Source organism: Carettochelys insculpta, chromosome 1 (genome assembly GCF_033958435.1).
Source record: "Carettochelys insculpta isolate YL-2023 chromosome 1, ASM3395843v1, whole genome shotgun sequence".
In the NCBI taxonomy this organism is placed as follows: Eukaryota; Metazoa; Chordata; order Testudines; family Carettochelyidae; genus Carettochelys; species Carettochelys insculpta.
This window is the reverse complement of record NC_134137.1, coordinates 232,730,670-232,874,848: the sequence shown is the minus strand read 5'-3', so window position 1 is coordinate 232,874,848 and position 144,179 is coordinate 232,730,670. Positions and strand designations below refer to the sequence as shown.

General features: G+C 49.1%; 2 protein-coding genes across 2 annotated transcripts; both read right to left on the bottom strand.

Annotated features, from left to right (window-relative positions):
* Nucleotides 1-31,793: 31,793 nt before the first annotated feature.
* Nucleotides 31,794-92,436, bottom strand: LOC142012722 (scavenger receptor cysteine-rich type 1 protein M130-like). Its single transcript, XM_074993475.1, is given in 15 exon segments — nt 31,794-31,867; nt 34,178-34,330; nt 35,701-35,790; nt 36,593-36,676; nt 41,121-41,201; nt 42,376-42,513; nt 42,885-42,920; nt 43,279-43,593; nt 43,680-43,730; nt 46,937-47,248; nt 50,934-51,062; nt 58,832-59,149; nt 61,732-62,046; nt 62,306-62,604; nt 92,408-92,436. Coding segments are annotated over 15 exon segments (2,424 nt in total).
* A 5,633-nt stretch (nt 92,437-98,069) lies between these two features.
* Nucleotides 98,070-130,864, bottom strand: LOC142012669 (scavenger receptor cysteine-rich type 1 protein M130-like). Its single transcript, XM_074993361.1, has 15 exons — nt 130,825-130,864; nt 130,168-130,482; nt 129,593-129,907; nt 126,692-127,009; nt 120,070-120,198; nt 116,645-116,956; nt 111,632-111,682; nt 111,231-111,545; nt 110,845-110,880; nt 110,336-110,473; nt 109,082-109,162; nt 103,322-103,405; nt 102,432-102,521; nt 100,907-101,059; nt 98,070-98,194 (listed from the first exon to the last, which is right to left on the bottom strand). Exons 1-15 carry the CDS (start codon nt 130,862-130,864, stop codon nt 98,070-98,072), a joined length of 2,502 nt encoding a protein of 833 aa, XP_074849462.1.
* Between the last annotated feature and the right edge of the window lie 13,315 nt (nt 130,865-144,179).

Genomic DNA, 144,179 nt, shown 5'->3' with positions numbered 1-144,179 from the left:
GGAAACTACAGACCAGTCAGTTTAACTTCTGTGCCAGGAACGATAATGGAACAAGTAATTAAGGAAATCCTTTCCAAACACTTGGAAGGTGGTAAGGTGACAGGGAACAGCCAGCATGATTTTGTGAAGAACAAATCATTTCAAACCAATCTGATAGCTTTCTTTGATAGAATGATGAGCCTTGTGGATAAGGCAGAAGTGGTAGATGTGGCATACGTAGACTTTAGTAAAGCATTTGGTACAGTCTCGCATGTTATTCTTACCAATAAATGAGGCAAATACAACTTAGACGGGGCTCCTATAAGGTGGGCACAAAACTGGCTGGATAACCTTACTCAGAGAGTAAATATTAATGATTCTCAATCCTAATGGAAAGGTATAACAAGTGGGGTTCTGCAGGAGTCTGTTCTGTTCAATATCTTCATCAATGATTTTGATATTAGCATAGAAATTATGCTTATGAAGTTTGCAAATCATACCAAGCTAGGAAGGGCTGCAACAGCTTTGGAGGATAGGGTCAAAATTCAAAATGATCTGGACAAATTGGAGAAATGGTCTGAGGTTAAACAAGATGAAGTTTAATAAAGACAAATGCAAAGTGTTCCACTTCAGAAGGAACCATCTGGTTCACACATTCAGAATGGAAGGCGACTCTCTAGGAAGGAGTATGGCAGAAAGGTATATAGGAGTTATCATGGACCACAAGTTAAATGTGAGTCAACAGTGTGATGCTGTTGCAAAAAAAAGCAGACATAATTCTGGGATGCATTAACAGGTGTGTTGTGAACAAGACACGAGAAGTCATTCTTCCGCTCTACTCTGCACTGCTTAGGCCTCATCTGGAGTATTGTGTCCAGTTCTGGGCACAGTATTTCAAGAAAGATGTGGAGAAATTGGAAAGTGTCCAGAAAAGAGCAACAAGAATGATGAAAGGTCTAGAGAACATGACCTATGAAGAAAGGCTGAAAGAATTGAGCTTGTTTAGTTTGGAAAAAAGAAGATTGAGGGGGGACATGATAGCGTTTTTCAGGTATCTAAAAGGGTGGCATAAGACGGAGGGAGAAAACTTGTTCTTTTTGGCCTCTGAGGATAGAACAAGAAGCAAAGGGCTTAAACTACAGTAAGGGAGGTTTATATTGGACATGAGGAAAAGGTTCCTAACTGTCAGGGTGGTCAAACACTGGAATAAGTTGCCTTGGGAGGTTGTGGGATCTCCATCTCTGGAGATATTTCAGAACAGGTTCGATAAATGTCTATCAGGGATGGTCTAGGGGACTGGACTAGATGACCTCTCAAGGTCCCTTCCAGTCCTAGCATTCTTTGATTCTGTGTTTCTATGTCCACACTACAGCATGCTTGCAAAAGGTGATTATCCTGAAGAGATCCTCTGGAAGACCGTCTTTTCAAAGAGCACATCCACACACAAAAAGTGGATCGTTCCTTCAATCTGCTCTTTCAAAAGACCAGCCCGTTCTTTCGAAAAAGAGCATCCACACAGCCACAGGCGCTCTTTCCAAAAAATGGGCCAGGAAAAGCCGCTGTGATAGACCCCAGCCCGCAGCCAGCTACAGCACCGAAATGGAGGAGAAATATGTTGGCAGCTGGACATGTGCTTTCATGTTTCCCAAGGACTAAGGCCCAGGAAGGATCAGCTATAGGTCCCTGAGCCAGAACCTGGGACATGTGGGAGGGGACCAGGTTCCCCCCAGACCACCCCACACATCAGCCTACCCTAGAGGGCAGGAAAAGACAGGCCAACACAAGGGCTGGCAGGCGAGGAGTGAGCCTCCTCCATGGATAATTGTATTTGAACTAACCAATGATGAGAAGGGCCTGGTGATGCTGTGATCCAAACTCCTGCAAGTACAGGAGACAGAGCAAGGAACACAGTGGGCCTCTGAGGCTACTTTTAAACCACTACTCAGTGCAGGGACCCACCAGGACAAGCCTGGGTTTTTGGTTACACCGCGCACAGGATCACATGGCTGCCAAGCCCTTCTGGGAAACTCAGCCAGCTGCTCTTTTTAAGGGTCCCTCCCCAACACCCTCGTCCTGCACATGCTGAGGCCTGCAGATCTGCCACAAGCCCTACAGAGCAGTGCATAGACCAAATGGCTATTGCACAGCCTGATGGATGCACACCAACTCCTACTGCTAGCCATCGTGAACGCACGGTCACCCTGTTGGCCATTTGGCCACCCTTGACCTCCTCCTGGGGGTGAGCCCCCTGCCAGGGCTGTGGAACCCCTCGACACAGAACCCCACCAGTACTCCCCAGGGGTGCCCCAGTGACTCTGGAGCCACCTCAGTAGGTCCGACTGGTGGGAGCGGATGGTGTTAGGGAAGTGAGCTCTGGCTCACTCTAGGAGGGGGCCATTTTTCTGGTGCTTGTCCAGGCCCCTGCAAGTCTTGTGAGGACTTTGAGGGGAGCCTTGTGGCTTCTGAGGTGGCTGGCTGCTGGCCATACTGTTGTGTCTTTAATCGGGGTGGCTGCAAGGGCGTGCTTCTCTCAGCTCATGGCTCTGCTGCTCACGTGCTCTCAGCTTCCAGCCAGGGGGTTCCTGGGTCTGGGCAGCTTTAAAGACAGCTGGACACAGGGAGCATACAGCCCCACTGCCACCGGCCAGAGTGTCTCCGTGACCTGGGTGGCTGGTGCCATGGAGGATGTGTCTTTCAACAGAGCAGCTTGTGGAGTGTCTACACGTATCTTCTTTTGAAAGATTCTGGGATTGAAGGAGCGCTTTCTAACGCAGCACCGCGTTCTTTCGATTTACTTTCAAGAGAGCATTTTGCATGTGGACTCTCCGCATGCTCTTTTGAAAGTGCCCCTGGTTTTCGACTTATCTTTGGGAAGACCGTGTTAATGTAGATGCAGCTTGTCTAGTTGTGTTATTTCTAAACAAAATACCTTATTTTGAAACTGGGCTGTTGTGGAAATGTAGATTTACTATACTGTAGTTATCAATATCCCCTCTTGAGCCCTTTTAAAAAATTGGCATCACAATAACTGTCTTCCAGTCATTTGGTACAAAAAGATGATTTAAATAATAGGTTAGAAACTACATTTAATAGTTCTACAATTTCAAAATTGAGTTCCTTCAGAATTCTTGAGTGAATGCCACCTGGCACTGTTGACTTACTGCTATTTAATTTATCACTTTGTTTCAACACCCCCACTAATGACACCTCAGTCTGGGACATTTGCTGAGATTTTTAATCTAAAATGACTGGCTCGGTTTTGGGAATCTCCCTCACATCCTCAGCCAGGAGGACTGATGGAAAGAATCCATCTTACTTCTATTCAATGGCCTTATTGCCCTTGAGTGCTCCTTTAGCATCTCTGTCATCCAGCAGCCCCACTGGCTGTTGAGGAGACTTGCTGATTTTGATGTTCTTTAAAAAAGTAATGATTATTTTTTGAGACTTTGGCTAGTTGTTCTTCACATTCTTTTCTGGCCTTCCTAATTTTATCTTGTATCTCTATACCATTATAAAATGAGAGGCGTCACTCCCTCCATCTGTGTGTCCATCCCACTGTAGTCAGTGTGAACATTCCCCACCCCTCCCAGCTGCAGCCCTCACAGCCCCCCCTCTTTTCTCTCTTCCCACTTCACCTCTATGTTCCCTCTCCCCAGTCTGAAGCCTGTCCCACTGCCAACCCCCCATGTGACTGCAGCCCTCCCTGGCTCACCACCAGCCTGTCTTCTTGCCTGTCCCACTGTGCTCAGTGTGAACATTCCCCTGAACTCCAGTGCCTGTGGTGGTGGGAATGGGGTGACTGGTCCCTGGGGCAGGTGGGGGGCAGAGACAGCCACCCAGGGAGGAGGGGGTGCAGGGATGGCCACCCCAGAGGGGCAGGTGGGGGCACCCCATTGACCAGTGTTGGTGGGAACACAGGATGAGGGTAGTGCACACCCCCTACAGCTCTTACCAAGATTCTGTGGGGGAGGAGGGGGTCTGGTGTGCAGTCCCCAGAGAAGCCCTATTCCCTGCTTTACCCTAGGCTCCTCCCCGGGCAGGGTGGCTGCCCAGGTACCATGTCTTAGCCGGGTTCATCCCTTGCACCAGCTGGGAGCAGGGACTACAAGTTCCAGCTGCAGTGGGCCACTAGCAGAGCAGAAGGCCAGTGGCAACTGGTCTGCAGCCAGGGCAAGGTCTGGCCAGGGTGCAGCCACTAGGAGCCAGCATAAAACCTGGCCGCGTGTGCTCTCTTCTTCCACCTCCCTTAGCCTTTGCCCACGCAGCCACCACAGGTAAGTCATGCCTGGCCCTCATGCCTACTGCCAGTTACCACCCTGCCTCCAGAGAGGTGCCTCCACTGCCAGGGCACTGTCGGGAACAGACTGGTGACTTACCACACCAGGAGCTCACTGGCTGTCCCTGTCGCCTGACTAAGGGCCTCCCGGCGATGCCTCCACACAGGCACCAGCCGCCCCTGCTTACCTTACCGCACCAGTTGCCCCTGCTCCCTCGCCACACAGGGGCAGGGGCCCTGCTAGTGTATATAAAAATGACTGCATTCGAACACGGTACCTGTAATCAAATACCTGTTCTTGAAGTATGGAGTGCTGTTCCACTGTTGAGAAACAAACGCCGCCGTCAATATCTTTGAACTCGTTGGGAAGGGTGTGAGAGAGACGTGTGCTTTTATGAAGACTAGCTTGTCTGCAGGTTGTGTTGTTTGCTACAGAATTACTACGGCCACATCTGCTCTTCTGGAGTTCAGTGTAACGTGGCTGGTAGGGATACGTTAAACTGAACTCATAGGGAGCCTGCACCAGCACCAGTACTCCGACCCATTGCTCACCCCTTAGTTGAGACAGCGCGAAAGCCTGAATTAAGGTACATCGACTCCAGCTATGTAATAGCATAGCTGGCATTGCGTACCTTATTCCCACCTTCTGCTGTAGTGCAGACCTGGTCTTAGGGTGCAGGCACACTCCAAGAAGAGGTGTGTTCTTCATTCAGTTAGCAAACTCGGCTTCAATAGCAGTGAAGAGAGAGCAGTTCACTTTTTAGCTGAGGGTGAATTCATACTACAAATAGTGCATCAGTACACCTATCCTGATGCAGCTGTAGTATTTGGATGAAGATGTTCTGAGCCAAAGGGAAAGAGCTCTCCTGTCAGCTCAGTCACCTCATTTCTGTGAGGGGTGGTAGCTACACCGTGAGGAGAAGCTCTCCTCCCAGCATAGCACAGTCTATAGGAAGGGTTAAGGTTGATATAATTAGATCTCTCAGGGGCGTGGATTTTGCACATCTCTGAGGATGTAGTTATATCTATTGTGTACACCTGGGCCCTGATTTGCAGTGCGAATCAAGCCTAGGGCAACCTGGGTTGAAGGTTAAATCCCCTCGGTAGTCTGTTTTCATAAGAAACAAGAGAGTGGCTTTAGTAAACACATTCACTGATAGTAAGTAGACAATACGGTCACGTGGCTGGACTTTTATATTGGGTCTGGAAAACATTTTATATGCCCAGTGTGGCTATTGGCCCCAAATATTGTGCTATGAGGGTCGTGTGAGGTGCCTAAGGAAAACAGATGATGCCCTGAATCTATATAGGCTACTGGTGAGTCTGTATCATTTATGGAGGTAAAGTTATAGATTTCCAGCTCTGCAGCTGTATGAGAAATGTTGCAGTGCTGAGGTTCACAATGGGAGGTGGGGCTCCACCCCAGCAACAACAATAGACTGAGCAATGGCCCAGACAGCTAACACTCAGTTTGTCATGGTGGGGTTTTCCTACTGGGACTTCAATGAATGGAAACTAAGCACAGTGACCCACCTGGTCAGGTGGTAAGCCAAGGCCTAAGAAGAAGAATGGAATTTTCCCTCTACATGTGAAAAGCTGTAAGATGGGCCCTGGCCGGTACTTTCTTTGTTCTTCAGTGCTCATGAGTTAAGCCTGTGTGGACTGGGGGCCCATCCCTCAGAGGGATGATGTGGATTTAGCAGTGTCCCGCTTGGATCTTTTGTCTTATGGTCTCCTAGGATCCATGTCCCAGCATGTGGATCCCAGTGGAACAGATCTACAATGCTCCAATGACTGAATCTGTATAACCTGAAATGAACTTTCAGAGGCTTTCAAGAATCAGCAAATAAAATCGCTGGCCAACATACATAATTACGACTGATGTATGTGAAGTATTGCTTTAATAATTCTTCTCTCTAACCCTGTTCTTTCTTTTTTATTAATAAACCCTTAGATAGAAGATCTAAGGAGCTGGCTTTTGCGGGGTGATTTGAGTAAGATGCAAGTGTATATTGACCGGGGTCTGGGGTTGGGTCCTTCGGGGTCTGGAAGAATCTGTGCGGTGTTTGGTGAAATACGCTTAAGAGCCTCTCACCTGAATTTGGGAGTCGTTGGTCTGGGCTGGTGTAGCAGCTGAGAAGTCTATGAGTTTGCTTGTGTGGTTTCTAGCTGTCCAGTGGGACTGGCAGAGGTGCTGTTGGGGCTGGTTGGATTTTCCTTAGCGTGAAGGAACACCCAGGCTCAGGCTGCAAGTGGCCCGGATTTTGAGCAAAGGTAGCCTGGAATGACTTCCCTAGCTGTGTCCAGAAACCCTGTCCTATTACAAATACAAGTGACTCTGTCAAGATAAAATAGCTTATTAAATACCAATTACTTCCTGAGCACAGACTTCAAAATTAATTCAAAACCTATGAAAGGAAATTATAAAATGTGGTATTGAGACAACTGCAGGGAAGTTGATAAAGGGGACTCTAAAGATATCAGGCTTGGAATGACAGGGTGTTGCTCACTACAGCATGAGAGTAATAATTTCAGGCTTTGATCATATTTATCTATTTCTACGTTCGTTTGCAGGAAAGCAACTTCTCTGGATTCAATCTTCTTCTGTCATGGAAAGTAGGAAGATGGCGGTTCTTACCTGAGCAAGTCACTGCAGAAGGATGAGAGCACGTTGGCTTTACTTTCACATCCCGGATGTCCGCTCTACAATCCCGGGCTGTCAGCTCATCACCATGACAAACATCTCCAAGAAGCAAGTATGGTGTGGAATGTTCTCCAAAATGGGCAGCACTATGGACACTAACTGCGGTACCACATCCCACATGTTTGCAAGCTACCGCAGCATGTTTCATAGGTAAGACAGTGAAACACACTGTGAGGCTGTGTTCACCGAAGATCTGCAACACTCTCCCAGCACAGGGATTGCTTCCATTGACCAGCTTCAGCTCAGAAGAGACACCTTCAAACAGAATCAGGACAGAGTTACCAGAAAGAGCAACTGAGCCACATCCCCATTATTGCTATTAATGGAGCTGATCAAATAGCATTTGACAAATGTGTTAAGCAAATGTCATTAGGTCATAGCTTTGGGATCGTTTGCAAATCTGTCCTGTGAATCTTGACTTCATTCAATGTTCTAAAACTGGGGTTGTCAAACCCCGGCACACATTCTGCTCTCAGCAGGTTAGCAGATGTAGAGTGGCATGTGGCAGGGAATTTGGTCCCACCACTGCTCTGCCATGCAGCATGGGAGGGGGCAGGAGAATGGGACCGGAGCTGGAGTCTTGCTGTGGTGCAGGGCTGGGGCCATGGTGTGGGGCTGGAGCTCTGCCATGGAGCCCCCACTACAGTGCAGAGCCAGAGCATGGCACCCCTGACAGAGTGCAGGGCCCTTGACAGAGCACAGGGCTAGAGCCAGGGACCCCAGCTGCAGCATTGGGATAGAGAATCCCTTTCCACCTCCCAAGCCCCTGGGGGCTGGGGCTGGGGCCAGGGCAGAAGCTGTGGGGCTGCAGCTGGAGGCCTGCTGTGGCCACCCCTGCCATGGAGTTCCCCAATATAGGGCTGATGCTGGAGACCCTGCTGCAGCATGAATCAGGGGTCAGAGCCCCCCTCCCAGAACACACTTCCGCAGGGTTGGGTCTTGACACCCCCCACTTCCGAGACCTCTGTTCTATGCAGTGGTGAGGCCAGAGTCCCCACCGGAGCTCCCTCCACAGCATAGGGTTGGGGCCAGTCACCCACCAGAGCATGGGCACTGGGAGGTTTGTGTTCAAAGGAAAATTAATGGTTTTTGTTGTTGATATTTTGATATAGGTTATTTACAAAGAAGTGAAACATTTGAGGTTTTGCATACAGGCGTTCATGGTCAAAGACAGCCTAAAGAGCACATTAAAAGACTCCTTTCGTCTCCCTTTCTGCCAAGAATACATTTACATTTCCACTAACAAAACTGAAGTAAGTTAACCTCTTTGTTCTGAAGCCCTAATTATACTTGTGTATTTTCACAGCACTATTCATAAGAATTATAGAGCAAACTGACAGGTCTGCCACTGATGGGCTTTATATAAGTTTTAATGAAGCTGTTGTAAGTAGGACTATGAGTGACCTTAAAACGTATCACCAGCACTCGGACTGTACCTAGAGGTCTAAAGGTCAAATTTCAGCACTCTCCTTCGGAAAGGTTGCCAGCCCCTGCTTTAAACCAGTACCTGACAAAAACGGGTAAAAAAGGCTGACTAGGAGCCATATAGAAACTCTACAATGTTATTGACATTTGCTAGTCAGACAACAAAATAAATCTCCCAAGTCACCTCATTTGCTTTTTGGTTCTTTTCTATTTCCTTTCCCTGAATACAATGTGTTGTTGTGTGGGTGTGGCAGAATGAGCAGACAAGAAGAAAGAAGTACCTGAAAGACATCATTGCTGCTGTGGGAGCTGTTAGGTAAGCAGCTGGCATAGGGTTCTCTTAGCTAGAACAGGAGACTTTAAAGCTCTTTTGAGGGACACTGTTACACGTAGAGAGTAGGAGCTTACTTCAATGATTTAGGTGTCTGACTGACAGATTAAACTCATCAGAATCCATAGCTCAATGGTTTGAGCCTTGGCCTGCTAAACCCAGGGCTGTGAATTCAATCCTTCGGGGGCCATTTTGGGATCTGGGGCAGAGAGAGTTAAAGAAAAGCTTGTCAGGGATGGTGATAGGTCCTCCTGTGAGGACAGGGGACTGAACTCAAGGACCGCTCAAGGTCCCTTCCAGTTCTATGAGACAGGTGTAGCTCCAGCTGGTTCACTGTACAGAATGTGCCGAGACAGAAGCCTCCAGTGCCTCTGCAATGGAATGTCAGATCTCAAAATGGCTGCAGTCGTTCCTTAGTGACTGAGAGCCCGGGACAGGCAAGGTACGGACGGCGTCTTTTAGAGCCTGCGACTTGTCCCAGTTGAGACTCTACATTTTGGTTTTGTTTTGTAGTGTTGTTTAAAAAGCAGAAATGGCGAGGGAAGGAATTCCCATTCTATGTGAAGGAGAGTCCCCTCATGTATTCATACTCCAAGAGGATTCACTGAGAACCACTCCCCTGTTGGCATTTCGGGAATCCCACCTGTCCAGGTTCCCAACACACTTCCAACCAGATATGTCTACCTCATTCATATTGTACACATCTAGCAGGTACAGGGTGACCAGATAGTAAACTGGGATAGGGGGTGGTGGGGTAACAGGCATCTATATCAGAATATCAGAACTGCCCTTATAAAATCAGGACATCTGGTCACCCCAATGAGATAGAATCAGCAGCACCTAATCCTTAGCAAAGTTGGCTGCTGAAGTGACTGTCACCTCTCCCCAGGGTTTAGTTGGGATATGCAGATTCCAGCCACAAGAAGGGATGACCTCACTCTCCTGTTTGTCTCTCTGGTATGTCAGCTGTGTGTTTGCCCCCTGTTGTTAACATAAGCATTGTCCCATCCCATCTGCCATTACAGCTGACTGCATCAGTAGCACACACATGGGGTCAGATTTTCATTGGGCTTTGCACCACTGCACAGGGGGCTGTGAGGAGAAGAAAGTATGAGGGCCAGGTCCAGTTGCAAACCCTGGACTTCCTTTATATTGTTCTAGGGACAAACATAGACCAACAAAGGTCGGGCAAAGGGGAGACCCGGTCCATGTTCTCAACTGGCCCAAGGAACAAGCCATTCTCACCAGGGATAGGAAACCCACCACCAAATCGGAGAAGGCAGCTCGCTCACATCTCCAGTGAGGTTGTGCATGTTCACCAATGCAGATAACTGCCTGAGTAGCACAATTTAGCTGATACAAAGAAAGGGAACCAGAGTTCCAGAAGGGGAGGGTGGAAGGGGTCTGCTGCAAAAAAGACCCAATTTGGTCCTGTACAGGGACTCCCTTAACATGGGCATCCCCAGCAGAGTTATACTGTTCTCCCCTCCCACCCTGCCATGCCCCCACCACCCAGACATGAAAGCACTTGCCATAGAGAGCCAGTTTATTTTCAGAAACAGGCAGAACAATGAAGGATACATCTTCACTACAAGATAAATTTGAATATATTAAAATAGATTTTGTAATGCTGAGTTTTATAAATTTGAATTTGAGTATCCTCACCTTCCCACAGATTCCCCACAAAGTCAACTGATTGCTGCCAGAGTCAATCACCTAACATTGACTATTGCAGTAGTGGACTGTGGGAACCTATGCCACAGTTCCCTCAGCCCCATAGCATTCTGGGTATTTTTGCTGGTGGAGTATGGAAAAAACTGCCCCAAAAGTGGTTGTGGGTGTGTGATATCATCTTCCCATATTGCATTGCCCTCATTCGCCTCCCCTGGAAAGCAAACAATCATTGTTCCAGAAAGAAAAGTTGGGCATAAGCAAAGATCACCAAATTAACTGAAATCTCTTGCTTCTATAAATGAATGGCTTTTTATAACTGAATTATCAAAGGTTTTACAAAAACCTGCCAGTGTTTGAATCTTCTCAGTTGTCCCTCCAGCCACTGTCCCCCTTCCCTTGATGCCCGAAAACAATAAAGGAACAATGCAAAGCTTGAAGAAAGATTGGAGAAAAGATTTTGTGAGGCAGGGTTTTTGGCTTTCCAGTTCACAGAGTTACACAGAGATGCCCAGCATGGCGGCTGGGGCTTGCCAAATGTACACACACATGAATGCTTCTGTGTGGTAGGGTCACGAAGGAGTCTGTGTCATTTCAACTGCCCTCCAACCACTTTTGCCTGTCTTCAGGAGGCCAACGTTTGAGGAATGAGAAGTTCAGGATGAGAAAGAATCGAAATATCAAAGATTTTTCAGAAAGCAGCAGGTGTCTGCAATGGGCTTAAACTGCATCAAGGTGTCTGTGTCTGTGTCTTCTCAACTGGCCCTCCAGCCACTTTTCCCTGTGTTAAGGGGGCCAAAACTTGAAGAAAGAGAAGGAGAGAAAAGGTTAGGGGAAAAGATTTTGGGCTTCCCACTTCACTACACCGAGTTGCCCAATGCAGAGGATGGGGCTCGCCAAATTTCAACAAGGGGTGGTGCTCTGGTTGAGGGGACCAGCCCCAATTGACTGTTAAGGGGCCTGACCCCATCATCCTATTAAATCAGAGGATTAAGGGCCAGTTGACAAGGTCCCTTCAGTGGTGCTCAGGCAGCGGGGACAACCCCCACTAACTGTTCAGGGGCCAGCCCCCTCATCACCACAGAGGGGCGTGGGGTCCATGGCTGCAAAGGCAGTTGGCTTGGTCCCCCCACAGCAGCAAACCCCCAAAATTATTTTGGGGCAGTGGGTGGTGGAGGGGGTCCATGGCTTGAGGGCCAGTTGAGATAGTCCCCCCAGTGGCAGCAAGCCACCAAAACTCTTTCCCGCCCTTGGAGCCCTTACCACACACTAGCCAGGACATGGTGCTGCCTGACAGCATGGCCCGCACTGAACAGCAGGCACATCCTTTTATTGGATTGGGGGCTACCCACATGATGTGGTTGGATGCAGGAAAGACCCTGACTGTGTGGCACCTGTGGGGGAAGAAGTGGGGAGGCCCTGCACAAATGTAAACCACTGAGGAGAACTCTCTTGGTCTCTCATACAAGCATGACCCCTAAAGCCTAGCTGCCATGTGGTGTGGTGAGGCAGAGGCTGGCGCCAGCACAGAACTAAAAAGTGCTCAGCTTGCAGAGGGAGAGACAGAACCATGAACTCTTTGAAAAGTTGTAGAGATTGGGAGAGATCCCGCATGATTGGAAAAAGGCAAATGTAGTGCCCATCTTTAAAAAAGGAGGAAGGATGATCCAGGGAACTATAGGCTGGTCAGTCTTACATCAATCCCTTGAAAAATCATGGAGGGCCTCCTCAAGGAAGTCATTATGAGGCACTTAGAGGTGGGGAGAGTGATCAGGAATAGTCAGCATGGATTCTTGAAGGGCAAGTCATGCCTGACCAACCTGATTAGTTTTTACGATGAGATAACTGGCTCCGTGGATAGGGGAAAATCAATGGAGGTGATTTATCTTGATTTTAGCAAAGCTTTGCTGTTGTCCCCCAAAATATTCTTGTCAGCAAGTTAAAGGAATGTGGATTGGATAAATGGATGGTAAGATGGATAGAAAGCTGGCTAGAAGGTCAGTCCCAGAGGGTAGTGATCAACGGCTCGATGTCGAGATGGCGGTCGGTTTCTAGTGGAGTGCCTCAAGGTTCGGTTCTGGGTCCTGTTCTGTTCAACATATTTATCAATGACCTGGATGAGGGGTTGGATTGCACCCTCAGCGAGTTTGCAGATGACACTAAGCAAGGGGGAGAGGTAGATATGCTGGAGGGTAGGGACAGGGTCCAGACTGACTTAGACAAATTGGAAGACTGAGCTGCAAGAAATCAGATGAGGTTCAATAAGGGCAAGTGCAGAGTCCTGCACTTGGGCTGGAAGAATCCCAAGCATTGTTACAGGCTGGGGTCCGACTGGCTCAGTAGTAGTTTTACAGAAAAGAATCTGGGAGTTGTAGTGGATGAGAAGCTGGATGTGAGTCAACGGTGTGTCGTTGTAGCCAAGAAAGCTAATGGCATATAAGGTTGCGTCAAGAGGAGCATTGCCAGTAGATCCAGAGAAGTGATTATTCCTCCTTATTTGGCTTTGGTGAGGCTGCATCTGAAGTACTGCATCCAGTTCTGGGCCCCCCAATTATAGGAAGGATGTGGATACACTGGAGAGGGTCCACTGGAGAGGGTCCAGAGGCTGGAGCATATGACTTACAAAGAAAGGTTGAGGGAATTGGGACTGTTTAGTCTGAAGAAGAGAAGACTGAGGGGGGACTTGATAACAGCCTTCAACTTACTGAAGGGAGGCTGCAAAGAGGCTGCAGAGAGGCTGTTCACAGTGGTCACGGATGGAAGAACATGGAACAATGGTCTCAGGTTGCAGTTGGAAAAGTCCAGGTTGAACATTAGGAAAAACTTTTTCAGTAGGAGGGTGGTGAAGCATTGGAATGGTCTACCCAGGGAAGTAGTGGAGTCTGCATCCCTAGAGTATTTAAGTCTTGCCTCAACAAAGCCCTGGCAGGGCTGATCTGATGGGTTTGTTGCTGTTTAGAGCAGGGGGCTGGACTCAATGGCTTTTTTAGGTCTCTTCCAGCTCTATTGTTCTATGATTCTATGAACTCTGTGTTAGGGCTATTTTTAATGGGTAACTGTGCTCACAGCGCTGATAGCAAAGAAAGAAAGAAGTTTCTCAGTCTTTCATACAAGCATGACCACAGAGCCACGGGCTTCCTGGTGCCGAATTCAAATTCATGGGCTTCCTGTTACCTAATTCCTGAACACATGGAGAGCAGTGGAGATGAAAGCAGCCAGAGTGGATGACTGCGGCATTGTGGGATACATACAACACACGTCTGAAGTTTAAGGAATTTTGTTCAAAGACATGGCACTTCCACACTAGCCTTCATTCGAACATTTAAATTAAAATCTGATGCAACACCCAGCCACTTTCAATGATGTTAAGATATCAATCTTAGTTCTCCCTGAAAAGAAATAAAATCAGGCTAATGGTATTTATGGTAACGTCATAAAATTGAGATAACTGCCTTAAATTTGACTTTGTTGTGTAGTGTAGACATATCCGAAGTCAGACACTAGGATGATTTTGCTGCATGTGAAGGATATGGCAAGTGCTTGTCAGGTGGGGAAACTCCCAGAGTTCTTACGGGAGGTTTCCCACATCCCAGCCATGCACCTCTGCACAAACAGCAGCCTTCCCTTCTGGCAGGATCTGGGGCAGCAGTCAGACTTAGCACCAGAAATTAGCACCATACCGAGCAACAGAACAAGGCTTTTATTTACAGAGGAAAAGCCAAGAGTAGACCCAGGTCAGGAGCAACCCAGATTCTCTTGCCTCTGACGACATACAGAAAACAATCCTAGAATCATAGAATCACAGGGCTGGAAGGGACCTCAGGAGGTCATCTAGTGCAGCCCCCTGCTTCCAGCAGGATCAACCCCATCTAAATCATCCCAGCCAGGACCTTGTCAAGCTGGGACTTAAAAACTTGAGGGGTGGAGATTCCACCACCTCTCTGGGCAACACATTCCAGTGCTTCACCACCCTCCTGGTGAAATAGTTTTTCCTAATATCCAACCTACACCTCTCCCTCTGCAACTTCAGACCATTGCTTCTTGTTCTGTCGTATATTACTACTGAAAACAGGTTCTCTCCATCCTCTTTAAAGTCCCCCTTCAGGAAGGGGAAGGCTGCCATCAAATTTTCCCTTCACTCTTGTCTTCTGCAAACTAAATAAGATCAGAGCCCTCAGCCTCTCCTCATAAGTCATGTGCTCCAGTCCCCTCGTCATTTTCATTTCTCTCCACTGGACCCACTCCAATGCATCCACATCCTTTCTGTAGTGGGGAGCCCTGAACTGGATGCAATACTCCAGATGTGGCCAGTGCCAAATAGAGGGGAATCATAGCTTCTCTAGATCTGCTGGAAATGCTCCCCCTAATGTACCCCATTGTGCCATTAACCTTCTTGGCTACAAGAGCACACTATTGACTCCCTCCCTCCAGATAGTCCCTGGCTAGCTGCATAGATGCTTTGCCCCACACCAATGTAACAATCTCCCTCTATTCCCTACATACCACCAGCTGCATCTGTCCAGCCTGTCCAGGTACTCTGGTGCTGCCATGCGTGGTGAGCTCCAAATGGTAGGTCTTGCTGTGTGATGTGGGCTTTCCTGTCAACTCCAGACTCTGTCTGTAAAAATCTGCTTCATCAAGAAACAGTTCAGCAACTGGCTCTCTTCCAATCAGCTCCTTGCTCAGACTTTGCACCCTGATGTCTCTCTGCCCAGCTCAGCACTGTTTCCGTCCAGCTCCTCATTTGTTCACTCTCCAAATCCTCCTGGGCTTTTTCCCTGTCCTCCAAGTGGCAAACAATCTAAGGGGATCCCTCGTTCATTCAGCGTTCTTGTTTTAAAATGGTATTCCTCCCAACTAACCAATCTGATTTGCAAAGAGTAGCAGAGAGGAGGAAAGAGAGGAAAAGGAGAAGGGCCTGTGCCTTACCCCCCACTCTCTTTTTGACTTGTTAGAAGAAGTAGGTAAGGTGATGGAATCAAATGTATATGATTACTGGAACTGACGGCATCACCTCAAGGAAGGAAGTCTTACCAGGACAGGACTATTTAGGCTTAGTCTCCACTTCAAACATTAAATAAGTGCAGCTACATCTGTCAGGGTTATGAAAAATTCACACTCCCATTCACCACAGCTTTGCTGACCTTTAGATGTGGCTAGGTTGACATAAGAATGCTTCTATCAGCAGAAGTACCACTGCTTGGGAAATCAGATTGCCTAAGTTGATGGAAAACCCCCTTCCATCACTGTAGGAAACATCTATACCATTATTACCTTCCCCAGAGTGGGTGAAAAAATTGTACCATCCGCTAACAGAAGTTCCTCCAATAACGGATGTTACCTCACCTACTTGTGTCTCAGAAGATTTGTTGCGTGTTCAGAGTTGAATTCATTTGTATGAAGTAACCTGGGCAAAGCTCTCTGGTCTCCAGACTCTCTATCCTGGCCCTTTGTGACCTTGCAGTGTAGGAGTAGGAAAGGTAATATATCGCTGCTGCAACTATAAGTGCTCCAGAAAAGCCCACGCTGGGCTAGAAGAGACAGGTAGAATTAGGCAGGGGATAAGATTCACAAATCTAACCCTTACTTAATAACTAATAACCTTCTTCTGGACCACACACTCCACTCCCACCCCCAACCTTGCCCCATGATCCTGGGGTTTAATCTCTTACTGCCTCAGTCAGTCTTGTAAGTTGCAGCATTTGTGCTCCCTTCTTCTTTTTGCATTTGTTGTCTGTCCCATGTACTCAATTGTTTTATGGGCACTGTGGTACTTCCCTCAAGTAAGGGGTCCAACATTTAGTTATGGATGGGCCGATGGTCACCCTTTCCAGAACCCAAATACACCTGTCTCTTCAAGAAAGAAATTATACTGGGCTGGCTGTATCCAAGGAGCAGGATGGCTGGTTACTTACCTGTACAGGTCACTCCACCATAGAAAGGATGAGAGCATGTTGACTCTGTATTCATGCTTTCAAATCTGCAATCCGAGATCGCCGATTTCTTGCCCTGACATTCATCTTCTACCATCAAGTATGGTCTGGCATCATCTCCAAAATAAGTAGCATTATGCTTAGCAATTGCTAATCCACATCTCAAATGTAGGCAAATTTCTGGAGCACGAGAGGCATTAAAACATAGCTTCATCCACTGCCCATTATGTTCAATCTCCACTCTCCCGACACATGGGTTGTTACCACCGAACAGCCTCAGAGTTGATGCTCCACCTTCAAATAGAATCAGGATACAGTTACATCAAGAGCACAGAGTAACATCTCCAACATTATTATGAATGGACCTGGCCAAATACTATTCAAAGAATATTAGACATACATCAGGGGCTTATTGATTTGTGAATCTTTTTTAAGCAAGTCCAATTATTTTTCTAAAATATTCTGTTTGCTATTCTAAAGTTCCTCCAATAACAGATGTGACCTCACCTACTTGTGTCTCAGAAAGACCTCAGAAGATTTGTTACATGAGATGGAGGTGATAAAATTGTTAACGATGCACAAAGGCAGAAATGTTCAATACACAGCTTTGTTTAATGTGGGAAAGAAGAGATGTCCTAGTCATGTCACATAGTGAGATCCTTGCTCATGAAACACCTTCCAATCCATTAATAACTAAAAAGATGTTAAACTATCTGCTGGTGACAAACATAAAATCAGCAGGGCCAGGTAACTTGCCAAGTCTTCTAAAAGAGCTGGCTGTGAAGATTGCTTATCTGTTGAAGTAGGGGTTAATTGTGGAAGAACTTTGTACTTGAGAGTTTAGGGGTCTTAGAGCAACACACTCCTCCATATCTGATGAGCCAAGGACATGCCTTAGGAAAAACCAGCACTCCAGGTAAGTGGTGATGATACTGTAGCAGAACATATGGAGATAAGGATAAAGGGAAGGGCACAAACATGTGATTCAGTGCACCCAGACATAACAAACACACGTTAGCAAAATAAGGAACAGAACGAGAACGAATAGCTCAATAACTAACAAATAAGGAAACAGCTTAAATGGTAATGAGCGACCTGACAGAACTGCATAGCAAGGCAGGAAAAAACCTGTATATAAGGCAAGACAGAAAGTACAGCAGTTTGGACTTCACCAGTGGGCCGCGGTGCCAGTGCCCCAGAAGACGAGAGAACTCCCACTTGGCCACCCTTGAGCAGGCTCCCCAGCTGCTGAAGAGATGGAAGAGCCCTTTTCCTGACATGTTTTGCTTTTTAGTTAACAAGTTTTGTTAAAACATGTCAGGGAATAAACTGCTTGTGTTTGACAGACATCTGTGCAGCATGTTTTGTGCTCACAGAACCCAGTGTCAAAGCTGAACCCAGTGTCAAACCTAAATTACTCTTGCCTGCAACAGTTGATGTTCAATTTTAATAACATTTGGGATACTGGGAAATTCCAGAAGGCTGGAAAATTGCTAACATTGTCCTAACATTCAGTTAGGGTACTAGGGATGACTTGATTAACAATGGGATAGTTAGCTGGCATCCCCCCATTGTACGTTAACTGAAAAGCAAACGTGGTAGTCAATAAAGAAAGAATGAAATGAAAGAAAGGTAACTCTAGATTGAAATGCTCTCATATGGCACAATCTTATCCGGCAACAACCCTCATCCAGCAGGACCACAGATGTTGCTGGACCAGCGAGTGCCTGGACAAGAGAGCTCCAGCTGCTTGGCTGCAGAAGACCCCTGCTAGTGGCACGGAGCTCTGCTTGCAGCCTGTTCTGGGGAGCCCTGGGGGCAGTACCGGGCAGGGACGCAGGTTCGGGAGCCCAGACCAGGTCAGGGAGACCTGCCAGGAGCCTGCAGTGCAGAGTGCCTGGGGCACAGACCCCACTGGAAGACCCATGGCAATGGGGAGCCCAGATGGGGAGCTCTGAAGCCCCACAGCCGGGAAGCTGGCTGGGACATGGCAGCAAGGAACTTGGCCAGGGCAGGGGAACTGAGCAGACCCACAGCAGGAAATTGTGGTGGGGCTGTGGCAGGTGGAACTGGATGGGGTAGTGTGCAGAGTTCTGTGCTTCTGGCAGGGTTATGGGGTCTCTGGCCATAGAGAATTGGGGGGACATTGAGCTGGGAGGATATCGGATGTGGTTTGGCTCTGCCCTTGAGGGCTTCAGCCCTGCAGTGGTGGGAGTGGTGGCCTGTTGGTGATCAGGGCTTCAACCTTGGCATGGGGGGCACTGACAATCAGGGTTGCACTGGCTGCAGCTTGAGGAGACCAGCAGGGGAAATCCAGGGCAATTTGTCCATTTTTAAAAGGAGTCAGGACACCTACAAGAGGCCTGACATAAGGGACTGTCCCTTAAAAGGGGCAGAGGTCACCCCAGCTAAGGTAGATTTATGTGGGGTTTTGGTCCCTTTTGCGGGGTTGGTTTCCTGGGTTCTGAGCCCTCCCGGAGATGACCTGATTCTGTGGCTTTATTGCTCAGCAGGGGGGCGGTTACCCCAATTCTATGCCTGGGCTGTGGGGCGACCAGAGGATCTGGCCCATCAGGACATGCTAGTGGGGAGGCCCAGAGCCCAGGAAGCTGCTCTCAGTGGCTCAAGCTGCCCACTGGGGCACAATCTCAAGTTGATTTCTGTGATTCTACCTGTCACACGGGGTGGGGAGAACATGGAAACTGCTGCTGAAGGCCAGTCCCCACAACAGGCAGCAGCACTGGTGGGCTCATGCTGCTGAAATGAGTCCCCAGTCTCCAGGGAGCTGGGGTACAGGGGAAGGGATGGAAAACACGTTCTGCCCATTCACTGGGGGAGTGGTGCCTAAGCCAGGCTGCGGCTGCAAGGCAGGAACCCGGAGATCTGAAGAGCACAGCTGGCCTGGGGAACAAGGAGGGAGATACCATAAATCCCTTCCCTCTCCACATGGTCCCTGCAGTGCAGGACGTGATCCCAACATGGCACACAGACACAAAAGTCAAAGGACGGCCCTGTTAGCCAGTTGTATTTAATTGATTTCATGGGCATTAGATGTCTAAGTACTTTGGTGACTCCCACCATTCACGGCTCCTTTCTTTAGCGCCTACTTCTCCCACTCTCCTCATGTGGGATTCCGACCTCAGCACTGGGTGCAGGCATTGGAGGATTTGTTGGACAGGAGTTTGCATTAACTCTTGGACTGATGAGAGTTTATTTCCTGATGGCCACGTTGTGTCCTGTCCCTCATTGAACCCCTCATTTATTTAAGACCAGATTGTGCAACACTAGCAAGTCCTTGCTCACGGCAACATCCCACTGACCACTGCTTCGCTAAGGCTGCTCCTGTACAAAGGGCTCACCAATGTCAGGAAAACACAGGTAACAATTTTCAGATAAACATTTATTGAGTCAAGACAGAGCTGATCCCCTCTCTGACGCTTCAAGCGCGGAAGGTGGAGGCCTGAAAGAGGCCTTAAAAGCACCTTGCCTCTCTTGCAGCCTTTCCCAACCTTTTCCAGACAGGGACCCATTCTGACAATTCAGGAAGACTTAGTGACCCGAGGGAATTCAAAACCTGTGTGGGGAAGGGGAGAGAGGAAGGGACGGAAGGCAGAGCCAAAACTAGCTGATTTTGTGCCTGGGGCAAGAATATAAGATTGTGCCCCTCATGTTTATATGTTCATAGCAGTTATTTCAAAGAAAAGGGGAAATATATTCATAAGATAATAACACTACATTTACTACAGTTAATCAGAGTTGTGGTGGGGGAAAGACACTCATCTCCTAACTGCTCCCTCTGGCTTAAACACCACAATCGGGGCTTGGGATATCACACTCAGGGGCTAGAGGGGTCACATTGAGGAACTAGGAGTCACTTGGGGTGCAGGGGACTAGGGAAAGCAGGGAATATATCAGCCATCCCAAAAAGTCCCATAAAAAACCTAAAGTAAAAAAAAAAAAGAAAACCTGATTGAGTCTAACTACACATTTCCCTTCTACTTACATATCTGCACACCCAGGTTGTGTTGTGGCCTGAATATTTACTGGAGCAATTTAGCCTGCTCAGGATTAAACTTGGTCTCTCTCCTCTGGCCACACAAAGAAAAATCCCATCAGCAGGCAACTGCTTCATTTCAAAAGATCTCCCATTGGCTCGCCGGGCTGCTTGCCACTAAGAACCCACTCTTTCTGGGTTTAACCCTTTATAAGCATTTATTCATGACAAGTCCTAATGAAAATGGCTATGAAATCCTGTCCTGTTTTCTAGAATTCTGTTTTCATAAAATTATTTTCAAATTTTTTTGAAGTTTTTCTGGATGAAAATTTAAGCCCATTTTTCTGTTTTCCCAGCCATCCTAAGGGCTGGTGGTTTTTTCAAACTTTTAAACATGCTCGTGGCTTGTTAGATTATGAACTTTTAACTAGACCAGCAGTGGACATCAAAAAAGTGGTGGCCTGCCAGGGTTAGTGCCTCGTGGGCCTCCACTGCTTTATTTACCTGTGCCTCAAGAGAGGTTGGGTGATCACAGCTCTTGTTGGCAGCGGATCACCGTTTGTGGCCAACAGCAATAGCAGGGACCCGTGTGGACTGCCACTCCAGCTAATTTTGTTCGAATTTCTCTGGCAGTTAAATCTCACATTAGCTGCGCTAGAAAATTTCTTGCTACAGAGTCCCTACCTTCTAGTCCCCCAGGCACAGAGAGGTTGCAGAGCTATCTGTGATCTGTACATACCAGGTGTGACACCACGGTTTGTCTCTAGCAAAATGTTTGAGGTTTCTAAAAATTGATTCACATCTTCAGCTTCACTGGTTTATACTTCAGCTCCCAAACTGCAGCCTCTGAGGCTGCAGGAACTTACAGACGTATACTGCTACTAGACTGTTCAATATCCTAACACACGGGTCATACAAATGACACTCAACTTGGCCCAACACATTTGACACACACAGCACAGTAACACTATTTTATATTGTATGGACTGTGCTCATGGAGTTATTTACAAGTTCCATGCGTAGGCAGAGAGCTGGACTGGGGAATAAAGCTTGAGTTCACAGAACAGAATAACCTCCCCCTCTTAAAATGTCTGTGGCTTTGGTTGGTTGGTTGGTTTGGTTTGGTTTGGTTATTGTGAATTTTTAAGCACTGAAGTTATTTGTGTTACTAAAATCAACTCTGGGCTCACAGTGCTACAAGAACGGGACAACTTTGTAAACTAGTCAGAGTCTATGACTACGTCAGATCTTTGATTATTGCCCATACATAACTTCTCTCTCTCTCAGGGTCATGTACAGGAAATCATTGAAGATACAAATTTACTTTAACTCTTGCCCTTTGTATCTTTGACGCCCCGAATAAATGGAACTTCTAGTGGAACTGGAACTGATTTCCTAGTTCTAATCTGCCCAGCTAAGTGAGGGAAATAAAAATAACGCAGGCACTTACCCATAGGGACTTGAAGAGAGAACAGAAGCAGCCAAAACAGCTGAGTGGAGAGTTGATCCTTCAAGGCCATCCCCACACGACTCCCCCTGACACAGCACTGACTGCACCTGAACACCCTGCCTGGGCTTCTCTGCATCTGAGAAGTGACAACAAAGCAGTGGCAGGAAAATATATAGATTCAGACGCTGGCATCAGCTGCCAGAAAGACCCAATAGAAACAACACGCACCTTTTTAGCCATTATCAGAGAGTTTATCTCAAACTTTAGGCAGCTAAAACATCCAATACAATTCTAAAACTCCAGTTGTGACCATATATGAGTGTCGAGTCCGCATCTGATGTCACGTTCGCTTCAGTCTCAGATCTTCATGTAACCAGCCTCCTTGCCATAGGACAGAACCGTATGAAAAATGATTTTGCCATTTTAGGAGAATAAATGCAGAGCCTCAGATGCTGCTCATTTTATAAACAAGTTAAGAAACTTTGATGGGGAAAAGCCCTCTGAAATTATAAACCCCAAAGAGATGTGCAGGTCCCATTCCAGCCATTCCACCAATGCCACAGACCAGGAACGTTACCAATACGATCAGAAACACGGAGAACAAGCCCTGCTCCTTCATTATTGCTGTCTGAGGGAGTTTTCCCTTCAGTTGGTCTGCTCCCAGGGCATGCAGGTCTCTAGGACTTCAAACAATGTGAGTGGTGTGGGAAGCCTATGCCCAAGGGTGACCCACATGCAGTTTACTCTAAGTGCCTAGCGGGGAGTCATCTGCAGGATAAGTACTCAGTTGGAAGGGGAGTGAAGCCGTGTGACAGGGTGTCTATCAGGCTCCTAGGTGTTTCTGCACTTCTCGGCAGTTTCATGGAGACCTCAGAGGCTCATGGTGGCCCCTTAGCGTCCTGAATCCTTCTAAAGGCAAGGGTCTCTGATTACCAAGCCCTTCTCATCACAGGCAAGTGCTCAGTGAAGGTGGAGCAGAGCCCCATTACAGGGTTGCAGCTGCCCCTGTTTACCCAGCGGGTCAACCCTGCAGGGGAAGGGTGCGGGGGAAGTGCAGTCTCACCTACTACCATGGACTCTGGCCCAGGGTCCCTGCGAGAAAGGTGGTTAGTGGGGTTCTCACCCCTGCCCTAACATAGCAGCCTCTCCCTGGGCCACTTCCTTCTGCTCTGCTCTGCTCTGCTCTGCTCTGCTCTTCCTAATGCCCCTCCCAACTCCTCACCCCTACTGCCTGTGGCGAGGGGAAGCCTTTTATAGGGAGTCCAGAGGCTCACCCCAGCAGCAGGTGCCTGCTTAGCCTAATACTTCAGGATGATCCTTAACGAGCCCCAGCTGCGAGCTGAGTTAGGGACTAGGAAGCCATTGACCCATTTCCCCCATGTGCCTGCCTTCTATTAGGTTCTTGCAGCCTGCAGGCTGTGGTCTGCCACACATCCTCCCCACAACCCTGCTCAACACCAGGGGGATGGGGAACCCAAGATGCTCAGCAATGCATGTGGGATAACCCATCCGCATTCCCATGTCAGCTTCCAGCCCAGTGCTGGACACTGAACTGAAACAGTTACAGGGATATGAACCATGAGGTTACCCTGGCGTTCTTCTCCTTAGTCCACTGCAGCCACTGAAGCAGAGCATGAGCTGTCACCAAGATGAACCCGCACCCGGGCAGGTAACAACGTAGTGTCACCATGGCTCACTTTACAGCAAGGCCCTCCCTCTCTACTAGTGCATATTCACGCTCGCTGGAGAGCAGTGTCCTGCTAAGGTATAGCACTGGGTGCTCGTCTTCCCCAGCCATTTGTGACAGAATTGCACCTCGCCCTACGTCCAATGCGTCGATTTGCAAGATAAACTCTCGAGTGAAATCCAGGGCTGCTAACGCTGGGTTGCTGCAGAGAGCAGTCCTTGGCTACGTCTACACGTGCAGCCAACATCAAAATAGCTTATTTCGATATTGCGACATCGAAATAGTCTATTTCGATGAATAACGTCTACACGTCCTCCAGGGCCAGCAACGTCGATGTTCAACTTCGACGTTGCTCAGCCCAACATCGAAATAGGCGCAGCGAGGGAACGTCTACACGTCAAAGTAGCACACATCGAAATAGGGATGCCAGGCACAGCTGCAGACAGGGTCACAGGGCGGACTCAACAGCAAGCCGCTCCCTTAAAGGGCCCCTCCCAGACACAGTTGCACTAAACAACACAAGATCCACAGAGCTGACAACTGGTTGCAGACCCTGTGCCTGCAGCATAGATCCCCAGCTGCCGCAGAAGCAGCCAGAAGCCCTGGGCTAAGGGCTGCTGCCCACGGTGACAATAGAGCCCCGCACGGGCTGGAGAGACAGCGTCTCTCAACCCCCCAGCTGATGGCTGCCATGGAGGACCCAGCAATTTCGACGTTGCGGGACGCGGATCGTCTACACGGTCCCTACTTCGACGTTGAACGTCGAAGTAGGGCGCTATTCCTATCTCCTCATGAGGTTAGCGACTTCGACGTCTCGCCGCCTAACGTCGAAGTTAACTTCGAAATAGCGCCCGACGCGTGTAGACGCGACGGGCGCTATTTCGAAGTTGGTGCCGCTACTTCGAAGTAGCGTGCATGTGTAGACGCAGCTCTTAAGTTCTCAAACGCTCTCTCTGCTGCCTTGGATCAATTCACTGGGTCAGGCTTCTGAGCTTTAATCAAGTCTGTTAGGGGGCTGGGGCGTTTTGCAAGGTGGGGAATGAACCTTCCAAACTTCCCCACAACTCCTAGGAAGCCTCGAACTTGCTTCTTCCAACATTCAACATTGTTGAATGGCCTCTAATTTATTTCACTGGGGCTTCACCACCCCTTTCCCACCACGCACCTGAGGTACTTGGCCTCTGTGAACCCCATAGCACATTTGGCTGGATTTTCCATGCGGCCCACCTGCCTAAAGCTATCCAGCACAGCCTCTGTCCTCTCCAGATGGGTGTCCAGGAGGGTTGGAAAGGCAGCCACAACTCTGTTCAGACTTACCAAGAGAGTGTGGAACAACAACAAGCTGTACACTCACATCAAAATGCAAGTCTACAGAGCCTGCATCCTCAGCACCCTCCTCTATGGCAGCGAGTCTTGGATCTTGTACACCTGCCAGGAGAAAAGGCTGAATGTCTTCCACTTGCGCTGCCTCAGGCTCATTCTTGGGATATCAACAACGCCATCCTCGAGCAAGCTGGAATTCCAACCATGCATACCCTGCTCAGGCAGCGGCGGCTTTGCTGGCTTGGCCACGTCAACAGGATGAATGATGGAAGGATCCCAAAAGACATCCTGTATGGTGAGCTTGCCTCTGGCAAAAGACCTCCTGGACGCCCCCAGTTGCACTACAAAGACGTCCATAAGAGCGACCTCAAGGAGGTAGACATCGACCCAGATAGTTGGGAGGAGCTGGCAGACAAGCGCAGCAGCTGGAAGCAAGAACTACACAAGGGCCTTTAGAAGGGCGAGATGAAGATCAAACAGCTGGCAGAGGAGAAGCGAGCCCGTAGAAAAGACAGCAAGGACCTGCCAGACACACACTACATATGCAGCAGATGTAGCAAGGACTGTCACTCGCGTGTGGGCGTCCACAGTCACAGTCAACGCTGCAAATGATGATCTTAAATGGAGTTACGAAGGGGGCAATCCATAGTCTACGCAGACTGAAGGAGGCCTTGGAACCCTGGTAGCCAGTGGCCGGGTAATGTGCGGTGAGGTACTCCCCTGGGTCCTAAACAACCCAGTTTTTTACTGTTAGAGCAGGCAGCTCCTAGCACTCTCACCCACGGCCAGGCTGTGGTAACCAAACGGTTAAAGTTCTTTTGTTGTGCCGGCTGTGTTGCAGTGACAAAAGGGTTAACAGCAGGGTCAGGCTCAGAGCTTAACTAGTTCCAAGTTTATTTAAGTTACAGTTACAAGCGTGCGGTTATAAAAGGCTATTGTCTAATTCTTATATGCGAGCGAAGTACAGGTGTTAACAAGTTACGTTACAATCCAATACAAAGATATCTGTTACCATCTAACACAATGATATCTTGACACAATGACATCTAGTTACAGAGCTCTAATTCTTTAGCTGTGCACAAAAAAGTCGGAGACCTAGCATGGGTGTATCTTACCCTCTCTGCGTCTCTCGATACCAGCGTAGCCAAGCCGGATCGGTCACTCAATTCCGCGGAAAGACGAATTCGAGGTTGGGCGTCCCCAGTTGTGGACCTCGGGAGGCAATCACCTGACCCGACCAGCAGGTAGTTGGTGGAATGCACTCAAAGTTAGAGTTCTGCTGGACCCATCTTTTATACCCCTTTGGGTTACGTATTCTCTTTCTTATCTATGGTGCCAGATCATACTGGTCTGTCTTTGTGACGCCAGTTTGCTACAAGGGCATTTCTTGCTTAATTTGCACTTGTAAGACAGAAGATAAGCAATTTGAGAGTACAGGACAGTCTTTTGTGTGGGCAGGGCACTTCCCCTTCTGGGATGGTTGTGTGTGTGTGCATCATATCGATCAATGCCAGCTGGGGTGAATTCTTGAGGATCCCCCCCTTCTTGTTGACAGTTTGGCCTGTTAGCCTTCTAGCTGTACTTTCTGCTTCTCAGGGTCACGATAAGCTAGCACATCTGGGCCTCAATGAAGGCATCAAAGACTGTGTTGTCAGCAGCCGTTTCCGTGCCCTGTGTGCTTCTCAGTGGGGGCGGGGGGCAGCGAGCAAGCTGGCTTGTAAGGGGGACCCTTTGTCTGGCTACAAACCCCTTTCCCCCCTTTGCTTTCGGGTGTCTCTCCTCTTGGTGAGGTGCGGTCTGAGTGCCCCTAGTTGCCATTGTGGAGTAGAGTCTCCCTTTTACCCGTCTTCCCTCCCGAGTCTCAGTTACGCGGGGTTGGCTCCCCTTTGCCCTTCTCACTCTCCAGTCCACAGTGGCATCCCACACTCGAACTGCCCCAGCACTGCTGACTACCTGCTGCCCGTGGCCCCCACCTGGGCATCCTACAGGCCCCTTTTAACCCTCTCCTGCCCCTGGTGCCCATTACACAGTGTTGCTGGCCTCTCCCCCCTTCACCCTCTGCTTCTCCTCAGGCCCTGTGTGCACTGGGGCTGCTGCTTTCAGCCTGTCTGGCCCCAACTTCCCACTGGGCAGGTTGGCCACTTCTTTCCCATCTGAACGCTCTGCTTCCCCCCTTGCCCATGATGCAGCGTAGCCGCCCCTTAGTCCCCACTGATCTTCTGCTTCCCGTAGTGGGTTTCCCACAGCACAGCTGCCCTGTCCTCTCCTCAGAGTGCCGCCGGCCGGGAGAGGGACAAAGGGCGGTTGTACTGCAGGAGGATGACTGTGGGGTAATGAACGCGAAGGTGGGGGTGAAGGACAGCTATGCTGCATAATGGGGAGTGGAAGCAGCCAAGGGGAAGAGGCAGGATTGGCCGAACTGCCCAACGGGCACTAGAGGACGAAATGTTGTTGGGGAGCCACTTCCTGCTCTTTCTCGCTCCTATTCCCTGTTTGGGATTCTCCAGGCCTCTGCCCCCCAGCTTCAGGGTTGGCGGCCCCCCCGTGCCCGTTATGCAGCACACGCGCCCTGTTGCCCCGTCCTGGCTCTTCTCCAACTTGTGTTCCTAAGGCAGCACAGCCCCCGCCCCCGCCCTTTCCTGCTGTGCATGGGTGTTACAGAGCAAAGCTGCTCTTTCCTCTCCTGACCATCTGCTCCCCCTGAAGTTCTTACAGAACGGAGCTGCCCCTCCAGAGTGGTGCCCGTTAGGCCTCATAGCAAGACCTTTCCCCCATCGCCCTCTTGAGCCCGGGGAACTCTTCAGTCACCTCCTTGACCTCCTAGATTCCCAGGGGGCGTTATGCAGCGTGGCCAGTCCTTTCCCTCCCCTTTGACACCACCGTAGCCGCTGTGTCCCTTGAGAAGTAAAAGGGTCTTTGTATCCTCACATCCAGCCCTTTCTGCACTACTATAGCCACCCCAGCCCCCACTTCCAGCCTCCGTTTCGTCTCACATCCCTCCTGCAGAGGAATCGCACATTTCCCCTCCTCAAAGTCGGCCAATCCCATTTCCAATGAGGCAGGGTAGCCGCCCCGTTCCTCCTCTTGACCCTATCCTGCCACTAGTGCCAGTTATGCACTGTAAGCATCTTCCTCCCCCTTCACTCTCTACTTCCCCTCAGGCCATTTCTGCAAAATAGCAGCCCCTTTCCGTGGGTCGTTTTCTCTGGCCCCTCATAGCCCTTATCACGCAGGGCTGCTTCTTTCTCCTCTTTCTCCTCTTCTTCCTCTCTAGCCCCTTATGCAGCATGGCTGCAGCTTTCCACATTATCCCCCTCTCTTACCCCTCATGCCCAATAGGGTCTTTACTACCCCTTTCCCTCCTTTGCTTTCAGCTCTCTCTCCCCTTGGAAAAGAGCAGTCTAAGCGCCCCGAGTAGCCATTGTGGAGTACAGCCTCCCTTTTCCCTGTCTTCCCTCCCGAGTGTCAGTTATGCAGGGTGGGGTCTCAGGACTGGACACACTGCTCCATTTGAGGCCTCATCAGCTCAGCCTACAACAGAAGGATTATGTCTCATGTGTTGCTGATGATGCTCTTTTATTGCATCCCAAAATGATGTTTGCTTTTTTTGCAACAGTGTCACGCTGTTGCCTCATGTTTAGCTTGTGGTCCGCTATGACCCCCACATCCCTTTCTGCAGTGCTCCTTCCTAGATAGCTGCTTCCCATTTTGTATGCATGAAACCGATTGCTCTTTCCTAAACGGAGTACTTTGTGTTTTACCTTATTGAACCTCATCCTATGTACCTCATACTATTTCTCCAGTTTGTGCAGATCATTTGGAATTATAATCCTATCATACAAAGCACTTGCAACCCCTCCTGGTTTGGTATCCTCTGCAGCCTTGAGGATTGTAATCTCAGGCTATGTCTACACTGCAGGGTGTTTTTCAACATTACTTATTTCAACTTTCTAATGTCTAAATATGTAATGCTGGAAAATTGTGTTCACGCAAAAGGAGCCTTCACATGAGCACTAACAAAGCACAGCTATTCACACACATTCCTCTTCGACCTTGAAAGGGAGGGGGAACCAGCAGAAGTCATTCGTGGAACTGGAATAATTATTTTATGGGGAAAAGCTCTCATCTCAAATTATCCTGCTGGGCTGTGTGAGTGCTTTGGGGGTTGTTTCAGAAAAAAAGACTCTTTAAAAAAATAAAAAAGCACTGGAGACAAGCCTTCTCTGCCATGATCAATATAGTTGATGAAGATATTGAACAGAACTGGTCCCAAAACTGATCTGTGTGGAACTTCACTTGTTATGCCCTTCCAGCATGATTATGAACCATTGATAACTATTCTCAGAGACCATTTATTCAACGTTTATTCACCTTATAGTCGTCCCATTTACATTGTGTTTCCCTAGCTTATTGATGAGAAGTTAATGCACGACTGTATCTCATACCTTATTAAAGTCTAGGTATGCATATTTACTGCTTCTCCCTTATCCACAAGGCTTGTTAACCTATCAATGAAAGCTATCACGTTAGTTTGACAAGATTTGTTCTTGACACGGACAATTTCCCCACCTTTGGTATTCACAGGAGTGGCACCCGTCCCACTTAATTTACTTCTTCCACTGGTCCGATGAAAGGCAAGTGACTAAATATACATACATGCACCCTGGATTCTTATTTTTGCTCCAGATCTCATGCTGTGGGTCTTACCCACGGAAGCTTATTACCCAATAAACAAAATTGTTAATCTTAACGTTGCTACAGGTCTGCTTGTTTTACTTGCCACCTTCTTATCTTCCGGATGTGTGCAGATGGGCTCTTTAATTATTTGCTTCATTATTTTTCCTGGCACAGGAAAGTTGACTAGTCTGTAGTTTCCTGGGTTCTCCATATTTCACTTTTTATAGATTGGAATTATATTTGCTCATATTGGAAAAAAATTTAGACAAATGTGTGTAAACTCCAAGAGAGTATTGTTCTTATGAAGTTTATAGCTGGGATTTTGAATCCTAGATTAACTCAGCTTTATTCTTGGAGGCTCTCAAGGTATATGTATGGGGCCCAGACAGGTGGTGGAGCCACGTCGAGTAATTTCCTTCGAAATAAAAGGACTGCAGTAGATGAGTGGATGGAAGCTCTCCACGTGTCCAATATTACCAGTGAGATACTTGGTATCTTTAGGTTAATAACATCACTGGAGCACACAGGGGGGTTTCATCTACTCCTGAGTAACCTGGGAGGTAAAGGGGGGCAAGTTACCTCTCTATAAAACTATACCCATAGCAGTTGGCCAGTGAGATTAAAAAAGATGAACAAATTAGTCCTTGCAGCTGTGAAAATCTGATTTCTAAAGGTTATAGAAAGCAGATTTGTTTCCATCAGACTTTGGTTCACCAAGCTGGGCTTCCTGGTCCAATTCACTGCTGTTCACTTTCCCACAACAGGAAGCGAAGAGCATAGGTACCGCTCTGGTGGGACTCCAGAACAGGGGTTCTCAGAACTGCTCCTGCCCCAGAATGGCCAGTCGAAGCTCTTACTGCCCTTTACATACTGCCTTGGGAATGATAAATAGACTGGGTTTCCTTACAGACCTGACTATGAATGAGAGGGAGGGTACAGCTGGTCGCTTAGGAAACAGGTCAATGCTGGCTATTCACACCTGTCTGTGAGGATAGTGGGTGAGATCCTGCCCCTCATTTCATCCCCTTCCACTGTTCCAAAGTAGCCCTGTGCAAATTTTGGAATAGTATGTGTGTGATGTTGATGTGGGGCTACATTTGCCCAGCTCTGCATTCCATGGCACCCTGCACCCAATGCTGAGACCTGAGGCTTGGAAATAAACCACTTATTCCTATTCACTGTTTCCTATCTTTTACCTGGAGTACCTGGTGCTCAAGATCATCTAATAACTTTTAATTTAATGTAATGCCAAGCCTTTTGCTATCACCCTGACTTCCTTTACAAACTCCCTGCCCCAACGTTAAACGTTTTTAGCAACACAGAACTCATCACATTTCACACTGAAGCTCTGGCTCCTGGGTGCTGGGCACTCATTATTTTATTTCTGTGGGTGTTTGAGCCCTGGGGCATCCAAGGAATTGGTTCCTATTGACCACACAGCTGACAATATTTGTTCTCTGTCCAGCAGCCCTTAGCCAAACCCTCAATACTGAGAAATGGCACTTTGCAATTATCATATTTTGGGGGTTCAGTCTCCATCTCCCCAGGGAGCCTCCTTATGTACCTTGTAAGAAAGCATCCTTCCTTGAATAGACTTTACAAAGGAATTAATATAAAAAAAACAAAATTTCACGTTGAAGAAATATTCAAAATAAGAAAGCAGTATAAGCTTCAGGCAGTCTGGTCAATGAGAAATTACAGGGACAATCACAGGCCCTGTCTCAGTCTCTCTTACGTTTCTTGCAATTACATGAAAGCCCACTAGAAAAGCTGAGAGAACCAGATCCATGGCAGGGACTGTCCTGGTGCCCTCTGGCACAGGGAGCATTTTGAAGAGAAAAAGTTTAACCAGACAGCATTTACATCCTCACGGGGTATGTGATGATATTCTTACACTGATGTCTCAGGGACACCAGCTTCAACGTCATCATAACCCGGGTCTTCAGGAGGTCGGGGTGTGGCGACTCTCTCTGTCCTGGAGGCCCCTTCAATTCTTAAGGAGTGCAGACTCCAATCTGAAAATATCAAAGGAAGCACAATACAGCCAAAGTATCTGTTTTAAACTCACGTGCACTTACTTAACTTGGGAGCAGTCTATAATATGGGCTGTGAATTTTCCCTGTTCCTCTCATTAGGACCCTGATAATTTTAGTCAACGATGCCAGTCTGTTCCACAAAGAAAACATCTGGGATCAGACTTTCTCCAAGCTGTGACCTGTCTGGTGCAGGGGCATCATGAAGATGTTGATCACTTGTATTGACTCCGTGGGTGTTCCAGGGCTAGAAACCTGAGCAGGTGCTCAGCACCCTCTGGCAATCGTTTCCTCCTCACCCCAGCGCCTCTCAACCACCCGTGACCCTGCTGATCAGCTCATCCCAACTTGCCGCAATCAGCTGCTTTGTGGCATTCGGATGCTCTGGGAGGGGGGGGAAGGAGCACAAATGGGGCACGCTCAGGAGGATGGGTGAAGAGGCAGGGTAGGGGTGGAATGGGGTAGGTGGAGGCAAGGCAGGGGCAAGGGCTTGGGAGAAGGAGTAGGATGGGGCACAACTGGGGGAATCAGGCATCCCCCGGCGAAAGGGGAAGTTGGTGGCTTTGATACCAGTGACTTTGTGATGCCTCCCTAAAGCTTCAGCATGGGCAGCTCTAAGTCCTGATGGCTGCCACAGTCCCGAAAGGGGCACGTGCCAAGTGAGGTCTGCCAGGGAGGAGCAGTGCAGGTCTCCTACCCCAGGGGACGTGCAAGGGAAGGGCAAGGCACCCAAAAGTGGGTGATGTCACAGAGCTTGTCCTCACGCAATACACATGTGCACATTATTCTCAGCAGGTATCAGACGATGTCCGTTTCGTCCCCACCCACTTTCCTCTGCGGTGCAAAGTGGGAGCTCAGTCCTCAGCCCCAGACTGGGAGATGCTCTGGTACAACTCGAATGGAGACATTCCGTACTGAAGAGAACGATTTCAAACCTGCTACCAGGCCCCTAACTAATCCCACCACAGGGACCTTCTCTTCCCATTACCACCCAAGGAACCGACACCTTGTTTGGGGGAAGACACGCAAGCCCTGATCCTGCAAACACTGAAGTTGGCACGAGGGTGCAGTGTGTGGGGTCTATAGCGATCCCCAGAATTGGCTTAGCTCTCCCCAAAGCCATGCAGTAGCAGCTGCTGCTCTCCAGCTGACTAGCTCTGAAGGCAGAATGAGCAGAGTGGCAGCTTCTGTCTGGGTAGGCCATTGAGGCATCTGAGGGCAGCCTCTTGACCATGTCCCTCCCTCTGGGATGTGCTACCCAGAGCAAGTGGATGGTCCGGGTCTCCCTTCACTAGGCTCCTGGGCCCAGCCTGCCATGGTTGCTGCTCCCTGCGGGCTCAGCCAGCTCTGGAGCTGGGTGCCCCTGCCGGAGTAACTCTTACTCTTTGTGATTAGCTGGTGCCATCCTGGAGTCAGTGAGATACTCATGTGAGCAGAGTGACAAATAGACTTCAGCATTTGCAGGTTTGGGGCCATATATAGGAATCATCACAGATTTCAATTCATTTAATAATGTTTAGGGAACATCATACAGCTGAGGAGGTCAATTTAACAATAGCTGATTTTCAGAGTCATGACAGGAAACTCTAGTGTCCAGTAGAGGCTGTCCCTGGTTACTTGCTCCTTGCAGAGATCCCATTTAACAGCCCCATAACTAGAGTCTTACATGGAGATCAAATTTGTACCTGCATCTGCATCTGCAAAAATGGGTCACAGATATCTCCACTGACATCTGCAGACGCAGATATCAATCCACAGATTTGCAGGGCTCTGCAAATAACCCCTTTTAGAATTTCTATCTCAAATGCATCTGTGCACATTGTCAGGGCAAGAGACTCCTCGCAACCATCATTTTGATCAGGGCTGCTTCCTTGCTGAATAATTCACATTCCCACCCAGAACTGGTTCACGTGGGTCAGTAGGAAGCCGACTTCTCAGCACCACCAACTCAAAGTGTTCAGAAATCAGGAGACAGCGCTCAAATATCATGAGATGAGCTTCAAAGTCTTGAGATTTAAAATAAATCATTTTGGTTTCTGTTTGTCTTCTGGTTCCTGAGCCTTGACATTAAAGTTGGTTCATGATTTGAAGCTTCTTTCTGCAGCTTCCTTTTGTAGAGTGAGAGCTGAGCTTCCATGTCAGTATCTGTATCTTGGAGCTGCATCTTTTACCAGATATCAGCTACGTCTACACTAGAAATCTGAGCTGATCTATGTTAGATCACTTTCTGAGCCAGCAGTAATTATTGTGATTGATCATGTCTGCACTGTCCTCCTTTTGCCTGTGGTGCACACTCTCACCAGGAGCTCTTCCGCTCACTTTAGCAAGGTGGTGTTGGAGCCTGAGAGCCTGGGCACTCAGTTCCCCTCCCCAGCTCCCTGCTTCCATCCACTGAGCGCATGGCTGCCCATTGCCCAAAACCAGCCCAGCTGGGAGAGGGAAGGCAGCCAAGTGAAGCCTGTCTGGAAAAAAGCCTGAGCAAGATTAGGCTTTAACTGGAAACCCCCTCCCCTCCACTCCCACCCCCACCATTTTCTTGTCAATTTCACAGCTCCAGCAGGGAGCCATGAATTTGACCAGGACGCCCAAGAGCTGATGCAAGTAAGACAGTATTTGCACAGAAACGCGGTGCCTAACTCAGTAGTGAAACAAGCGATCATGACGCAAGAATTGTAGCAGCTTTTCCCCACTCACCTCTCTGTGAATCCCTCTTACTGTCATTCACCCCAGCGACCCCAGTAGCTTCCTGGGTATTCTGCCCTGAACTCCAGTAGTCCTCAGGGTCAGAAATGTCTCTAACATCGTCATAACCATCGGCTGGGACATCTCCATCCTGAGCAGGAGCCTCTGAAACAGAAACAGGAATTAATGGTGATAAGAAGAGACTGTCCACTGACTAGAGACATAATTTACCCATTACACACCTTGTAGGAAGAGCCCTGAAGTACTGACACTTCCAGGGTGATAAGAAATCAAAAGTCCCCCCTTTTCTTCCTGCCATCTCAGTGCCAGAAATTTTACACAGATCACATTTATCTAACATATTAAGGACTTGATGTATCTAAATTCCTGGAAGGAGCCTGAGAAACTCATGGATATGTGGGAGATCTGTAAGGAGGCAGCAAGGATGGGGGTTTACTGTCTAGGCTAAAGGAAGATTTCCCCACTACATTTTGTTATTGTACTAATTACATAGTTAGAAACGGATAAATGGAGAACTGGGCAAATTTTTTCTTTCTTCCACTTCCTAAATTTGTTACTATTGTTAAAATCTAGTTTGATCCATTTCACTGAACTAGTCTGTCCCATATAGTACCCTTGAGCTGCACCATCAGGCTGGGGCAACAGATGGGTCTGTGAGTGAAATCTGTACATTTCTTCACCTGTCACAGTATGTGGGAAGCTCACGGCTACATCAGTAGACTCGACACAGGCAAGGATGGTTGAAAGGGACCATTACTGACAAGCAGAAGGCTGTGCTGAGAGAGATTACCCCCTAACGTTGCGAGTCATGTCAGTGCATGTGAAAGTGAGTGCCAGGAACAGAGACTGGAGTTGTTCAGCACTGGCTGGAGCTGAGCAAGCTTCTTCTGGAGTCACACTGTTTAGCTAATATGACTATTCCGATCTGCAGTACCACAAGCTTTACAGCTTCTTGCTTCCCTGAGTGTATCTCTGCACTGACTGTCTGCATGCATAGCCATGCTGTATAGGAAAATAGTTTGTCAAACAGCTGCTTGCAGAAGGCTTGATCGTGTAATAAGCCTGGCACCCTGAGCTCCTGCTGACTGCAGCAGGACCAAGGATGCTTAGCAATTTGCAAGAGCAAACCCACAATGCACAATTTTTCCATCAACAAAGACAATTACAGGTTTTACCCCTCTACTCCAGTAACATCCTTAATCCTTTTAGTTGGCCAAACAATGGGTGTGGCCAAACTTCCTATGAGCCTATAAAGTACGTTTACAGCCACCAGTCCTGGCTCTCAGTGTTCTGTGCTGTTATTTAGCTGTAATTTACCCCCACATGTCTTCTAACAGCCCAGTAAGTAGTGGAAGTGTTAGTAATGCAGCTAAACAATATTAACCTCTTGTGGTCCAGCAACTTCTCTCATTTGGCACTAGTCAGGTCCCAAGGAAACCAGACTACAGAGGTTCAACCTGTCTTATTTTTTTCCTGGGCTAATCCTGCTCCCAGGAGGCAGATTCTTTCCTTACCTTTGTCATCTGTAGTCAGGGGGGCATCACTCAAGACAGGCTCCTCCACGTCTTCATAACCCAGCTGAGAACCAGCTGGGGAAGCTCCCTCTGGAACAGCAAAAAACACACTCAGCTTTCCTGGAATACACCCAGTTTCCTAGCAGGTTTCGAGCTCCCCATTAACTGCCTGTTGCTTTGGAGCTCAGGCTGTTTTTCTGGGCTTTTCTAGAAGCCATCACAGGATAATCAAGGAGAAGAGGGAAAATCCTGGAAATACTGTGATCTAGGGATTGTGCCACCTTTACTTTCACATGAATATCTAGGGGCTCAGCCCTTCCCCACTGAATCCAACAGCAAGGATTTTTTGTGCCTTTCAGTGGGATAAGGTTCTGTGCTGGTCCTGATCTGCAGCTGGACACTCCAGAAGACAGAAGCAGCCACACCAAAACCAACCTTTGTGGATACCATTGAACTCTATAAACTTTGTTTAAACTCTTAGCTTATAGGGGTTAGATTGTGATTATGGCTTGTGCTCACACCAAGGAAGCAGCTGGGTAAATCACAGGCACAGATCAGGGGTGTATTTAATGGAAAGCACCAAATGTGAAATTCAGATTTTTCCATGCCAAATGAATATTCCTGGGCTCCGTTATTTGCACCTTCTCCCCTGGGGGAGGACAATATGAACTCACACAGGAAGGAACAGGTACTGCTCACAAGTTTCCATCACAGGGTTTACTGGAAATCTTTGAAAGCAGTTAAATCTGATCCTGTCAGAATGAATCTACTCAGTGCTGGCCCAAGAAACAGAGTGCAGGAAAGGGATGGAGGGGAAATCCTTTACACAACATGCCTAGGAATTAATTTCTCCATCCAGCTTTGGTTCCTTGTCTTTGTATGACACCTTTACCTTGTTCCGATCTGGGATTGGTTTCCCCGTCGCTGTCCCCATTATAATACTGCTGTTTTGTCACTGAATCCACCGCAGTAGAGTCTGGAGAGACAACAAACAAGTGAGAGCTGTTAAACTGACCACTTGCTGATGATCCTAGAGTAGGATTTCCAGTGTCAGTATATTCCAGGCATGGTCAAAGAGGGGCTTTTTTACAGTTGAAGTGCAGCTAGCAGAGAAACTATAGTCCAGTGCACTTTGTGACTAGAATTCCTATTAACAGAAAGTCTTTTAAAAAACCATGCAAATCACTGAAAGAATTTCAAAACCAATTTTTGCTCTGTCTGACTGGTGCTGGTCATACAAGAGTGAGAGCCATAGAAAATTTCTCACACGTGTATTTTATCAGAAAGCTGCATCATTTAACAGTCAAACTTTTTCTGTGTGGACATTGGATGCTAACAGACTATTCCTCATTTCAATAGGTTTTGATATAAGTGTTTCCTGAATGACAAGGATGTTTTCAGATTGTGGGTAACACTGGTACAAGAAAAAAAATCAAAGTGTTAAGTCATTATGGGAGGAAGATTTTGCATTCACTGTTAACTTGCAAACCCAAGGGTGCCTTATCTGCAGTGCACCTCTTGCACACCAGCAAGTGAGCAACCTGAAATGACATTAAATAAAAATTCATTATCATTTTTTTTTCTTAAACACCTTTCTGAATCAGAATTACAGGGAAAAAAAACATGTCAGTCACATGAAAATCAGGCCTAAATGGTCAAGAGACACTATTGTCAGTGTTCAGTAAAGAAACTGACACAGCGACCAAAGCTAGTTTTGTTAGGGCTTGGAACACTGCATATGCTCACTCATGTGAACCACTGTGCAGTGCAAATGGTTGGTTTGTACTTTTGCATAGCTCAGTTTTAAGTAAAATAAAATCCTTGTTTTAACTCTTGTGACTGGGTCCTATGTTCCTATGGGAACATCTGGAAGAGGGGCAGGAGGCCCAGTGAAACCATTAAATCTGCCAGGCAAAAGTTCAGCAGTTCCAACAAGGGAATCAGGTGATGGTATTATTTATTACACATGGCAGAAAGCAAACTCTTGGCCCAAAGTGAAGGTCTCTAAGAGTTGGTGGAAACTGTGGGGGAAGTAAACTACAAGGTATGGTAGCTGGGATGCTGGAAACAAATCTGTCACATTAATCTTTTGAAACCTTGGCAACCCCAAGAAGCACGTGTAGCTGTCCAGAGGCCCTGGTCCAGAGAGACAGCCTGCACCATCTGATGACGATATCCCTTGATTTAACACTAAACCAAAAGAATGAGGTGTCTCCGATGATCAACCAGTACTAGGTTGTGTTCTTACGAGAGCAGGATGAACAACTGAGCCGTATCACCACATTTTCAGAAATCTGTGGGCCAAGGTAACACTAAGGCCATACAAGCTCCCAGCAGCAATGAGGGAAGAAATCAAGGCCAATCTGAAGAGAATATTGGAACTGGGAATCATTAAGGAGACCCACAATGATGGTCCAGCCTGATTGTGTTGGTGCCTAAACTCGATGGCACCCCTAGGCTTTACAAACGACTAATGATTTCCACTGGCTGAACGAGGTACCTAAATTTGACACATACCCCATCTTCTGCATTGCTGAGTGAGTTGACTGCCTCTTCAATGTCCATTTTCTAACCCGCGATTTAACAAATGGATCCTGGCAAATCCCCTCGGTCAGTGAGGCAAAATTAAAAACTGTGTTTTCTTGTGCTTGGGCCAGTATAGTCTTCTCCATTTCAGACTGCATGGGGCACCTTCCACCTTCCAGCTTCTCATGGATAAGCTCCTGTGCCCCCGTACCAGCTATGGGAGATCACTTGGAAAAGGTGGAAGTGGAACTGGATACCCTAATGTGGGCCATCCTTAGAGCCAAGCTGGCTGCATGTGCTATGGGGCGAGCTGAAGCTAAATACCTTGACTACGTCATAGGAAGGGACATGGTCAATCCTTGACTGAACAAGCCTGAGGCTATTGAAAATTGGCCCTGGCTCAATTGGGAAAAAGGAAATCCAAACATTCCTGGTATGGTAGGACACTACCAATGACTCATCTCCCACTTTGCCCCCAGAGCATCTCTCCCAGCATCTCTGATAAAAGCCTGGAATCGTGGTATGGCTAAGTGGACTGATGCAGTGGAGAAAGCATTCACAGATCTGTGACTAGCCCTCTGCAGAAATCCTGTGCCTATTGCTCCAGTTTTAACAAAGAATTAATTCTCAGACAGACATATCCAAGGTGGGATTGGTAGCTGTCCCATCATAGATGGCCAGGGACAAAGAACACCTGGTCCTCTACCTTCACACAAAACTCCTGCTGAGAGAACAGAAATATGTAGCAGTCAAAGGGGAATTTCTCCCCATTAAGTGGGGCATGGAAATGCTGTGTTACTACCTCCTGGGCCAACAATTTATCCTTGTGAACAACTATGCACTCCTTCAGGGCTTACAGAGCACCAAAGAGAAGAATACAAGGGTAACCAGGAGGTCCCTGTCCCTACAACTTTTCCATTTCCTCATACAACACCAACGCAAAAGCTGTCATAGCAACGCAGATGGTAGAGTCAGGCCAGAAGGCAGCAGGAGAGTGGCAGAAGGAAAGTGCATTAGCTCCAGATTAAATAGGTTTCTTCTCCTGTGATCAAATAAAAAGGGCTAATCCAGAACAATCAGAGGTTTTCCAGGACTAATTAAGACAGGCTAATCAAGACACCTGGAGCCAATTAAGAACTTCCTGGTACTGTTTAAAAGCACCTTTCCACTAGCTAACTGAGTGCAAAGAGCAGGGGACAGAAGTCTCTGTGGAGGGTCTGGGAGGGACAAATGCCGTCATGTACCAGGACAAAAAGCCTGCAGTAAAGCAGGTGCCGGGAAGGGCTGCAGAGAATTGTAGCTGTCATGCAGCTGATACTGGGAATATTATAGACAGGTGCTGTCAGGGTTCCTGAGATGTAACCCAGAGATGAGGGTAGGCCTGGGTTCCCCCCGACCCCCATTCCCTAATCTCCTATATGCCATGACAGAGAGAAAGTTGATTCAGAGAGTGGGACACACCACAGGGGAAGGACTAATTTGGAAAAGTGCAGGGAAAGGCAAGGGCAAGTTTGTGATCCCCGGGAAGGTGTCTAAACTGAAGACTGCCATGAGCCTGAGAGACAAACGCTCCGCCTGAAAGCACAGGAGCCACAAAGGTGAAGAAAGCTTTGTCACACTATACAATGCAGCTCAAAAGACAAGCTTGTGGGAACTTAACTCTGGGATACAGCCCCAGAGCAAAGTTACTGGGACCTTTTAACCCTGCAGGACCAGACAGTGCAGAAGCCAGAGCACAGATGACAACACCCTGACTGGCCATGAGGAGATGTCTATCTGTTTTAACAGAAGAGGAGAGTAAAATGCTTGCTCTGTGTACTCTGTTGATTTGTTGCTAAGTATTACAATGTCCTGAGTCCACCAAGAATAGGTGTTAGCGCTGAGCACTCAGAAGGGTAAAGTTTGGTTTCTTATGCTCTGAGTACCACGAGGATGGGTAGTGGTGGAAGACCCATATTGTGCCCCAAGAACTTACGAGGCAGAGTAGGCACAGAAACATAAGTTGTATGGATAACACCACTTCTTAAAACAAAATACTCCCCCTCCTCCACCTTGTTGATCAATTGGGCCACACCCCTGCTCGGACCACAACGTGCAGCCAATGGGAAATGCTCAGAGAGCTGTGCAAACTCCCAGACTGAGAGCAGCATGCTCCCAGCTGATCAACATTGCATCAAAATGGTACAAAGGGCCATGGCTCAAGTTTCCCCCATCTCCTGGGCTGATCTCTGATCCCAGCAGCTGTGGTGGGTGAGGAGCACAAAACATCCCCTGCTCCAGCAGTTTTCAAATGACGCCATAGCCTGGTACCAAGAGCAGTCACTTCCCGCCCCACCTTAGTTCCACTCCAAGGCCGCAGGATGTTCAGCTGGGACTGCTGGTTGTGTGACTAGGGCCGAGGTGGGGAAGGGGGCTCACACAAAGGCAGATTTCCATTTTGTGGGGTCCTGGGGCAGAGAAAGTGAGGGCCCCTCCCGACTTCTTATACCTGCCGTCCCCTGCCCACCTCCTGGTGCCCCTGCTGGGAAACAGGGTCAGGATGGAGGGCTGCCATGGTTTCCTGACTGGAGCATTGAGCAGGCACTCTCAGTGAGGCTCGCCCGCATTCCACAACCCTGCACCACAGTGCGAGTGGCTGACAAAGTTGGTAAGGGCATGGGCTAACTCTTTTTTCTGGGACCCCCTCAATTGTCCAGGGCCCCTGGGCACACAGCTTGTTGGCCGTCTGGGTAATCCATTACTGCATTTACATGACTCCACGAACTGGTTTCTCCATAGACCCAGACTCCACAGCAGTCAATAGTTCAGGGGGCAGGTGGCTGAGGAAATCTAGCTGTAGATCATGGTCTTAAGATGGAAATAAAACTATTTCCAAAAATAAGAGCCCCACAGACCTGCACGACCCAACTTCTATTTCTCTCTCATCAGGTTATAATCAATGTCCTCATACACAGGATCTGAGGATATTGTGGCACCTGGAAGACAAAAAAAAAAGAACAGAGTTTGCCCAGGGTGATACAAGTGACAGCTGGGAATCCCAATTAGATCATCCAGCCCCACAACCTGAGGTCAGTGCAGGACTAAGGAAAAAAAATGTATGTTCCCAGTGCTTTGTCCAGCCTAAATTTCAATTGGCAGGAGACGGAGACCATGGCTACTTCACGGTCCCAAGTCTCTGTTCATAGTTAGTCTGAAATATACCTCTATACGTTAATCTCATTACTCCTTTTACTCTCCCTGGTATTATCTGAAATAATTACTCTCCCAAACGGGCGTTTACAGCTCTTCGCACAAAAGCACTTGCAGGTATATACTTCGTGCTTGTATGCATAATACCCACAGTCCCTAGCCAGTAACTAGCCAAAGTTTTTGCAATTGTTTAAAAAACAAGTGAAACTAACAAATCCTTGAATTGTCTTTGATTTTTGGCGATTATCACCCAAACTCTTTCCCAGCATTTCTTCTTCAAATCCTCCCTTCTCCTGAATCTCTCTCTTCAGTGTCCTCCTTCACACCCCCTTTCTTGTACTTTCCCAAATGTGATCTGTCTTTTGGGCCAATATTTACAGTCCCTCTAATCCTCTATATGTTATTTCTGTGTCACCACTGCCCTCAAATGCATCAAGTTAGTATCATCTAAAAGTGTTATGTTCTCTTGGTCATTTCTACAGCCAGATCATCTATGATACTAGAGGTTGAACATCTCTAATCTTGTACCCCCCGGGACCTGACCAGTATCAGATGAGATAATTTGCTAGACCCCAGGAAGACAATATTGTCTACATCTAGCAGCATTACCAACACTTTCACTGCTTACTGGGCTGTTGGAAGACATCTCGGGGTAAATTACAGCTAAATAACAGCACAGAACACTGAGAGCCAAGACCCGGGGCTGGAAACAAACTTTATGGGACTGTGCGAAACCTGACCACTCCCATGATAAGTGGTCCACCCGGCTAATTAAAATCATGCCGGATTATGGATGTTGCCAGATGAGAAAAGTCTGCATTAGAGAGGTTCAGCCTGTGTTATATAAGACTGGATTAAGCACGGATCTGAGGTCCCCGTACAGTTCTGCCCATACTCCTCTCCTCAGCTACAGCTACCCCAGAAGCATTTCACAAAGTGACCCCCCCCCCGAGGACGCACCTCTGCGCTGGGCCCTGGCCCTTTGCACCTGCATGCCCAGAATGATTATGACCACGCAAAGCAGGACCCCCAGGATAATGCAGATGATGACAGGCACCGTTACTCTCCCACTCTCGCTTGGACGGTGGCTGGGAAGATCTGGAAGGAAATGGGTAATAGGGAGACGTTATCCTGTCAAAGTCAGGGGAACCCAGAGAAGCTCCCCAGTCTCTTATTGAACCACGAGGAAGCAAAGTAACCAGCTGGGATGTGGGGGTGGGGGTGGGGCCTGCGCATCGCCCACAGGCTGCTGTTTAAATCATGGCCCTGCAGGTGTTCTCAGCTCGAGCCAAAGGGCAACAACTGACCTGCTCAGCACCCCCTGCGACTCCCACTGGAGAGTCACTCACCCCTTAGATTTCACACTCTGTGTAATGCAGCTCATTCGCTCAGGCTGGGGGGTTCCAGCTCATCGCTCTCTGACCCTGGCTCCAGGACAATTTAACCCTCCATTTGGCAGAGAATGTTACCTGTTTTAGCCAGCGCAGCTGTCGTCAACGTCACACCTGCAAGGGGAAAAGGCAGGAGAGTTGGAGTGTGGGCGAGGAGATGAGCCGTTAACGCGATTGTTCATTTTACTCCCCGTGTGCCTCTGCACATCACCTTCATTTCACCCATTATCCCATTATCCCTTCCTCAGAGCAGCACAGGCTCAATGGCCTCGCCTGTGCTGGGTAAAGGAAGCAACATGATCTGATGTCACAGCACGTCCAAATCAAAAACGGTTCCATCCCATCCCATCCATTGTCTACCTCCATGAAAGAAAAAGGAGGCCTCGTCTATAGGTTTGCTCTGTCAGGTGCTCTGACAACTGCTCTCCCTTAAAACTTATATAATGAAGTCGAAACATCTCCTGTCACTCACCCGAGCAATTCACAGCAGCATCCTCCTGATGACCACAGATGCTCGCACCCCAGGGCATGGCAGGACAGTCCCAGAGAGACAACTCTGTCCCTTTGCAGTTCACTTTCTCCACCCAGATGGGACCAGTCCCCGCACCGAATGAAGCCTTGCCTGGAGCACACACGGCAGCGCCACAGCCCAGTTGTTTACACACAACGTGAGCATCCACCATGTCCCAGGAGTCATCACAAACTGTTCCCCACGAGCCACGGTACCAAACCTCCACTCTGCCCGAGCACCTGTCCTCTCCTCCCACGAGGCGCAGCTTCTCCTGGTCTGGAAATGCAGAAACCTCACATGTTAGTGAGACAGCTGGGAAAGTCCTTAGGGACTGAGGAGGAGACACAAAGAGACAGAGATACCTGTGCAGCTTGTAGAGTTTGGGCATTCAGCAAAAGATATCCCTTTCTTTCCTGTGGAGATAAAACGGGGAAGTGAATTGACGACACAGCATATGTACATAAAGACAGAGCAGGGTTTGTAGGTATTTTAAACCTGTAATACCAACACTATAAATTGGCCTAAAGTTAAATCTGAGCACTTAGAATAATTAGGGCCCTGCAAATCAATGAGTGTGTGCAGATGTGGACGTGGGTGTCGGCAGCTCATTTTTGCGGACACAAATGCGGATGTGGATACAAATTTTGGATCTAGAACCCTGCAAACGTGTGGATATCTGCTTTGCACCCACAGATGTGGATACACATATCCAAGGATCATTTTTGCAGATGACGATGCAGATCTCAATTTTGTATTCCTGCGGTTCACTGTGACCAGTTGGCTATTTTCATGATCCTCTGGATTCGGGAGACTGTGATCAGTTCCCTGCTGACATGCATTTGTCTTTATGTAGTTGGCAGGATAGTATATCTAGGGATTTCTATGGCACAGCTCTCTATGTCAGTATAGACACAGGGGGAGGGGAGCTTAGTGCAGGTAATCCATATCCCCCACCCAGCAGTGCCGACAGCCGCCGCGGAGCATGGTGGGAGGGGCGCCTGGCTCTGTACTCAGGAAGCGGCAGGGCCAAATGCAGTCAGCCCTCAGCACCGCCCAGACCTTAGTGTTGCTTCCTACACACTCACACACACACACACACACACACACAGCTGCATGCAGTGGGAGCAGCACTGCTGGGACACTTCCAAGGGTCCCAGAGTTGTGGCCATTGCCACAGCCAAAGTCGCTGTGGCAGCATCCAGGCCTGGGGATAACTGCCCCCAAACCTGCCATTAGCAGCTCTGCGCAAACCTAATGCTATTGACATGATTAATGATATCACTCAGGAGTGTGGATTTTTCACATCCTGCACAAATTCAATGGGATGACATCATTTTTTAGCGTGGACCAGCCTGGAGTCTCCACTCATGCAACATTCCTGAATCCCTGCATGGAGACTGGACTGTAAGAGACACATGAACTGAAACACACCCTGGTTGCTGGGAGAACCAGTTAAAGAGGAATTTTAATATCCAGAAGGGGCTGCATAGGAGCTCCAGGTCTGTGTGTTCCCATGCTCTTAGGCAGTGTATTGGTGCTGGTGATGGTCCTAGACCAGGACTTAGACCTGTTTTCTTCTAAGACCTGTGTCTGCGCCCTCAATCTCTTGTGACACCTTGGGCGAGTTACTTCAGCCCCACATACATCTGCTTCTCCTCCCACGTGCCCCGTCTGTCACCGCTGTAAACTGGTGTAGCCGGCCATGGCTCACCACCACTGATCCCTCTGCTGGTCCGTCTGGGAATTCCTTCTTCAGTCTTAGCGCACCCTCTGCTGGCTGCGACTTTCTTGCCCGTTACTGACCTCCATTTAAAGTCTCCACCACCTTGTGTCAGGCTCCGTGTTCCTCCCGGACTGCAGTACCCCGTACGCTGGGTACTGCCCTTCTGGTGGCAGCCACATCTGGTCTTCTCCCTCCCTGGGGGAACCCAGTTACCTTGTTTCAGTGACCCCCTGTCATTCATCATCTGGCCTCTCCCCACAGAGACAAACTGCACTCTGGATTGGGAACTCATTATTGGCAGTCGGTGGGGCGGGGAGAGGTTGGACCTGCTGCCTATTCTTCCCCTGACTTCTCCTCTGCTGCCCTTGCACTTTCATGGGCCCCTGTGGCTGAGCCTCACTCTGGGGTTTGTTCAGGCCAGAGCCTCCCTGGCTCGCACTGCCTTTCCAGCAAATCTCCGTCCACGGTATCCCTGCAAGTAGGCAACTCCGTCCCTCTCCTGCTGGTGTGAGAGTGAGCTCTGTCTGTCCAGCAGCTCTTCCTATTGGGTCCTGATTGGCTCCCTTCAGCCTTTTTCTGATTGTCTCCTGGCCCCAGATTTCTCTCAGGGCTGTTTTAATGCCTTATCGCCCAGGGTGGGGGACCACCCGGTTACAACTTTTTATATCAATGTCTCTCTCAAGTCTGTGTTTATACGGGGCCTTTGGAGACTTTAGGTGTTACAGTAATATAAATAATACTTCAGATATGGATCTATTGAACCTGACAACCCAGACCTCTGATTATTATCCCCAGGAAATTGTTTAACCATAAAGACACAACACTGATGTTCTTCACTGGATGACTCTCAATGGATCTCCCCAGGAGACTGATCCAATACCCATGGAAGCCAACAAGTCAAAAAAGGGGGTCAAGTGGTTAAAACATTGGCTTAAACACAATTGATTTGCAGCCAGTTCCTCATCATAATCCAGGCTCCTTGGGACAGTTTTATGTCTGTTCCCCACCTATAACATGGGAACAATAGTGCTTTGTGGAAAGCAGTGTTCGTGCCTGGGTGACACTTGTGTTTACCACAGGAGAGAGCAGGGTTCTGATCCCCATTTTGGCAGCTCTTGAAGTGGAGAAGGAAGCACTGCTTACTGAAAATGGCTATGCAAGGCTTTGTTAACAGTGTTTAGGTACCTACATGAGGAGAAGGTTTCTGAGTGAAAATAGCTTTTTAATCTGGTTGGTCCTGCATTACGCAGGGGGCTGGACTCTATGACCTCCTCAGGTCTCTTCCAGCCCTCGGATTCTACGACTACATTCCGCTGTCTGTGACCACGGACACTGAAAATAAGCTTGTACCATTGCTGTGCTAAAAGAATTGAACTCTGCATGTCACAAAAGAGAGTGACAATGTACAACACCACCACTGCCTCAAAACCTCTCAGTGAGTTAGATTTCTCTTTTGAGTATTTATTTAGCACAAATCATTTACAACTAGAGGCCTGGCTGCAGCTCCACTTGCAAGCAGCCACTGGGCTGGAAGAAAGTTCTAGACAGAAACTTGTAATACACATCCCAAGTGTATGGGCTGGGCCCTGTGCTGACTAGGGGCGGGGGCGGGCTGGCACAGTGTGGGGGGCTCCTTTGGGGGCTGAGGCGGGCCCTGCGCTATCTGAGGAAGGGTGGGGCTGGCATGGCTTGGGGGGTTCTGTCGGGGGAATGGGCCGGTCCCTGCCCCGCTCGGGGGAGGCGTGAGGCTAGCACAGTGGAGGGGAGTGTTGGGGGACTAGGCCAGGCCCTGCACTGTCCAGAGGGAGGGGCTGGGGCTGGCACAGTGCGGGGAGGGGGGGAACATAATAGAACATTGTCCAGACAGACACAGCAAAAATAATATATATGATTTACCTTCACAAGATATGTGGGTTTCTTCTCTGGCACTACATGACTCCTGACTCCATGGGGCTGACTGGCATTGCCACAGAGAGCTGTGATGCTTCTCGCATCGAATCCCATCCACCCAGCGGGGGCCAGAGCCTGTTCCGTATGGTGAATCACTTAAAAGAGTTCCACTCTCTCCACAGTCCAAGTGTTTGCAGATAAGTGCTCTGGTGACTGCATCCATAGGACTGTTGCAAATGCTGCCCCACATCCCATTGTAGAAAACTTCCAGACGCCCTGTACATGCACTGCCATTCACCAGTCTCAGATCCATCAGCCCTAGAATGAAACACGGAAGTTGGCGAACTGGTTGTGATGTTTTCTGATTGTGAACCTCAATGTGGTTTGAAGATTGAATCCCTGAGATCGCTAGCAAGCCTGCACCTTCTTCTGTAGAAACAATATTCATTTCATGAGTCAGAGAGACCCTTCTGGAGACCAATGACAGAAATATTAGCAAGGAACTGTTATTTAAAATGAACTATGCATCTACAGTTATATATAGAGGTACCCAGGGTTCAGAACTTAATCCATGTCCTAAAGGTAAGGAAACAATGCAATATTTTAGGAACCCTTTGGTCTTCTTAAAGTCTCATGGGGGACGTTACTCACCCTGTCATTTGTTGGGAGACCAATACAGCAGCACACAGACAACCCAGGAAGTTTTTGGAGAAGGGTGGGGACAACTTTCTGGTACAAGTGCTGAAGGAACCAGCCAGGGGCCGTGCACAACTTCATCTGCTGCTTACAAAGAGGGAAGAACTACTAGGAGAAATAGAAGTGGGCAGCAACCCGGGCTGCAGCAATCATGAGATGGTGGATTTCAGGATCCTGACAAAAGGAAGAAAGGTGAGCTGTAAAATACAGACCCTTGATTGCAGAAGAGTGGACTAACATGGGCAGGGTCCCCTGGGAAGCTAAAACGAAGAGAAAGAAGTCCAGGAGAATGGACGGTATTTTAAATAGGTCTTATTCAAGGGATAGGAGCAAACCATCCTGTTGCTCAGTAAAGCCGTGTGTACACGTGCACGCTACTTCGAAGTAGCGGCACTAACTTCGAAATAGCACCCGTCACGGCTACATGTGTTAGGTGCTATTTCGATGTTAACATCGACGTTAAGGGGTGAGACGTCGAAGCCGCTAACCCCATGAGGGGATAGGAATAGCACCCTACTTCGACGTTCAACGTCGAAGTAGGGACCGTGTAGTCGTTGCACATCCCGCAACATCGAAATTGTGGGGTGCGCCATGGCGGCCATCAGCTGAGGGGTTGAGATAAGCTATTTCGATGTAGCATTCACGTGTAGACGTAGCCAATGAAAAGCAAATATGGTGGGCAACAAGCTTGACTTGCCAGGGAAATCCTTGGGAGCTTAAACTCAAAAAAGGATGCATATAAGAAGTGGAAACTTGGACAGATGACTAAGGAGGAGTATAAATATACAGTAGTCCCTCGAGTTACGTGAGGGTTGCATTCCCACACATCCTCATGGAACTCGAATTTCATGTAAGTTGGGGGGCAGCTTTTTTCCCTGGGTGGAATGCATGTTCTGCAGCTGGGGAAGCAGCAGAAACACCTGAAGGTCTTTTTGAAAGGTAATTCTTGGGATCACAGAGGCATTTGGAGAGGATTCAGCCTGGCGGTGGGCTGGGGCCATGGGAAGGGGCAGGGGTTTTAAGCCTGGGGTGGGTTAGGGCTGGGGGGGGGTCAGTGGGGTGGTGAGTGGGGGTCACACAGCCCTTTGGGGGGTTGAGCTGGAGCTGTGCAGTGTGGGCGTGAGCCAGGGATGTGCAGGGGGGTGAGCCGAAGATGTGGGTGGGGTGTGAGCCATAGTGGTGGTGGCGGGGACCCAGAGCTGGGTATGATAAGGGGGGGGAGCCAGTGCCAGGCGTGGGAAGGAGCTGGGCATGGGGGAGGGTGAGCTGGGGCTGGGCGCAGAGTGGAGGGAGCCAGAGGCAGGCAAGGTGGGGGAGCTGGAACCGGAGCCGGAGCCAGATGTGGTGTGGGTGAGCCAGATCCAGAGCCAGATGCTGTGTGGGGGTGAGCCGGAGCTGGATATTGGCGGGGGGCGGGTGAGCTAGAGCCACGTGAGGAGGTGGGTGAGCCACAGCTGCCCATGCGGGAGTGTGAATAGGGGCCGCACGGGCCGGGGGTGTGTTGAGCCAGGGCTGGTGAGGAGCCAGAGTTTAAGTTGCACTTAGCTCACATTCATGTGAGTTAAGCACAACTCAAAACAGTGCATTTTGAGGGATTATTGTATTGCTCAAGAATACAGGGGAGTAATCAGGCAGACAAATTCACAATTGGAGCTGCAACTAGCAAGGGATGTGAAGGGTAACAAGAAATGTTCCTTCAGGCGTGTTAACAATAAGAGGGTGGTCAGGGATGGAGTGGGGCCATTACTGGCTGACAGAGATAACCTCGTGCCTCTTTTTTCGCAGACAAGGTCAGCTCTCAGGCTACTGCATGAGGCAATGCAATACGGGAAGGACGTGGGCAGCCCTTGCTGGGAAAAGAACAGGTTAAGAGCTATTTAGGAAAGCTAGACATACACAAATCCATGGGTCCAGATTTAATGCAACCAAGGGTACTGAGGGGATTGGCAAATGTCATTGCAGAGCCTTTGGCCGTCATTTTTGAAAACTCGTGGACATGGGGAGGTCAACGCACGTGATATACCCTTAGTTTAGCAAAGCTTTCGATACAGTCTCCCACAATATTCTTGCCCATGAGTTCCAGAAGTAGGGATTGGATAAATTTGATTGGACTGTAGTGTGGATAGAAAGCTGGCTAGACAACCTGGTCCAATGGGTAGTGATCAATGGCTCAAGATCTGGCAGTCAATTTCAGGTGGAGATCCCCAAGGATCACTTCTAGGGCCAGTAATTTGCAACATCTTTATTAATGACCTGAATGAGGGAGTGGATTGCACCCTCAGCAAATCTGTGGACAACACTAAGCTAGGGGGACAGGTAGGTATGTTGGAGGGTAGGAATAGGGTCCAGAGTGACCTAAGTAAATTGGAGGATTGGGCCAAAAGAAATCTGATGAGGTTCAACAAGGAAAAGTGCAGAGTCCTGCACTTGGGATGGGAGAATCCCAAGCATTGTTACAGGCTGCGGATGACTGGCTAAGTGGCAGTGTAGTAGAAAAGGACTTGGGGATTACAGTGGATGAGAGGATGGATGTGAGCCAAGAAAGCTAATGGTATATTGGGGTGCATTAGGCAGAGCATTTCCAGAAGACCTAGAGAAGTTATTATTCTCTTCTATTTGACATTGGTGAGGCCCCATCTGCAGTATAGCATCCAGTTCTGTGCCCCCCATATAGAAAGGATGTGGATGCATTGGAGAGGGTCCAGTGGAGGGCATTGAAAATGATTAGGGGGCTGAAGCACATGACCTACAAGGATAGGCTGAGGGGTGTGGCCTTATTTAGTTTGCAGAAGAGAGAAGTGAGGGGGAATTTGATAGTAGCCTTCATCTCCCTGAAGAGGGACTCTAAAGAGGATGAAGAGAGGCTGTTCTCAGTTGTGACTGATGGCAGAAAAAGGAGCAATGGTCTAAAGTTACAGAGGGGAGGTGTGGGTTAGATATAAGGAAAAATTGTTTCACCAGGAGGCCAGTGAAACACTGGAATGCATTCCTGAAGGAGGTGGGGGAATCTCCATCCCAAGAGGTTTCCCCAGGTGGGCAATGTCCTGGCTGGGATAATTTAGTTAGGGTTGATCCTGCTTTAGGCAGGGGGCTGGACTCTACAACGTCCCTTCCAGGCTCAGGATTCTATGATTAGCTATTGTCAATGTAGATTTCTTAAAAGTGACCATTGCAGGTAGGTCGGTTGGGAAGAAAGACAGAGAAAGAGAGAGAAACTTTCTGTTATACTCTCCACCCTCCTCTAGTACCACCATATTTCTGCAAATCCCCTGGCAACCAAGCTCATGAGATCATTCACAGAGCAGACCTGAGCAGAGAACTCCCGCATCCTCTTTGTGTCTGCAGTTGTGCTGGCCCCAGCCCCTGGAAGGACACTCCCAGAGCTCAGATTCATTCCCAGTGCACTTCACATCGTCCAGCCAGATCTGCCCAGATCCTTGTCCATAATGAGCAGAGACAGTGGCATTGATGGCGTGTCCACATCCCAGCTGTTTGCAAGCCACATCGGAGTCTGGCAGGTCCCAGGCATCATCACAGACTGTCCCCCAAATTCCGTTGTAATAAATCTCCACTCTCCCGGCACAGCGACCCGCTCCATTCACCAGTCTGATCTGCCTGCTCCCTACAAGGATAAATCCCAACAGGTAATAGGCAATATAATGATAATTGAATAGCTTCCACACAAATCATTGATGCTACTGTCAAGGCTGAAATATTGAAATGCTTTTCAAAGTCTGTCTTTAAATAACAAACATAAAGAGATGAAGTCAGCAGGGTTAGAAAGAAATTAAGGCATAGTAGAGATCTTAAAAGGGCATGCCGGGATAATACTTAGTTCTGAGCATCTGACTTACCTAAGAGAAAGAAATAGCTGACAGTTTGTGGATTTGTGGAGTCACTTGTGCCTTAAAAGCTCAAACCTTTTCACATATACATTGATTCTGGAGTTGTTATTCTGAAATAAGCTATTCCGGAATCACTTCCCCGCGACAGGGCCATTTCTACACATGCCACTTGTTCTGGAATCAGCAGGCTAATGAACAGCCCAGAAGATGCTAATGAGGCATAGATGTAAATTTGTGGCACCTCATTAGCATATGCTCACATGATTCAGAGTCCAGAAGAAGCTCTTCCGGCCTCCAAAAGAGCCACGTAGAAGCGAGGCCCCCAGGCTTCTCTTAGAAGGAAATGTACATCCGTAGCTTATTAGCATCTTCTGGACTGTTCCTTAGCATGCCGATTCCGCAACAAGTGGCATGGGTAGAAACAGCCCAGGGGAGCCTCATAATCAGCAAAAATTATTCAGAAATTGTGTGTCCACACGCAATACAGCCTAGTTTGGATTAGAGCCCTTGGAAACACACTGGGGAGGGCACCAGGGTGGGTACTTCCCCTGGCTGTTAGTTCAGTAAAACTGCTCTGAATGGCCATCTCACAATCACTCCTCCCCCTCTGCCCCACACTGCACAAGGAGCCCCTGCTTTCCTCTATGTGCCATCCCCCACCTGTCCCTTCCTCTGCTCTCCCCACAACACACACAACAAACAAGAACACTTTCTGGAAAACAATGGATTATTTCCTGGGGGAACATACAAAAGGCGAGGGAAGGGAATGGGAACCTAGAGTACAGGAAGGAAGAGACGGCTCAGAGATGGGGCTGGAAGTGGAGAGGCTGCAGCGGCCCAGGGCATCCTGACGTCCTGTCGTTGGAGACTTCAGCAGGCCCTGTGGAGCCTGGGAGGGGAAGGCTGGGGGGAGGGGGAGGACATGGCCAGTGGCCCACTCCATGCAGTACACCAGGCACTGCCTTGCTGCAGCCATGGTGTCCTGCTGGCACATTGGGGGATCCCAGACAGCCCTGTGGTGCTCCTGGTCTGCTTGACATTCCATCCTCTCCTCCTTCATGCCCTCTGTGATGGTCCGCAGGCAGGCCGTCTGCTCACAGAGATGGTCATCCTAAGAACTTTTCTTCCTGCCGATCCCACACAGATGGGTGGATGACATTGGGGTGGGGGTAAATGTGCCAGACTTGCAGCTGGCCCAACTGCAAAGAAAAGTTAGGAGGGCTGTCGTCACGGGAGACTCCAAGTATGATGCCCAGCCCCAATCCCTGAGCCAACACCAAGGTTCATGCCACAGATGCTGGTGATGTGCTTCAAATGTGGCCATATGTTGCCCAGACAGCGGCCACTGTCTAGCAGCGATTCGGATGTCCTAGAAGAGCATTGTGACATCCTTGCCCCAGAGATGAGCAGATACAGGAACATGCCAGCCAGGCCGTGGACCTGAAGGTGGGAGGAAGGACTGGATGGTTTGCTCTCTGCCCCAGTCCCACACACCCTGGGTCCAGACTCGCTGTGCTCCGCACAGGGAGGACTCTTATCTGTGCCCCTTAGAGGGGAGTACTGGAGGATGTGTGTGAGCCGCAGATGCCTCTTGCTGGGGAGAGGGTCATTGGGTTCCCCTTCTCTGCCTCCCCCACTGTAGCTTCCCCTGCACAACATCTATCTCCCACCGCAGCACCATGCTACACTGGGAGCAACTGCTGCTTGAGCGCAAGCCCAGTCCTGGGTCATAAGTGGCACTTCTGTGTGGGTCATTGACCCCAGACACCTGAGTGGAGGCTTGTCATGGAAAGGTGTCCTACCACAGAGGCTGGAATTAGGCAGACCACTGCAGGAACTTTGTGAGAGGGATGGTGAGGTCACCATGTGGGAGCATCCTGGAGCTGATTGCTCTGATCTGATAGGCCACATGTCGACAGATGGCCAGGCTGTTCTGCAACCCCCAGGCTGTGTGGGCCGCACCCTCTCCCAAGCCATCATCTTCCCCCTAGGTGTAAGGGAAAACTGTCTAACTCACCTGAAATGTTCTCACTGGGATCCGGGGGGGACATCCTGGGAGTTGGGGACCAGCTCTGGTGTCAGCAGGACATCCTGGCTGGCAGGCATAGTGGTGTAGCTGTCCTCCTCCTGATCCTCCTCTTCCTCCCCATTGCTGTCCTAGGACACCCTTAAGGTGATGGGCATGTCCTGGTCGAACTCCACAACTTCGGCGGGGACAGTGCCATGGGCCCTCCACCTCCTCCCAGGATGGCATCCAGCTGCTCATAATAGTGTCTGGACTCCTCCCAGGCCTCGTAGTTGTCCTGGCACAGCACCGTAATTCTGAGGCAGCTCTGCTCCAGGGTCCAGGTTTGCCTCTCCTCTGCCAGTCCCGTGGTGATCCGGCTGTCGATCTCAGCACTCCAGCACCTGCTGGGGAGATCCTGGAGAGTGCTCGACTCTCACCACAGCTCTGTGAGGACCAAGATCTCCACATGGGTCCAGGGTGGTGCTCGCCTGTGTCCCAGTGCACTGGCTGCCATGGGAGCAGCTTTCGCCTGGCTCACGGTTCCCTCTGGCTGCCCTGCAGCTCAGGGCTCCAGGACAGGCCGTGTGCCTCCAGCTCTTCTGCCTGTGGCTGGCTCTTTAAAGGCTCCGCAGAGGGGGATGAGCAGTAGAGTTGGCCACAGCTGAGCCACGAGTGGTCAAGTCTGCAGCTGAGGCAGGCCTGTGAAGGCCAATTACTTCAGAATAACAGACTCTGCCCATGCACAGTGGCACTATTTTGAAATAACTAAGGAATTAACAACTCACACATTTGCTTGAACATTCATAATTATGTTTGTAAGTGCTGAAGAACTGGAGGTGCTGGACGATTAGAGGAAAGCAAATATGGCACTAATTTATTTTAACAAATATGTAAAAAGACTAGTGCTCCAGTTTAGTGCTGTCCTGTAATAGATATGCCCATCCTGAATCCAATGGAAGCATAAGCCACTAGCAGCTCAGATTTACAGATATGTCAAGCTAAGTACCTTTTACTGCCTTCTGATACCTGTCACATCAATAAGAATACATTCGACATAATAACGTCTCCTTTCAACAAACTAGTTGGTAAAGTTTCTCACAAAATCAGGCATTCAGCATTCACCCAGATGTGATTTTGCCTAGGGTGGGATCAGCTTCAGAATACTAAATGTAATGATAAAAGGGCAGTGTTGTGTTTAGTGAAAGCCACACATTAGATACAACTGTGAGAGACAGTGACTATTGAAAAGTGGGGTGTCATAACAAAAATATAAGGCTCCATTATATACCATTAACTTTTAAGTATAAGTTCCCACTGATGTTAAAGGGGAATTGTTCTTACATCCTGATGACACTATATCAAAATGAGATTCAGTTTTGGAAAATGAAAGTGAATATGTCTGGGAAAAATAATATGAAGCCCTCAGAATCATTGAGATCAGCTGAGAAGGAGCGAAAGCGAAAGAGACCGGTTGACAAAAAGGGAAAATAAAATAGATCTGAGTCTGCAATACAATACGGCTGCAAGAAAGAGCTGTTTATTCTGGGCTGCCTCATTCGAGACATCTTGTGGGAGAACTGGGGAGAGGAGAGTGTTACCCAATATGGTTCTGCAGAGATATAACTGAATTTGTGACAGAAAAATTTTCCATTTGAAAATGAAGATTTGACAAACTTGCAACAGTGCTATTGATTCGGTTCAAATCTGAGATTGAAATGATCAAAATGTATCATTTTGACAATGATGATGATTTAATTTCATTTTATCATATTTATATTTTTGTGATACATTATCTCATATTACATTTACAATAAACATAAGAGTCAAGGCAGTGCAGTCAAAAGAAAATGTTTCAATTTTTCTGAAACGTGATTTTGGAGTTTTTGCTTCTGGGAAATTTCAAATTTCTCTTTCAATTTGGAGAGTGAAAAATCAAAATTTCCCAGTTTCCTGGAGAATGGGAATTCTGCTTTCTGATCCACTCCGTTTCTGAGGAGTGGTAAATCCCTGAACTACCACATTCAGTCATGGGTAAATCAGGCCACATCCTATTCCCTTGACACTATGAGGGGAAAATAGGAAATATTTTAATGTGTCCTTAGTAATCAATTTAATTGAATTGACGACAGCAAATATCACTCTTTAATACCCTCAAATGCAAGGATATGGTATCACTACAGGGCAGAGGTAAGGTTGGTTGTGCACCTTACCTGTCTTATTTCTAGGGATCTATTACCTCTCAGGACTGGGCTTGCATCACTGGGCTGTGGAACATGTTGTTGTGGATCTCTCTCCAATTGACATTGTTTCACTTTAATTAAATATAATTGGGACTGAGAAAGAATCATTCTATTGTCTAAAGCACTCACCTGAGAGCAGGAGATGTTTGTTCAGAGCCCTGCTCCTCATTCGGGAAAGAAGGGTCTGGAACCAGGTTTGCACATCCTAGGTGAGTGTACTAGCCATTGGGATAAAAGTGGCTTTTCTATTCCTTCCTCCCACTGCTCCCTTTTGCTGTTCTGCATGGAGTTAGATATTCTCTGAGCATGTTTATCAGCTCAGATTCTGCACATGAGTCAGGGCATGTCTATACTTCCCACAGGTTTGACACGCCACAATCCATCCTCCAGAGTTTGATACTGTCCCTTCTGTGAAGACACTGCAAAATAGATCTCTCTGGGCTTGGCCATCGACCCTGCTACTCCACACTATGCCATGGAATAAGGGCCATCAGTGAGAGACCAAAAACTCCTGATCTACACCAAGAAATAAAGGTAATCCTGATACATTGATTCTAGTTGTGCTAATGGCAGGGCTAAAATTGCACATCTGGGATCAACTGTGTTCCCTAAGGTAGACCAGGGCTCTGGTGTAGGAATGCCTTTTTCCCCAGTTCATGCAACATAGCCAGAGACTGGTGCCTCCTTGCACCTAAGTCTTTGGCTATGTCTATAATAGGAAATAAAGTTGAGCTTATTAAAGTCAACTTTATACAACTAGATCTTATGAATTCGAAGTAGTGTCCGCACCTGTTGACAAAGTCAACATCGTGTGTCCCCACTACATTGTCTATGTTAAAATGCTCCAGCGGTGCATTGTGGGCACCTATCCCCTCCTTTCTGTAGCACCATTGCATTTTGGGTTGTTTTTGCCAGCGTATGAAAGGGAAAAATGCACCGCATGTGGTTGCAGATGTGTGAAGTCATCATCACAGAGTGCATTGCCCTCATTCCCCTCTGCCAATGAAAATAAACATCCATTTTTCTGAAGCCTGCTTCTCAGTCAGGACACTGTGATGGCTGTCACCAAAGGAGCTGGCTATTTGTGTGCCAATCTGCCTGGAGCGCAGGAGACTGACAAAGCGGAGGAAGTAGCAGAGGATATTAAAGGTAACTAAAGTGAAACCCTTAAGAGCGTTGTCAATCCCACATTTTAGAGCACCTGTGCTTCAGCTGCCTGTGCCTTGCTAACAGGTGCCTGAGTTTTCCCTGGTGAAAGAACTCATGAAAAACCTGTAAAGTAGCCAAAAGGATTGGTAAAAGTGCTCAGGCCACAATAATGCATGAACATTTCAGGAAACCTGTAAGTTTACCTGCTTACAGTGAAGCCCATCAGAAGTAGATATCTGGCAAAATTAAGGAAGTAGTAGTGGACAACAGAAAAATTGGGAAGTGAACCCTTGAAAGTGTTGTCGGTCCTACCCACGTATGAGGGTATCTGTGCTCCAGCTGACTGTGCTGTGTTAACAGGTACTCATTTTTAACCCTGGTGAAAGAACACCTTTCACACGGCAGGGCAGACCTCGGCAGGGAGCTGTTTTGCCCCAGAAAATATGCAGCAGACAGGAGACTGTTCGGCTCCCCTGAGCCATACACTTTGGGAAGGGACAGTGCTGTAGCATTGTGCCTGGGTGGGGGCAGGGGGGTGGGGGACGTGGGGACAGCCACACTGGTGCTGCTGAGGCCGGCCCCCAAAAGCTCAGCTGGAACCAGTTAACATGGTGCTGTCTTGCCCTCGGGAGACAGGGGACCAGCCCACAGAGATGCCGCTGGGGCTGGTCCCCCATGCGCGGCTGGCAGGGCTAGCTGAGGCACCTGCTAACACAGTGCAGTAAACAGAATAGAGACGCCTTCCCCCATTGTGTGTTGCCTTACAGGAGCCAGCCAGCCCCCAAAAATCTTTGCCATGGGGGGAGCCTTCCCACCAGGAACAGCCCTGAAAATCATTACCATGGGGGCTCCTTTCCCCCATGCAGGCCAGGACATGCTGCTGTCTGGAAAGCATGTTCTGCACTGCACTGCTGGCACGTGGTGGGGTGGGCTTGGGCTGGCCGTGTGGTGTGGTTGGTCAGGGGATAGACCCCTGTGCGCATGGTGCTTAGGCTGCGTAAAGAGGCTAGTTGCGATTGACACGCTGATCATAAAACTATGAACTCAGAATGCCGGAGTTTGTTTCATACTTCCTGCACACCTGGAGAGAAGCGGGGGTGGAGCGATGACCAGAAAGGACACCTCGAGGGGCATTGGGGGATAGTTTAAAGGCTAAAAAGAAGTGATCTTAATAACACTGAAGTTCCACCTGTATAGTTCAACTTTGCAAATTTCACCTCTCGAGTTACTGAGGGGGGAAGTCAGCATTACAAAGTTGACATTAGAGCCACTTAAAACTGACATTAGAGCACCCACATGTAGACGCATAGTTTATAAATTTGACTTAATCTCCTCGGCTGTGTGTACACTCGCAAGTTCTTTTGAAAAAAACCTGGGCCTTTTCTGAAAGACCTCGCCAAGTGTCTTCCCGCAAACCGTGCTCTTCCGATCTGAAAGTGAAAGACAGCAGCACTTTTTCTGGCAGCCCTGCCTCTCTCCTGGATGAGGAGGAGCGCCTTCTCCTGAAAAATTCTTTGAAAAAAAAAAGGACGTGTAGACATTCCGTGGGCCCCTCTTCCGAAAAAGCTGTCCTCGTGGCACCAGATTGTTTGATCCCTGGCCCATTCTTTCCGAAGAGCAGGGACTGTGTAGATTTGCATTTCCTAGTGCAACCTTATTTTGGGCTTTATAATACAGACGTAGAAGCTATGATCGTATGCTATCTCTTTCACAAGCCCCTTGCCTCATTCAGTGCACAGGCTGGAAGCACAAGGAGGCAGCATTGATGCGTTGCACTGACACAATCCTTGATGTACTTATAATGTAGTTGCTGCGTATAACAAACATACTTTTACTGACGATGGTCAATAATACGAATCTCAGATCCCTCTCTATGTAAGAGATCAGCACAAGAAGGTCGGTTGTGGGTCATGTTCCTACTGAACGAGCACAGGATGTTTGTACGATTTTCACAGTAACTCACCTGAGCAAACAACACCGACATCCTCAGCAATTCCTGCCTGGGCTGTCTCAGACACTGAGTTGTTGCAGAGAGTCAGACGAGTCTCATCCCCAACACACTGGACCCTTCTCAGCCCCACAGGACCTGTTCCCCGCTCAGACTTAGGGGGGTTATAAGCTTTCTCAGCGACTCCGCACTGGAGCTCCCTGCACACCACGCTGGCATCGGTCATGTCCCACTGGTCATCCAGCACTCGGCTCCACACACCACCGAGGGAAATCTCCACTCTGCCGTCGCACTGGCTCTCTCCGTTCCTCAGCCTGAGCGACTCCGAGCGACCTGGGCTCAGGAGAGAGGGAAATACACTGGGCGTATTAGCAATTATACGCACTTTATAACAGCTCCACAAATAAAATTATCCATATTGAAGACAATGCATCAGTACAGGCATCTGCATCTGTCACGAGGAGGGCGTTATCATGTGTGGCCCTAATGCGTGTGACACAGAGCTCCCTTGGAAAAGTCTTCCCAGTCATTTGAAACTTCTTCCTCAGGTCTGACAAACTCACTACACTGAACACAAGTTCTGTAAGGAATTTATACATAAGGGGTAATGGAAATACAGAAAGCACACAACTTACCACTATTCAGAACCACTGTGAGATGCATGTCTTGGTCATATTTAATGGACCATAGAAATATACGAAAAGAAAAATTTACAGCAGGGATGGGGTAACTTTTTTGGGATGGGGGCCACCAGCCCACAGAAAAATCAAGTGGGGAGATGTCACATAAAAGTGAGAAGCAAAAAAAAAAAACTTCTCTGATGTACCCACTGACTGAGACACCTCTCTCGCCTTATGGTCCAGCCCTATAGGCAGGGGGGTGGAGAAGAGGAGACTGTGGTTTTGGGCTTTCCCCAGGCCAGATTAACTCTTCTGGGTGCCTGAAGTAGGACAAAAAATGGGAGATTTGAGCTTCAATGTGTGGGAGGGGGATAGACAGGGAGCAGATACAGAGCCTGAGTAGGAGGGAGGGTGCAGGACCAGGCTGGGGTGGGTATTTGGGATCTGGCTGGGAGAGAGGTTGCAGGAACACGCTAATCATAGAATGCTAGGTCTGGAAGAGACCGCAGGAGGTCATTGAGTCCAGCCCCCTGACCAAGGCAAGATCAACCCTAACTAAATCATCCCAGCCAGAACTTTGTCAAACCAAAAGACCAAAGCAAAGAATCAGTTTATTTTCCCCACAATGGCCTTATCATCTTTGAGTGCTCCCTTAGCATCTCAATTGTCCAGTGGCCCCACTGGTGGTTTAGCAAGCTTCCTTCTTGTGATGGTCTCAGAAATATTTTCCTATTACTTTTTGAGATTTTGGCTTGCTGTTCTTCTTACTATTTCCTCCTCTGGGATTTAACTTCCACTTTAAAACAATGCCTTTTCATGTCTCAATTCTTCTTTTACCTGCTTGTTAAGCCACAGTGGCACTTTTTGGTACTTACGAGCCATGTCTACATTGCCCCTCCCTTTTGGAAGAGGCATGTAAATGCAGCAGATCGAAAATGCTCACGAGGTGCTGGTATGAATATTCAACACCTCATTTACAAAATCATGGCCACTCACTGTGTCAAAAGTGCTGCTTTCAAAATGCAGAATAGCCATGTAGATGGGGTTCCTTTGAAAGAAAGCCCCACTGTTGAAAGCACCCTTCTTCATGTAAAAAAAATAGCTCTTATGTCCTCCTCAGTCTTCCCTCTTCAGGTTCGTCTACCCTTGCAGTCCTCTTTCCAAATAGGCATGCAAATGAGGGAAATCGAAAATGAAAATGAGCTTCAGATTTACTTATCTGGCACCTCATTTGCATAGTCCTCTTTTGAAAGAAGAAAAGCAGTGTAGACACTGCTCTTTCGAAAGTAAACCCCATCTTTGAAAGAATCCTTCTTCCCATTAGAAAAAGGAATGGTTTTCCAACCAGTTATGCGCTCACATTGTCGTAGCTCCATCTACGTTGTATTTCCCTGTTTATTTAGAAGTCGTTCACACGAGACAGTTTCAAAAGCCTCACTAAAGTTGAAACTTACCACACCTACTGCTTTCCCTCATCCTCAAGGCCTGTTACCCTAACAAAGAAAATTATCAGGCTGGTTTGATGCAATTTGTTCTTGACATATTCTTGTTGACTGGTACTTACTGCTTTATTACATTCTAGGGGTTTGCAACTGATTGCTTAATTATTTGCTTTGTTCTTTCTGGGTACATTCGTTTAGATAAGTGGTCTGTATTTCCCTGGGTTTATAAACTGGGATTATAAATTTGCCCTTTTCCAGTATGCTGGAATCTCTTCCATCTTCCATGACTTTACAAAGATAATAATTAATGGCTCAGATATCTCCTCAGTTGTCTCCTTGAATGTTCTAGGTTGCAATTTATCGTGCCCTGCTGACTTGAAGCCATCCACTTGTCTAAGTGATCTTAAATTTGTTCTTTCCCTATGTTAGCCTCTGATTCTACCTCATTTTCATTGACATTCATTATATCGGGCATCCAGTTGCCACCAAATTTCTTGATGAAAACTGAAGCAAAAAAGTCATTAAGCACCGATGCTATTTCTATATTTTCTGTTAACGTTTTTTCCTCTCATTGAGTAATGGGCTTATGCTAAACCCGGGATTGCGAGTTCAATCCTCGAGGAGACCATTTTGGGATTGGGGCAAATAGATGTCAGGGATGGTGCTTGGTCCTGCCAAGAGGGTGGGGGACTGAACTAGATGACCTCCCAAGGTCCCTTCCAGTTCTAGGAGATGTGTATCTCCAATTTACTATTATTTTAACGTATAATCCTGGATCTTAGATCCTTCTTCCTCTCCCTGTATCACAAACTGAAGGACAGGTGTCATTAATCAGCATTTCTCTTGCACTTACCTGAGCAAATCACACTGGCATGATTCCCGTGTGGGCATGGAGAGGCCCCCAGGGCGGTCACAGGGCAATCTCTCAAAAACGATTCAGTCCCTTTACAGTGAAATGTGTCTGTCCAAACAGAGCCCTTTCCACTCCCAAAATACCCTCCTCCGGGGGTTGATACAGCTACTCCACAGTCAAGCTGATGACAGAGAACGTTGGCGTCAGAGAGATCCCAGCCTGAGTCACACAGGGTTCCCCAGTCACCGAAAAGCTGGATCTCCACCCTCCCTGAGCACTCTCTGCTGCCGTTCACCAGCCGGAAGACCGTGTGGCCTGGACAGAAGAGAGAAGGATTTACAGAGCGAGCTCTGGAACTATTCCTGTACCAAATACGTAAGAATGGCAAGCTGGGGTCCAGGGGTGGGTGGAGGGAAACCAGTCCCTTCCTTATTATCTTTAATTATGCAGGTTTTACCAGAATTTGATGCCAGCCTATTGTCCCAGCTCCCTACAGAGTGAGATTGTTGTATTCCTGCACCTAATCTAGACTACACACCACCAGGATTTTAAAGACAGCAGATTCAACTCTGACCTGAGCATATGATGCTGGCGTCATTTGCGTGCGAGCATGTCTGATTCCCATGTGATGTCGTGGGACAGAATGCCAGGTGTGACTCATTCCCCACACACTGGAATTCCTCGGTCTGGACCAGCCCACGGCCTTCTCCAAAGTGAGCTCCACTTGGAATGGACAGTGCAGTCCCACACTCTAGTTCTTTACAGATGACACTGGCAGCTTTAAGATCAAAGTGTGCATCGCATTGTGTAGCCCATGTTTCACCGTGCCTTATTTCCACACGTCCGGAGCAGAGGTTGTCCCCTCCAGACAGCCTAGAGACACAATCAATCCATCAATGAACGTTACACGTACTCTCCTCTATGTTTTTAAAAAGCCTGGGAGGTTTTTCAAACTTTTTCATAATAACGTTCACAAACCATGAACATAAGAACATAGAAAGGGTCACACATGGTCTAACCAAAGGTCTGTCTAGCCCAATATCCTGTGTTCCAACTATTGCCAGGTGCCTGGGTGGGAATGGACCAAACAGATAATTATCGAGTGACCCATCTCCTGTCACCCAGTCCCAGCTTCTGGCAAACAAGAGGGCAGGGATGCCGTGCGAGCCCATCTGAGAGCCATTGATGGACTTATCCTCTATGAACTTACCTAGTTCTTTTTTAAACCCTTTTCTTAACTTGGCCTTCATAAGCTCCTCTGGCAGGGAGTTGCACAGGTTAACTGTGTGTTGTAGGAAGAAATACTTCCTTTTGTTTCTTTTCAACTTGCTGTCTTTTAATTGCATGGGGTGACCACCAGATCTCATGTCATGGGCATAAGTAAATAACACTTCCTTATGTACTTTTTCCAAACCAGTCATGATTTAGGATACCTCATTCATATCCCCCTAAGTCTCTTTTTGAGACGAACAGCCCCAATCTTTTTAATCGCTCCTTATATGACAGCAGTTCCATATTGCTAATTATTCTTGTTGCCTATTTCTGAGCCTTTTTTCAAGCTCATTATGGCTACGTCTACACGTGAAGCCTACATCGAAGTAGCCTATTTCGATGTTGCGACATCGAAATAGGCTATTTCGATGAATAGCGTCTACACGTCCTCCAGGGCCGGCAACGTCGATGTTCAACTTCGACATTGCTCAGCCCAACTTCGAAATAGGCGCAGCGAGGGAACGTCTACACGCCCAAGTAGCACACATCGAAATAGGGATGCCAGGCACAGGTGCAGACAGGGTCAACGGGCGGACTAGCGCTTCCGGGGCAACAGCTAGCCGCTCCCTTAAAGGGCCCCTCCCACATACACTCAGCCTGCACAGCACACGGTCTGAGGAGCCATAGGCACACAGACCCCGGGCGCCACAGTCATGGACCCCCAGCAGCAGCAGCAGCAGCAGCAGCAGCAGCAGCAGCTAGAGGTCCACCCAGCCCTCCCAGCAGGAGCAGGGCTTGCCCTGACCCATGCCATGTGGGAGGCAGCTGAGCACCTCCTTGCCCCAGGGGAGGAGATGCCCCCAGGGCAGCAGGGCTCAACCCCTACCCCTGCAGCACCCCGCTCCACCCCCCGCCTCACACGCCGGCGGCTGTGGAGCTACCCCACCAGCACCGACTGGTGGGAGCGGCTGGTGCTTGGGGAGTGGGACGACGACCACTGGCTCAGGAACTTCAGGATGACCCACCAGACATTCCTGGAGCTGTGCCAGTGGCTCACCCCCGCACTCAGGCACCAGGACACTGCCATGCGGCGTGCCCTCACAGTGCAGAAACGGGTCGGCATCGCTGTCTGGAAGCTGGCCACTCCGGACAGCTACCGATCCGTGGGACAGCAGTTTGGGGTCGGAAAGGCCACCGTCGGGGCTGTCTTCATGGAGGTAAGAGAACCCACAGGGGGAGGCCAGGGCAGGGCTGGGGGGCCAGAGCAGGGCAGGGAGGCCAGGGCAGGGCAGGGGGGCCAGAGCAGGGCAGGCCAGGGCAGGGCAGGGCCACGCACACCCTGCTCACCCCTCATTGTGGCTGTCCCATGTGCTTTCTCTGCAGGTTGTGCGTGCCATCAACGCCATGCTCCTGCACAGGCTCTTGAGGCTGGGGGACCCACGTGCCACCGTCGCCGCCTTTGCCACCCTGGGCTTCCCCAACTGCTTCGGGGCTCTGGATGGGACTCACATCCTCATCCGCACCCCGCATCACAGTGGCGGACGATACCTCAATCGCAAGGGCTAACATTCTGTCGTCCTGCAGGCCTTGGTGGACAGCCGGGGACGTTTCCAGGACATTTACGTGGGCTGGCCTGGCAGCACCCACGACGCCCGGGTTTTCCGGAACTCGGGCCTGTGCCGCCGGCTGCAGACGGGGACCTACATCCCCCAGCGGGAGATCCCTGTGGGGGACACCACCATGCCCTTCTGCGTCATTGCAGATGCGGCATACCCCCTCCGGCCGTGGCTCATGCACCCCTACACGGGCCATCTCTCCGCTAGCCAGGAGCGCTTCAACGAGCACCTGAACCGTGCGCGCCAGGTGGTGGAGCGCTCATTTGGCCGCCTCAAGGGATGCTGGAGATGTCTCCTGACCCGCCCGGATGCGGGCCCCAACAACATCCCCCAGATTGTGGGTGCCTGCTGTGCCCTGCACAACCTTGTGGAGAGCAAGGGGGAGACCTTTCTGCAGGGCTGGGCCGCGGAGGCCGGCAGGGCACACGTCCAGCCACCTGCTGCCCCCAGTCGGCAGGTGGACCCCGAGGGGACCCGGGTCCGGGAGGCCCTGCGGGCCCACTTCGACCAACAGGCCACGGGGTGAACTCTGCCCAGGCCCCCTATTGCCCGCCCCTTCCTCCCCCACACTCCTGCCCCAACACCCACACCATGGAGCACCCCACCGCCCCCCCCTCCCACTTGTCCTGGACAAATGACAGCACGAACTTGTGGCTGAACGTAATTTTTTTTTTCTGGCCGAACCTTTTTTTTGGGGTGTAAATAAATATGTGAGGCACAAACAGAAAACTAGGGACAAACGTTCAACCAAAGCAATATGTACAACAATAAAAGAATCCAAAGAAACAACTGTGTGCCATACATAATAAAAAGAAAACCAGGAAGGAGAAAGGGGAGAACTATTTACATGGGGGGGACGGGGCAAACGGGGGGAACAAACAAAAAGGGTCCAACTATATACAAGGTGGGGGGCCACGTCCCGGGCCCCTCGCCCCTATAGCCCAGCACTGGGCGTGCCCGGCCGGGAGCCCCGCCGCGCCTGCAGCCTGGTCCGCGGCTGGGTGGGAGCGGGCTGGACCGGAAGGTATCGGGGCCGGCGAGTCTCAGGTGGCTCCAGGGGTCCCTCGGCGCTCTGGCCCTCGCGGGTGGGTGGTGGGGCGACGGCGGACGGGCCGGCGATGGGCGGAGCAGCTGGTGGTGGGGCTGCAGGAGCGGGCAGGGCGAGCGATGGGTTGGCCGGCGCGGCATGGGGGGCCAAGTAGTCCACTAGGCGGTTAAATGTCTGCATATAGGCCCCCCATGCCTCCTGGCGCCAGGCCAGCGCCCGCTCCTGCAGCTGGAGGTGCTGCTCCGAGACCTCCAGCTGCCGGCGGAGGATGGCCAGCAGCTGGGGGTCCGTCAGCGGCGGCGGTTGTGGGCGCGGGGTCCGCCGTCTAGCCCGCCGTGGGGCCGGTCGTTCCTCGGCCGAGGGGCTGCCCTGGAGCGATGGTCCCGGAGGGCTCTCCGGTACAACTGAGGCCTCGCCGGCGCTCTCTTCCGGTCCTTCGGATGGTGCAGGTGCAGGTGCAGGACACAGGAGAGGAGGGGGGAAAGAAGAATGGAGACAGGCGTTAGTGTGGGCCCCGAGCCGTGGCCTTTGTCCCCCCTGCCCTGTGCTGCAGGTTCCCCATCCCCGTCCCCGGGAGATGCTGCTGTGATGGATGGGGTTCAGGGGTCCCCCTGCCCTGCACCCCGTCCCCTGGTGGGAGCGACTCTCACTTCACCCCGCAGGGTCTGAGAGCAGGAGAGGTTTCTTAGGCCACAGATACCCAGTTTCTGGCAGGAGTGACAGCACCAGCTGTCGGAAGAGACAGTCCTTCCAACCCGTCCTGGGGAGAAGACCCCAAGGGGTGCCCCTCTGGGATGCAGCTTTCCCCCTCCTCAGGCTGGCTGCCTACCAGCTCTCCCTTCCCCTAGCCTCTACCTGTGGCCCCCGCCCTCGCCCCCAATTCCAAGCCAGCTCGGCTCCTCCCTCCTCTTTGTTCAGGGCAGAGGTGTCACCTGCCAGCTGTAGCGCCAGGATCCTCCTTTGGCCCTGGGAGCTCTTCGGCTCTTGCGGCTCATATGTAGCCTGAGTCTCCCTTTGGCACTCCCCCCACTCCATCACATGCTGCTGCTGCGGGGTGTCCCACCCCCCTCCTCCCGGGGGCCCCTCGAGGTTCCGCTCCCCCCTGGCCTGGGGATGGGGCATGGCACTGTCATGCGGGGTGGCGGGGGCAGGGGCTGATGGACGCAGTGCTGTGAGGGCCATGGCCCTGGTGTCCTTGGGGCCATGGCCATGTGAGCATGTGGGGGGCCCTGGACACATCTCTGTTACCCCCGCCCCTCAAGCCCAGGGGTGTCCACCAGAGAGGGGTACCTACCTGTGGGTCCGCTCCCACGGTCCGGAGATCCCCGGGGGTCGGAGGCCCTGCTGCTGCTCCGGGATGGCAGGAGGAGGATCTGCAGGCTGGATTCTGCGGAGGAGGAGCCCCCCTCCTCCTCCTCCTCCTCCTCCTGCCGCGATGTCCCGGGGATGGCCTCCTGGGGGGGCCCCCGGGGTGCGGGGCTTGCCTCCGGGTCGGACTCCGGCTGCAGGGTCTGCTCGGGCTCGTCAGCCGAGGTGTCAAGGGTGGCCAGAGGGGAGGAGGTGTGCCGGGAGCCCAGGATGTCCCTGAGCTCCCTGCAAAAGGGGCAAGTGACGGGGGCGGCCCCAGATCGGCTGGCCGCATCCCGGGCCCAGGCGTAACCCTGCCGCAGCTCCTTCACCTTACTCCTCACATGATCAGGAGTGCGGGCAGGGTGACCTCGGGCAGCCAGGCCGTCGGCCAGCCGAGCGAACGCATCCTCGTTCCGCCTCTTGCTCCCCATTACCTGGAGCACCTCCTCCTCGCTCCAGAGCCCCAGCAGGTCCCGCAGCTCGGCCTCCGTCCAGGAGGGGCCCCGCTGCCGCTTCCCAGCCTGGCTGGCCCTCTGGCTGGGCTGGCTGCCCTGGCTCTCCTTGGGGGGGGTCCCCTGGGGGCGCTGGGGGGGCTTCCGGGCAGCCATCGTTGCTCTCAGGAGCTGAGGGTGCTCCAGGCTGCCCGCGTGTGCAGGCTGCAGCCTACACGTTCCCTCAGATTCCTGCAGAGGCAGGGAGGGGGAGGGGACCTTTAAGGGTCCGCTCCACGCGGCCACCAGTGAGCTGAGGGGCTGCAGAGAGCGTCTCTCAACCCCCCAGCTGATGGCCGCCATGGAGGACCCGCCAATTTTGACATTTTTTTGGTGCTTGTCTAGGCCCCTGTGAGTCCTGTGAGGGCTTTGAGGGGAGCCTTGTGGCTTCTGAGGTGGCTGGCTGCTGGCCATACTGTTGTGTCTTTAATCGGGGTGGCTGCAAGGGCCTGCTTCTCTCAGCTCATGGCTCTGCTGCTTACGTGGTCTCAGCTTCCAGCCAGGGGGTTCCTGGGTCTGTGCAGCTTTAAAGACAGCTGGACACAGGGAGCATAGGGCCCCACTGCCACTGGCCAGAGTGTAGACTCTCCGCATGCTCTTTTGAAAGTGCCCCTGGTTTTCGACTTATCTTTGGGAAGACCATGTTAATGTAGATGCAGCTTGTCTAGTTGTGTTATTTCTAAATAAAATATTTCTAAACGAAATACCTTATTTTGAAACCGGGCTGTTGTGTAGATGTAGACTGACTATCCTGTGGTTATCAGGATCCCCTCTAGAACCCTTTTAAAAAATTGGCATCACAATAACTGTTTTCCAGTCATTTGGTATAAAAAGGTGATTTAAATAATAGGTTAGAAACTACATTTAATAGTTCTACAATTTCAAATTTGAGTTCCTTCAGAATTCTTGAGTGAATGCCACCTGGCCCTGTTGACTTACTGCTATTGATCACTTTGTTTCAAAACCCCCACTAATGACACCTCAGTCTGGTATAGTTGCTGAGATTTTTAATCTAAAATGACTGGCTCTGTTTTGGGAATCTCCCTCACATCCTCAGCCACGAGGACTGATGGAAAGAATCCATCTTGTTTCTCTTCAATGGCCTTATTGCCCTTGAGTGCTCCTTCAGCATCTCTGTCATCCAGCAGCCCCACTGGCTGTTGAGCAGACTTGCTGATTTTGATGTTCTTTAAAAGAGTAATGATTATTTTTTGAGACTTTGGCTAGTTGTTCTTCACATTCTTTTCTGGCCTTCCTAATTTAATCTTGCATCTCTATACCATTATAAAATGAGAGGCGTCACTCCCTCCATCTGTCTGTCCATCCCACTGTAGTCGGTGTGAACATTCCCCACCCCTCCCAACTGCAGTCCTCACAGCCCCCCCTCCTTTTCTCTCTTCCCACTACACCTCTATGCTCCCTCTCCCCAGTCCAAAGCCTCTCCCACTGCCCAGCCCCCCACACGACTGCAGCCCTCCCTGGCTCACCACCAGCCTGTCCCACTGTGCTCAGTGAGAACATTCCCCTGAACTCCAGTGCCTGTAGTGGTGGGAATGGGGTGACGGGTCCCTGGGGCAGGTGGGGGGCAGAGACAGCCACCCAGGGAGGAGGGGGTGAAGGGATGGCCACCCCAGAGGGGCAGGTGGGGGCACCCCATTGACCAGTGTTGGTGGGAACACAGGGTGAGGGTAGTACACACCCCCTACAGCTCTTACCAAGCTTCTGTGGGGGAGGAGGGGGTCTGGTGTTCAGTCCCCCGAGAAGCCCTATTCCCTGCTTTACCCTAGGCTCCTCCCCAGGCAGGGTGGCTGCCCAGGTACCATGTCTTAGCCGGGCTCATCTCTTGCACCAGCTGGGAGCAGGGACTGCGAGTTCCAGCGGCAGTGGGCCACTAGCAGAGCAGAAGGCCAGTGGCAACTGGTCTGCAGCCAGGGTAAGGTCTGGCCAGGGTGCAGCCACTAGGAGCCAGCATAAAACCTGGCCATGTGTGCTCTCTTCTTCCACCTCCCTTAGCCTTTGCCCACGCAGCCACCACAGGTAAGTCATGCCTGGCCCTCACGCCTACTGCCAGTTACCACCCTGCCTCCAGAGAGGTGCCTCCACTGCCAGGGCACTGCCGGGAACAGACTGGTGCCTTACTACACCAGAGCCGTGTCTACACGTGCACGCTACTTCGAAGTAGTGGCACTAACTTCGAAATAGCACCCGTCACGGCTACACGCGTCGGGCGCTATTTCGAAGTTAACTTCGACGTTAGGCGGCGAGACTTCAAAGTCGCTAACCCCATGAGGGGATAGGAATAGCGCCCTACTTCAACGTTCAACGTCGAAGTAGGGACCGTGTAGTCGTTGCGCGTCCTGCAACGTCGAAATTGCGGGGTCCGCCATGGCGCCCATCAGCTGAGGGGTTGAGAGACGCTCTCTGCAGCCCCTCAGCTCAATGGTGGCAGGGTGGAGCGGCCCCTTAAAGGTCCCCTCCACCTCCCTTCCTGTGCAGGAAGCTGAGAGAACGTGCAGGCGGCAGCCCAGACACGCGGCCAGCCTGCACGTTCCTCAGCCAGCACAGACAGCCACCCCAGCTACGATGGCTGCCCGGCAGCCCCCCCAGCGCCCCCAGGGAACCTCCCCCAAGGGGAGCCAGGGCAGCCAGCCCAGCCATGCGGGTAGCCAGGCTGGCAAGTGGCAGCGGGGCCCCTCCTGAGCTGTGTCTACACATGCACGCTACTTCGAAGTAGCGGCACTAACTTCGAAATAGCGCCCGTCACGGCTACACGCTTCGGGCACTATTTCGAAGTTAACTTCGACATTAGGCGGTGAGACGTTGAAGTCGCTAACCTCATGAGGGGATCGGAATAGCGCCCTACTTCGACGTTCAACGTTGAAGTAGGGACCGTGTAGACGATCCGCGTCCCGCAACGTTGAAATTGCCGGGTCCTCCATGGTGGCCATCAGCTGGGAGGTTCAGAGATGCTCTCTCTCCAGCCCCTGCGGGGCTCTATGGTCACCGTGGGCAGCAGCCCTTAGCCCAGGGCTTCTGGCTGCTGCTGCGGCAGCTGGGGATTCATGCTGCAGGCACAGGGTCTGCAACCAGTTGTCGGCTCTGTGTATCTTGTGTTGTTTAGTGCAACTGTGTCTGGGAGGGGCCCTTTAAGGGAGCGGCTTGCTGTTGAGTCCTCCCTGTGACCCTGTCTGCAGCTGTACCTGGCACCCTTATTTCGATGTGTGCTACTTTGGCGTGTAGACGTACCCTCGCAGCACCTATTTCGATGTGGTGCTGCGCAACGTCGAAGTTGAACATCGACGTTGCCAGCCCTGGAGGACGTGTAGACGTTATTCATCTAAATAGCCTATTTCGATGTTGGCTTCACGTGTAGACATAGCCCTGGACGGAGGCCAAGCTGCGGGACCTGCTGGGGCTCTGGAGCGAGGAGGAGGTGCTCCAGGTTTTGGGGAGCAAGAGGCGGAACGCGGAAGCGTTCGCTCGGCTGGCCAATGGCCTGGCTGCCCGGGGTCACCCTGCCCGCGCTCCTGATCACATCAGGAGTAAGGTGAAGGAGCTGTGGCAGGGTTACTCCCGGGCCCAGGATGCGGCCGGCCGATCTGGGGCCGCCCCCGTCACTTGCCCCTTTTACAGGGAGCTCAGGGACATCCTGGGCTCCCGGCACACCTCCTCCCCTCCGGCCACCCTTGACACCTCGGCCGACGAGCCCCAGCAGGCCCTTCAGCCGGAGTCCGACCTGGAGGCAAGCCCCGCACCCCAGGGGCCCCCCCTGGAGCCCACCCCTGGGACATCGCGGCAGGAGGAGGAGAGGAGGAGGAGGGGGGCTCCTCCTCTGCAGAGTCCGGGCTGCAGATCCTCCTCCTGCCATCCCAGAGCAGCAGCCGGGCCTCCGCCCCCCGGGGATCTCCGGACCGTGGGAGTGGACCCACAGGTATGTACCCCCCTCTGGTGTACACCCCTGGGCTTGAGGGGAGAGGGGTAATAGATATGTGTCCAGGGCCCCCCACATGCTCACATGGCCATGGCCCCAAGGACAGCAGGGCCATGTCCCTCACAGCAGTGCATCAGCCCCTGCCCCCCCCAACCCCGCACGACAGTGCCATGCCCCATCCCCAGGCCAGGGGGGAGTGGAACCTCGAGGGGCCCCCGGGAGGAGGGGGTGGGACACCCCGCAGCAGCAGCAGCAGCATGTGATGGAGTAGGGGGAGTGCAAAAGGGAGACTCGGGCTAGATATGAGTAACAAGAGCTGAATAGCTCCCAGGGGCAAAGGATGATCGTGGGGCTACAGCTGGCATGTGACACCTCTGCCCTGAACAAAGAGGAGGGAGGAGCCGAGCTGGCTTTGAATTGCGGGGGAGGGTGGGGGCCACAGGTACAAGCTAGGGGAAGGGAGAGCTGGAAGGCAGCCAGCCTGAGGAGGGGGAAAGCTGCATCCCAGAGGGGCACCCCTTGGGGTCTTCTCCCCAGGACGGGTTGGAAGGACTGTCTCTTCCGACAGCTGGTGCTGTCACTCCTGCCAGAAACTGGCCATCTGTGGCCTAAGAAACCTCTCCTGCTCTCAGACCCTGCGGAGTGAAGTGAGAGTCGCTCCCACCAGGGGACGGGGTGCAGTGCAGGGGGACCCCTGAACCCCATCCATCACAGCAGCATCTCCCGGGGACGGGGATGGGGAACCTACAGCACAGGGCAGGGGGGACAAAGGCCACGGCTCGGGGCCCACACTAACGCCTGTCTCCATTCTTCTTCCCCCCTCCTCTCCTGTGTCCCGCACCTGCACCATCAGAAGGACCGGAAGAGAGCGTCGGCGAGGCATCAGTCGTCCCGGAGACCCCTCCAGGGCCATCGCTGCAGGCAAGCCCCTCGGCCGAGGACCGACCAGCCCCACAGCGGGCTAGACGGCGGACCCCGCACCACCACCAGCCGACGGCGACGGACCCCCAGCTGCTGGCCATCTACCTTCGGCAGCTGGAGGTCGTGGAGCAGCACCTGCACCTGCAGGAGCGGGCGCTGGCCTGGCGCCAAGAGACATGGGGGGCCTACATGGAGACTTTCAACCGCCTGGTGGACTTCCTGGCGCCCCATGCCGCGCCGGCCGCCGCAGCATCCGCCCTGCCTGCTCCACCCACTGTTCCGCACGTCGCCGTCCCTTCCGCCGTCGCCCCGCCACCCACCGCCGAGGGCCGGAGCACCGAGGGACCCCTGGAGCCAGCTGAGACTCGCCGGGCATATCTTCCGGTTTGCCCCACCCCCAGCCAGCCCCGGACAGGGCTGCAGCAGCGGCGGGGCTCCCAGCCACCCACGCCCAGTGCCGGACTTTAGGGGCGAGGGGCCCGGGACGTGGCCCCCCCTTGTGTATAGTTGGGACTTATTATTTTGTGCCCCCCGTTTGCCCCGTCCCCCCCATGTAAATAGTTCCCCCCTTTATCATCCCCTGGTTTTCTTTTTATTACGAACACACCTTTTTATTACTATTGTTTTATTTGTACATATTACTTTGGTTCCACACATGTTGTATATAGTTTGTTCTTGTTTTATTTATAGTTAAAAATAAAAAGTTCTACCAGAAAAAGCAGTTTAAGTTCAGCCACAAGTGCGTGCTGTCATTTGTCCAGGAAAAGTGGGAGGGGGTTGCGGTTGGGCGCTCCATGGTGTGGGCGTTGGGGCAGGGAGTGTGGTGGAGGAAGGGGTGGGCAGTGGGGGGCCTGGCAGAGTTCACCCTGCGGCCTCATCATCGAAGTGGGCCCGCAGGGCCTCCCGGACCCAGGTCTCTTCGGGGTCCACCTGCCGACTGGGGGCAGCGGGAGGCTGCAAGTCGGCCCTGCTGGCCTCCACAGCCCAGCCCTGGAAAAAGGCCTCCCCCTTGCTCTCCACCAAATTGTGCAGGGCGCAGCAGGCACCCACAATCAGGGGGATGTTGTTGAGGCCTGCATCCAGGCGGGTCAGGAGACATCTCCAGCATCCCTTCAGGTGGCCAAATGAGCGCTCCACCACCTGGCACGCGTGGTTCAGGCGCTGGTTGAAGCGCTCCTGGCTAGCGGAGAGATGGTCCGTGTAGGGGTGCATGAGCCAGGGCTGGAGGGGGCATGCCGCATCTGCGATGACGCAGAGGGGCATGGTGGTGTCCCCCACATGGATCTCCCGCTGGGGGATGTAGGTCCCCGCCTCCAGCCGGCGGCACAGGCCCGAGTTCCGGAAAACCCGGGCGTCGTGGGTGCTGCCAGGCCAGCCCACATAAATGTCCTGGAAACGGCCCCGGCTGTCCACCAAGGCCTGGAGGACCACAGAATGGTAGCCCTTGCAATTGATGTAGCGTCCTCCACTGTGATGCGGGGCGCGGATGGGGATGTGAGTCCCATCCAGAGCCCCGAAGCAATTGGGGAAGCCCAGGGTGGCAAAGGCCGCGATGGTGGCATCTGGGTCCCCCAGCCTCACGAGCCTGTGCAGGAGCATGGCATTGATGGCACACACAACCTGCAGAGAAAGCACGTGGGACAGCACCAATGAGGGGTGAGCAGGGTGTGCGTGGCCCTGCCCTGCCCTCCCCTCCCCTCCTCTGCCCTGCCCTGCCCTCCCCTCCCCTGCCCTGCCCTCCCCTGCCCTCCCCTCCCCTTCCCTGCCCTGCCCTCCTCTGCCCGGGCCCCCCTCCCCTGCCCTGCCCTACCCCCGTGGGTTCTCTTACCTCCATGAGGACAGCCCCGATGGTGGCCTTGCCGACACCAAACTGCTGTCCCACGGATCAGTAGCTGTTGGGAGTGGCCAGCTTCCAGACAGCGATGCCGACCCGTTTCTCCACTGGGAGGGCACGCCGCATGGCGGTGTCCTGGTGCCTGAGTGCGGGGGTGAGCCACTGGCACAGCTCCAGAAATGTCTGCCGGGTCATCCTGAAGTTCCTGAGCCAGCGGTCGTTGTCCCACTCCTCAAGCACCAGCCGCTCCCACCAGTCGGTGCTGGTGGGGTAGCTCCACAGCCGCTGGTGGGGCAGCTCCTCCTCCGGTGTAGCAAGGAGGTGCTCAGCTGCCTCCCGCATGGCATGGGGCAGGGCAAGCCCTGCTCCTGCCGGGCGGGCTGGGTGGACCTCTGGCTGTTGCTGCTGGTGGGGGTCCATGCCTGCGTCACCCGGGGTCTGTGTGCCTATGGCTCCTCAGACCGCGTGCTGTGCAGGCTGAGTGTGTCTGGGAGGGGCCCTTTAAGGGAGCGGCTAGCTGTTGCCCTGGAAGTGCTAGTCCGCCCTGTGACCCTGTCTGAAGCTGTGCCTTGCATCCCTATTTCGATGTGTGCTACTTTGGCGTGTAGACGTTCCCTCGCTGCGCCTATTTCGATGTTGTGCTGCGCAACGTCAAAGTTCAACATCGACGTTGCCAGCCCTGGAGGACGTGTAGACGTTATTCATCGAAGTTGCTACATCGAATAAGCTATTTCGATGGAGGCTTCACGTGTAGACGTAGCCTAGAAGCTCACTGGCTGTCCCTGTCACCTGACTAAGGGCCTCCCGGCGATGCCTCCACACAGGCACCAGCCGCCCCTGCTTACTGTACCGCACCAGTCGCCCCTGCTCCCTCGCCACACAGGGGCGGGGGCCCTGCTAGTGTGTATAAAAATGACTGCATTCGCACACGGTACCTGTAATCAAATACCTGTTCTTGAAGTATGGAGTGCTGTTCCACTATCGAGAAACAAAAGCCGCCGTCAATATCTTTGAACTCGTTGGGAAGGGTGTGAGAGAGACGTGTGCTTTTATGAAGACTGGCTTGTCTGCAGGTTGTGTTGTTTGATACAGAATTACTATGGCCACATCTGCTCTTCTGGAGTTCAATGTAACGTGGCTGGTAGGGACACGTTAAACTGAACTTACAGGGAGCCTGCACCAGCACCAGTACTCCAACCCATTGCCCACCCCTTAGTTGAGACAGCGCGAAAGCCTGAATTAAGGTACATTGACTCCAGCTATGTAATAGCATAGCTGGCATTGCGTACCTTATTCCGACCTTCTGCTGTAGTGCAGACCTGGTCTTAGGGTGCAGGCACACTCCAAGAAGAGGTGTGTTCTTCATTCAGTTAGCAAACTCAGCTTAAATAGCAGTGAAGACAGAGCAGTTCACTTTTTAGCTCAGGGTGAATTTATACTACAAATACTGCATCAGCACACCCGTCCTGATGCAGCTGTAGTATTTTGATGAAGATGTTCTGAGCCAAAGGGAAAGAGCTCTCCTGTCAGCTCAGTCACCTCACTTCTGTGAGGGGTGGTAGCTACACCGTGAGGAGAAGCTCTCCTTCCAGCATAGCACAGTCTATATGAGGGGTTCAGGTCGATAGATCTCTCAGGGGCGTGGATTTTGCACACCTCTTAGGATGTAGTTATATCTGTTGTGTACACCTGGCCCCTGATATGCAGTGCGAATCAAGCCTAGGGCAGCCTCGGTTGAGGGTTAAATCCCCTCGGTAGTTTGTTTCCATGAGAAACAAGAGAGTGGCTTTAGAAAACACATTCACTAATAGTCAGTAGACAATACGGTCACGCGGCTGGACTTTTACATTGGGTCTGAAAAACATTTTATATGCCCAGTGTGGCTATTGGCCCCAAATATTGTGCTATGAGGGTCGTGTGAGGTGTCTAAGGAAAACTGATGATGCCCTGAATCTATACAGGCTACTGGTGAGTCTGTATCATTTATGGAGGTAAAGCTACACATTTCCAGCTCTGCAGCTCTATGAGAAATGTTGCAGTGCTGAGATTCACAATGGGAGTTGGGGCTCCACCCCAGCCAGGACAGCAGACTGAGCAAATGCCCAGACAGCCAACACTCATTTTGTCATGGTGGGGTTTTCCTACTGGGACTTCAATGAATGGAAACTAAGCACAGTGACCCACCTGGTCAGGTGGTAAGCCAAGGCCTAAGAAGAAGAATGGAATTTTCCCTCTGCATGTGAAAAGCTGTGAGATGGGCCCTGGCCGGTACTTTCTTTGTTCTTCAGTGCTCATGAGTTAAGACTGTGTGGACTGGGGGCCCATCCCTCAGCGGGATGATGTGGATTTAGCAGTGTCCCGCTTGGATCTTTTGTCTTATGGTCTCCTAGGATCCATGTCCCAGCATGTGGATCCCAGTGGGACAGATCTACAATGCTCCAGTGACTGAATCTGTATAACCTGAAGTGAACTTTCAGAAGCTTTCAAGAATCAGCAACTAACATCTCAGTCCTACATCCATAATTACGACTGATGTATGTGAAGTATTGCTTTAATAATTCTACTCTCTAACCCTGTTCTTTCTTTTTAATTAATAAACCCTTAGATAGTAGATCTAAGGAGCTGGCTTTTGCGGGGTGATCTGAGTAAGATCCAAGTATATATTGACTGTGGTCTGGGCCTGGGTCCTTTGGGGTCTGGAAGAATCTGTGCAATGTTTGGTGAAATAGGCTTAAGAGCCTCTCACCTGAATTTGGGAGTCATTGGTCTGGGCTGGTATAGCAGCTGAGAAGTCTATGGGTTTGCTTGTGTAGTTTCTGGCTGTCCAGTGGGGCTGGCAGAGGTGCTGTTGGGGCTGGTTGGATTTGCCTTAGCGTGAAGGAAATCCCAGCGTTGGGCTGCAGGTGGTCCAGATTTTGAGCAAAAGTACCCTGGAATGACTTCCCTAGCTGTGTCCAGAAACCCTGTCCTATTACAAATACAAGTGACGCTGTCTAGATAAAATAGCTTATCAAATACCAATCATTTCCCAAGCACGGACTAAACAATTAATTCAAAGCCTATGAAAGAAAATTATAAAATGTGGTATTGAGACAACTGCAGGGAAGTTGATAAAGGAGACTCAAAAGATATCAGGCTTGGAATGACAGGGGGTTGCTCACTACAGCATCAGAGTAATAATTAAAGGCTTTGATCATATTTATCTATTTCTACATTTATTTGCAGGAAGGGAACTTCTCTCGATTCAATCTTTTTCTGTCAGGGAAAGTAGGAAGATGGCTTTTTCTTACCTGAGCAAGTCACTGCAGCAGGATGAGAGCACGTTGGCTTTACATTCAGATCCTGGATGTCCGGTCTACAATCCCAGGCTGTCAGCCCATCACCACGACAAACATCTCCAAGAGGCAAGTATGGTGTGGAATGTTCTCCAAAATGGGCAGCACTATGGACACTAACTGCGGTACCACATCCCACGTGTTTGCAAGCTACTGCAGCATGTTTCATAGGTAAGATAGTGTAACACAATGTGAGGCTGTGTTCACCCAAGTTCAGCATCACTCTCCCGGCACAGGGATTGCTTCCATTGACCAGCTTCAGCTCAGAAGTGGCACCTTCAAATAGAATCAGGACAGAATTACCAGAAAGAGCAACTGAGCCACATCCCCATTATTGCTATTAATGGAGCTGATGAAATAGCATTTGACAAATGTGTTAAGCAAATGTCATTAGGTTATAGCTTTGGAATCGTTTGCAAATCAGTCCTGTGAATCTTGACCACGTTCAATGTTCTAAAACTGGGGTTGTCAAACCCCGGCACACATTCTGCTCTCAGCACGTGAGCAGATGTAGAGTGGCATGTGGCAGGGAATTTGGTCCCACCCCTGCTCTGCCATGCAGCATGGGAGGGGGCAGCAGCACGGGAACGGAGCTGGAGCCCTGCTGTGCCGCAGGCCTGGGGCTGTGGTGTGGGGCTGGAGCTCTGCCACGGAGTCCCCACTACAGTGCAGGGCCAGAGCATGGCGCCCCTGACAGAGAGCAGGGCCCTTGAGAGAGTACAGGGCTAGAGCCAGGGACCCCAGCTGCAGCATTGGGTGAGAGAATCCCCTTCCCCCTCCCAAGCCCCCTCCATGGGGCTGGGACTGGGGCCAGGGCAGGAGCTGTGGGGCTGGAGCTGGAGGCCTGCTGTGGCCACCCCTGCTATGGAGTTACCCACTATGGGGCTGACGCTGGAGACCCTGCTGCAGCATGAGTTTGGAGTCAGAGCCCCCCTCCCAGGAGACACCTCCACAGGGTTGGGTCTGGATGCCCCCCGCTTCCGAGCCCTCTCTTCTGTGCAGTACTGTGGCCAGAGTCCCCACTGGAGCTCCCTCCACACAAAGGGTTGGGGCCAGTCCCCCACCAGAGCATGGGCACTGGGAGGTTTGTGTTCAAAGGAAAATTAATGGTTTATTGTTGTTGATATTTTGATATAGGTTATTTACAAAGAAATGAAACATTTGAGGTTTTGCATACAGGCGTTCATGGTCAAAGACAGCCTAAAGAGCACATTAAAAGACTCCTTTCTTCTCTCTTTCCGCCAATAATAGATTTACATTTCCACTAACAAAACTGAAGTAAGTTAACCTCTTTGTTCTGAAGTCCTAATTATACTTGCGTATTTTCACAGCACTATTCATGAGAATTGTTGAGCAAACTGACAGGTGTGTCATGATGGGCTTTATGTAAGTATTAATGAAGCTGTTGTAAGTTGGACTATGAGTGACCTTAAAGCGTATCACTGGCACTCGGACTGTACCTAGAGGTCTAAAGGTCAGATTTCAGCACTCTCCTTCGGAAAGGTTACCAGCCCCTGGTTTAAACCAGTACCTGACAAAAACGGGTAAAAAAGGCTGACTAGGAGCCATATAGAAACTCTACAATGTTTTTGGGATTTGCTAGTCAGACAACAAAATAAATCTCCCAAGTCACCTCATTTGCTTTTTGGTTCTTTTCTATTTCCTTTCCCTGAATACAATGTGTTGTTGTGTGGGTGTGGCAGAATGAGCAGACAAGAAGAAAGAAGTACCTGAAAGACATCATTGCTGCTGTGGGAGCTGTTAGGTAGGCAGCTGGCATAGGGTTCTCTTAACTAGAACAGGAGACTTTAAAGCTCTTTTGAGGGACACTGTTACACGTAGAGAGTAGGAGCTTACTTCAATGATTTAGGTGTCTGATGGACAGAGTAAACTCATCAGAATCCATAGCTCAATGGTTTGAGCCTTGGCCTGCTAAACCCAGGGCTGTGAATTCAATCCTTCGGGGGCCATTTTGGGATCTGGGGCAGAGAGAGTTAAAGAAAAGCTTGTCAGGGATGGTGATAGGTCCTCCTGTGAGGACAGGGGACTGAACTCAAGGACCTCTCAAGGTCCCTTCCAGTTCTATGAGACAGGTGTAGCTCCAGCTGGTTCACTGTACAGAATGTGCCGAGACAGAAGCCTCCAGTGCCTCTGCAATGGAATGTCAGATCTCAAAATGGCTGCAGTCGTTCCTTAGTGACTGAGAGCCCGGGACAGGCAAGGTACGGACGGCTTCTTTTAGAGCCTGCGACTTGTCCCAGTTGAGACTCTACATTTTGGTTTTGTTTTGTAGTGTTATTTAAAAAGCAGAAATGGCGAGGGAAGGAATTCCCATTCTATATGAATGAGAGTCCCCGCATGTATTCATACTCCAAGAGGATTCACTGAGAACCACTCCCCTGTTGGCATTTCGGGGATCCCACCTGTCCAGGTTCCCAACACACTTCCAACCAGATATGTCTACCTCATTCATATTGTACACATCTAGCAGGTACAGGGTGACCAGATAGTAAACTGGGATAGGGGGTGGTGGGGTAACAGTCATCTAGATCAGAATATCAGAACTGCCCTTATAAAATCAGGACATCCAGTCACCCTGACAAGATAGAATCAGCAGCACCTAATCCTTAGCAAAGTTGGCTGCTGAAGTGACTGTCACCTCTCCCCAGGGTTTAGTTGGGATATGCAGATTCCAGCCACAAGAAGGGATGACCTCACTCTCCTGTTTGTCTCTCTGTTATGTCAGCTGTGTGTTTGCCCCCTGTTGTTAACATAAGCATTGTCCCATCCCATCTGCCATTACTGCTGGCTGCATCAGTAGCACACACATGGGGTCAGAGTTTCATTGGGCCTTGCACCACTGCACAGGAGGCTGTGAGGAGAAGAAAGTATGAGGGCCAGGTCCAGTTGCAAACCCTGGACTTCCTTTATATTCTTCCAGGGACAAACATAGACCAACAAAGGTTGGGCAAAGGGGAGACCCAGTCCATGTTCTGCACTGGCCCAAAGAACAAGCCATTCTCACCACAGGTGGTAGACCCCACCACCATATCGGAGAAGGCAGCTCGCTCACATCCCCAGTGAGGTTGTGCATGTTCACCAATGCAGATAACTGCCTGAGTCGCACAATTTAGCTGATACAAAGACAGGGAACCAGATTTCCAGAAGGGGAGGGCGGAAGGGGTCTGCTGCCAAAAAGACCCAATTAGGTCCTGTTCAGGGACTGTCTTAACATGGGCATCCCCAGCAGAGTTATACTGTTCTACCCTCCCACCCTGCCATGCCCCCACCAAGACTCATCTGTAAGCACTTGCCTCAAAGAGCCAGTTTATTTTTCAGAAACAAGCAGAACAATGAAGGCTACGTCTACACTACAAGATAAATTTGAATATATTAAAATAATTCTGGGTTTTATAAATTTGAATTTGAATATCCTTACCTTCCCACAGATTCCCCACAAAGTCAACTGATTGCTTCCAGAGTCAATCACCAAACATTGACTATTACAGTAGTGCATTGTGGGAACCTACGCCACAGTTCCCTCAGCCGCATAGCATTCTGGGTATTTTTGCTGGTGGAGTATGGAAAAAATTGACCCACAAGTGGTTGTGGGTGTGTGATATCATCTTCCCATATTGCATTGCCCTCCTTCACCTCCCCTGGAAAGCAAACAACCATCGTTCCAGAAAGAAAAGTTGGGCATAAGCAAAGATCGCCAAATTAACTGAAATCTCTTGCTTCTATAAATGAATGGCTTTTTATAACTGAATTATCAAAGGTTTTACAAAAACCTGCAGGTGTTTGAATCTTCTCAATTGTCCCTCCAGCCACTGTCCCCCTTCCCTTGATCCCCGAAAATAATGAAGGAACGATGCAAAGTTTGAAGAAAGATTGGAAAAAAGATTTTGTGAGGCAGGGTTTTGGCTTCCCAGTTCATTCCACAGAGATGCCCAGCATGGGGGCTGGGGCTTGCCAAATGTACACACGCATGAATGCGTCTGTGTCCTAGGGTCACCCAGGAGTCTGCATCATTTCAACTGCCCTCCAACCACTTTTGCCTGTCTTCAGGAGGCCAAAGTTTGAGGAACAAGAAGGACAGGATAAGAAAGAACTGAAATATCAAAGATTTTACAAAAAGCAGCAAGTGTCTGCAATGAGCTTAAACTGCATCAAGGTGTCTGTGTCTGTGTCTTCTCAACTGGCCCTCCAGCCACTTTTCCCTGTGTTAAGGAGGCCAAAACTTGAAGAAAGAGAAGGAGAGAAAAGGTTAGGGAAAAAGATTTTGGGCTTCCCACTTCACTACACCGAGTTGCTCAATGCAGAGGTTGGGGCTCGCCAAATTTCAAGAAGCGGTGGTGCTCTGGTTGTGGGGGCCAGCCCTGATTGACTGTTAAGGGGCCTGACCTCATCATACTATTCAATCAGAGGATGAAGGACCAGTTGACAAGGTCCCTTCAGTGGTGGTCAGGCAGGGGGGTGGGGTCCATGGCTGCAAAGGCAGTTGGCTTGGTCCCCCCACAGCAGCAAGTCCCCAAAATTATTTTGGTGCAGTGGGTGGCAGGGGGGGTTCATGGTTTGAGAGCCAGCTGAGATAGTTCCCCCAGGGGCAGCAAGCCACCAAAACTCTTTCCCGCCCTTGGAGCCCTTACCACACACAAGCCAGGACATGATGCTGCCTGGCAGCGTGGCCCGCACTGAACAGCAGGCACATCCTTTTATTGGATTGGGGGCTACCCACATAATGTGGTTGGATGCAGGAAAGACTTCTAAATTCGAACCTGATGCTACACCCAGCCACTTTCAATGATGTTAAGATATCAATCTTAGTTCTCCCTTAAATAAAATCGAGCTAATGGTATTTATAGGAACGTTGTAAAATTGAGATAACTGCCTTAAATTTGACTTGTTGTGTAGTGTAGACATATCCAAAGTCAGGCACTGGGATGATTTTACTGCATCTGAAGGTTATGGCAAGTGCTTGTCAGGTGGGGAACTCCCACAGTCCTTGCGGGAGGGTTCCCACATCCCAGCTTTGCACCTCTGCACAAAGAGCAGCCTTTCCTTCCAGCAGGAGCTGGGGCAGGAGTCTGACTTAGCACCAGAAACTAGCACCATACCGAGCAACAGAACAAGGCTTTTATTTACAGAGGAAAAAGCAAAGAGTAGAACCAGGACAGGAGCAACCTAGATTCTCTTGCCTCTGACGAAATACAGGAAACAATCCTAGAATCGTAGAATCACAGGGCTGGAAGGGACCTCAGGAGGTCATCTAGTGCAGCCCCCTGCTTCCAGCACGATCAACCCCATCTAAATCATCCCAGCCAGCACCTTGTCAAGCTGGGACTTAAAAACCTCTAGGGATGGAGATTCCACCACCTCTCTGGGCAACACATTCCAGTGCTTCACCACCCTCCTGGTGAAATAGTTTTTCCTAATATCCAACCTACACCTCCTCCTCTGTAACTTCAGACCATTGCTCCTTATTCTGTCATCTGTCACTTCTGAAAACAGCTTCTCTCCATCCTCTTTAAAGTCCCCCTTCAGGAAGGGGAAGGCTGCCATCAAATTGCCTCCTCACTCTTGTCTTCTGCAAACAAAATAAGGTCAGAGCCCTCCGCCTCTCCTCATAGGTCATGTGCTCCAGTCCCCTCATCATTTTTGTTTCTCTCCACAGGACCCACTCCAGTGCATCCACATCCTTTCTCCACTGGGGAGCCCAGAATTGGATGAAATACTCCAGATGTGGCCAGTGCCAAATAGAGGGCAATAATAGCTTCTCTAGATCTGCTGGAAATGCTCCCCCTAATACACCCCATTGTGCCATTAGCCTTCCTGGCCACAAGAGCAAACTGTTGACTCCCTCCCTCCAGATAGTCCCTGGCTAGATGCATAGATGCTTTGCCTCACACCAATGTAATAATCTCCCTCCACTCCCCTCATACCACCAACTGTGACTGTCCAGCTCTCCAGGTATTCTGGTGCCGCCATGCGTGGTGAGCTCCAAATGGTAGGTCTTGCTGTGTGATGTGGGCTTTCCTGTCAACTCCAGACTCTGTAAGCATCTGCTTTATCAAGAAACAGTTCAACAACTGGCTCACTTCCAATCAGCTCCTTGCTCAGACTTTGCACCCTGATGTCTCTCTCCCCAGCTCAGCACTGTTTCTGTCCAGCTCCTCATTTGTTCACTCTCCAAATCCTCCTGGGCTTTTTCCCTGTCCTCCTTGTGGCAACCAATCTAAGATGATCCCTCGTTCATTCAGCGTTCTTGTTTTAAAATGGTATTCCTCCCAGCTAACCAATCAGATTTGCAAAGAGGAGCAGAGAGGAGGAAAGTGGGGAAAAGGAGAATGGCCTCTACCTCATCCCCCACTCTCTTTTTGACAAGTTACAAGAAGTAGGTAAGGTGATGCAGTCAAATGTATATGATTACTGGAACTGACGGCATCACCTCAAGGAAGGAAGTCTTACCAGGACAGGACTATTTAGGCTTAGTCTCCACTTCAAACATTAAATAAGTGCAGCTACATCTGTCAGGGTTATGAAAAATTCACACTCCCATTCACCACAGCTTTGCTGACCTTTAGATGTGGCTAGGTTGACATAAGAATGCTTCTATCAGCAGAAGTACCACTGCTTGGGAAATCAGATTGCCTAAATTGGTGGAAAAACCCCTTCCATCACTGTAGGAAACATCTATACCATTATTATCTTCCCCAGAGCTGGTGACGAATTTGTACCTTCCACTTGCAGAAGTTACTTCAAGAACACGTTACCTCACCTATATGTGTCTCAGAAAGACATCAGAAGATTTGTTCAAATATGTATGTTCAGGGTTGAATTCATTTGTATAAACTAACGTACGCAATGCTCTGGTCTCCAAACTATCTATCCTGGCCCTTGGTGACCTTGCAGTGTAGGAGTAGGAAAGGTAGTATATAGCTGCTGCAATTCTAAGTGCTACAGAAAAGCCCATGCTGGGCGAGAAGGGACAGGTAGAATCAGGCAGGGGATAAAAGTCACAAATCTAACCCTAACCTAATAACTAATACCCTTCTTCTGGTCACATACTCCACTCCCAACCTTGCCCCATGATCCTGGGGTTTCTCTTACTGCATCAGTCAGTCCTGTAAGTTGCAGCATTTGTGCTCCCTTCTTGTTTTTGCATTTGTTGTCTGTCCCATGTACTCAGTTGATTTATGGGCTCCGTGGTACCTACCTCAAGTAAGGGGTCCAACATTTAGTTAGGGATAGGCCGATGGTCACCCTTTCCAGAACCCAAATAAACCTGTCTCTTCAAGGAAGAAATTATACTGGGCTGGCTGTATTCAAGGAGGAGGATGGCTGGTCACTTACCTGAACAGGTCACTCCAGCAAAGAAAGGATGAGAGCATGTTGACTCTGTCTTCATGCTTTCAAATCTGCAATCCGAGATCGCTGATTTCTTGCCCTGACATTCATCTCCTACCATCAAGTATGGTCTGGCATCATCTCCAAAATAAGTGCCATTATGCATATCAATTGCAAATCCACATCCCAAATGATAGCAAATTTCTGTAGCACGAGAGGCATTAAAACATAGCTTCATCCACTGCCCATTATGTTCAATCTCCACTCTCCCGACACATGGGTTGTTACCACCAAACAGCCTCAGAGTCGATGCTCCACCTTCAGATAGAAGCAGGATACAGTTACCATCAAGAACACAGAGTAACATCTCCAACATTATTTTGAATGGACTTGGTCAAAGAGTATTCAAAGAATATTAGACATCTATCAGGGGCTTATTGGTTTGTGAATCTTTTTAAAAAAGTCCCATTAGTTTTCTAATATATTCTATGTTTGTTATTCTAAAGGTCCTCTAATAACAGATGTGACCTCACCTACTTGTGTCTTCGAAGACCTCAGAAGATTTCAGTTACACAAGATGGAGGTGGTCAAATTGTTAATGATGCACAAAAGGCAGAAATATTCAATACATAGCTTTGTTTAATATTGGAAAGAAGAGATGTCCTAGTCATGGCACATAGTGAGATCCTAGCTCATGAAACACTTTCCAATCCATTAATAAATAAAAAGATGTTAAACTATCTCCTGGTGACAAATAGAAAATCAGCAGGGCCAGATAACTTTCCAAGTCTCCTAAAAGAGCTGGCTGTGAAGATTGCTTATCTGTTGAAGTAGGGGTTACTTGTGGAAGAACTTTGTACTTGAGAGTTTAGGGGTCTTAGGCCAACACACTCCTCCATATCTGATGAGCCAAGGACATGACTTAGGAAAAACCAGCACTCCAGATAACTGGTGATGCTACTGTAGCACAACATATGGAGATAAGGATAACGGGAAGGGAACAAACATGTAGTGATTTGGTGCACCCAGACATAACAAACACACCAAAGGAAAATAAGGAATACAACAAGTACTGATAGCTCAATAACTAACAAATAAGGAAATACCTTAAATGGCAATGAGTGATCTGACAGAACTGCATTGCAAGGCAGGAAAAAAAGTGCATAAAAGGCAGGACAGAAAATACGGTTGTTTGGACTTCACCGATGGGCCGCAGTGCCAGTGCCCCAGAAGACTAGACAACTCCCACTTGGCCACCCTTGACCAGGCTCCCCAGCCGCTGAAGAGATGGAAAAGCCCTTTTCCTGACATGTTTTGCTTTTTAGTTAACAGGTTTTGTTAAAACGTGTCAGGGAATAAACTGCTTGTGTTTGACAGACATCTGTGCAGCATGTTTTGTGCTCAAGGAACCCAGTGTCAAACGTGAATTACTCTTGCCTGCAACAGTTGATGTTCAATTTTAATAAAATTTGGGATACTGGGAAATTCCAGAAGGCTGGAAGATTGCTTACATTGTCCTAACATTCAGTTAGGGTACTGGGGATGACCTGATTAACAATGGGATAGTTATCTGGCATCACCCCATTGTAAGTTGATTGAAAAGCAAACGTGGTAGTTAATAAAGAAAGAATGAAATTAAAGAAAGGTAACTATAGATTGAAACGCTCTCATGTGGCACAATCTTATCCGGCAACAGCCCTCATCCAGCAGGACCACAGATGTTGCTGGAGCAGCGAGTACCTGGACAAGAGAGCTCCACCTGCTTGGCTGCAGAAGACCTCTGCTAGTGACACAGAGCTCAGCTTGCAGCCTGTTCTGGGGAGCCCTGGGGGCAGTCCCGGGCAGGGAAGCAGGTTTGGGAGCCCAGACCAGCTCAAGGAGACCTGCCAGGAGCCTGCAGTGCAGAGTGCCTGGGGCACAGACCCCACTGGAAGACCCATGGCAATGGGGAGCCCAGATGGGGAGCTCTGAAGCCCCACAGCCAGGAAGCTGTCTGGGACATGGCAGCAAGAAACTTGGCCAGGGGCATGGGAGCTGAGCAGACCCACAACAGGGAGTTGTGGTGGGGCTGTGGCAGGTGGAACTGGATGGGGTAGTGTGCAGAGTTCTGTGTTTCTGGCAGGGTTATGGGGTCTCTGGCCATAGGGAATTGGGGGGACATTGAGCTGGGGGGATATCGGATATGGTTTGGCTCTGCCCTTGAGAGCTTCAGCCCTGCAATGGTGGGAGTGGTGGCCTCTTGGTGATCAGGGCTTCAACCTTGGCATGGGGGGCACTGGCAATCAGGGTTGCACTGGCTGCAGCTTGAGGAGACCAGCAGGGGAAATCCAGGGTAATTTGCCCATTTTTAAAAGGAGTCAGGACACCTTCAAGAGGCCTGACATAAGGGACTGTCCCTTAAAAGGGGCAGAGGTCACCCCAGCTCAGATAGATTTATGTGGGGTTTTGGTCCCTTTTGGGGGGTTGGTTTTCTGGGTTCTGAGCCCTCCCAGAGATGACCTGAGTCTATGGCTTTATTGCTCAGCAGGGGGGCGGTTACCCCAATTCTATGCCTGGGCTGTGGGGCAACCAGAGGATCTGGCCCATCGGGACATGCTAGTGGGGAGGCCCAGAGCCCAGGAAGCTGCTCTCAGTGGCTCGATGTGCCCACTGGGGCACCATCTCAAGGGGATTTCTGTGATTCTACCTGTCACACGGGGTGGGGAGAACATGGAAACTGCTGCTGAAGGCCAGTCCCCACAACAGGCAGCAGCACTGGTGGGCTCATGCTGCTGAAACGAGTCCCCAGTCGCCAGGGAGCTGGGGTAAAGGGGAAGGGATGGGAAACATGTTCTGCCCATTCACTGGGGGAGTGGTGCCTAAGCCAGGCTGCGGCTGCAAGGCAGGAACCCGGAGGTCTGAAGAGCAGAGCTGGCATGGGGAACAAGGAGGGAGATACCAGAAATCCCTTCCCTCTCCACATGGTCCCTGCAGTGCAGGACGTGATCCCAACATGGCACACAGACACAAAAGTCAAAGGACGGCCCTGCTAGCCAGTTGTTTTTACTTGATTTCATGGACTTTAGATTTCTAAGTACTTTGGTGAATCCCACCGTTCACGGTGCCTTTCTTTAGCGCCTACATCTCCCACTCTCCTCATGTGGGATTGCGACCACAGCACTGGGTGCAGGCATTGGAGGATTTGTTGGAGAGGAGTTTGCATTAACTCTTGGACTGATGAGAGTTTATTTCCTGATGGCCACGTTGTGTCCTGTCCCTCATTGAACCCCTCATTTATTTAAGACCAGATTGTGCAACACTAGCAAGTCCTTGCCCACGGCAACATTGCACTGACCACTGCTCCGCTAAGGCTGCTCCTGTACAAAGGGCTCACCAATGTCAGGAAAAGACAGGTAACAATTTTCAGATAAACATTTATTGAGTCAAGACAGAGCTGATCCCCTCTCTGACGCTTCAAGCGCGGAAGGTGGAGGCCTGAAAGAGGCCTTAAAAGCACCTTGCCTCTCTTGCAGCCTTTCCCAACCTTTTCCAGACAGGGACCCATTCTGACAATTCAGGAAGACTTAGTGACCCGAGGGAATTCAAAACCTGTGTGGGGAAGGGGAGAGAGGAAGGGACGGAAGGCAGAGCCAAAACTAGCTGATTTTGTGCCTGGGGCAAGAATATAAGATTGTGCCCCTCATGTTTATATGTTCATAGCAGTTATTTCAAAGAAAAGGGGAAATATATTCATAAGATAATAACACTACATTTACTACAGTTAATCAGAATTGTGGTGGGGGAAAGACACTCAACTCCTAACTGCTCCCTTTGGCTTAAACACCACAATCGGGGCTTGGGATATCACACTCAGGGGCTAGAGGGGTCACATTGAGGAACTTGGAGTCACTTGGGCTGCAGGGGACTAGGGAAAGCAGGGAATATGTCAGCCATCCCAAGAAGTCCCATAAAAAACCTAAAGTAAAAAAAAAAATCAGAAAACCTTATTGAGTCTAACTACACATTTCCCTTCTACTTACATATCTGCACACCCAGGGTGTGTTGTGGCCTGAATATTTACTGGAGCAATTTAGCCTGCTCAGGATTAAACTTGGTCTCTCTCCTCTGGCCACACAAAGAAAATCCCATCAGCAGGCAACTGCTTCAATTCAAAAGATCTCGCATTGGCTCGCCGGGCTGCTTGCCACTAAGAACCCACTCTCTCTGGGTTTAACCCTTTATAGGCATTTATTCATGACAAGTCCTAATGAAAATGGCTATGAAATCCTGTCCTGTTTTCTAGAATTTTTTTTTCATAAAATTATTTTCATAATTTTTGAAGTTTTTGTGGATGAAAGTTTAAGCCCATTTTTCTGTTTTCAGTTTTCCCAGCCATCCTAAGGGCTGGTGGTTTTTTCAAACTTTTAAACATGCTCGTGGCTTGTTAGATTATGAACTTTTAACTAGACCAGCAGTGGACATCAAAAAAGTGGTGGCCTGCCAGGGTTAGTGCCTGGTGGGCCTCCACTGCTTTATTTACCTGTGCCTCAAGAGAAGTTGGGTGATCACAGCTCTTGTTGGCAGCGGATCACCGTCTGTGGCCAACAGCAATAGCAGGGACCTGTGTGGACTGCCACTCCAGCTAATTTTGTTTGAATTTCTCTGGCAGTTAAATCTCACATTAGCTGCACTAGAAAATTTCTTGCTACAGAGTCCCTACCTTCTAGTCCCCCAGGCACAGAGAGGTTGCAGAGCTATCTGTGATCTGTACATACCAGGTGTGACACCACGGTTTGTCTCTAGCAAAATGTTTGAGGTTTCTAAAAATTGATTCACATCTTCACCTTCACTGGTTTATACTTCAGCTCCCAAACTGCAGCCTCTGAGGCTGCAGGAACTTACAGACGTATACTGCTACTACACTGTTCAATATCCTAACACACGGGTCATACAAATGACACTGAACTTGGCCCAACATATTTGACACACACAGCACAGTAACACTATTTCATATTGTATGGACTGTGCTCATGGAATTATTTACAAGTTCCATGCGTAGGCACAGAGCTGGACTGGGGAATAAAGCTTGAGTTCACGCAACAGAATAACCTCCCCCTCTTAAAATGTCTCTGGCTTTGGTTGGTTGCTTTGCTTTGCTCGTTGTGAACTTTTAAGCACTGAAGTTATTTGTGTTACTAAAATCAACTCTGGCCTCACAGTGCTACAAGAACGGGATAACTTTATAAACTAGTCACAGTCTATGACTAAGTCAGATCTTCGATTATTGCCCATACATAACTTCTCTCTCTCTAAGGGTCATGTACAGGAAATCATTGAGGACACAAATTTACTTTAACTCTTGCCCTTTGTATCTTTGACGCCCGGAATAAATGGAACTTCTTGTGGAACTGAAACTGATTTCCTAGTTCTAATCTGCCCAGCTAAGTGAGGGAAATAAAAATAACGCAGGCACTTACCCATAGGGACTTGAAGAGAGAACAGAAGCAGCCAAAACAGCTGAGTGGAGAGTTGATCCTTCACGGCCATCCCCACACGACTCCCCCTGACACAGCACTGACTACACCTGAACACCCTGCCTGGGCTTCTCTGCATCTGACAAGTGACAACAAAGCAGTGGCAGGAAAATATATAGATTCAGACGCTGGCATCAGCTGCCAGAAAGACCCAATAGAAACAACACGCACCTTTTTAGCCATTATCAGAGAGTTTATCTCAAACTTTAGGCAGCTAAAACATCCAATACAATTCTAAAACTCCAGTTGTGACCATATATGAGTGTCGAGTCCGCATCTGATGTCACGTTCGCTTCAGTCTCAGAGCATCATGTAACCAACCTCCTTGCCATAGGACAGAACGGTATGAAAAATGATTTTGCCATATTAGGAGAATAAATGCAGAGCCTCAGAAGCTGCTCATTTTATAAACTAGTTAAGAAACTTTAATGGGAAAAAACCCTCTGAAATTATAAACCCCAAAGAGATGTGCAGGTCCCATTTCAGCCATTCCACCAATGCCACAGACCAGGAATGTTACCAATACTATCAGAAACATGGAGAACAAGCCCTGCTCCTTCATTATTGCTCTCTGAGGGAGTTTTCCCCTCAGTTGGTCTGCTCCCAGGGCATGCAGGTCTCTTGGACTTCAAACAATGTGAGTGGTGTGGGAAGTCTATGCCCAAGGGTGACCCACATGCAGTTTACCCTAAGTGCCAAGCGAGGAGTCATCTGCAGGATAAGTACTCAGTTGGAAGGGGAGTGAAGCCATGTGACAGGGTGTCTATCAGGCTCCTAGGTGTTTCTGCACTTCTCGGCGGTTTCATGGATACCTCAGAGGCTCATGTTGGCCCCTTAGCATCCTGAATCCTTCTGAAGGCAAGGGTTTCCGATTACCAAGCCCTTCTCATCACAGGCAAGTCCTCAGTGAAGGTGGAGCAGAGCCCCATTACAGGGTCGCAGCTGCCCCTGTTTACCCAGCGGGTCAACCCTGCAGGGGAAGGGTGCGGGGGAAGTGCAGTCTCACCTACTACCATGGACTCTGGCCCAGGGTCCCTGCGAGAGACGTGGTTAGTGGGGTTCTCACCCCTGCCCTAACATAGCAGCCTCTCCCTGGGCCACTTCCTTCTGCTCTGCTCTGCTCTGCTCTTCCTAATGCCCCCCCCCAACTCCTCACCCCTACTGCCTGTGGCGGGGGGAAGCCTTTTATAGGGAGTCCAGAGGCTCACCCCTGCAGCAGGTGCCTGATTAGCCTAATACTGCAGGATGATCCTTAACGAGCCCCAGCTGTGAGCTGAGTTAGGGACTAGGAAGGCATTGACCCATTTCCCCTGTGTGCCTGCCTTCCATTAGGTTCTTGCAGCCTGCGGGCTGTGGTCTGCCACACATCCTCCCCACAACCCTGCTCAACACCAGGGGGATGGGGAACCCAGGATGCTCAGCAATGCATGTGGGATAACCCATCCGCATTCCCGTGTCAGCTTCCAGCCCAGTGCTGGACACTGAACTGAAACGGTTACAGGGATATGAAACATGAGGTTACCCTGGCGTTCTTCTCCTTAGTCCACTGCAGCCACTGAAGCAGAGCATGAGCTGTCACCAAGATGAACCCGCACCTCAGCAGGTAACAGCATAGTGTCACCATGGCTCACTTTACAGCTAGGCCCTCCCTCTCTACTAGTGCATATTCACGCTCGCTGGAGAGCAGTGTCCTGCTAAGGTATAGCACCGGGTGCTCGTCTTCCTCAGCCATTTGTGACAGAATTGCACCTCGCCCTACGTCCAATGCGTCGATTTGCAAGATAAACTCTCGAGTGAAATCCAGGGCTGCTAACGCTGGGTTGCTGCAGAGAGCAGTCCTTAAGTCCTCAAACGCTCTCTCTGCTGCCTTGGATCAATTCACTGGGTTGGGCTCCTGAGCTTTAACCAAGTCTGTTAGGGGGCTGGGGTGTGTTGCAAGGTGGGGAATGAACCTTCCAAACTTCCCCACAACTCCCAGGAAGCCTCGAACTTGCTTCTTCCAACTTGGCCGAGGATATTGTTGAATGGCCTCTAATTTATTTCACTGGGGCTTCACCACCGCTTTTCCCACCACTCACCTGAGGTACTTGGCCTCTGTGAACCCCATAGCACATTTGGCTGGATTTTCCATGAGGCCCACCTGTCTAAAGCTATCCAGCACAGCCTCTGTCCTCTCCAGATGGGTGTCCAGGAGGGTTGGAAAGGCAGCCACAACTCTGTTCAGACTTACCAAGAGAGTGTGGAACAACAACAAGCTGCACACTCACATCAAAATGCAAGTCTACAGAGCCTGCATCCTCAGCACCCTCCTCTATGGCAGCGAGTCTTGGATCTTGTACACCCACCAGGAGAAGAGGCTGAATGTCTTCCACTTGTGCTGCCTCAGGCGCATTCTTGGGACATGAACAACGCCATCCTCGAGCAAGCTGGAATTCCAACCATGCACACCCTGCTCAGGCCCCGGCGGCTCCGCTGGCTTGGCCACGTCAACAGGATGAATGATGAAAGGATTCCAAAAGACATGCTGTATGGTGAGCTAGCCTCTGGCAAAAAACCTCCCGGACGACACCAGTTGCACTACAAAGACGTCCGTAAGAGCGACCTCAAGGAGGCAGACATCGACCCACATAGTTGAGAGGAGCTGGCAGACAACCGCAGCAGCTGGAAGCAAGAACTACACAAGGGCCTTCAGAAGGGCGAGATGAAGATCAGACAGCTGGCAGAGGAGAAGCGAGCCTGTAGAAAGGACAGCAAGGACCTGCCAGACACACACTACATATGCAGCAGATGTAGCAAGGACTGTCACTCGCGTGTGGGCCTCCACAGTCACAGTCAACGCTGCAAATGAGGATCTTAAATGGAGTTACGAAGGGGGCGATCCATAGTCTACCCAGACTGAAGGAGGCCTTGGAACCTCTTTCCCCCCTTTGCTTTCGGGTGTCTCTCCTCTTGGTGAGGTGCGGTCTGAGTGCCCCTAGTTGCCATTGTGGAGTAGAGTCTCCCTTTTACCCGTCTTCCCTCCCGAGTCTCAGTTATGCGGGGTTGGCTCCCCTTTGCCTGTCTCACTCTCCAGTCCACAGTGGGGTCCCACACTGGAACTGCCTGGGCACTGCTTTGACTTCCTGCTGCCCGAGGCCCCCACCTGGGCATCCTACAGGCCCCTTTTCACCCTCTCCTGCCCCGGTGCCCATTACGCAGTGTTGCTGGCCTCTCCCGCCTTCACCCTCTGCTTCTCCTCAGGCCCTGTGTGCACTGGGGCTGCTGCTTTCAGCCTGTCTGGCCCCAACTTCCCACTGGACAGGTTGGCCACTTCTTTCCCCTCTGAACGCTCTGCTTCCCCTCTTGCCCATAATGCAGCGCAGCCGCCCCTTAGTCCCCACTGATCTTCTGCTTCCCGTAGTGGGTTTCCCACAGGACAGCTGCCCTGTCCTCTCCTCAGAGTGCCGCCGGCCGGGAGAGGGACAAAGGGCGGTTGTACTGCAGGAGGATGACTGTGGGGTAATGAACGCGAAGGTGGGGGTGAAGGACAGCTATGCTGCATCATGGGGAGTGGAAGCAGCCGAGGGGAAGAGGCAGGATTGGCCAAACTGCCCAACGGGCACTAGAAGAAGAAATGTTGTTGGGGAGCCACTTCCTGCTCTTTCTCGCTCCGGTTCCCTGTTTGGGATTCTCCAGGCCTCTGCCCCCCACCTTCAGGGTTGGAAGCCCCCCGTGCCCATTATGCAGCACACGTGCCCTGTTGCCCCGTCCTGGCTCTTCTCCAACTTGTGTTCCTAAGGCAGCACAGCCCCCGCCCCCGCCCTTTCCTGCTGTGCATGGGTGTTACAGAGCAAAGCTGCTCTTTCCTCTCCTGACCGTCTGCTCCCCCTAATGTTCTTACAGAATGGAGCTGCCCCTCCAGAGTGGTGCCACTTAGGCCTCATAGCAAGCCCTTTCCCCCCATCACCCTCTTGAGCCCAGGGAACTCTTCAATCACCTCCTTGGCCTCCTAGATTCCCAGGGGGCGTTATGCAGCGTGGCCAGTCCTTTCCCTCCCCTTTGACACCACCGTAGCCGCTGTGTCCCTTGAGAAGTAAAAGGGTCTTTGTCTCCTCACATCCAGCCCTTTCTGCACTACTATAGCCACCCCAGCCCCCACTTCCAGCCTCCGTTTCGTCTCACATCCCTCCTGCAGTGCAATCGCACATTTCCCCTCCTCAAAGTCGGCCACTCCCATTTCCAATGAGGCAGAGTAGCCGCCCCGTTCCTCCTCTTGACCCTATCCTGCCACTAGTGTCAGTTATGCACTGTAAGCGTCTTTCTCCCCCTTCACTCTCTACTTCCCCTCAGGCCATTTCTGCAAAATAGCAGCCCCTTTCCATGGGTCGTTTTCTCTGGCCCCTCGTAGCCCTTATCACGCAGGGCTGCTTCTTTCTCCTCTTTCTCCTCTTCTCCCTTTCTAGCCCCTTATGCAGCATGGCCGCAGCTTTCCACATTATCCCCCTCTCTTACCCCTCGTGCCCAATAGGGTCTTTACTACCCCTTTCCCTCCTTTGCTTTCACCTCTCTCTCCCCTTGGAGAGGAGCAGTCTAAGCGCCCCTAGTCGCCATTGGGCAGTACAGCCTCCCTTTTCCCTGTCTTCCCTCCCGAGTGTCAGTTATGCAGGGTGGGGTCTCAGGACTGGACACACTACTCCATTTGAGGCCTCATCAGCTCAGCCTACAACAGAAGAATTATGCCTCATGTGTTGCTGATGATGCTCTTTTATTGCATCCCAAAATGATGTTTGCTTTTTTTGCAAGTGTCATGTTGTTGACTCATGTTTAGCTTGTGGTCCGCTATGACCCCCACATCCCTTTCTGCAGTGCTCCTTCCTAGACAGCTGCTTCCCATTTTGTATGCATGAAACCGATTGCTCTTTCCTAAACGGAGTACTTTGTGTTTTACCTTATTGAACCTCATCCTATGTACCTCATACTATTTCTCCAGTTTGCGCAGATCATTTTGAATTATAATCCTATCATACAAAGCACTTGCAACCCCTCCTGGTTTGGTATCCTCTGCAGTCTTGAGGATTGTAATCTCAGGCTATGTCTACACTGCAGGGTGTTTTTCAGCATTACTTATTTCAACTTTCTAATGTCTAAATACAAAATGCTGGAAAATTGTGTTCACGCAAAAGGAGCCTTCACATGAGCACTAACAAAGCACAGCTATTCACACACATTCCTCTTCGACCTTGAAAGGGAGGGGGAACCAGCAAAAGTCATTCGTGGAACTGGAATAATTATTTCATGGGGAAAAGCTCTCATCTCAAATTATCCTGCTGGGCTGTGTGAGTGCTTTGGGGGTTGTTTCAGAAAAAAAGACTCTTTAAAAAAATAAAAAAGCACTGGAGACAAGCCGCCTCTGCCATGATCAATCTAGTTGATGAAGATATTGAACAGAACTGGTCCCAAAACTGATATGTGTAGAACCTCACTTGTTATGCCCTTCCAGCATGATTATGAACCATTGATAACTATTCTCGGAGACCATTTATTCAACCTTTATTCACCTTATATTAGTCCCATTTACATTGTATTTTCCTCGCTTATTGATGAGAAGTTGATGTACTACTGTATCTCATACCTTATTAAAGTCTAGTTATGTACATTTACTGTTTCTCCCTTCTCCACAAGGCTTGTTATCCTATCAATGAAAGCTATTACGTTAGTTTGACAAGATTTGTTCTTGACAAGGACAATTTCCCCACCTTTGGTATTCACAGGAGTGGCACCCATCTCACTGAATTTACTTCTTCCACTGGTCCGATGAAAGGCAAGTGACTAAATATACATACACGCACCCTGGATTCTTATTTTTGCTCCAGATCTCATGCTGTGGGTCTTACCCACGGAAGCTCATTACCCAAAAAACACAATTGTTAGTCTTAACGTTGCTACAGGTCTGCTTGTTTTACTTGCCACCTTCTTATCTTCCGGATGTGTGCAGATGGGTTCTTTAATTATTTGCTTCATTATTTTTCCTGGCACAGGAAAGTTGACTAGTCTGTAGTTTCCTGGGTTCTCCCTATTTCACTTTTAATAGATTGGAATTATATTTGCTCACACTGGAAAAAAATTTAGACAAATGTGTGTAAACTCCAAGAGATTATTGTTCTTATGGAGTTTATAGCTGGGATTTTGAATCCTAGATTAACTCAGCTTTATTCTTGGAGGCTCTCAAGGTATATGTATGGGGCCCAGACAGGTCGTGGAGCCACTTAGAGTAATTTCCTCCGAAATAAAAGGACTGCAGTAGAGGAGTGGATAGAACTCTCCACCTGTCCAATATTACTAGTGAGATACTTGGTATCTTTAGCTTAATAACATCACTGGAGCACACAGGGGGGTTTCATCTACTCCTGAGTAACCTGGGAAGTAAAGAAGGTCAAGTTACCTCTCCAGAAAACTATACCCACAGCAGTTGGCCAGTGAGATTATAAAAGATGAACAAATTAGTCCTTGCAGCTGTGAAAATCTGATTTCTAAAGGTTATAGAAAGCAGATTTGTTTCCATCAGACTTTGGTTCACCAAGCTGGGCTTCCCGGTCCAATTCACTGCTGTTCACTTTCCCACAACAGGAAGCGAAGAGCACAGGTACCGCTCTGGTGGGACTCCAGAACAGGGGTTCTCAGAACTGCTCCTGCCCCAGAATGGCCAGTAGAAGCTCTTACTGCCCTTTACATACTGCCTTGGGAATGATAAATAGACTGGGTTTCCTTACAGACCTGACTGTGTATGAGAGGGAGGGTACAGCTGGTCGCTTAGGAAACAGGTCACATGCTGGCCATTCACACCTGTCTGTGAGGAGAGTGGGTGAGATCCTGCCTCTCGTTTCATCCCCTTGCACCGTTCCAAAGTAGCCCTGTGCAAGGATTGGAATAGTATGTGTGTGATGTTGATGTAGGGCGACATTTGCCCAGCTCTGCATTCCATGGCACCCTGCACCCAACGCTGATTCATCAGACCTGAGGCTTGGAAATAAACCACTTATTCCCATTCATTGTTTCCTATCTTTTACCTGGAGTACCTGGTGCTCAAGATCATCTAATAACTTTTAATTTAATGTAATGCCAAGCCTTTTGCTATCACCCTGACTTCCTTTACAAACTCCCTGCCCCAACGTTAAACATTTTTAGCAACACAGAACTCATCACATTTCACACTGAAGCTCTGGCTCCTGGGTGCTGGGCACTCATTATTTTATTTCTGTGGGTGTTTGAGCCCTGGGGCATCCAAGGAATTGGTTCCTATTGACCACACAGCTGACAATATTTGTTCTCTGTCCAGCAGCCCTTAGCCCAACCCGCAATACTGAGAAATGGCACTTTGCAATTATCATATTTTGCGGGTTCAGTCTCCATCTCCCCAGGGAGCCTCCTTATGTACCTTGTAAGAAAGCATCCTTCCTTGAACACACTTTACAAAGGAATTAATATAAAAAAAACAAAATTTCACGATGAAGAAATATTCAAAATAAGAAAGCAGAATAAGCTTCAGGCAGTCTGGTCAATGAGAAATTACAGGGACAATCACAGGCCCTGTCTCAGTCTCTCTTATGTTTCTTGCAATTACATGAAAGCCCACTAGAAAAGCTGAGAGAACCAGATCCATGGCAGGGACTGTCCTGGTGCCCTCTTGCCCAGGGAGCATTTTGAAGAGAAAAAGTTTAACCAGACAGCATTTACATCCTCACGGGGTATGTGATGATATTCTTACACTGATGTCTCAGGGACACCAGCTTCAACGTCATCATAACCCGGGTCTTCAGGAGGTAGGGTTGTGCTGACTCTCTCTGTCCTGGAGGCCCCTTCAATTTTTAAGGAGTGCAGACTCCAATCTGAAAATATCAAAGGAAGCACAATACAGCCAACGTATCTGTTTTAAACACACATGCACTTACTTAACTTGGGAGCAGTCTATAATATGGGCTGTGAATTTTCCCTGTTTCTCTCATTAGGACCCTGATAATTTTAGTCGATGATGCCAGTCTGTTCCACAAAGAAAACATCTGGGATCAGACTTTCTCCAAGCTGTGACCTGTCTGGTGCAGGGGCATCATGAAGATGTTGATCACCTGTATTGACTCCGTGGGTGTTCCAGGGCTAGAAACCTTAGCAGGTGCTCAGCACCTTCTGGCAATTGTTTCCTCCTCACCCCAGCACCTCTCAACCACCCGTGACCCTGCTGATCAGCTCATCCCAACTTGCCGCAATCAGCTGCTTTGTGGCATTTGGATGCTCTGGGGGTGGGGGGAAGGAGCACAAATGGGGCACGCTCAGGAGGATGGGTGAAGAGGCAGGGTAGGGGTGGAATGGGGGTGGGTGGAAGCAAGGTGGGGCAAGGGCTTGGGAGAAGGAGTAGGATGGGGCACAACTGGGGGAATCAGGCATCCCCCGGCGAAAGGGGAAGTTGGTGGCTTTGATACCAGTGACTTTGTGATGCCTCCCTAAAGCTTCAGCATGGGCAGCTCTAAGTCCTGATGGCTGCCACAGTCCCGAAAGGGGCACGTGCCAAGTGAGGTCTGCCAGGGAGGAGCAGTGCAGGTCTCCTACCCCAGGGGACGTGCAAGGGAAGGGAAAGGCACCCAAAAGTGGATGATGTCACAGAGCTTGTCCTGACGCAATACACATGTGCACATTATTCTCAGCAGGTATCAGACGATGTCCATTTCGTCCCCACCCACTTTCCTCTGAGGTGCAAAGTGGGAGCTCAGTCCTCAGCCGCAGACTGGAAGATGCTCTGGTACAACTCGAATGGAGACATTCCGTACTGAAGAGAACGATTTCAAACCTGCTACCAGGCCCCTAACTAATCCCACCACAGGGACCTTCTCTTCCCATTACCACCCAAGGAACCGACACCTTGCTTGGGAGAAGACACACAAGCCCTGATCCTGCAAACACTGAAGTCGGCACGAGGGTGCAGTGTGTGGGGTCTATAGCGATCCCCAAAATTGGCTTAGCTCTCCCCAAAGCCATGCAGTAGCAGCTGCTGCTCTCCAGCTGACTAGCTCTGAAGGCAGAATGAGCAGAGTGGCAGCTTCTGTCTGGGTAGGCCATTGAGGCATCTGAGGGCAGCCTCCTGACCACGTCCCTCCCTCTGGGATGTGCTACCCAGAGCAAGTGGATGGTCCGGGTCTCCCTTCACTAGGCTCCTGGGCCCAGCCTGCCATGGTTGCTGCTCCCTGCAGGGTCGGCCAGCTCTGGAGCTGGGTGCCCCTGCCAGAGTAGCTTTTACTCTTTGTGATTAGCTCGTGCCATCCTGGAGTCAGTGAGATACTCATGTGAGCAGAGTGACAAATAGACTCCAGCCTTTGCAGGTTTGGGGCCATATATAGGAATCATCACAGATTTCAATTCATTTAATAATGTTTAGGGAACATCATACAGCTGAGGAGGTCAATTTAACAAGAGCTGATTTTCAGAGTCATGACAGGAACCTCTAGTGTCCAGTAGAGGCTGTCCCTGGTTACTTGCTCCTTGCAGAGATCCCATTTAACAGCCCCATAACTAGAGTCTTACATGGAGATCAAATTTGTACCTGCATCTGCATCTGCAAAAATGGGTCACAGATATCTCCACTGACATCTGCAGACGCAGATATCAATCCACAGATTTGCAGGGCTCTGCAAATAACCCCTTCTAGAATTTCTATCTCAAATGCATCTGTGCACAGTGTCAGGGCAAGAGACTCCTCGCAACCATCATTTTGATCAGGGCTGCTTCCTTGCTGAATAATTCACATTCCCACCCAGAACTGGTTCACGTGGGTCAGTAGGAAGCCGACTTCTCAGCACCACCAACCCAAAGTGTTCAGAAATCAGGAGACAGCACTCAAATATCATGAGATTAGCTTCAAAGTCTTGAGATTGAAAATAAATCATTTTGGTTTCTGTTTGTCTTCTGGTTCCTGAGCCTTGACATTAAAGTTGGTTCATGATTTGAACCTTCTTTCTTCAGCTTCCTTTTGTAGAGTGAAAGCTGAGCTTCCATGTCAGTATCTATATCTCGGAGCTGCATCTTTTCCCAGATATCAGCTACGTCTACACTAGAAATCTAAGCTGATCTATGTTAGATCACTTTCTGAGCCAGCAGTAATTATTGTGATTGATCATGTCTGCACTGTCCTCCTTTTGCCTGTGGTGCACACTCTCACCAGGAGCTCTTCCGCTCACTTAAGCAAGGTGGTGTTGGAGCCTGAGAGCCTCGGCACTCAGTTCCCCTCCCCAGCTCCCTGCTTCCATCCACTGAGCGCATGGCTGCCCATTGCCCAAAACCAGCCCAGCTGGGAGAGGGAAGGCAGCCAAGTGAAGCCTGTCTGGAAAAAAGCCTGAGCAAGATTAGGCTTTAACTGGAAACCCCCTCCCCTCCACTCCCACCCCCACCATTTTCTTGTCAATTTCACAGCTCCAGCAGGGAGTCATGAATTTGACCAGGACGCCCAAGAGCTGATGGAAGTAAAACAATATTTGTACAGAAACGCGGTGCCTAACTCGGTAGTGAAACAAGCGATCATGACACAAGAATTGTAGCAGCTTTTCCCCACTCACCTTTCTGTGACTCCCTCTTCCTGTCATTCACCCCAGCGACCCCAGTAGCTTCCTGGGTATTCTGCCCTGAACTCCAGAAGTCCTCAGGGTCAGAAATGTCTCTAACATCGTCATAACCATCGGCTGGGACATCTCCATCCTGAGCAGGAGCCTCTGAAACAGAAACAGGAATTAATGGTGATAAGAAGAGACTGTCCACTGACTAGATACATCACTTACCCATTACACACCTTGTAGGAAGAGCCCTGAAGTACTGACACTTCCAGGGTGATAAGAAATCAAAAGTCCCCCCTTTTCTTCCTGCCATCTCAGTGCCAGAGGAATTTTACACAGATCACATTTATCTAACATATTAAGGACTTGAGGTATCTAAATTGCTGGAAGGAGCCTGAGAAACTCATGGATATGTGGGAGATCTGTAAGGAGGCAGCAAGGATGGAGGTTTACTGTCTAGGCTAAAGGAAGATTTCCCCACTACATTTTGTTATTGTACTAATTACATAGTTAGAAACAGATAAATGGAGAACTGGGCAAACTTTTTCTTTCTTCCACTTCCTAAATTTTTTACTATTGTTAAAATCTAGTTTGATCCATTTCACTGAACTAGTCTGGCCCATATAGTACCCTTGAGCTGCACCATCAGGCTGGGGCAAGATGTGGGTCTGTGAGTGAAATCTGTACATTTCTTCACCTGTCACAGTATGTGGGAAGCTCACGACTAAATCAGTAGACTCGACACAAGCAAGGACGGTTGAGAGGGACCATTACTGCCAAGCAGAAGGCTGTGCTGAGAGAGATTACCCCCTAACGTTGCGAGTCATGTCAGTGCATGTGAAAGTGAGTGCCAGGAACAGAGACTGGAGTTGTTCAGCACTGGCTGGAGCTGAACAAGCTTCTTCTGGAGTCACACTGTTTAGCTAATATGACTATTCCGATCTGCAGTACCACAAGCTTTACAGCTTCTTGCTTCCCTGAGTGTATCTCTGCACTGACTGTCTGCATGCATAGCCATGCTGTACAGGAAAATAGTTTGTCAAACAGCTGCTTGCAGAAGGCTTGATCCTGTAATAAGCCTGGCTCCCTGAGCTCCTGCTGACTGCAGCAGGACCAAGGATGCTTAGCAATTTGCAAGAGCAAACCCACAGTGCACAATTTTTCCATCTACAAAGACAATTACAGGTTGAACCCCTCGAGTCCAGCAACATCCTTAATCCTTTTAGTTGGCCAAACAATGGGTGTGGCCAAACTTCCTATGAGCCCATAAAGTTTACTTACAGCCACCAGTCCTGGCTCTCAGTGTTCTGTGCTGTTATTTAGCTGTAATTTACCTCCACATGTCTTCTAACAGCCCAGGAAGCAGTGGAAGTGTTAGTAATGCAGCTAAACAATATTAACCTCCTGTGGTCCAGCAACTTCGCTCATTTGGCACTAGTCAGGTCCCAAGGCCGCCAGACTACAGAGGTTCAACCTGTCTTATTTTTTTCCTGGGCTAATGCTGCTCCCAGGACGCAGATTCTTTCCTTACCTTTGTCATCTGTAGTCAGGGGGGCATCACTCAAGACAGGCTCCTCCACGTCTTCATAACCCAACTGAGAACCAGCTGGGGAAGCTCCTTCTGGAACAGCAAAAAACACACTCAGCTTTCCTGGAACACACCCAGTTTCCCAGCAGGTTTCGAGCTCCCCAGTAACTGCCTGTTGCATTGGAGCTCAGGCTGTTTTTCTGGGCTTTTGTAGAAGCCATCACAGGATAATCAAGGAGAAGAGGGAAAATCCTGGAAATACTGTGATCTAGGGAATGTGCCACCTTTACTTTCACATGAATATCTAGGGGCTCAGCCATTCCCCACTGAATCCAACAGCAAGGTTTTTGTGCCTTTCGGTGGGATAAGGTTCTGTGTTGGTCCTGACCTGCAGCTGGACACTCCAGAAGACAGAAGCAGCCACACCAAAACTAACCTTTGTGAATACCGTTGAACTCTATAAACTTTGTTTAAACCCTTAGCTTTTCGGGGTTAGATTGTGATTATGGCTTGTGTTCACACCAAGGAAGCAGCTGGGTAAATCACAGGCACAGATTAGGGGTGTATTTAATGGAAAGCACCAAATGTGAAATTCAGATTTTTCCATGCCAAATGAATATTCCTGGGCTCCGTTATTTGCACCTTCTCCCCTGGGGGAGGACAATATGAACTCGCACAGGAAGGAACAGGTACTGCTCACAAGTTTCCATCACAGGGTTTACTGGAAATCTTTGAAAGCAGTTAAATCTGATCCGATCAGAATGAATCCACTCAGTGCTGGCCCAAGAAACAGAATGCAGGAAAGGGATGGAGGGGAAATCCTTTACACAAAATGCCTAGGAATTAATTTCTCCATCCAGCTTTGGTTCCTTGTCTTTGTATGACCCCTTTACCTTGTTCCGATCTGGGATTGGTTTCCCCGTCGCTGTCCCCATTATAATATTGCTGTTTTGTCACTGAATCCACCGCAGTAGAGTCTGGAGAGACAACAAACAAGTGAGAGCTGTTAAACTGACCACTTGCTGATGATCCAAGAGTAGGATTTCCAGTATCAGTATATTCCAGGCATGGTCAAGGAGGGGCTTTTTTTACACTTGAAGTGCAGCTAGCAGAGAAACTATAGTCCAGTGCACTTTGTGGCTAGAATTCCTATTAACAGAAAGTCTTTTGAAAAACCATGCAAATCACTGAAAGAATTTCAAAACCAATTTTTGCTCTGTCTGACTGGTGCTGGTGGTGCAAGAGTGAGAGCCATAGAAAATTTCTCACAGCTGTATTTTATCAGAAAGCAGCATCATTTAGCAGTCAAACTTTTTCTGTGTGGACATTGGGTGCTAACAGACTATTCCTCATTTCAATAGGTTTTGATATAAGTGTTTCCTGGATGACAAGGATGTTTTCAGACTGTGGGTAACACTGGTATAAGAAAAAAAATCCAAGTGTTAAGTCATTATCGGAGGAAGATTTTGCATTCACTGTTAACATGCAAACCCAGGGATGCCTTATCTGCAGTGCATCACTTGCACACGACCAAGTGAGCAACCTGAAATGACATTACATAAAAATTCATTATGATTTTTTTTCTTAAACACCTTTCTGAACCAGAATTACAGGGAAAAAAAACACGTCAGTCACATGAAAATCAGGCCTAAATGGTCAAGAGACACTATTGTCAGTGTTCAGTAAAGAAACTGACACAGCGACCAAAGCTAGTTTTGTTAGGGCTTGGAACACTGCATATGCTCACTCATGTGAACCACTGTGCAGTGCAAATGGTTGGTTTGTACTTTTGCATAGCTCAGTTTTAAGTAAAATAAAATCCTTGTTTTAACTCTTGTGACTGAGTCAGGCCAGATGGCAGCAGGAGAGGGGTGGTAGTGGAAGGAAAGTGTATTAGCCCCAGATTTGTTTCCCACTTGCAAGAGGTCCAGAAAAAGAAGGGCAGCTAAGTCTTTGGAAAGCCAAATGCTGATTTAAAATCAGAAGGTGGCTCTCATAGACAGGCAGACCTGAGCAGCTGAAAAGGAGGGCATCATGCGGAGAAATATCTGAGTCCAAACCCTATTCGAATGCCTCCAAATTGGCAGAGGCGGCAGAGACTGGTCCTCCAGAACGCAGGAAGATTAGTGCTAGAAAGGACAATTTTGGTTAGGGCCAAGCCAAAGACTCAAGGTATGATGACAAGAAGGAAGGAGGTGACAGGGACCAGACCCTATTTTATAATAAGGGACCTTCTATACTGGGTTTGCCCCAGTCTGGGGGGTCGAAGCGACAGCAGCTCCTAGTACTTCAAAAGCACCAGAAAGCTGTATTAATCCTTGCTCAGACTCATCTTTTTGGGGAGGCATGTGGGGGGAGGGGAAAAACTTTAGCATGAGTCCTACAAAGTTTCTTCTCTCCTGGAGTGCACAAAGACGAGCAGAGGTATCTGAGTGTCAACTGCACAGCCCATTTCGTACTCCTTCCTGTCATAAAGGCCCCGTTTGAGCATATAGCCATAGTGGGATCCCTGGAGAAGATGAGCCGGGACCACCAAAATATACTTGTAGTCCTGGACTATGCAAATTGGTATCCAGAAGCCATTCCCCGGTGAAACACACCCTCTAAAACAATAGCCGAAGCACTGGTGGAAATTTTTGCCCGACTGGAGCAGCCAAAGGAACTCCATTTATATCAAACTTAATAAAGGACCTATGTGCCCTGCTCTAAACAAATACCATGAGGCTCTCAACTGATCATCCACAAACAGACGGGCTGGTTGAAAAGTTCAGCTGAACTCTCAAATCTATGACAAGGAATGTAGTAAGTAGGGAAGGGAAGGAGCGGGTTACTCTACTACCTTACCTTATGCTTGCCTCGGGTGCCTCAGGGCTTGACCGGCTTTTCTCCCTTTTAATTATTATATGGGAGCCTCTCCCATGGCATATGAGATATTGCCAGAGAGATCTGGGAGGAGGAAACCAACATGGGGAAAGATACACAAATGCATATGTTCTGCAGATGCGAGAACAGATAGCCTGAAACACCCCAGCCAGTCCTATGGGAACATCTGGGAGAGGCGCAGGAGGCCCAGTAAAACCATTAAATCTGCCAGGCAAAAGCTCAGCAGTTCCAACCAGGGAGTCGGGTGATGGTATTATTTATTACCCATGGCAGAAAGCAAACTCTTGGCCCAAGGCAAGGTCTCTAAGAGTTGGTGGAAACTGTGGGGGAAGTAAACTTCAAGGTATGGTAGCTGGGATGCTGGAAACAAATCTGTCACATTAATCTTTTGAAACCTGGGCAAACCCAAGAAGCATATAGTTGTCTAGAGGCCCTGGTCCAGGGAGACAGCCTGCACCAGCTGATGACGATATCCCTTGATTTAACATGAAACCAAAATAACAAGGTGTCTCAGATGATCAACCAGTACCAGGTTGTGTTCTTGCTGAAGCAAGATGAACAACTGAGCCGTATCACCACATTTTCAGAAATCCGTGGGCCAAGGTAACACTAAGGCCATACAAGGTCCCAGCAGCAATGAGGGAAGAAATCAAGGCCAATCTAAAAAGAATACTGGAACTGGGAATCATTAAGGAGACCCACAATGATGGTCCAGCCTGACTGTGTTGGTGCCTAAACTCGATGGCACCCCTAGACTTCACAAACGACTAATGATTTCCGCTGGCTGAACGAGGTACCTAAATTTGACACATACCCCAACTTCTGCATTGCTGAGTTAGTTGACTGCCTGTTCAACGCCCATTTTCTAACGCTCGATTTAACAAATGGATCCTGGCAAATCCCCTCGGTCAGTGAGGCAAAATTAAAAACTGTTTTCTTGTGCTTGGGCCAGTATAGTCTTCTCCGTTTCAGACTGCATGCGGCACCTTCCAGCTTCTCATGGATAAGCTCCTGTGCCCCCGTACCAGCTACGGGAGATCACTTGGAAAAGGTGGACGTGGAACTGGATACCCTAATGTGGGCCATCCTTACAGCCAAGCTGGCCGCATGTGCTGTGGGGCTAGCTGAAGCTAAATACCTTGACTACGTCATAGGAAGGGACATGGTCAATCCTTGACTGAACAAGCCTGAGGCTATTGAAAATTGGCCCTGGCTCAATTGGAAAAAAGGAAATCCAAACATTCCTGGTTATGGTAGGACACTACCAATGACTCATCTCCCACTTTGCCCCCAGAGCATATCTCCCAGCATATCTGATAAAAGCCTGGAATCGTGGTGTGGCTAAGTGGACTGATGCAGTGCAGAAAGCATTCACAGATCTGTGACTAGCCCTCTGCAGTAATCCTGTGCCTATTGCTCCATTTTTAACAAAGAATTAATTCTCAGACAGACATATCCAAGGTGGGATTGGAAGTTGTCCTATCACAGATGGCCAGGGACAAAGAACACCTGGTCCTCTACCTTCACACGAAACTCCTGCTGAGAGAACAGAAATATGTAGCAGTCAAAGGGGAATGCCTCCCCATTAAGTGGGCCATGGAAATGCTGTGTTACTACCTCCTGGGCCAATAATTTATCCTTGTGAACAACTATGCACTTCTTCAGTGGATACAGAGCACCAAAGAGAAGAATACAAGGGTAACCAGGTGGCCCCTGTCCCTGCAACTTTTCCATTTCCTCATACAACACCAACCCAAAAGCTGTCATAGCAACGTAGATGGTCTGTGGTGGGTACCTTTCCCAACCCCATGGTGTTGAGCCGTATGGTAAGGGGATATCTGATAGAGTCAGGCCAGAAGGCTGAAGGAGAGTGGAAGAAGGAAAGTACATTGGCTCCAGATTAAATAGGTTTCTTTTCCTGTGATCAAATAAAAAGGGCTAATCCAGAACAATCAGAGGTTTTCCAGGACTAAGTACGACAGGCTAATCAAAACACCCGGAGCCATTTAAGAACTTCCTGGTACTGTTTAAAAGCACCTTTCCACTAGCTCACTGAGTGCAAAGAGCAGGGGACAGAAGTCTCTGTGGAAGGTCTGGGAGGGACAAATGCCATCATGTACCAGGACAAAAAGCCTGCAGTAAAGGAGGTGCCGGGAAGGGCTGCGGAGAATTGTAGCTGTCATGCAGCTGATACTGGGAATATTATAGACAGGTGCTGTCAGGGTTCCTGAGATGTAACCCAGAGATGAGGGTAGGCCTGGGTTCCCCCCGACCCCTATTCCCTAATCTCCTATATGCCATGAGAGAGAGAAAGTTGATTCAGAGAGTGGGACACACCACAGGGGAAGGACTAATTTGGAAAAGTGCAGGGAAAGGCAAGGGCAAGTTTGTGATCCCCGGGAAGGTGTCTAAACTGAAGACTGCCATGAGCCTGAGAGACAAACGCTCCGCCTGAAAGCACAGGAGACGCAAAGGTGGAGAAAGCTTTGTCACACTATACAATGCAGCTCAAAAGAAAAGCTTGTGGGAACTTAACTCTGGGATACAGCCCCAGAGCAAAGTTACTGGGACCTTTTAACGCTGCAGGACCAGACAGTGCAGAAGCCAGAGCACAGATGACAACACCCTGACTGGCCATGAGGAGATGTCTATCTGTTTTAACAGAAGAGGAGAGTAAAATGCCTGCTCTGTGTACTCTGTTGATTTGTTGCTAAATATTACAATGTCCTGAGTCCACCAAGAATAGGTGTTAGCGCTGAGCACTCAGAAGGGTAAAGTTGGGTTTCTTATGCTCTGAGTACCACGAGGATGGGTAGTGGTGGAAGACCCATATTGTACCCCAAGAACTTATGAGGCAGGGTAGGCACAGAAACATAAGTTGTATGGATAACACCACTTCTTAAAACAAAACACTCCCCCTCCTCCACCTTGATGATCGATTGGGCCACACCCCTGCCCGGACCACAACGTGTAGCCAATGGGAAATGCTCAGAGAGCTGTGCAAACTCCCAGACTGAGAGCAGCATGCTCCCAGCTGATCAACATTGCATCAAAATGGTACAAAGGACCATGGCTCAAGTTACCCCCATCTCCTGGGCTGATCTCTGATCCCAGCAGCTGTGGTGGGTGAGGAGCACAAAACATCCCCTGCTCCAGCAGTTTTCGAATGACGCCATAGCCTGGTACCAAGAGCAGTCACTTCCCGCCCCACCTTAGTTCCACTCCAAGGCCGCAGGATGTTCAGCTGGGACTGCTTCTTGTGTGACTAGGGCCGAGGTGGGGAAGGGGGCTCACACAAAGGCAGATTTCCATTTTGTGGGGTGCTGGGGCAGAGAAAGTGAGGGCCCCTCCCGACTTCTTATACCTGCCGTCCCCTGCCCACCTCCTGGTGCCCCTGCCGGGAAACAGGGTCAGGATGGAGGGCTGCCATGGTTTCCTGACTGGAGCATTGAGCAGGCACTCTCAGTGAGGCTCGCCCGCATTCCACAACCCTGCACCACGGTACGAGTGGCTGACAAAGTGGGTAAGGGCATGGGCGCACTGTTTTTTCTGGGACCCCCTCAATTGGCCAGGGCCCCTGGGCACACAGCTTGTTGGCCAACTGGGTAATCTGTTACTGCATTTACATGACTCCACGAACTGGTTTCTCCATAGACCCAGACTCCACAGCAGTCAATAGTTCAGGGGGCAGGTGGCTGAGGAAATCTAGCTGTAGATCATGGTCTTAAGATAGAAATAAAACTATTTCCAAAAATAAGAGCCCCACAGACCTGCACGACCCAACTTCTGTTTCTCTCTCATCAGGTTATAATCAATGTCCTCATACACGGGATCTGAGGATATTGTTGCACCTGGAAGACAAAAATAAAAGAACAGAGTTTGCCCAGGGTGATAGAAGTGACAGCTGGGAATCCCAATTAGATCATCCAGCCCCACAACCTGAGGTCAGTGCAGGACTAAGAAAAAAAATGTATGTTCCCAGTGCTTTGTCCAGCCTAAATTTCAATTGGCAGGAGACAGAGACCATGGCTAGTTCACGGTCCCAAGTCTCTGTTCATAGTTAGTCTGAAATATACAACTATACGTTAATCTCATTACTCCTTTTACTCTCCCTGGTATTATCTGAAAAAATTCCTCTCCCAAACAGGCGTTTACAGCTCTTCGCACAAAAACACTTGCAGGTATATACTTCGTGCTTGTATGCATAATACCCACAATCCCTAGCCAGTAACTAGCCAAAGTTTTTGCAATTGTTTAAAAAACAAGTGAAACTAACAAATACTGGAATTGTCTTTGATTTTTGGCGATTATCACCCAAACTCTTTCCCAGCATTTCTTCTTCAAATCCTCCCTTCTCCTGAATCTCTCTCTTCAGTGTCCTCCTTCACACCCCCTTTCTTGTACTTTCCCAAAAGTGATCTGTCTTTTGAGCCAATATTTACAGTCCCTCTAATCCTCTATATGTTATTTCTGTGTCACCACTGCCCTCAAATGCATCAAGTTAGTATCATCCAAAAGTGTTATGTTCTCTTGGTCATTTCGACAGCCAGATCATCTATGATACGAGAGGTTGAACATCTCTAATCTTGTACCCCCCGGGGCCTGACCAGTGTCAGATGAGATAATTTGCTAGACCCCGGGAGGACAATATTGTCTACATCTAGCAGCATTACCAACACTTTCACTGCTTACTGGGCTGTTGGAAGACATCTCGGGGTAAATTACAGCTAAATAACAGCACAGAACACTGAGAGCCAAGACCCGGGGCTGGAAACAAACTTTATGGGACTGTGCGAAACCTGACCACGCCCATGATAAGTGGTCCACCCGGCTAATTAAAATCATGCCAGGTTATGGATGTTGCCAGATGAGAAAAGTCTGCATTAGAGAGGTTCAGCCTGTGTTATATAAGACTGGATTAAGCACGGATCTGAGGTCCCCTTACAGTTCTGCCCATACTCCTCTCCTCAGCTACAGCTACCCCAGAAGCATTTCACAAAGTGACCCCCCCGCCGAGGACGCACCTCTGCGCTGGGCCCTGGCCCTTTGCACCTGCATGCCCAGAATGATTATGACCACGCAAAGCAGGACCCCCAGGATAATGCAGATGATGACAGGCACCGTTACTCTCCCACTCTCGCTTGGACGGTGGCTGGGAAGATCTGGAAGGAAATGGGTAATAGGGAGACGTTATCCTGTCGAAGTCAGGGGAACCCAGAGGAGCTCCCCAGTCTCTTATTGAACCAGGAGGAAGCAAATTAACCAGCTGGGATGTGGGGGTGGGGGTGGGGCCTGAGCATCGCCCACAGGCTGCTGTTTAAATCATGGCCCTGCAGGTGTTCTCAGCTCGAGCCAAAGAGCAACAACTGACCTGCTCAGCACCCCCTGCGACTCCCACTGGAGAGTCACTCACCCCTTAGATTTCACACTCTGTGTAATGCAGCTCATTCGCTCAGGCTGGGGGGTTCCAGCTCATCGCTCTCTGACCCTGGCTCCAGGGCAATTTAACCCTCCATTTGGCAGAGAATGTTACCTGTTTTAGCCAGCGCAGCTGTCGTCAACGTCACACCTGCAAGGGGAAAAGGCAGGAGAGTTGGAGTGTGGGCGAGGAGATGAGCCATTAACGTGATTGTTCATTTTAGTCCCCGTGTGCCTCTGCACATCACCTTCATTTCACCCATTATCCCTTCCTCAGAGCAACACAGGCTCAATGGCCTCGCCTGTGCTGGATAAAGGAAGCAACGTGATCCGATGTCACAGCACGTCCAAATCAAAAACGGTTCCATCCCATCCCATCCATTGTCAACCTCCATGAAAGAAAAAGGAGGCCTGGTCTATAGGTTTGCTCTGTCAGGTGCTCTGGCAACTGCTCTCCCTTAAAACTTATATAGTGAAGTAGAAACATCTCCTGTCACTCACCCGAGCAATTCACTGCAGCATCCTCCTGATGACCACAGATGCTCGCACCCCAGGGCATGGCAGGACAGTCCCAGAGAGACAACTCTGTCCCTTTGCAGTTCACTTTCTCCACCCAGATGGGACCAGTCCCCGCACCGAATGAAGCCTTGCCTGGAGCAGACACGGCAGCGCCACAGCCCAGTTGTTTACACACAACGTGAGCATCCACCATGTCCCAGGAGTCATCACAAACTGTTCCCCACGAGCCACGGTACCAAACCTCCACTCTGCCCGAGCACCTGTCCTCTCCTCCCACGAGGCGCACCTTCTCCTGGTCTGGAAATGCAGAAACCTCACACGTTAGTGAGACAGCTGGGAAAGTCCTTAGGGACTGACGAGGAGACACAAAGAGACAGAGATACCTGTGCAGCTTGTAGAGTTTGGGCATTCAGCAAAAGATATCCCTTTCTTTCCTGTGGAGATAAAACGGGGAGGTGAATTGACGAGACAGCATATGTACATAAAGACAGAGCAGGGTTTGTAGGTATTTCAAACCTGTAATACCAACACTATAAATTGGCCTAAAGCTAAAATCTGAGCACTTAGAATAATTAGGGCCCTGCAAATCAATGAGCGTGTGCAGATGTGGATGTGGGTATCGGCAGCTCATTTTTGCGGACAGATATGCGGATGTGGATACAAATTGTGGATCTAGAACCCTGCAAACGTGTGGATATCTGCTTTGCATCCACAGATGTCGATGCAGATATCCAAGGATCATTTTTGCAGAAGACGATGCAGATCTCAATTTTGTATTCCTGCAGTTCACTGTGGCCATTTGGCTATTTTCATGATCCTCTGGATTCGGGAGACTGTGATCAGTTCCCTGCTGACATGCATTTGTCTTTATGTAGTTGGCAGGATAGTATATCTAGGGATTTCTATGGCACAGCTCTCTATGTCAATATAGACACAGGGGGAGGGGAGCTTAGTGCAGGTAATCCATATCCCCAGCCCAGCAGTGCCAACAGCCGCCGCGGAGCATGGTGGGAGGGGCGCCTGGCTCTGTACTCAGGAAGGGGCAGGGCCAAATGCAGTCAGCCCTCAGCGCCGTCCAGACCTTAGTGTTGCTTCCTACACACACACACACACACACACACACAACTTCCTACACACACACACACACACACACACACACACACTCCCACACATACACACACACACACACAGCTGCATGCAGTGGGAGCAGCACTGCTGGGACACTTCCAAGGGTCCCAGAGTTGTGGCCGTTGCCACAGCCAAAGTCGCTGTGGCAGCATCCAGGCCTGGGGATAACTGCCCCCAAACCTGCCATTAGCAGCTCTGCCCAAACCTAATGTTATTGACATGATTAATGATATCACTCAGGAGTGTGGATTTTTCACATCCTGTGCAACTTCAATGGGATGGCATCATTTTTTAGTGTGGACCAGCCTGGAGTCTCCACTCAGGCAACATTCCTGAACCCCTGCATGGAGACTGGACTGGAAGAGACACATGAACTGAAACACACCCTGGTTGCTGGGAGAACCAGTTAAAGAGGCATTTTAATATCCAGAAGGGGCTGCATAGGAGCTCCAGGTCTGTGTGTTCCCATGCTCTTAGGCAGTGTATTGGTGCTGGTGATGGTCCTAGACCAGGACTTAGACCTGTTTTCTTCTAAGACCTGTGTCTCTGCCCTCAATCTCTTGTGACACCTTGGGCAAGTTACTTCAGCCCCACATGCATCTGCTTCTCCTCCCACGTGCCCCGTCTGTCACCGCTGTAAACTCATGTAGCCGGCCATGGCTCACCACCACTGATCCCTCTGCTGGTCAGTCTGGGAATTCCTTCTTCAGTCTTAGCACACCCTCTGCTGGCTGCGACTTTCTTGCCTGTTACTGACCTCCATTTAAAGTCTCCACCACCTTTTGTCAGGCTCCGTGTTCCTCCCGGACTGCAGTACCCCGTACGCTGGGTACTGCCCTTCCGGTGGCAGCCACACCTGGTCTTCTCCCTCCCTGGGGGAACCCAGTTACCTTGTTTCAGTGACCCCCTGTCATTCATCATCTGGCCTCTCCCCACAGAGACAAACTGCAGTCTGGATTGGGAACTCATTATTGGCAGTCGGTGGGGCGGGGAGAGGTTGGACCTGCTGCCTATTCTTCCCCTGACTTCTCCTCTGCTGCCCTCGCACTTTCATGGGCCCCTGTGGCTGAGCCTCACTCTGGGGTTTCTTCAGGCCAGAGCCTCCCTGGCTCGCACTGCCTTTCCAGCAAATCTCCGTCCACGGTATCCCTGCAAGTAGGCAACTCCGTCCCTCTCCTGCTGAATAGTAACAGAGAGGGAGCCGTGCTAGTCTATACACTATCAAAACAAAAAGCAGTCAAGTAGCACTTTAAAGACTAGCAAAATAGTTTATTAGGTGAGCTTTCGTTGGACAGACCCACTTCTTCAGACCATAGCCAGACCAGAACAGGCTCAACATTTAAGACACAGAGAACCAAAAACAGTAAGTAAGCCGGACAAATCAGAAAAAGATAATCAAGGTGAGCAAATCAGAGAGTGGAGGGGTGGGGGAGAAGATCAAAAATTAGATTGAGCCAAGTATGCAGACGAGCCCCTATAGTGACTCAGAAAGTTCACATCACGATTTAAACCATGTGTTAACATTCTGAATTTGAATATAAATGTCAGTTCGTCCACTTCCCTTTCTACAAAGGAGCGATAATTTCTTTTCAGTAACACACATACCCTGAGGTCATTGACAGAATGCCCCATTCCATTAAAATGTTGACTAACTGGTTTGTGGATCTGGAGTGTTTTGATGTCTGTTTTGTGCCCGTAGACCCTTTGTCTAAGGGAGTTAGAAGTCTGTCCAATATACAAAGCATCTGGGCATTGTTGGCACATGATGGCATATATGATGTTAGTAGAGGAGCATGAGAAAGTGCCCATGATTCTGTGAGTAACCTGGTTCGGTCCAGTGATGGTACTTCCAGAGAAGATATGTGGACAAAGCTGGCAGTGGGCTTTGTTGCAGGGAAAGGTACCAGGACTGGTGTTCCTGGGGTATAGACTGTGGCTGTTAGTGAGGATCCTCATGAGGTTGGGAGGTTGTCTGTCGGAGAGAACAGGCATGTCACCCAGGGCCTTCTGGAGTGTAGCATCCTGATTAAGAATAGGTTGTAGGTCTTTAATAATTCATTGCAGTAGTCTGAGTCGGGGGCTGTAAGTGATGACCAGTGGTGTTGTGTTCTTGGCTTTTTTGGGCTGATCTTGGAGTAGCTGGTTTCTGGGTATTCGTCTGGCCCTGTCGATTTGTTTTTTTACTTCTCCTGGTGGGTAGTTCAGGTCTATGAAAATTTGGTAAAGTTCTTGTAGTTTTTGGTCTCTGTCAGTTGGATCAGAGCAAATGTGATTATACCTAAGAGCCTGACTGTAAACAATGGATCTAGTCACGTGTGCAGGATGGAAACTAGAAGGGTGTAGATAAGTATAGCGATCAGTAGGTTGATTAGTACAGTAGTGTCCAGGAAATGTATCTCTTGCATGTTGTAATCGAGGCATAAGTTGATGGTGGGGTGTAGATTGTTAAAGTCTCTGTGGAAGTCTTCTAGAGCCTCTGTACCATGGGTCCAAATCATAAAGATGTCATCAATGTATCTTAAGTAGAGGAGTGGTAATAGGGGACGAGAGCTGAGGAATCGTTGTTCCAGGACAGCCATAAATATATTCGCATATTGTGGGGCCATGCGGGTGCCCATAGCAGTTCCACTAATCTGGAGGTATAAATTGTCCCCAAAACGGAAATGATTGTGTGTGAGAACAAAGTAACAGAGGTCAGACACCAGATTGGCTATGGTGGCATCAGGGATGGGTTCCTGATTGCTTGTAATCCGTCTTTATGTGGAATATTAGTGTACAGAGCCTCTACATCCATTGTGGCAAGGATGGCGTTACCAGGAACTTTTCCGATGTTTTGTAATTTCCTCAGGAAGTCGGTGGTATCTCGCTCGTGTGAGAGTGAGCTCTGTCTGTCCAGGAGCTCTTCCTATAGGGTCCTGATTGGCTCCCTTCAGCCTTTTTCTGATTGTCTCCTGGCCCCAGCTTTCTCTCAGGGCTGTTTTAATGCCTTATCGCCCAGGGTAGGGCGGGACCACCCGGTGACAACTCTTTAGAGCAATGTCTCTCTCAAGTCTGTGTTTATACGGGGCCTTTGGAGACTTTAGGTGTTACAGTAATATAAATAATACTTCAGATATGGATCTATTGAACTTGACAGCCCAGACCTCTGATTTTTATCCCCGGGAAATTATTTAACCATAAAGACATAACACTGATGTTCTTCACTGGATGACTCTTAATGGATCTCCCCAGGAGACTGATCCAATACCCATGGAAGCCAACAAGTCAAAAAAGGGGGTCAAGTGGTTAAAACATTGGCTTAAACACAATTGATTTGCAGCCAGTTCCTCATCATAATCCAGGCTCCTTGGGACAATTTTATGCCTGTTCCCCACCTATAACATGGGAACAATAGTGCTTTGTGGAAAGCAGTGTTCGTGCCTGGGTGACACTTGTGTTTACCACAGGAGAGAGCAGGGTTCTGATCCCCATTTTGGCAGCTCTTGAAGTGGAGAAGGAAGCACTGCTTATTGAAAATGGCTATGCAAGGCTTTGTTAACAGTGTTTACGTACCTACATGAGGAGGAGGTTTCTGAGCGAAAATAGCTTTTTAATCTGGTTGGTCCTGCATTACGCAGGGGGCTGGACTCTATGACCTCCTCAGGTCTCTTCCAGCCCTCGGATTCTACGACTACATTCCGCTGTCTGTGACCACGGACACTGAAAATAAGTTTGTACCATTGCTGTGCTAAAAGAATTGAACTCTGCATGTCTCAAAAGAAAGTGACAATGTACAACACCACCACTGCCTCAAAACCTCTCAGTGAGTTAGATTTCTCTTTTGAGTATTTATTTAGCACAAATCATTTACAACTAGAGGCCTGGCTGCAGCTCCACTTGCAAGCAGCCACTGGGCTGGAAGAAAGTTCTAGACAGAAACTTGTAAAACACATCCCAAGTGTATGGGCTGGGCCCTGTGCTGACTAGGTGCGGGGGAGGGCTGGCACAGTGTGGGGGGCTCCTTTGGGGGCTGAGGCGGGCCCTGCGCTATCTGAGGAAGGGTGGGGCTGGCATGGCTTGGGGGGTTCTGAGGGGGAATGGGCCGGTCCCTGCCCCGCCCGGGGGAGGCGTGAGGCTAGCACAGTGGAGGGGAGTGTTGGGGGATGAGGCCAGGCCCAGCACTGTCCAGGGGGAGGGGCTGGGGCTGGGGCTGGCACAGTGCGGGGAGTGGGGGAACATAATAGAACATTGTCCGGACAGACACAGCAAAAATAATATATATGATTTACCTTCACAAGATATGTGGGTTTCTCCGCTGGCACTACATGACTCCTGACTCCATGGGGCTGACTGGCATTGCCACAGAGAGCTGTGATGCTTCTCGCATCGAATCCCATCCACCCAGCGGGGGCCAGAGCCTGTTCCGAATGGAGAATCACTTAAAAGAGTTCCACTCTCTCCACAGTCCAAGTGTTTGCAGATAAGTGCTCTGGTGACTGCATCCATAGGACTGTTACAAACGCTGCCCCACATCCCATTGTAGAAAGCTTCCAGACGCCCTGTACATGCACTGCCATTCACCAGTCTCAGATCCATCAGCCCTAGAATGAAACACGGAAGTTGGCGAACTGGTTGTGATGTTTTCTGATTCTGAAACTCAATGTGGTTTGAAGATTGAATCCCTGAGATCGCTAGCAAGCCTGCACCTTCTGCTGTAGAAACAATATTCATTTCATGAGTCAGAGAGACCCTTCTGGAGACCAATGACAGAAATATTAGCAAGGAACTGTTATTTAAAATGAACTATGCACCAACAGTTATACATAGAGGTACCCAGGGTTCAGAACTTAATCCATGTCCTAAAGGCGAGGAAACAATGCAATATTTTAGGAACCCTTTGGTCTCCTTAAAGTCTCATGGGGGACTTTACTCACCCTGTCATTTGTTGGGAGCCCAGTACAGCAGCACACAGACAACCCAGGAAGTTTTTGGAGAAGGGTGGGGACAACTTTCTGGTATAAGTGCTGAAGGAACCAACCAGGGGCTGTGCACAACTTGACCTGCTGCTCAGAAACAGAGAAGAACTAGTAGGAGAAATAGAAGTGGGCAGCAACCTAGGCTGCAGCAATCATGAGATGGTGGATTTCAGGATCCTGACAAAAGGAAGAAAGGTGAGCTGTAAAATACAGACCCTTGATTGCAGAAGAGTGGACTAACATGGGCAGGGTCCTCTGGGAAGCTAATACGAAGAGAAAGAAGTCCAGGAGAACGGACGGTATGTTAAATAGGTCTTATTCAAGGGAGAGGAACAAACCATCCTGTTGCTCAGTAAGAGAAGCAAATACGGTGGGCAACAAGCTTGGCTTGCCAGGGAAATCCTTGGGAGCTTAAACTCAAAAAAGGATGCATATAAGAAGTGGAAACTTGGACAGATGACGAAGGAGGAGTGTAACTATGCAATAGTCCCTCGAGTTACGTGAGGGTTGCATTCCCACACATCCTCGTGTAACTCGAATTTCATGTAAGTTGAGGGGCAGCTTTTCTCCCTGGGTGGAATGCATGTTCTGCAGCTGGGGAAGCAGCAGAAGCATCTGAAGCTCTTTTTGAAAGGTAATTCTTAGATCACAGAGGCATTTGGGGAGGATTAAGCCTGGCGGTGGGCTGGGGCCATGGGAAGGGGCAGGGGTTTTAAGCCTGGGGTGGGTTAGGGCTGGGGGGGGTCAGTGGGGTGGTGAGTCAGGGTCACACAGCCCTTTGGGGGGTTGAGCTGGAGCTGTGCAGTGTGGGGGTGAGCCAGGGATATGCAGGGGGGTGAGCCGAAGATGTGGGTGGGGGGTGAGCCATAGTGGTGATGGCATGGACCCAGAGCTGGGTATGATAAGTGGGGAGAGCCAGTGCCAGGCGTGGAGGTGGGTGGGAAGGAGCTGGGCATAGGGGAGGGTGAGCTGGGGTTATTGTATTGCTCAAGAGGACAGGGGAGTAATCAGGCAGACAAATTCACAATTGGAGCTGCAACTAGCAAGGGATGTGAAGGGTAACAAGAAAGGTTCCTTCAGGCATGTTAACAATAAGAGGGTGGTCAGGGATGGAGTGGGGCCGTTACTGGATGACAGAGATAACCTGGTGACAGATGATGTGGGAAAAGCTGAAATACTTAGTGCTTTTTTTGCCTCTTTTTTCGAAGACAAGGTCAGCTCTCAGGCTACTGCATGAGGCAATGCAATACGGGAAGGACGTGGGCAGCCCTTGCTGGGAAAAGACCAGGTTAAGAGCTATTTAGGAAAGCTAGACATACACAAATCCATGGGTCCAGATTTAAAGCATCCAAGGGTACTGAGGGGATTGGCAAATGTCATTACAGAGCCTTTGGCCGTCATCTTTGAAAACTCGTGGACATGGGGAGGTCAATGAACGTGATATACCCTTAGTTGAGCAAAGCTTTCGATACAGTCTCCCACAATATTCTTGCCCATGAGTTCCAGAAGTTGGGATTGGATAAATTTGATTGGACTGTAGTGTGGATAGAAAGCTGGCTAGACAATCTGGTCCAATGGGTAGTGATCAATGGCTCAAGATCTGGCAGTCAATTTCAGGTGGAGATCCCCAAGGATCACTTCTAGGGCCAGTAATCTGCAACATCTTTATTAATGACCTGAATGAGGGAGTGGATTGCACCCTCAGCAAACCTGTGGATGACACTAAGATAGGGGGACAGGTAGGTATGTTGGAGGGTAGGAATAGGGTCCAGAGTGACCTAAGTAAATTAGAGGATTGGGCCAAAAGAAATCTGATGAGATTCAACAAGGAAAAGTGCAGAGTCCTGCACTTGGGATGGAAGAATCCCAAGCATTGTTACAGGCGGGGGATGACTGGCTAAGTGGCAGTGAAGTAAAAAAGGACTTGGGGATTACAGTGGATGAGACGATGGATGGGAGCCAAGAAAGCTAATGGTATATTGGGGTGCATTAGGCAGAGCATTTCCAGAAGACCTAGAGAAGTTATTACTCTCTTCTAGTTTGCACTGGTGAGGCCATATCTGGAGTATTGCATCCAGTTCTGTGCCCCCCCTATAGAAAGGATGTGGATGCATTGGAGAGGGTCCAGTGGAGGGCATTGAAAATGATTAGGGGGCTGAAGCACATGACCTACAAGGAGAGGCTGAGGGGTGTGGCCTTATTTAGTTTGCAGAAGAGAGAAGTGAGGGGGAATTTGATAGCAGCCTTCATCTCCCTGAAGAGGGACTCTAAACAGGATGGAGAGAGGCTGTTCTCAGTTGTGACTGATGGCAGAAAAAGGAGCAATGGTCTAAAGTTACAGAGGGGAGGTGTGGGTTAGATATAAGGAAAAATTGTTTCACCAGGAGGCCGGTGAAACACTGGAATGCATTCCTGAAGGAGGTGGGGGAATCTCCATCCCAAGAGGTTTTCCCAGGTGGGCAATGTCCGGGCTGGGATGATTTAGTTAGGGTTGATCCTGCTTTAGGCAGGGGGCTGGACTCTCTGACCTTCCAAGGTCCCTTCCAGCCTCAGGATTCTATGATTAGCTATTGTCAATGTAGATTTCTTAAAAGTGACCATTGCAGGTAGGTAGGTTGGGAAGAAAGACAGAGAAAGAGAGAGAAACTTTCTGTTATACTCTTCACTCTCCTCTAGTACCACCATATTTCTGCAAATCCCCTGGCAACCCAGCTCATGAGACCATTCACAGAGCAGACCTGAGCAGAGAACTCCCGCATCCTCTTTGTGTCTGCAGTTGTGCTGGCCCCAGCCCCTGGAAGGACACTCCCAGAGCTCGGATTCATTCCCAGTGCACTTCACATCGTCCAGCCAGATCTGCCCAGATCCTTGTCCATAATGAGCAGAGACAGTGGCATTGATGGCGTGTCCACATCCCAGCTGTTTGCAAACCACATCGGAGTCTGGCAGGTCCCAGGCATCATCACAGACTGTCCCCCAAATTCCGTTGTAATAAATCTCCACTCTCCCGGCACAGCGACCCGCTCCATTCACCAGTCTGATCTGCCTGCTCCCTACAAGGATAAATCCCAACAGGTAATAGGCAATGTAATGATAATTGAATAGCTTCCACACAAATCACTGATGCTACTGTCAAGGCAGAAATATTGAAATGCTTTTCAAAGTCTGTCTTTAAATAACAAACATAAAGAGATGAAGTCAGCAGGGTTAGAAAGAAATTAAGGCATAGTAGAGATCTTAAAAGGGCATGCCGGGATAATACTTAGTTCTGAGCATCTGACTAACCTAAGAGAAAGAAATAGCTGACAGTTTGTGGATTTGTAGAGTCAGTTGTGCCTTAAAAGCTCAAACCTTTTCACATATACATTGATTCTGGAGCTGTTATTCTGAAATAAACTATTCCGGAATCACTTCCCCGCTACAGGGCCATTTCTACACATGCCACTTATTCTGGAATCAGCAGGCTAATGAACAGCCCAGGAGATGCTAATGAGGCATGGATATAAATTTGTGGCACCTCATTAGCATATGCTCACATGATTCCGAGTACAGGAAGGAAGAGAAGGTTCAGAGATGGGGCAGGAGGTGGAGAGGCTGCAGCGGCCCAGGGCATCCTGACGTCCTGTCTTTGGAGACTTCAGCAGGCCCTGTGGAGCCTGGGAGGGGAAGGCTGGGTGGATGGGGAGGACATGGCCAGTGGCCCACTCCATGCAGTACACCAGGCACTGCCTTGCTGCAGCCATGAGCTGCGTCTACACGTGCACGCTACTTCAAAGTAGCGGCAGTAACTTCGAAATAGCGCCCGTCACGTCTACACGTGTTGGGCGCTATTTCGAAGTTGAAATCGACGTTAGGCGGCGAGACGTTGAAGTCGCTAACCCCATGAGGGGATGGGAATAGCGCCCTACTTCGACGTTCAACATCGAAGTAGGGACGTGTAGACGATCCGCGTCCCGCAACATCGAAATAGCGGGGTCCTCCATGGCGGCCATCAGCTGGGGGGTTGAGAGATACTCTCTCTCCAGCCCTTGCGGGGCTCTGTGGTCACCGTGGGCAGCAGCCCTTAGCCCAGGGCTTCTGGCTGCTGCTGCTGCAGCTGGGGGTCCGTGCTGCATATACAGGGTCTGCAACTAGTTGTTGGCTCTGTGTATCTTGCACTGTTTAATGAAAGTGTGTCTGGGAGGGGCCCTTTAAGGGAGCGACTTGCTGTTGAGTCCGCCCCGTGACCCTGTCTGCAGTTGTGCCTGGCTCCCTTATTTCGATGTGTGCTACTTTGGCGTGTAGACGTTCCCTCGCTGTGCCTATTTCGATGTTGGGCTGAGCAACGTCGAAGTTGAACATCGACGTTGCCAGCCCTGGAGGACGTGTAGACGTTATTCATCGAAATAGCCTATTTCGATGTCGCAACATCGAAATAAGCTATTTCGAAGTTGGGTGCACATGTAGACGTAGCCATAGTTATGTTTGTAAGTGCTGAAGAACTGGAGGTGCTGGACGATTAGAGGAATGCAAATATGGCACTAATTTATTTTAACAAATATGTAAAAAGACTAGTGCTCCTGTTTAGTGGCGTCCTGTAATTGATATGCCCATCCTGAATCCAATGGAAGCATAAGCCATTAGCAGCTCAGATTTACAGGTATGTCAAGCTAAGTACCTTTTACTGCTTTCTGATACCTGTCACATCAATAAGAATACATTCGACATAATAACATCTCCTTTCAGCAAAGTAGTTGGTTAAGTTTCTCACAAAATCAGGCATTCAGCATTCACCCAGATGTGATTTTGCCTAGGGTGGGATCAGCTTCAGAATACTAAATGTAATGATAACAGGGCAGTGTTGTGTTTAGTGAAAGCCACACATTAGATACAACTGTGAGAGACAGTGACTATTGAAAAGTGGGGTGTCATAACAAAAATATAAGGCTCTATTATAGACCACTTACTTTTAAGTATAAGTTCCCACTGATGTTAAAGGGGAATTGTTCTTACATCCTGATGACACTATATCAAAATGAGATTCAGTTTTGGAAAATGCAAGCGAATATGTCTGGGAAAAATAATATGAAGCCCTCAGAATCATTCAGATCAGCTGAGAAGGAGCGAAAGCGAAAGAGACCAATTGACAAAAAGGGAAAATAAAATAGATCTGAGTCTGCAATACAATACGGCTGCAAGAAAGAGCTGTTTATTCTGGGCTGCCTGATCCGGGACATCTTGTGGGAGAACTGGGGGAGGAGAGTGTTACCCAATATGGTTCTGCAAAGATATAACTGAATTTGTGACAGAAAAATTTTCCATTTGAAAATGAAGATTTGACAAACTTGCAACAGTGCTATTGATTCGGTTCAAATCTGAGATTGAAATGATCAAAATGTATCATTTTGACAATGATAATGATTTAATTTCTATTTTATCATATTTATATTTTTGTGACACATTATCTCATATTACATTTACAATAAACATAAGAGTCAAGGCAGTGCAGTCAAAAGAAAATGTTTCAATTTTTCTGAAATGTGATTTTGGAGTTTTTGCTTCTGGGAAATTTCAAATTTCTCTTTCAATTTGGAGAGTGAAAAATCAAAATTTCCCAGTTTCCTGGAGAATGGGAATTCTGCTTTCTGATCCACTCCGTTTCTGAGGAGTGGTAAATCCCTGAACTACCACATTCAGTCATGGGCAAATCAGGCCACATCCTATTCCCTTGACACTATGAGGGGAAAATAGGAAACATTTTAACGTGTCCTTAGTCATCAATTTAATCAAATCGATGACAGCAAATATCACTCTGTAATAACCTCAAATGCAAGGATATGGTATCACTACAGGGCAGAGGTAAGGCTGGTTGTGCGCCTTACCTGTCTTATTTCTCGGGATCTACTACCTCTCAGGACTGGGCTTGCATCACTGGGCTGTAGAACATCCTGTTGTGGATCTTTCTCCAATTGACATTGTTTCACTTTAATTAAATATAATTGGGACTGAGAAAGAATCATTCTATTGTCTAAAGCACTCACCTGAGAGCAGGAGATGTTTGTTCAGAGCCCTGCTCCTCATATGGGAAAGAAGGGTCTTGAACCAGGTTTGCACATCCTAGGTGAGTGTACTAGCCATTGGGATAAAAGTGGCTTTTCTATTCCTTCCTCCCACTGCTCCCTTTTCCTATTCTGCATGGAGTTACATACTCTCGGAGCATGTTTATCAGCTCAGATTCTGCACATGAGTCAGGGCATGTCTATACTTCCCGCAGGTTTGACATGCCACAATCCATCCTCCAGAGTTTGGTACTGTCCCTTCTGTGAAGACACTGCAAAATCGATCTCTCTGGGCTTGGCCATTGACCCTGCTACTCCACACTATCCCATGGAGTAAGGGCCATCAGTGAGAGACCAAAAACTCCTGATCTACACCAGGAAATAAAGTTAATCCTCATACATTGATTCTAGTCATGCTAATGGCAGGGCTAAAATTGCACATCTGGGATCAACTGTGTTCCCTCGGGTAGACCAGGGCTCCGGTGTAGGAATGCCTTCATGGAACATAGCCAGAGATTGGTGCCTCCTTGCACCTAAGTCTTTGGCTATGTCTATAATAGGAAATAAAGTCGAGCTTATTAAAGTCACCTTTATACAACTAGATCTTTTGAATTCGAAGTAGTGTCCGTACTTGCTGACAAAGTCAACATCGTGTGTCCCCACTACGTTGTCTATGTTCAACTGCTCCATCGGTGCATTCTGGGCACCCTTCCCCCACTTCCTGTAGCACCATTGCATTTTGGGTTGTTTTTGCCAACGTGTTAAGGGGAAAAATGCACCGCATGTGGTTGCAGATGTGTGAAGTCATCATCGCAGAGTGCATTGCCCTCATTCCCCTCTGCCATTGAAAACAAGCATCCATTTTTTTGAAGCCTGCTTCTCAGTCAGGACACTGTGGTGACTGCTACAATTGGAGCTGGCTATTTGTGTGCCAATCTGCCTGGAGCTCAGTAGACTGACAAAGCGGAGGAAGTAGCAGAGGATAGTAAAGGTAACTAAAGTGAAACCCTTAAGAGCGTTGTCAATCCCACATTTTAGAGCATCTGTGCTTCAGCTGCCTGTGCCTTGCTAGCAGGTGCCTGAGTTTTCCCTGGTGAAAGAACTCATGAAAAACCTGTAAAGTAGCCAAAAGGATTGGTAAAAGTGCTCAGGCCACAATAATGCATGAACATTTCAGGAAACCTGTAAGTTTACCTGCTTACAGTGAAGCCCATCAGAAGAAGATGTCTGGCAAAATTAAGGAAGTAGTGGACAACAGATAAATTGGGAAGTGAACCCTTGAAAGTGTTGTCAGTCCTACCCACGTATGAGGGTATCTGTGCTCCAGCTGACTGTGCTGTGTTAACAGGTACTCATTTTTAACCCTGGTGAAAGAACACCTTTCACACGGCAGGGCAGACCTCGGCAGGGAGCTGTTTTGCCCCAGAAAATATGCAGCAGACAGGAGACTGTTCAGCTCCCCTGAGCCTTACACTTTGGGAAGGGACAGTGCTGTAGCATTGTGCCTGGGTGAGAGCAGGGGGGTGGGGGACGTGGGGACAGCCACACCGGTGCTGCTGAGGCCGGCCCCCGAAACTCAGCTGGAACCAGTTAACAAGGTGCTGTCTTGTCCTCTGGAGACAGGGGACCAGCCCACAGAGATGCTGCCGGGGCTGGTCCCCCATGCGCGGCTGGCAGGGCTAGCTGAGGCACCTGCTAACACAGTGCAGTAAACAGAATAGAGACGCCTTCCCCCATTGTGTGTTGCCTTACAGGAGCCAGCCAGCCCCCAAAAATCTTTGCCATGGGGGGAGCCTTCCCACCAGTAACAGCCCAGAAAATCATTACCATGTGGGCGCCTTTCCCCCATGCAGGCCAGGACATGCTGCTGTCTGGAAAGCATGTTCTGCACTGCACTGGTGTGCCTGGTGCCTGTGGGAGTGGGGGGCTGCCCCGTAGAAATTTGACCCATAGAAAAGAATTTTCATGGCCTCTCGTATAAGCACTACCCCCACAGCGTAGTTGCCACATGGTGTATTGGGGCAGGGGCTGGCCCAACAGCCACATGACACCAGTGGCAGGGGGGCAGGTTAGCCACATGGTGAGGTGGGGGCTAACCTGTGGCGGAGGGAGACTGCCACACACAAATGTGAAGTGCAGGAAAAAAATAACTTGGCCTCTCCTGCTATATCCTCTGCAGGGAAGAAACCTTCACCCCGCGCAGGACATGCCACAGCCCTGTCTCATGTGCCACTGTCTGGTCCTCACGGCCAAGCTGCCATGTGGTGTGGTGGGGCAGGGGCTAGCCCGCTAGCCGAACTGAGTCCCTGGCTCCCCTGACGGTTCCATGCTTAGGCTGCGTAAAGAGGCTAGTTGCGATTGACACGCTGATCATAAAACTATGAACTCAGAAAGCCAGAGTTTGTTTCATACTTCCTGCACACCTGGAGAGAAGCGGGGGTGGAGCGATGACCAGAAAGGACACCTCGAGGGGCATTGGGGGATAGTTTAGAGGCTACCAGAAGTGATCTTAATAACACTGAAGTGCCACCTGTATAGTTCAACTTTGCAAATTTCACCTCTCGAGTCACTGATGGGGGAAGTCAGCATTTCAAAAGTTGACATTAGAGCCCCTTAGAACTGACATTAGAGCACCCACATGTAGACACATAGTTTATAAAATTGAACTTAGACTCTTAAATTTGACTTAATCTCCTCGGCCGTGTCTACACTCGCAAGTTCTTTTGAAAAAATCCTGGGCCTTTTCTGAATTAACTCGCCAAGGGTCTGCATGCAAAACGCGCTCTTCTGATCTGAAAGTGAAAGACTGCAGCACTTTTTCTGGCAGCCCTGCCTCTCTCCCAGATGAGGAGGAGCGCCTTTTCCTGAAAAATTCTTAAAAAAAAAAAATGTGTAGACACTCCGTGGGCCCTTCTTCCGAAAAAGGTCTCCTCGTGGCACCAGATTTTCTGATCCCTGGCCCATTCTTTCCGAAGAGCAGGGACTGTGTAGATTTGCATTTGCTAGTGCAACCTTATTATGGGCTTTATAATACAGATGTAGAAGCTATGATCGTATGCTATCTCTTTCACAAGCCCCCTGCCTCATTCAGTGCACAGGCTGGAAGCACAAGCAGGCAGCATTGATGCGTTGCACTGACACAATCCCTCATGTACTTATAATGTAGTTGATGCGTATAACAAACATACTTTTACTGACGATGGTCAATAATACGAATCTCAGATCCCTCTCTATGTAAGAGATCAGCACAAGAAGGTCGGTTGTGGGTCATGTTCCCACTGAACAAGCACAGGATGTTTGTCCGATTTTCACAGTAACTCACCTGAGCAAACAACACCGACATCCTCAGCAATTCCGGCCTGGGCTGTCTCAGACACTGAGTTGTTGCAGAGAGTCAGAAGAGTCTCATTCCCAACACACTGGACCCTTCTCAGACCCACAGGGCCTGTTCCCCGCTCAGACTTAGGGGGGTTATAAGCTTTCTCAGCGACTCCGCACTGGAGCTCCCTGCACAACACGCTGGCATCGTTCATGTCCCACTGGTCATCCAGCACTCGGCTCCACACACCACCAAGGGAAATCTCCACTCTGCCGTCGCACCGGCTCTCTCCGTTCTGCAGCCTGAGTGACTCTGAGTGACCTGGGCTCCGGAGAGAGGGAAATACGCTGTGCGTATTAGCAATTATACACACTTTATAGCAGCGCCACAAATAAAATTATCCATATTCAAGACACTGCATCAGTACAGGCATCTGCATCTGTCAGGAGGAGGGAGTTATCATGTGTGGCCCTAATGCATGTGACACAGAGCTCCCTTGGAAAAGTCTTCCCAGTCTTTTGAAACTTCTTCCTCAGGTCTGACAAACTCACTACACTGAACAAAAGTTCTGTAAGGAATTTATCCAAAAGGGGTAATGGAAGTACAGAAAGCACACAACTTACCACTATTCAGAACCACTGTGAGATGCATGTCTTGGTCATATTTAATGGACCATAGAAATATACTAAAAGAAAAATTTACAGCAGGGGTGGGGTAACTTTTTTGGGTTGGGGGCCACCGGCCCACAGAAAAATCAGGTGGGGAGACATCACATAAAAGTGAGAAGCAAAACAAAAAAAACTTCTCTGATGTTCCCACTGACTGACACACCTCACTCGCCTTATGCTCCAGCCCCATAGGCAGGGGGGTGGAGAAGAGGACACTGTGGTTTTGGGCTTTCCCCAGGCCAGATTAACTCTTCTGGGTGCCTGAAGTAGGACAAAAAATGGGAGATTTGAGCTTCAATGTGTGGGAGGGGGATAGACAGGGAGCAGGTACAGAGCCTGGGTAGGAGGGAGGGTGCAGGACCAGGCTGGGGTGGGTATTTGGGATCTGGCTGGGAGAGAGGTTGCAGGAACAGGCTGATCATAGAATGCTAGGTCTGGAAGAGACCTCAGGAGGTCATTGAATCCAGCCCCCTGACCAAAGCAGGATCAGCCCTAACTAAATCATCCCAGCCAGAACTTTGTCAAACCAAAAGACCAAAGCAAAGAATCAGTTTATTTTCCCCACAACGGCCTTATCATCTTTGAGTGCTCCCTTAGCATCTCAATTGTCCAGTGGCCCCACTGGTGGTTTAGCAAGCTTCCTTCTTGTGATGGTCTCAGAAATATTTTCCTGTTACTTTTTGAGATTTTGGCTTGCTGTTCTTCTTACTATTTCCTCCTCTGGGATTTAACTTCCACTTTAAAACAATGCCTTTTCATGTCTCAATTCTTCTTTTACCTGCTTGTTAAGCCACGGTGGCACTTTTTGGTACTTATGGGTCAAGTCTACATTGCCCCTCCCTTTGGGAAGAAGCATGTAAATGCAGCAGATCGAAAATGCTCATGAGGTGCTGGTATGAATATTCAACACCTCATTTACAAAATCATGGCCACTCACTGTGTCAAAAGTGCTGCTTTCAAAATGCAAAATAGCCATGTAGATGAGGTTCCTTTGAAAGAAAGCCCCACTGTTGAAAGCACCCTTCTTCATGTAAAAAAAATAGCTCTTATGTCCTCCTCAGTCTTCCCTCTTCAGGTTCGTCTACCCTTGCAGTCCGCTTTCCAAATAGGCATGCAAATGAGGGAAATCGAAAATGAAAATGAGCTTCAGATTTACTTATCTGGCACCTCATTTGCATATTCCTCTTTTGAAAGAAGAAAAGCAGTGTAGACACTGATCTTTCGAAAGTAAACCCCATCTTTGAAACAATCCTTCTTCCCATTAAAAAAAGGAATGGTTTTCCAACCAGTTATGCGCTCACATTGTCGTAGCTCCATCTACGTTGTATTTCCCTGTTTATTTAGAAATCGTTCGCACAAGACAGTTTCAAAAGCCTCACTAAAGTTGAAACTTACCACACCTACTGCTTTCCCTCATCCTCAAGGCCTGTTACCCAATCAAAGAAAATTATCAGGTTGGTTTGATGTAATTTGCTCTTGACATATTCTTGTTGACTGGTACTTACTGCTTTATTACATTCTAGGGGTTTGCAACTGATTGCTTAATTATTTGCTTTGTTCTTTCTGGGTACATTCGTTTAGATAAGTGGTCTGTATTTCCCTGGGTTTATAAACTGGGATTATAAATTTGCCCTTTTCCAGTATGCTGGAATCTCTTCCATCTTCCATGACTTTACAAAGATAATAATTAATGGCTCAGATATCTCCTCAGTTGTCTCCTTGAATGTTCTAGGTTGCAATTTATCGTGCCCTGCTGACTTGAAGCCATCCACTTGTCTAAGCGATCTTAAATTTGTTCTTTCCCTATGTTAGCCTCTGATTCTACCTCATTTTCATTGACATTCATTATATCGGGCATCCAGTTGCCACCAAATTTCTTGATGAAAACTGAAACAAAAAAGTCACTCAGCACCGATGCTATTTCTACATTTTCTGTTATCGTTTTTTCCTCTCATTGAGTAATGGGCTTCTGCTGAACCCAGGATTGTGAGTTCAATCCTCGAGGAGACCATTTCGGGATTGGGGCAAATAGATGTCAGGGATGGTGCTTGGTCCTGCCAAGAGGGTGGGGGACTGAACTAGATGACCTCCCAAGGTCCCTTCCAGTTCTAGGAGATGTGTATCTCCAATTTACTATTATTTTAACGTATAATCCTGGATCCTAGATCCTTCTTCCTCACCCTGTATCACAAACTGAAGGACAGGTGTCATTAATCAGCATTTCTCTTGCACTTACCTGAGCAAATCACACTGGCATGATTCCCGTGTGGGCATGGAGAGGCCCCCAGGGCAGTCATAGGGCAATCTCTCAAAAACGATTCAGTCCCTTTACAGTGAAATGTGTCTGTCCAAACAGAGCCCTTTCCACTCCCAAAATACCCTCCTCCGGGGGTTGACACAGCTACTCCACAGTCAAGCTGATGACAGAGAACGTTGGCGTCAGAGAGATCCCAGCCCGAGTCACACAGGGTTCCCCAGTCACCGAATAGCTGGATCTCCACCCTCCCTGAGCACTCTCTGCTGCCGTTCACCAGCCGGAAGACCGTGTGGCCTGGACAGAAGAGAGAAGGATTTACAGAGCGAGCTCTGGAACTCTTCCTGTACCAAATACGTAAGAATGGCAAGCTGGGATCCAGGGGTGGGTGGAGGGGAAACCAATCCCTTCCTCATTATCTTTAATTATGTAGGTTTTACCAGAATTTGATGCCAGCCTATTGTCCCAGCTCCCTACAGAGTGAGATTGTTGTATTCCTGCACCTAATCTAGACTACACACCACCGGGATTTTAAAGACAGCAGATTCAACTCTGACCTGAGCATATGATGCTTGCGTCATTTGCATGCGAGCATGTCTGATTCCCATGTGATATCGTGGGACAGAACGCCAGGTGTGACTCATTCCCAACACACTGGAATTCCTCGGTCCGGACCAGCCCACGGCCTTCTCCAAAGTGAGCTCCACTTGGAATGGACAGTGCTGTCCCACACTCTAGTTCTTCACAGATGACACTGGCAGCTTTAAGATCAAAGTGTGCGTCGCATTGTGTAGCCCATGTTCCACCATGTCTTATTTCCACACGTCCTGAGCAGAGGTTGTCTCCTCCAGACAGCCGGGGCTGTGAATAGCCTAGAGACACAATCAATCCATCAATGAACGTTACACATACTCTCCTCTATGTTTGTAAAAAGCCTGGGAGGTTTTTCAAAATTTCTCATAACAACGTTTACAAACCATGAACATAAGAACATAGGAAGGGTCACACATGGTCTAATCAAAGGTCTATCTAGCTCAATATCCTGTGTTCCAACTATTGCCAGGTGCCTGGGTGGGAATGAACCAAACAGATAATTATCGAGTGACCCATCTCCTGTCACCCAGTCCCAGCTTCTGGCAAACAAGAGGGCAGGGATGCCGTGCGAGCCCATCTGAGCTAATAGCCATTGATGGACTTATCCTCCATGAACTTACCTAGTTCTTTTTTAAACCCTTTTCTTAACTTGGCCTTCATAACTTCCTCTGGCGGGGAGTTGCACAGGTTAACTGTGTGTTGTATGAAGAAATACTTCCTTTTGTTTCTTTTCAACTTGCTGCCTTTTAATTGCATGGGGTGACAGCCGGATCTCATGTCATGGGAATAAGTAAATAACACTCCCTTATGTACTTTTTCCAAATCAGTCATGATTTAGGACACCTCATTCATATCCCCTTAAGTCTCTTTTTGAGGCAAAAAGCCCCAGTCTTATTAATTGCTCCTTATATGACAGCAGTTCCATATCACTAATCATTCTTGTTGCCTATTTCTGAGCCTTTTTCAAGTTCATTATATCTTTTTTGAGATGGGGCAACCATAGCTGAACACATTATTCAAGATGTGGGCATGTCATGGATTTCTAAAGAGTCAGTAAGTCTGTGTCTGCGGCTGTGTCTACATTGCCAAGTTATCTCAAAATAACAAATTATTTCAAAATAACTTTGGCAGAGTCTAAATGATGCACATGCTATTTGGAAATAAATTCAAAATAACATGTGTGTTATTTTGATTCCAGTAGACCTCGTTTCCTGAGGAATAGCGCCTATTTCGAAGTAAGCTATAATGGGCTTCCATGGCACTATTCCAAAATAGTGCCTTGGAGCCGGAAGTGCTATTTCAAAATAGCTGGATGCTAAGTTGGAATGCATTGTGTGTAGCAGGATTTGGTGGTGATGGGGGACTTCAACTATCTGGCTATATGTTGGGGAACTAACACAGCAACACACAGACTATCCGATAGTTCTTGGACTGCATTGGAGACAACTTTTTATTTCAGAAGCTTGAAAAAGCTACCGGTGGGAAGCTGTCCTAGATTTCATTTTAACAAATAGGGAGGAACTGATTGAGAATTTGAAAGTGGAAGGCAGCTTGGGTAAAGTGATCATGAAATCACAGAGTTCACAATTTTAAGGAAGGGTAGGAGGTACTTTCTTTGTTCTTCAGTGCTCATGAGTTAAGCCTGTGTGGACTGGGAGCCCATCCCTCAGAGGGATGATGTGGATTTAGCAGTGTCCCTCTTGGATCTTTTGTCTTATGGTCTCCGAGGATCCATGTCTCAGCATGTGGATCCCAGTGGGATAGATCTACAATGCTCCAATGACTGAATCTGTATAACCTGAAATGAACTTTCAGAGGCTTTCAAGAAGCAGCAAATAACATCACTGGCCAACACCCATAATTACGACTGATGTATGTGAAGTATTGCTTTAATAATTCTTCTCTCTAACCTGTTCTTTCTTTTTTATTAATAAACCCTTAGATAGAAGATCTAAGGAGCTGGCTTTTGTGGGGTGATTTGAGTAAGATGCAAGTATATATTGACCGGAGTCTGGGGCTGGGCCCTTCGGGGTCTGGAAGAATCTGTGTGGTGTTTGGTGAAATAGGCTTAAGAGCCTCTCGCCTGAATTTGGGAGTCATTGGTCTAGGCTGGTATAGCAGCTGAGAAGTCTATGAGTTTGCTTGTGTGGTTTCTGGCTGTCCAGTGGGGCTGGCAGAAGTGCTGTTGAGGCTGGTTGGATTTGCCTTAGCGTGAAGGAACTCCCAGGCTCGGGCTGCAAGTGGCCCGGATTTTGAGCAAAGGTAGCCTGGAATGACTTCCCTAGCTGTGTCCAGAAACCCTGTCCTATTACAAATACAAGTGACTTTGTCAAGATAAAATAGCTTATTAAATACCAATTATTTCCTCAGCACGGACTTACAATTAATTCAAAACCTGTGAAAGGAAATTATAAAATGTGGTATTGAGACAACTGCAGGGAAGTTGATAAAGGGGACTCTAACGATATCAGGCTTGGAATGACAGGGGGTTGCTCACTACAGCATGAGAGTAATAATTTCAGGCTTTGGTCATATTTATCTATTTCTACGTTCGTTTGCAGGAAAGGAACATCTCTGGATTCAATCTTTTTCTGTCAGGGAAAGTAGGAAGATGGCTGTTTCTTACCTGAGCAAGTGACTGCAGAAGGATGACGGCACGTTGGATTTACATTCACATCCCGGATGTCTGCTCTACAATCCCAGGCTATCAGCTCATCACCACGACAAACATCTCCAAAATGTATGTACGGTGTGGAATGTTCTCCAAAATGGGCAGCACTATGGACGCTAACTGCAGTACCACATCCCACATGTTTACAAGCTACTGCAGCATGTTTCATTGGTAAGATAGTGAAACACGCTGTGAAGTTGTGTTCACCCAAGTTCAGCATCACTCTCCCGGCACAGGGATTGCTTCCATTGACCAGTTTAAGATCAGAAAAGGCACCTTCAAATAGAATCAGGACAGAGTTACCAGAAAGAGCAACTGAGCCACATCCCCATTATTGCTATTAATCGAGCTGATGAAATAGCATTTGACAAATGTGTTAAGCAAATGTCATTAGGTTATAGCTTTGGGATCGTTTGCAAATCTGTCCTGTGAATCTTGACTGCGTTCAATGTTCTAAAACTGGGGTTGTCAAACCCTGGCACACAGTCTGCTCTCAGCACGTGAGCAGATGTAGAGTGGCATGTGGCAGGGAATTTGATCCCACCCCTGCTCTGCCATGCAGCATGGGAGGGGGCAGGAGCACGGGACCGGAGCTGGAGCCCTGCTGTGGCGCAGGGCTGGGGCTGTGGTGTGGGGCTGGAGCTCTGCCACGGAGTCTCCCACTACAGTGCAGGGCCAGAGCATGGCGCCCCTGACAGAGTGCAGGGCCCTTGACAGAGTACAGGGCTAGAGCCAGGGACCCCAGCTGCAGCATTGGGCGAGAGAATCCCCTTCCCCCTCCCAAGCCCCCTCCATGGGGCTGGGACTGGGGCTAGGGCAGGAGCTGTGGGGCTGGAGCTGGAGGCCAGCTGTGGCCACCCCTGCCATGGAGTTACCCACTATGGGGCTGACCCTGGAGACCCTGCTGCAGCATGAGTCTGGGGTCAGAGCCCCCCACCCAGGAGACACCTCCACAGGGTTGGGTCTGGACACCCCCTGCTTCTGAGCCCTCTCTTCTATGCAGTGGTGAGGCCAGAGTCCTCACCGGAGCTCCCTCCACAGCATAGGGTTGGGGCCAGTCCCCCACCAGAGCATGGGCACTGGGAGGTTTGTGTTCAAAGGAAAATTAATGTATTTTTGTTGTTGATATTTTGATATAGGTTATTTACAAAGAAATGAAACATTTGAGGTTTTGCATACAGGCGTTCATGGTCAAAGACAGCCTAAAGAGCACATTAAAAGACTCCTTTCTTCACCCTTTCCCCTAAGAATAGATTTACATTTCCACTAACAAAACTGAAGTAATTTAACCTCTTTGTTCTAAAGCACTAATCATACTTGTGTATTTTTACAGCACTATTCATAAAAATTGTAGAGCGAAATGACAGGTGTGTCACTGATGGGCATAAGTATTAATGAAGCTGTTATAAGTCAGACTATTAGTGACCTTAAAACATATCACCAGCACTCAGACTGTACCTCGAGGTCTAAAAGTCAAATTTCAGCACTCTCCTTCGGAAAGGTTGCCAGCCCCTGCTTTAAACCAGTACCTGACAAGAACGGGTAAAAAAGGCTGACTAGGAGCCATATAGAAACTCTACAATGTTTTTGGGATTTGCTAGTCAGAAAACAAAATAAATCTCCCAAGTCACCTCATTTGCTTTTTGGTTCTTTTCTATTTCCTTTCCCTGAATACAATGTGTTGTTGTGTGGGTGTGGCAGAATGAGCGGACAAGAAGAAAGAAGTACCTGAAAGACATCATTGCTGCTGTGGGAGCTGTTAGGTAGGCAGCTGGCATAGGGTTCTCTTAGCTAGAACAGGAGATTTTCAGGCTCTTTTGAGGGACACTGTTACACGTAGAGAGTAGGAGCTTACTTCAATGATTTAGGTGTATGACTGACAGAGTAAACTCATCAGAATCCGTAGCTCAGTGGTTTGAGCCTTGGCCTGCTAAACCCAGGGCTGTGAATTCAATCCTTCGGGGGCCATTTTGGGATCTGGGGCAGAGAGAGTTAAAGAAAAGCTTGTCAGGGATGGTGATAGGTCCTCCTGTGAGGACAGGGGACTGAACTCAAGGACCGCTCAAGGTCCCTTCCAGTTCTATGAGACAGGCGTAGCTCCAGCTGGTTCACTGTACAGAATGTGCCGAGACAGAAGCCTCCAGTGCCTCTGCAATGGAATGTCAGATCTCAAAATGGCTGCAGTCGTTCCTTAGTGACTGAGAGCCCGGGACAGGCAAGGTACAGACGGCTTCTTTTAGAGCCTGCGACTTGTCCCAGTTGAGACTCTATATTTTGGTTTTGTTTTGTAGTGTTATTTAAAAAGCAGAAATGGCGAGGGAAGGAATTCCCATTCTATGTGAAGGAGAGTCCCCTCATGTATTCATACTCCAAGAGGATTCACTGAGAACCACTCCCCTGTTGGCATTTGGGGAATCCCACCTGTCCAGGTTCCCAGCACACTTCCAACCAGATATGTCTACCTCATTCATACTGTACACATCTAGCAGGTACAGGGTGACCAGAGAGTAAACTGGGATAGGGGGTGGTGGGGTAACAGTCATCTAGATCAGAATATCAGAACAGCCCTTATAAAATCAGGACATCTGGTCACCCTGACAAGATAGAATCAGCAGCACCTAATCCTTAGCAAAGTTGGCTGCTGAAGTGACTGTCACCTCTCCCCAGGGTTTAGTTGGGATATGCAGATTCCAGCCACAAGAAGAGGTGACCTCACTCTCCTGTTTGTCTCTCTGTTATGTCAGCTGTGTGTTTGCCCCCTGTTGTTAACATAAGCATTGTCCCATCCCATCTGCCATTACAGCTGGCTGCATCAGTAGCACACACATGGGGTCAGATTTTCGTTGGGCTTTGCACCACTGCACAGGGGGCTGTGAGGAGAAGAAAGTATGAGGGCCAGGTCCAGTTGCAAACCCTGGACTTCCTTTATATTCTTCCAGGGACAAACATAGACCAACAAAGGTTGGGCAAAGGGGAGACCCGGTCCATGATCTGCACTGGCCCAAAGAACAAGCCATTCGCACCAGGGATAGGAGACCCCACCACCATATCGGAGAAGGCAGCTCGCTCACATCTCCAGTGAGGTTGTGCATGTTCACCAATGCAGATAACTGCCTGAGTAGCACAGTTTAGCTGATACAAAGACAGGGAGCCAGATTTCCAGAAGGGGAGGGGGGAAGGGGTCTGCTGCCAAAAAGACCCAATTTGGTCCTGTTCAGGGACTGTCTTGACATGGGCATCCCCAGCAGAGTCATACTGTTCTACCATCCCACCCTGCCATGCCCCCACCAAGACTCATCTGTAAGCACTTGCCTCAAAGAGCCAGTTTATTTTTCAGAAACAAACAGAACAATGAAGGCTACATCTACACTACAAGATAAATTTGAATATATAAAAATAATTCTGGGTTTTATAACTTTGAATGTGAATATCCTCACCTTCCCACAGATTCCCCACATAGTCAACTGATTGCTGCCAGACTCAATTACCAAACATTCACTATTGCAGTCGTGCATTGTGGGAACCTACGCCACAATTCCCTCAGCCGCATAGCATTCTGGGTATTTTTGCTGGTGGAGTATGGAAAAAACTGACCCACAAGTGGTTGTGGGTGTCTGATATCATCTTCCCATATTGCATTGCCCTCCTTCGCTTCCCCTGGAAAGCAAACAACCATTGTTCCAGAAAAAAAAGTTGGGCATAAGCAAAGATCGCCAAATTAACTGAAATCTCTTGCTTCTATAAATGAATCGCTTTTTATAACTGAATTATCAAAGGTATTACAAAAACCTGCAGGTGTTTGAATCTTCTCAATTGTCCCTCCAGCCACTGTCCCCCTTCCCTTGATCCCCAAAAACAATGAAGGAACGATGCAAAGTTTGAAGAAAGATTGGAAAAAAGATTTTGTGAGGCAGGGTTTTGGCTTCTCAGTTCATTCCACAGAGATGCCCAGCATGGGGCTGGGGTTTGCCAAATGTACACACGCATGAATGCGTCTGTGTCCTGGGGTGACCCAGGAGTCTGTGTCATTTCAACTGCCCTCCAACCACTTTTGCCTGTCTTAAGGAGGCCTAAGTTTGAGGAACGAGAAGGACAGGATAAGAAAGAATGGAAATATCAAAGATTTTACAAAAAGCAGCAAGTGTCTATAATGAGCTTAAACTGTATCAAGGTGTCTGTGTCTGTGTCTTCTCAACTGGCCCTCCAGCCACTTTTCCCTGTGTTAAGGGGGCCAAAACTTGAACAAAGAGAAGGAGAGAGAAGGTTAGGGAAAATGATTTTGGGCTTCCCACTTCACTACACCGAGTTCCCAATGCACAGGTTGGGACTCACCAAATTTCAAGAAGCGGTGGTGCTATGTTTAGGGGGGGCCAGCCCTGATTGACTGTTAAGGGGCCTGACCCCATCATCCTATTCAATCAGAGGATGAAGGACCAGTTGACAAGGTCCCTTCAGTGGTGGTCAGGCAGGGGGGACAACCCCAACTAACTGTTTGGGGGCCAGCCCCCCTCATCACCATAGAGGGGTGTGGGGTCCATGGCTGCAAAGGCAGTTGGCTTGGTCCCCCCACAGCAGCAAGTTCCCAAAATTATTTTGGTGCAGTGTGTGGCAGGGGGGGTCCATGGTTTGAGAGCCAGCTGAGATAGTTCCCCCAGTGGCAGCAAGCCACCAAAACTCTTTCCCGCCCTTGGAGCCCTTACCACATGCAAGCCAGGACATGGTGCTGCCTGGCAGCATGGCCTGCACTGAACAGCAGGCACATCCATTTATTGGATTGGGGGCTACCCACACGATGTAGTTGTATGCAGGAAAGACTTCTAAATTCAAACCTGATGCTACACCCAGCCACTTTCAATGATGTTAAGATATCAATCTTAGTTCTCCCTTAAATAAAATCGAGCTAATGGTATTTATAGGAACGTTGTAAAATTGAGATAACTGCCTTAAATTTGACTTGTCGTGTAGTGTAGACATATCCGAAGTCAGGCACTGGGGTGATTTTACTGCATCTGAAGGTTATGGCTAGTGCTTGTCAGGTGGGGAACTCCCACTGGGGCTACGTCTAAACGTGCCCCAAACTTCGAAATGGCCATGCAAATGGCCATTTCGAAGTTTACTAATGAAGCGCTGAAATGCATATTCAGCGCTTCATTAGCATGCGGGCGGCAGCGGCGCTTCGAAATTGACGAGCCTTGCCGCCGCGCGGCGCGTCCAGACGGGGCTCCTTTTCGAAAGGACGCCACCTTCTTCGAAGTCCCCTTATTCCCGTGAGCTCATGGGAATAAGGGGACTTCGAAGAAGGTGGCGTCCTTTCGAAAAGGAGCCCCGTCTGGACGCGCCGCGCGGCTGCAAGGCTCGTCAATTTCGAAGCGCCGCTGCCGCCCGCATGCTAATGAAGCGCTGAATATGCATTTCAGCGCTTCATTAGTAAACTTCGAAATGGCCATTTGCATGGCCATTTCGAAGTTTGGGGCACGTGTAGACGTAGCCCCAAGTCCTTGCGGGAGGGTTCCCACATCCCAGCTTTGCACCTCTGCACAAAGAGCAGCCCTCCCTTCTGGCAGGAGCTGGGGCAGGAGTCTGACTTAGCACCAGAAACTAGCACCATACCGAGCAACAGAACAAGGCTTTTATTTACAGAGGAAAAAGCAAAGAGTAGAACCAGGACAGGAGCAACCTAGATTCTCTTGCCTCTGACAACATACAGGAAACAATCCTAGAATCGTAGAATCACAGGGCTGGAAGGGACCTCAGGAGGTCATCTAGTGCAGCCCCCTGCTTCCAGCAGGATCAACCCCATCTAAATCATCCCAGCCAGGACCTTGTCAAGCTGGGACTTAAAAACCTCTGGGGATGGAGATTCCACCACCTCTCTGGGCAACACATTCCAGTGCTTCACCACCCTCCTGGTGAAATAGTTTTTCCTAATATCCAACCTACACCTCCTCCTCTGTAACTTCAGACCATTGCTCCTTGTTCTGTCATCTGTCACTTCTGAAAACAGCTTCTCTCCATCCTCTTTAAAGTCCCCCTTCAAGAAGGGGAAGGCTGCCATCAAATTGCCTCCTCACTCTTGTCTTCTGCAAACAAAATAAGGTCAGAACCCTCCACCTCTCCTCATAGGTCATGTGCTCCAGTCCCCTCATCATTTTTGTTTCTCTCCACAGGACCCACTCCAGTGCATCCACATCCTTTCTCCACTGGGGAGCCCAGAATTGGATGCAATACTCCACATGTGGCCAGTGCCAAATAGAGGGCAATAATAGCTTCTCTAGATCTGCTGGAAATGCTCCCCCTAATACACCCCATTGTGCCATTAGCCTTCCTGGCCACAAGGGCACACTGTTGACTCCCTCCCTCCAGATAGTCCCTGGTTAGATGCATAGATGCTTTGCCCCACACCAATGTAATAATTTCCCTCCACTCCCCGCATACCACCAACTGTGACTGCCCAGCTGTCCAGGTATTCTGGTGCTGCCATGCGTGGTGAGCTCCAAATGGTAGGTCTTGCTGTGTGATGTGGGCTTTCCTGTCAACTCCAGACTCTGTAAGCATCTGCTTTATCAAGAAACAGTTCAACAACTGGCTCACTTCCAATCAGCTCCTTGCTCAGACTTCGCTCCCTGATGTCTCTCTCCCCAGCTCAGCACTGTTTCTGTCCAGCTTTTCATTTGTTCACTCTCCAAATCCTCCTGGGCTTTTTCCCTGTCCTCCTCGTGGCAACCAATCTAAGATGATCCCTCGTTCATTCAGCCTTCTTCTTTTAAAATGGTATTCCTCCCAACTAACCAATCAGATTTCCAAAGAGGAGCAGAGAGGAGGAAAGTGGGGAAAAGGAGAAGGGCCTCTACCTCATCCCCCACTCTCTTTTTGACAAGTTACAAGAAGTAGGTAAGGTGATGCAGTCAAAGGTAGATGATTACTGGAACTGACAGTATCACCTCAAGGAAGGAAGTCTTACCAGGACAGGACTATTTAGGCTTAGTCTACACTTCAAAAATTAGATCAGTGCAGCTACATCTCTCAGGGCTATGAAAAATTCACAGTCCCATTCACCACAGCTTTGCTGACCTTTAGATGTGGCTAGGTTGACATAAGAATGCTTCTATGAGCAGAAGTACCACTGCTTGGGAAATCAGATTGCCTAAATTGATGGAAAAACCCCTTCCATCACTGTAGGAAACATCTATACCATTATTATCTTCCCCAGAGCTGGTGACGAATTTGTACCTTCCACTAGCAGAAGTTCCTTCAATAACACGTTACCTCACCTACATGTGTCTCAGAAAGACATCAGAAGATTTGTTCAAATGTGTATGTTCAGGGTTGAATTCATTTGTATAAACTAACGTACGCAATGCTCTGGTCTCCAGACTATCTATCCTGGCTCTTGGTGACCTTGCAGTGTAGGAGTAGGAAAGGTAGTATATAGCTGCTGCAATTATAAGTGCCACAGAAAAGCCCATGCTGGGCGAGAAGGGACAGGGAGAATCAGGCAGAGGATAAAAGTCACAAATCTAACCCTAACCTAATAACTAATACCCTTCTTCTGGTCACATACTCCACTCCCAACCTTGCCACATGATCCTGGGGTTTCTCTTACTGCATCAGTCAGTCCTGTAAGTTGCAGCATTTGTGCTCCCTTCTTGTTTTTGCATTTGTTGTCTGTCCCATGTACTCAGTTGATTTATGGGCTCCGTGGTACCTACCTCAAGTAAGGGGTCCAACATTTAGTTATGGATGGGCCGATGGTCACCCTTTCCAGAACCCAAATAAACCTGTCTCTTCAAGGAAGAAATTATACTGGGCTGGCTCTATCCAAGGAGCAGGATGGCTGGTCACTTACCTGAACAGGTCACTCCAACATAGAAAGGATGAGAGCATGTTGACTCTGTATTCATGCTTTCAAATCTGCAGTCCCAGATCGCGGATTTCTTGCCCTGACATTCATCTCCTACCATCAAGTATGGTCTGGCATCATCTCCAAAATAAGTAGCATTATGCTTAGCAATTACAAATCCACATCTCAAATGCTGGCAAATTTCTGGAGCACGAGAGGCATTAAAACATAACTTCATCCACTGCCCATTATGTTCAATCTCCACTCTCCCGACACATGGGTTGTTACCACCAAACAGCCTCAGAGTCGATGCTCCACCTTCAGATAGAAGCAGGATACAGTTACCATCAAGAACACAGAGTAACATCTCCAACATTATTATGAATGGACTTGGTCAAAGAGTATTCAAAGAATATTAGACATCTATCAGGGGCTTATTGGTTTGTGAATCTTTTTAAAAAAGTCCCATTAGTTTTCTAATATATTCTATGTTTGTTATTCTAAAGGTCCTCTAATAACAGATGTGACCTCACCTACTTGTGTCTCCGAAGACCTCAGAAGATTTGAGTTACACAAGATGGAGGTGGTCAAATTGTTAATGATGCACAAAAGGCAGAAATATTCAATACATAGCTTTGTTTAATATTGGAAAGAAGAGATGTCCTAGTCATGGCACATAGTGAGATCCTTGCTCATGAAACACTTTCCAATCCATTAACAAATAAAAAGATGTTAAACTATCTCCTGGTGACAAATATAAAATCAGCAGGGCCAGATAACTTGCCAAGTCTCCTAAAAGAGCTGGCTGTGAAGATTGCTTATCTGTTGAAGTAGGGGATACTTGTGGAAGAACTTTGTACTTGAGAGTTTAGGGGTCTTAGGCCAACACACTCCTCCATATCTGATGAGCCAAGGACATGCCTTAGGAAAAATCAGCACTCCAGGTAACTGGTGATGCTACTGTAGCACAACATATGGAGATAAGGATAAAGGGAAGGGAACAAACATGTAGTGATTTGGTGCACCCAGACATAACAAACACAACAAAGGAAAATAAGGAACACAACAAGTACTGATAGCTCAATAACTAACAAATAAGGAAATACCTTAAATGGTAACGAGTGACCTGACAGAACTGCATAGCAAGGCAGGAAAAAAACTGTATAAAAGGCAGGACAGAAAATACGGCAGTTTGGACTTCACCGATGGGCCGCAGTGCCAGTGCCCCAGAAGACTAGACAACTCCCACTTGGCCACCCTTGACCAGGCTCCCCAGCCGCTGAAGAGATGGAAGAGCCCTTTTCCTGACGTGTTTTGCTTTTTAGTTAACGTTTTGTTAAAACGTGTCAGGGAATAAACTGCTTGTGTTTGACAGACATCTGTGCAGCATGTTTTGTGCTCAGAGAACCCAGTGTCAAACGTGAATTACTCTTGGCTGCAACAGATGATATTCAATTTTAATAAAATTTGGGATACTGGGAAATTCCAGAAGGCCGTAAGATTGCTAACATTGTCCTAACATTCAGTTAGGGTACTGGGGATGACCTGATTAACAATGGCATAGTTAGCTGGCATCACCCCATTGTAAGCTGATTGAAAAGCAAACGTGGTAGTCAATAAAGAAAGAATGAAATGAAAGAAATGTAACTATAGATTGAAACGCTCTCATGTGGCACAATCTTATCCAGCAACAGCCCTCATCCAGCAGGACCACAGATGTTGCTGGACCAGCGAGTGCCTGGACAAGAGAGCTCCAGCTGCTTGGCTGCAGAACACCCCTGCTAGTGGCACAGAGCTCAGCTTGCAGCCTGTTCTGGGGAGCCCTGGGGGCAGTCCCGGGCAGGGACACAGGTTCGGGAGCCCAGACCAGCTCAAGGAGACCTGCCAGGAGCCTGCAGTGCAGAGTGCCTGGGGCACAGACCCCACTGGAAGACCCATGGCAATGGGGAGCCCAGATGGGGAGTTCTGAAGCCCCACAGCCAGGAAGCTGTCTGGGACATGGCAGCAAGAAACTTGGCCAGGGGCATGGGAGCTGAGCAGACCCACAACAGGGAGTTGTGGTGGGGCTGTGGCAGGTGGAACTGGATGGGCTAGTGTGCAGAGTTCTGTGTTTCTGGCAGGGTTATGGGGTCTCTGGCCATAGGGAATTGGGGAGATATTGAGCTGGGGGGATATCGGATATGGTTTGGCTCTGCCCTTGAGAGCTTCAGCCCTGCAATGGTGGGAGTGGTGGCCTCTTGGTGATCAGGGCTTCAACCTTGGCATGGGGGGCACTGGCAATCAGGGTTGCACTGGCTGCAGCTTGAGGAGACCAGCAGGGGAAATCCAGGGCAATTTGCCAATTTTTAAAAGGAGTCGGGACACCTACAAGAGGCCTGACATAAGGGACTGTCCCTTAAAAGGGGCAGAGGTCACCCCAGCTCAGATAGATTTATGTGGGGTTTTGGTCCCTTTTGGGGGGTTGGTTTTCTGGGTTCTGAGCCCTCCCAGAGATGACCTGAGTCTATGGCTTTATTGCTCAGCAGGGGGGCGGTTACCCCAATTCTATGCCTGGGCTGTGGGGCGACCAGAGGATCTGGCCCATCAGGACATGCTAGTGGGGAGGCCCAGAGCCCAGGAAGCTGCTCTCAGTGGCTCAAGGTGCCCACTGGGGCACAATCTCAAAGGCATTTCTGTGATTCTACCTGTCACACGGGGTGGGGAGAACATGGAAACTGCTGCTGAAGGCCAGTCCCCACAACAGGCAGCAGCATTTGTGGGCTCATGCTGCTGAAATGAGTTCCCAGTCGCCAGGGAGCTGGGGTAAAGGGGAAGGGATGGGAAACACGTTCTGCCCGTTCACTGGGGGAGTGGTGCCTAAGCCAGGCTGCGGCTGCAAGGCAGGAACCCGGAGATCTGAAGAGCACAGCTGGCATAGGGAACAGGGAGGGAGATACCATAAATCCCTTCCCTCTCCACATGGTCCCTGCAGTGCAGGACGTGATCCCAACATGGCACATAGACACAAAAGTCAAAGGACGGCCCTGCTAGCCAGTTGTATTTACTTGATTTCATGGGCATTAGATTTCTAAGTACTTTGGTGAATCCAACCGTTCACGGTGCCTTTCTTTAGCGCCTACTTCTCCCACTCTCCTCATGTGGGATTGCGACCACAGCACTGGGTGCAGGCATTGGAGGATTTGTTGGACAGGAGTTTGCATTAACTCTTGGACTGATGAGAGTTTATTTCCTGATGGCCACGTTGTGTCCTGTCCCTCATTGAACCCCTCATTTATTTAAGACCAGATTGTGCAACACAAGCAAGCCCTTGCTCACGGCAACATCGCACTGACCACTGCTCTGCTAAGGCTGCTCCTGTACAAAGGGCTCACCAATGTCAGGAAAACACAGGTAACAATTTTCAGATAAGCATTTATTGAGTCAAGACAGAGCTGATCCCCTCTCTGACGCTCGAAGCGCGGAAG

Excerpts from the sequence above, each read along its gene's own strand:
- LOC142012669 (XM_074993361.1), bottom strand. The coding sequence starts at position 130,864 with ATGAAGGCCAAGTTAAGAAAAGGGTTTAAAAAAGAACTAG. Across the intron at positions 130,483-130,824 it reads AGGGTTTAAAAAAGAACTAG|GCTATTCACAGCCCCGGCTG; the intron begins GTAAGTTCATGG and ends TTGTGTCTCTAG. Across the intron at positions 110,474-110,844 it reads AGCTGCGCTGGCTAAAACAG|ATCTTCCCAGCCACCGTCCA; the intron begins GTAACATTCTCT and ends ATTTCCTTCCAG.